This window comes from Cynocephalus volans, chromosome 6, assembly GCF_027409185.1.
Source record: "Cynocephalus volans isolate mCynVol1 chromosome 6, mCynVol1.pri, whole genome shotgun sequence".
In the NCBI taxonomy this organism is placed as follows: Eukaryota; Metazoa; Chordata; class Mammalia; order Dermoptera; family Cynocephalidae; genus Cynocephalus; species Cynocephalus volans.
In genome coordinates this window covers 92,506,624-92,650,802 of record NC_084465.1, presented here as the reverse complement: position 1 = coordinate 92,650,802, position 144,179 = coordinate 92,506,624, and the positions used below count along the sequence as shown (strand labels likewise).

Here is a 144,179-nt window from a genome sequence, read left to right as displayed (position 1 = left end):
TACCTTGATTGTGTTGGTGGGTATGCGACCACAGGCATTTATCAAAACTCAGGTAACTGTACACTAAAAAGGGAAAATCTTACTTTATGTAAATTATCTCCATAAACCCAACATTTGTAAAAATATAACTGGTCTATGCAGATTTTTGCAATCTGCAATTTATGTTGATTCTCATTCATATTCAAGTTGTTTGTATAACTTATAATCTTTATTGCTTGTTACTCATTACCCTTGAAAAAGCATTGAAAGGGGGTTTCCAGAGGCTCAGGATAAATCCTCTTCCAGAGATCTTTCTGTGCTTCTATCAAACTCAGATTTTGAGAATACGTGGCCCATCCAGCTGTGTGAGCTTGAGGAGCTTATCTTCAGGAAAGCAGATCTGTGCAGATATTCTAGGGTAGTTGCCTTTTCTGTTTTTTTCCTCCCCTGCTCTAAGAGCACCAAGGCAGCCACAGCTCATCGTAACTGCTGGGAAGTGGGAGCTGGGTCTAAATCTGACTCCTCCTTACCTTTAGGATGTTGCACCTTGTTACCAGGGTTTCACGTTAGTTGCAAACAACCCATCTTACGTGGGCTCTGCTGTGACATGGTTTTTGGCTCAGCAAGGCCACAGATACAGCAGACAAGTGTTTGTAGTATCAGTAACTGCTATGTCAGCACAAGCAGTTTTCTATTCAAATGTTTCATTTCTTTCCTTGGTTAAGACTTTCATCCAAAATCTGGCCTGGGGGCTGGCCAGTTAGCTCAGTTGGTTAGAGCACAGCCTTTAATACCAAGGTCACGGGTTCAGCTCCCCAGCTAGCCACAAAAACTGCCCTGGATGTTCCTCACTGGTTTTCATTTCTTCACTTTTTAAAAAATCCAGTATTTTGTTATTACTGTTTTTCATAACCAGCCATCATCAGAAACTAGAGTTCAAACATGGTCTTATTTAAGTAAATGATGCATATGGTAAAGGTTCAAATCTTATAGAATACAAAATTTTAAAAAGCAGCCTCTCCAGGCTCCCATCTACCCCACCCCAGTCCCACCCAATCTCACTCCTGAGAACTCAATGATCTGTTTTTAGTTTTTCTGATAGTTATAACCTCCATATCTCCCAATATACCCTTATATCTCTGCTTCTTGGTTCCCAAACTCCAATGTCCAATATCTCTCACCCAAAAAATATAATAACCCTAATAGTATAGTTACCTTCTTGCCACAATCACAATGATAGTCTTATTACTACTTAGCTTATTGGAGAGCCAACTATGTGCCAGGCAGTGCTTTAGACCCCATAGATAAAACAATGATCAAAACTAACAAAGTCCCTGACTTCATAGTGCTTACATTCTGGAAGAAGAGTGACAATAAACAAACATAAAATTTGTCAGGTAAGTATTACAGAGAAACAGTACAGTAGGGGAGCAGGAAAAGCAGGGGTGAGGACAGAACAATGGGCTGGTAAGATGTTCCTACTCTGTACCCTATGGTTAAGAAAGGGCTCTCTGATAAGAGAATATCTAAGCCAAAGCAACAAAGGAAGTGAAAAGGAGGAAGCTTTGGTTACCTGGGAGAAGTGTCACAGGTAGAGGGAAGAACAAGTGTCCAGTCCCAGATGCAGGGCTTTGCCTGGTGTATTTTAGGAACAGCTTCAGGGGAACGAGTAAGGGGGAGAGTGGAAGAAGATGAGCTAGAGGTAGGAGTGAGTGGCATGTACATGTCTTTGCGTGCAACTCCAGATGTCATAGGGTCTTTCAGGTCATGGTGAAGACTTTAGCTTTGGCTCTGGGTAAGATGGGAGCCATGGAGGATTTTCAGCAGAGTCACAGCATACTCTGACATATTGGTTAGCTTGTAACTTGACCCTATTCCTTAATCCATTAACTTTAGACAAGAATGTTCACTGAAGCATTGTTTATAATAGTAAAAAATCAGAGGAAATTATTCAACCATAGGCATTGTTTAAATATATTATGGCACAACTATGAAATGGAATACTATAAAATATTTAAAAATGATGATAAATGGAATGACTGTGAGAAAAGTGGCTCTAAAATACCATATATAATGTTATCCCATAAATAGTATGTGAAGAAATGAATCTGGAAAGACATATACCAACAAATGAGAAAAAAACCTCTGGGGGAGATGCAAAAAGGAAAATATGAAGGACATTTTTCCCTTTTTCGTTTACTTGTATTTTCAAAAGTCCCTGCAACAAATATCCATTATTTTTCAGTGAGAAATTTTTATTTTAAAACATCCAAAGGATGAATTGTTAGAACCATAAACTAACCTTTTTCTTTGTTTTACCTTAAGCTCAAAATTGTACGCAGCCCATTTCAGCTTCAATGATAATAATCAATACTGAACATTAACCAAATGACATGTATGTGGCTAATAAGTCTCTAGAATGAGCCACAGATATTCAACAGGGCTTAAAGGGAACAGGGTTAACTACCCTGAACTACTGTTTTAACCTGGACTGTTTTCCCTCTTACTTGAACATATTAGCACTTACTGATGTAACTTTGCCAATTTTTTTAAAATAGTAAGTCTATATACTTCTCTTAAATTCAAGGATCCTCAAAAGTGTCAAGATCCTGAGACAAGGAAAAGCTTTTGGTCGTAAGAACCCCTGGTCTACAGGGGATTTGGAAAAAACACATGCTGAGAAGCAAGGAGCCAAACATGAAGACGGTCCAGGACCATCCCAGTACACATTCTTGTGTTTCTAGTGTCTCTGTTCTAGTTATTAATTGCCATGTAACAAACCATCCCAAAATGAGTGACATAAAACAACAATAATCATGTATTATCACCTCTCACAATTCTGGGAATTGACTAGACTCAAGAGAGGCAGTTGTCACACTTGGGTTCTCTTCCCTGGTTGCAGCCAGATGGCTGCTGAGGCTGGAGTCATCCGGAAGGCTTCCTTATTCACCACCAGTGGATGATGTGGCCTAGACTTTCTCACGGCATGGAAGCTTGGTTCCACGGAGAAGGTTCCTGAGAGAGCCAGGTAGAACGTGTATTGCCTTTTCTAACTAAGCCTTAATCATACAGCATGACTTCTGCCTCTACTAGTTAGAAACAAATTACTCAAGAGCAGTGAAATTGAGATTTTACTTCTTGATGGCAAAAGTATCAAAGAATTTGCCGGCACAATTTAAAACCAGCTATACAATTTAAAAACAGTCTATACCCTCTGGCCATAAATTATTCACATGCCCCCATACCAAAATACATTAACCCCTCCCAAAATTTCTTCAAGTCCTCCATTTTACAGTATCAGGCTTGGGCTAGACCTCTAGGACCTTGGCACGTAAATTGGTTCTGGGTACAGAACAGGTTCCTCAGATAAAGGCTCCTTAAGTACCATTCCTCACTAGCTGAAGTACTATAAACTAAAGAAACAAGTTATCTACCCTTCACACACCCAGCGTGCAATAGTGGGACAGAAGAAAACTATTAGCCTTCATGACCAGCTTAACATCAGCACGGCCATGATAAGCAAATTTCCACCCTCTTCCCCCTTGCCCCTCCCTATCTCATGCTAATCAACTTTCCAACCCCTACCCCCTTGCTTTTTGAGAAAAAACGGAATTTGTACAAAACAGGTCTTATGCAAAAACGACCACCCAATGCTCTTCCTTTAACTCAAAACTTATAAAACCTTTTTAGTTTGCATGGGGGCTGGAGCTGATCTGACTCAGTCTCCCTTCCACGCTGGTGGAATAAAGCTTCTCGGCTAAAATAGCACCCGGCTCAGGTCTCCCTTTTCTCTGTCTCACCGAACCTAACAAGAACCACTATACTTCTTTCAAAGAGAGGGAAAAAGGGAAAGTCACGTAGCAGCTCCTCATCCACAGCAATTCTGAAATCTTTTTGGGCTCAGTTCTGTTCTCTGGGAATGATTCTCCACAGTTTTTGACTCTTCTCTCAGCTCTTGGTCCTGCCCTTTGAATTTCTTTGCTACTCAAAAAAAAAAAAAAAAAAAAAGAAAGAAAGAAAAGAAGTAGCTGGTGTTTGCAGTTGGCAGGTGTTCTCTGTTTGCTTCCTGTTTGTAGAAGTTAGAGGGTAAAAGACCTTTTTTCATTTTTGTTGTTTCCATCTTCGTTAGTCCAAGTTGTGGCATGTCTACCGACATAATTCTCTTAAAAGTATGTGATTTACTATGAATCTTATCGTCTACATATATATTTAACTTCCACTTCCTGGCTTAAAATCTACATGAGATCAGACAAGTATGTAAATAATTATAATAAAAGGCATTATGTTAGGGGTGATGAAGTTTCAGAAGAAGCTTTCTGTAAGAAAGGTCATCTAAGAAAGGGCCTTATACAAAACGCAGGATGTTCACAAGCAAAAATGTGAAGAAAAAATAATCTAGACAGTCATTCCCTTAGATTGCTACAAGGGTCTGCTGAGGAAATAGCAAATGATTTTGTCTAACTGGAGCTTTGGGTATGTATGTGATTGAGAAGCCCGATTACTATATTAGAGTATTTCAAATGTGAGGTGTTAAAAACTCCTAGGCTCAATTACAAATTAAGTACCTAAATAAACAGTAAAAAGACTTATTTCCTCTTCAGATTGACCTACAACCTAGGGGATGGCTTCTCCTTTCACTGAACCTTGAGGTTTCCACTCAACCTGCTTTTGCAGATAGAGGGTTCCCAAGGTCTTTAAGGCATCTGTCCTGTCCCATTAGTTTAACCTCTAGGCTTCCTATTATTAGATGCAGGGAGGACTACTTAAGATGGCACTACCCAAAGATACTCAAAAGGGCAGTTCCTGCCCTATGGGATGTTCCCATAAAATAAAAAGAAAAGGAACTCATAACTGCAACAGAACTCCATGCCATTAGTCCCCTCTGAAACCCTGCTTTACATATTAAGGGAACCAATAATCACAAGCCTAAAAATCACCTAATTAACATAACGCCTCAACAACTCCCATTGGATATTCCATTTAACTCATTAACATAAGCTATGGCCAATCAGAACAACACAACTCACCATAAGAAGAAATATAAGCCCAACCCCTGGGAGGGAGGACAGGCTAGGTTCTGTATCTATTCCTCTGCCATGCCACCTGTGCCAATAAACTCCTTCTAGCCCGATTTCTCGTCTTGGTACCAATTCTTTCCAAACCTTTCACCTATGACCAAGAAAACAACCTACTTACCATAAGACAGCTTCACTGATCATCTCCATCAAGCAAAAAGGGCTTGATAACAGGTATTTTCTAGACTAACATTTTATCAGCCTTCGCCTTTTATTTACTTATTTTTTATTCTTATTGAATCAAAATTGATTATACATATTTTAGGAGTTCAACACTGAGATATGTTGATCAAACCAATATTACTAGCATATATATTGTTACAAATTGTAATTATTCTTTATGCCCCTTGTCCAGTCTCTCCTCATCCCCCTCTACCTCCCCCCTCTAATTACCCTAGATTTCTTCTCTCCTTCTGAAAGAATAATGGTTACTCTGTTGATTTGTTGCCTAGATGATCTATCCAATGCGGAGAGGTGTGATCAGGTCCTCCAATATTATCTTATAGCAGATTCTTCTTCTGTCACTTTGAAATGGGTTTTGTGGGGAGAGACGTTCTCTTCTTTTCTTTATCTCTGCTGGTGACACTCCTTGTGTCAATGCACTCCAGTGGCTGGCAGACCATCTATGTGGTGGTTGTGGCATCTAGCCGCTTTCACAGTAGCTATGGTTATTGTGGCAGCTGTGGTGGTCCACCTACGTGGAGGTGATGTTTTTGGCATGCTACCTTGTGCTGGCAGTGTGCCTGGTTGTTGAGAGTGTCTGGTCCCCTTCTCCATGCCTCGGGTCCGAGGCAGGCCCTGAGACACTGGCAGTGTGAGTGGTTGTGGGCGGGGGTCCAATCACCGGCTCCATACCTCATGTCCTCTGGCGGGCCCCAAGGCCTTGGTGATGTGCCTGGGCTGGCACCAATTTTTTGTCCTTTGCTTATTTCTAAAATGGGGGAGTTCCTGTAGGAACCAGTATTTGAGCTCTGTGGTTGAGCTAAATTGCTGCTTTGCTGCTGTCTCCCTAGGCAAGACTTTTTGTGCAGTTCAGGCTTCAATGGTTGACCTTATAGGTACTTCCGACTCTCCAGAGACTCTGCACCTGGGTTGTGTACAAACTCTGATCTGGCCCTGAGTTTTTTCAGCAAACTGTATCCGATGCAATTCTGCATTCCCGACCAGTCTCCTCTGAATGGTCCTGTGCTGATTTTGGGGGGTGGGTCAGCTGTCCTTGCTGTGTCCCAGTGTTCTGCCAGTAGGCCCGTCTCCCCCACCCGCCTTTACTCCAAACACTTCCCAAGGGACAAGCCCTGCGCCACTCCCTTGCGATGACTCACCAGCCTCTGAATGGCTCGCCTTTATCAGCTGTTCCAGCTCCTTGCTCCTCTTAGTGGTCTTGCTGTCCTGCGGGCCACCAAGACTCTCTTCTCCCCTGCCGCCTTTAAGCAACTCCATCAGAAGGGAACAGCTGCAGCTTCTGCCAGCTCCTGAGCCACACGCTCAGCAGTTTAAGCCTTAAAGTAGCCGCAGCCCAAAACGTTCAAAGCAGTTTTTTCTGTCATCGTGGTTTCTCTCCCACTTTCATGAACTCTGTAGGTCACTCCTTCTCTTCCCCTGAGTTCTAGAAGCTCCAGCTTGGCTGATATTACATTTTTATAGTTGTAAATTGGTTGATTTGTGGGAAAGAGTGACACTGGGGACTGCCTATTCTGTCATCTTGATCAGAACTCCCAACCTTTGCCTTTCTAACCTCTATAAGCCTTTGCTGATATACTCTAAAATTCCTGGAGTCAGGAGTCCTGAAAACCACAATTTCAGTTCAGTCACCTACCAACAGCTTGCTCTTGGGCCAATCATTTAACCACCCAAGTTTCTTCATTCTTTGAATATGAGAATAAACACCTTTCCGGCACACAGTGCTCCAAAATGAGAGCTATCATTATTATTAGCATTATCTCATTCACACAAAACCTTGACAAAGAACTAACAGTATCAGTGAAGATGGATGTGAATACCTTCACTAACAGTCCTTATTTTCATTATTGTTAGGTGTGCTCAAGCTATGCCCCTGGCAATAAATGTGTCAAGGAACAAAATTTTAAAAAAAGTAAGTCAAAGATCTCAATTGGCTTTATTGGGGTTCTAGAATCGGGCAACTTATTATTCCATAAAATAGAATAAGTATTCCAATGAGCTGAGCAGAAGAGGTTGATTTCACAGACAGAAAAAGGGCTGAAGAAAGCAGAAATAACAATAAGAATGGTTGGGTCATTTCAGTTAACTTTCCTTGTAAGGTGGGACAGAAAGACAGAACAACAGGAAAATAGCTGACCAGTTAACATCAGATTATTTCAGGCTATCTCTTGTGTAAGAATTAAAACAGGGAACTTCATTATAATATCTATGGAAGATTTCAACTGGCCTCTTAGGGAAACTGGCTGTTATCGCCCTCTCCTGATTTTTGGGAAGGTCAGATAATTAGTTTTACTTTGGTAACTGGAAACTTTGTAGGAGTGACTCCATTTGCTTGGTAGTCTGGTCTGCTGGAGCCTAGTCTAGGAGCTTATTCCAAAACAATGGCCTCCTATAATTTTATTTAACAAATAACTCCACAAAGTTTTATTTTATATTGAATTATATTCTTTTATTGCCTTCTTTTCAGTTCATAATTTCAGAGATATTGGTGGATAAGTTAGTTTCTTCCACACAACACTTCAGCAGAAGTTAACACATTGAAAAAATACAATGACATGTTTCTAAAAATTCAGTCATTGACTTAAATATTTATAGATGGCTGTTATGTGCCAGAATCTGTTCTAAGGTTCTCGGGATACAGCAATGAAAGACAGAAAAGATCCCTACTTTCATGGAGTCCACATTCGAGTGGGAGAAATAATAAACAAGCAAACAAACATGATGAGATCAGACAGTGATAAGTGCTAAGAAGAAAATTAAACAGGAAACAGGATGTGAACAATAGGGTGACCTTCTTTAGACAGAATGATCCAAGAGTCTATTTCACAAAGACAAGGTGGGTGGTCAAAGAAGGCCTTTCTGGGCCGAGCCCGTGGCGCACTTGGTAGAGTGCGGCGCTGGGAGCGCTGCGACGCTCCCGCCGCGGGTTCGGATCCTATATAGGAATGGCCGGTGCACTCACTGGCTGAGTACCGGTCACGAAAAAGACGAAAAAAAAAAAAAAAAAAAAAAAAAGAAGGCCTTTCTGAGGAAGTGATATTTACGTGGAGATCTGAATAGAGAAAGAGCCAGCCAAGTGAAGATTTGGAGGAACTGTAAGACTGGCCCGAAAGTGCGAATCTTACTTGTTGGGAACGGTCATCTCGCAAAGACCAAGAGACAGAGATTGTTGCAATTAAGCAAGAGGAGTTTATTCCAGCATGCTGGGGTCACTCAGTCTCCAGGACAGAAGCGGCCCTGAGCTCTTAACTCTAGCATCTTCTATACAGTTTGGTAGGCAGACTTTGGTAACAGGATGGGTTGTCTGCCGTTTATTGGCCACCTTAAGCAATTTTTAAAACCATTGGGCTTTTAGCTTTTGGCGGGCAAAAGAAGGACTGAGGTATTGACCAACGGTCTACTCCTCCCCTCTCCCCCCCCCACCGGGTAGTTACAGATAAGGAACTGGTCATGCTGCTCCTGGAATCGGGTAAGCATACTCCCTTCCTGGAACAGGGTGAACTGAGTGAACCCTGTGGGGACTTTCCAAGTCTGCTTAAAATGGCAGGGCATCCTAAAATAGCGCTGATTATGCCAAGCTAACAGCAAGCATCGTACAAAAGCAGATTGCGTTTATTATAGCATCCCTATATTCCTACATTCCCCCCTTTTTCTTGTATGTATTTCAATCATGAAATAGTTTCCTGTTGGTTTAATTCCTGATATTGTTGTCTTAACATCATAATTTGAACAGTACTAATACGTTCTCTAACAAAAGCTAGCAAGAGATTTAAAATGCAGGGACCAAAGGTCAGAAGCAACACCAAAATGACTAGTGGTCCTAGTAGGGTAGACACGAGGGTTGTGAATCACGGAGAGGAGTTGAACCATGACTCAAACCATCCCTGATTTTGTTCTTTTTCTTTTTTTCTTTTGGCTAGGCCTTCCCTAATTTTGGCCATGGAGTCTTTAATTACTGAGTGATCAATGTAAAAACAACATTCTTCTCTTAATGCAGCGCAGAGTCCCCCCTGCTGAAGGAACAAGAGGTCTAGTCCCCTTCTATTTTGTAAGACCACCTCAGAAAGAGAGGTGAGGGACTCCTGTAATTTAGTAATTGAATTTCCTATTTCTTTAATATCAGCATCTATGGCTGCCTATAAACTTTGGTAATTCTGATGTTGAATAGCAAGAGCTGAAGGTCCTGTAGCTGCCCCAGCTGCTCCCAATCCTAAGCCTAAGAGGACAGAGAGCGTGATACTTAGGGGCTCCCTCTGGTTCGGTAGTTCCCGTTATTTTCATCCCAGTATGATAATAGTTCTTCATAGGGATGGTAAACAAGCCAAGGTAACAACCGAACCAAGACACAGAAATCCTGGGTCTTGTTTAGAACCTGTAAGCTAATACGGGGCGTGACCCCAGTAGCGCAGGCCCACCATCCTTCTGGAGGGGGCAACAGATATGTGTCACCAGACCACTTGGTTAATTTAAGAGTCTGGTTGCACAGCTGGCTGTGTGAGGAGGGTATATTTCCCACACATGTTCCTTGCCCCACAACAGCTGACAGAGTGAGTTTGGCCTGTCGTTGCTGCCAACGACAGTTGGGAGACATCAGTTGTAGTATTAATTTCACTTCTGAAGGCTATTCCTTCATAATATGGTGGTGCAACATTATAACAAAGCCAGCAGGAGCGGGTAGCATTGGGGTTGGTACTATTTAAGACCTTGAAGGCTTCAGAAATTAAGCGGAATAACCCAGGTTGTTTTTGAGGTTTAGATTCAGGGAGCTTAGACATTTTCTTTGATGTCTTAGCTTTTGACCTTTTAGTGGAGGCTGAGGACTCTGGTTGGGTACCTGGGGTAGTTTTTAGTTTGACCATTGGAGGTCCCACTGGAGCTAAGTACTTATTTGGGCCTAGGCTGGTATACTGGGTTTCTACTTTGAGCTTGATGGTGAACAACAGCCTATCATCATACCTTTCTTTATAAAATCTTAATCCCTACATAAATCCTTTTTCCCACCCAGTGGCCTTTTTTTTTTCTGCATCCGTGAAGGATACTCGGAGGGGTGGCACCATCCCGTGCAGGCAGGATTATCTTTCCACTTAGAGTAGCTGCTTCCCAATTGGCCTGCCCACCCTGCAGCAGGGGGAGAGAGGTGGGTATAATTAGCAGTTACCTTTATATAGTGCCAGGAGGACGAGGGATTCCAATATGTGTCTCCCGTGGTCTCACAGTCCCAGCCTTTACAGAAATAATCTGCTTTGCCTCCACACTGATAGTTTAGTGCTCTGTCACGGTGGAACCCAGGGCACACATAGAAGGTGAGGGCACTCAGCATACTTCTCCGATCTTTAGTAGAGCAGCTCCCACACAGTTTGAGCCCAAAGCGCCCCGGTGGGGACGGGGTAGAAGGGGGTTTGTGAGCATCAAAGTATCCTTCTAAATCCCAGTTGGCTGGGGCTCCCATGGCTAATTTGCACACATCGGGAAACAGGTCAGGCCACCATTTTCCCATGGTGACCTTGGATAGGTTCCAGATTTCATCTCCCGCCCCATTTAGAACATACCAAGTTAACTTTTGAGGGATATGTGGGCTGGAAGCTCTCAGGCTCCCAGGAAAGACTGTCAGGTACAGAAGGGGAAAAAATAAAATTTTCATCTTACAATATTTAAGGTGTTTGAACCCCCAGTCCGAACGATTTTGAGTTTCAAGGGGTGTTCCTTGGAACTTTGGGCTCTCCAGGCAGCGTCTTTTGATCCTTGGTCCTCTGGTGGTGCAGGCTTTACGTGCGAGGTGTGGATCCAGGCGGTGATCCCGTCTACTTTTATGGCTGTTGGTGTTGTCAGGAGTACCAGATAAGGTCCCTTCCAGTGGGGCTCCAGAGTCTGGGAGTGATGTCGTCTTACATAGACTGTGTCCCCGACCTGGAACTGGTGAGAAACTTCGGGGGGTCCCAGGTTCATAGGCGGCCGCTAGCTGCGTCCAGACTTCCTTTTGCACCGCTTGCAGTCCTTTTAACCTGGCATATAAGTCACTGTTACTGTGGCAAGTGGGTTCAAAGGCGTCCCCCAGTAAAGTCAAGGGGGCAGGGGTACCATAGAGAATTTCAAAGGGGGTCAGGTTGAACCAGGAGGGGGTGTTCCTAGCTCTAAACAAGGGCCAAGGGAAGGAGCACCACCCAGTCCACACCAGTCTCCATGGTTAATTTAGTCAGGGTCTCTTTTAGAGTTCTCTTCATCCTTTCTACCTGTCCTGAACTCTGGGGTCGGTAGATGCAATGTAATTTCTAATTGACCCCTAGGTATCTGGCCACTCCCTGGCTTACCTTGGCAATGAAGGTGGGTCCATTGTCGGACCCGATTACCTTGGGTACCCCGAAGAATGGGAAGATTTCTTCCAGGATTTTCGTGACCACGACGGTGTCTGTTTCTTGTTTTGTTGGGAACGCTTCTAACCATCCAGAGAAGGTGTCTACAAAAACTAGGAGATACTTGTAACCATATTTACCTGGCTTGATCTCCGTAAAGTCTACTTCCCAATATACTCCTGGTCTGTCACCCCTGAGTCTCTTGCCAAGTCCTATGGTGTTTTTACAGACATTTACTTTTTGACATGGTACACAATTTTTAACTATTTGTTCTGCCAGTTGTTTTAGCACTATGATGTGATATTTTGTTTTTAGGGCAGTCTGGACTAATTTATCAACTCCCAGATGAGTCCACTGGTGCATTTGTTGAATCATGGCTTGTGCCTGTTCATGTGGCAAGATGGGCTTGCCTGACACTGCCTGCCAACGTTCCTTTTCCTGATCAAAGTGGTTATTAGAGTCCCTTGAGATCATGGCTATGTCCTCAGCAGAGTATTTAAACTTGGGCTTTTCTAGCTCAGGGACGTTAACTAACAGAATAGACGAGGACCCCTGGGCTGCCGCCCTTGCTTCAGAATTGGCCAAGGTGTTTCCCCTGGCGATGGGGGAAGCCCCTTTCTGGTGGCCCGGGCAATGTATAATACTCACTCTTAGCAGTTGGTGAAGGGCCTCCAACAGGGCTACGATCTCTGTCTTGTTTTTGATTTCTTTTCCTCCAGAGGTCAGCAGACTCCGTTGCTGATAGATAGCGCCATGCACATGGACAGTGGCAAAGGCATACCTGCTGTCTGTATAGATGGTGATTTTCTTGCCCTCTCCTAGTTCAAGGGCTTTTGTGAGGGCGATGAGTTCTGCCTTCTGAGCGGACGTTCCTGCAGGTAAGGTCTATGCCCATATCAGGTTCTGGTCATCTACTATAGCGGCCCCTGCCTTCTGCACTCCTTCTTCCAGGAAGCTGCTGCCATCAGTGAACCAGGTGGCTTCAGCATTTGTCAGAGGCTGGTCTGACAAGTCTTCCCACCATCCATGTCCCTCAGCAAGCACTTGTTGGCAGTAATGGGTAGGAAGGTTGAGGTCAGGGTCTGGGAGCAACGTGGCTGGATTTAAGCTCGCCGGGGGAGCGAACGTAACTCGGTCTGAGTTCAGTAACAGAGTCTGATAGTGACTCATGCGAGCATTTGTGAGCCAGCGGTCGGGGGGCTGGCGGACAATACTTTCTAAAGCATGAGGTGCCGAGATTACCAAACTTTGTCCCATAGTCAACTTGTCAGCATCTTTTACCAGAACTGCTACTGCCGCTATGATCCTTAGACAAGCTGGCCACCCCGAGGCTACTGGGTCTAGTTTTTTAGACAGATATGCTACAGGCCTTTTCCAAGGGCCCAGTTTTTGAGTTAGGACCCCCTTTGCAACCCCTTATTTTCTGCCACATACAGGTGGAAGGGCTTGGTTACATCGGGGAGCCCTAGGGCCAGAGCGGACATCAAGGCCGTCTTGATGTTGTCAAAAGCCTGTTGCTCCTCTTTTCCCCACCTGAAGGGCTGTTTTTAGTGAGGGGATATAATGGGGCTGCCATCTCAGCAAAACCAGGTATCCATAGGCGGCAGAACCCGGCAGTACCTAAAAGTTCTCTGACTTGTCTTGGATTAGCAGGTGGCAGAATGTGAAACACTGTCTCTTTTCTGGCCTCAGACAACCATCTTTTCCCATCTTTAAGAAGGTACCCCAGGTAACTGACCTGTCGCTTGCAGATCTGAGCCTTTTTGGCGGAGGCTCGATAGCCTAGTTCTCCCAACTCTGTGAGGAGACGCTTTGTTCCTTCCAGACACAGTTCTTCGTCGGCTGCTGCCAAGAGGAGATCATCTACATACTGTAACAGAGTTACCTGGGGGTTAGAGGCCCGGAATATAGCCAAGTCTTGGTGGAGGGCCTCGTCAAAGATGGTGGGCGAATTTTTGGATCCTTGAGGCAGGCGGGTCCACGTGAGTTGCCCTGCTAGGCCAGTCTCTGGATCTTTCCACTTGAAGACAAAGTAATCTTGACTTTTTACAGCCAACGGTAAGCAGAAGAATGCATCTTTGAGATCCAGTACCGAGTACCAGGACCTGTCTGGGGGTAAAGAACTTAAAAGATTATAGGGGTTAGGAGCTGTGGAGTGGAGGTCAGTCACCCACTTGTTTACCTCTTGGAGGTCTTGGACCGTTCGGTAGTCATTAGTCCCAGGTTTTCGGACCGGTAGCTAGGGCGTGTTCCAGGCTGATTGGCACTTTCGTAGTATCCCCAGCTGGAGCAGACGGGCAATGTGGGGTCGGATGCCTTCGTGTGCCTCTCGGGACATTGGGTATTGTCGGACAGCTATAGGACTAGCCTGAGCCTTCAGTACTACGTGGACGGGGGGCTGGTTTTTAGCCTTCCCTATCCCTGCAGTTTCTGCCCACGCCTGGGGGTAGTTTTCTAACCACCAGTCCATCTGTCCGGTCTCCCGCCCTTGTTTTTCAAACAATTGGTATTCATCTTCCAGCCTGAGAGTTAGTAACTGGAAAGGCTTTCCTTGTCGATTTAGCACCTGAGGTCCCTCGGAGTCAAAATGAATTTGAGCACCCATTTTGGTGAGGAGGTCTCTTCCCAGTAGTGGGTAGGGGCACTCAGGAATGACAATGAACGAGTGGGATACCCGGCCCATGCCTAGGTCCACCGTTCTTCGGGTAGTCCATGAGTACTGTCTGTTCCCTAGTTTCCCTAACTACAGTGGCCAGAATTTTGTGAAGATTTCTTTCTTGGTGCTTTTCTTTTTATTTCTTTAGCCTCCTGCTCTCTCTCCTCTTTTTCTTCCTCTGACTCTCTATTATGATAAAACTTTTCAGCCACCTGCACTAATTCCCTTAATGACTTATCTTGTAACCCTTCAAGCTTCTGCAGTTTCTTCCTGATGTCCCTACTAGACTGGTCAATAAAAGCAACTGTTACTGTAGCCTTCTGCTCCTCACTACTAGGATCATACGGGGTAAACTGACGGAATGCCTCCATGAGTCTCTCCAAAAATGCTTACGGAGACTCACTGGGCCCCTGGATTACCTCTGTTACCTTAGTCAAATTGGTGGGGCGTTTTGCTGCCCCTTGGAGACCTGCCATTAGAGCCCAGCAATAGACCTTCAGGTGCTCCCTACCTTCTGCTGAGTTAAAATCCCAGTTAGGTCTGGTCAACGGGAATCCTGCATCTATGACATCAGGTAGGAGGGTAGGTAGCCCATCGGCTCCTGGAATATTCTTTCGAGCCTCCAGGAGGATCCGTTGTTTCTCCTCGGTGGTGAACAGGACCTGGAGGAGCTGCTGGCAGTCATCCCAGGTGGGCTGATGAGTAAAAAGAAGGGATTCTACAAGATTGGTGAGACCCTGGGGGTTTTCAGAGAAAGGGGGATTCTGAGATTTCCAGTTGTAAAGATCGGAAGAGGAGAAAGTCCAGTACTGTAAGGGCTGGTTGCCCTCTTCATCAGGAGGGCCATAAGCCCGCAGGGGGAAGATAGGAATTGCCTCTGAAGAGGCCACTGGTTTACTGCATGTCCCTTGAACAGGCCCTCTCTCGGGTCCTTGTGGGTCCTCTGGCGGAGCTGACAGGCAGACTGTCTGTGGTCGGAGAGAAGGGGGATAGGGAGGGGGAGGGTCTAGAAGAAGCAAGTCTGAATCAGTGGAGGGTAGGACTTCTGGCTTCTTTTCCATCCCTTGAAGAGCAAACACAGCCGATGGACCTGCAAGGGGAACAAAGGGACGGACCCACGGAGGAGGGTCCCTGACCAGATCTTCCCAGACAATGATATAAGGAACCTGGTCTGGATGACTTTTAGAATTGAGATAAAAAATTTTTCTCTTTACTGCCGTGATCAGCAGCGGAGAGAAAGAGCCTTCGGTGGGCCACCCGAGTTGGAAAGTTGGCCACTCTGAAGAACAGAGTGTTACCCATTTATCTTTTTTAACCTGTACAGACAGATTATGAGCTCTGGCCTTCACGTCAGTCCAGTATTTCAGAGTCAGATTTAAAGGGGTTGAAACAGTCTCCCCCATGTCGCCCCAGAAAGTCGTCAGTCCCAACACACATGCAACCAGACAAACAAAAGCCAAAACACTGACGCGCCCCTGCCATGGGCACCACAACCTGATTATCAGAGAACTCGGGAGGGATCTCCTTCCTAGAGATCTCCTGTGGAGCCAAACCTGTTTGTCTCCAACAGAGGAATCTGGAGCGTCCTCCAGGATCCCTGTGGCCGTGACGTGCCGGTACGTCTACCTGCCGCTATGACCACTACAGACCGGTGACTCCGTCCCGGAGCCACTGAAAAGCCGAAACCAGACGGATGACTCTGTCCTGGAGCCACCGAAAAGCCGAAACCAGATCGATGACTGCATCCCGGAGCCACTGAAAAGCCGAAACCAGATTATAGCAAACAACGAAAACACAAAGACAGACATAGCAGACAGACAGACAACCGTGGTACCTGCTCAAACCATCCTCCGTTCTCTAGTCTCTGGTCCCAGAGAGAGAGCCATTTCCCGGCCAATGCACCAAAATGTAAGACTGGCCTGAAAGTGCAAATCTTACTTGTTGGGAAGGTTCATCTCGCAAAGACCAGGAGAAAGAGATCGTTGCAATTAAGCAAGAGGAGTTTATTCCAGCATGCTGGGGTCACTCGGTCTCCAGGACAGAAGCGGCCCTGAGCTCTTAACTCTAGCATCTTCTATACAGTTTGGTAGGCAGACTTTGGTAACAGGATGGGTTGTCCGCTGTTTATCGGCCACCTTAAGCAATTTTTAAAACCATTGGGCTTTTAGCTTTTGGCGGGCAAAAGAAGGACTGAGGTATTGACCAACGGTCTACTCCTCCCCTCTCCCCTCCCCCCGGTAGTTACAGATAAGGAACTGGTCATCCTGTTCCTGGAATTGGGTAAGCATACTCCCTTCCTGGAACAGGGTGAACTCTGAGTGAACCCTGTGGGGACTTCCCAAGTCTGCTTAAAATGGCGGGGCATCCTAAAATGGCGCTGATTATGCCAAGCTAACAGCAAGCATTGTACAGAAGCAGATCGTGTTTATTATAGCATCCCTACATTCCTACAGAACAGCGTTAAGTATTACATATAAAAAATTTTACCTTGCCATTCTTAATGCAGCATTGGCTCAATGGAACTAAAAAACCTCAAGTAGTTGATTTTCCAAAAATAATGCAAAAATCCACTTGCTAAGACACTTATTTCTCAAATATATTGTGCAGAATAAAGAGTTCTGTGGTTCTAAAAAGTTGTGATATAATAGGTGGATTAAATATTTAAATGTTTTTATAAAAATGAACTATATGACTAAAAGTATGAGGAAAAAAATACAATTGAAAATTTATGTAAATTGAGAGGGGTAAAATGATTCTAAGCATAACCACAAAGGTCAAAAACATAAAGGCAGACTGATAAACTATTTTTATAAAAAGGTAAAAATGCTGAACAGAAAAAACAAAACAAAACAAAAACAATGACAAACCAAAAGACACATTTGCATCATATATTAAAGACAGTCTTAACATTTAAAAATACTAAAAAATAAAATGCTAAGGAAAATCAAAAGACAGACCGACAATCATAAGCAATATTTCACAAAGAAACACCAACAGCCAGCACACTAATGAGAAGATGTCCAACTACAGTCATGGAAGAAGTGCAATGAAAACTGTCTGCTTATCAGAATAGCAAAGTTGGAAAAATAGCAACAAAACTCAGTTTTGCCCAAAGTATGGGGAAACTTGAACACTCATGTCCTGTTGATGGGAGTGTAAAGTGGAGAAAACTTGAAATTTCAATAGTAAAAGACTGTTAATGAAATTATAGTATACTTTAATAGTGGTAATGATGCTATCAAGGAAATAACAAAATAGACCCCAAATTTAATGACAAACATTTATGATGTATTATTGAGGGTGCATGTATGTCAAAAGACAGCATGTATGGTAAGACACCATTTATGTAAATCATTTTTGCACAGATTAATAAGTAGAAGCATATTCACCAAATATTAACATTGGTTATCCATATACAGTGAGATCTGAAGTAATATTATTTCCCTTTAAGTTCATAAGTACTTACACATTTATTTCTGTTAAGTGTCCCAAAGAAAGGATTTTTTTTAAAAGCTGCACTGACTTGAATGTCAGCTAACATTTCAAATACTTACCAGCAAACATCAACATGGTTTGAGTTCTCACTTTGCCAGATACAGAGAGCACAGTACTTATGAAAATTCTACAACACCAAGATAGTGATTAACTCTAACAGTAAAAGAATGTCTAACTGAGGTCTTTCCTCTCATTTGTATCATCATCACTACTTACTATATGCAAAAATGTAAGTCCCATGGAAAACTTCCTACATTTCTAAACATAGGACATTAACTTCCCAATTTGAAAACATATGACAAAGACACAGTTATCAAGATTGTGTGGTGATGGCATAAGGACAGACACAGATCAACGGAATAAAATTAAGAGTCCAGAAATGAATCTATATATTTATAGTCCACTGATTTTCAACGAGAGGGAAGACAGTTCATAGGGAAAGGACGTTTTTTTTTCAACAAATGATGCTAGAAAAACTAGATATCCACATGCAAAAGAATGAAGTTGGACCTATACACCCCATACCATGCACAAAAATCAACTCCAAATGTACCAAAGACCTAAATATAAAAGCTAAAATGATGAAACTCTTACAAGAAAACATAGGTATAAATTTTCATGATCTTGGATTAGGCAATGATTTCTTAGATGACACCTAAAATACAAGCAGCCAAAGAAAAAAATGTATACACGGGACTTCATCAAAATTAGAACTTTCTGTGCTGAAAGGTCACTATCAAAAAAGTAAAAAGACAACCCACAAATGGTAGAAAATATTTGCAAATAATTTATTTGAAAGGGTCTAGCATCTAGAACATAAAAAAAACTCTTAAAATTCAACAAGAGAAAAATAATTTTAAAACAGGCAAAGGATTTGAACAGACATTTCTCCAAAGAGATATAAAAATGTCTGTTAAGCACATACAAAGACGCTGAACATAATCAGTCATCACGGAAATGCAAATCAAAGCCACAAGATACAACTTCACACTAGGATGACTATAATAAAATAAAAATGGACAATAACACGTGTTGGTGAGGATGTGGAGAAATTGGAATCCTCATACATTGCTATTGGAAATGTAAAATGGTACAGCCAAAGTTACCATATGACCAAGCAATTCTATTTCTAGGTATATACCAAGGGAATTAAAAACACATTCATACAAAGACTTGTACACTAATGCTCATGACAGCATTATTCATAATAGACAAAGAGTGAAAACACCCAAAAGCCAATCAACAAAATATGGTATATACATACAATGGGATATTCAAACATAAAAAAGTACTGATATTTGTTAGACACAAATGAACCTTGAAAACATTATGCTAAATGAAAGAAATCGGACACAAAAGGCCACATATTATATGATTTCATTTAATGAAAAGTGCAGAATAGGCAGGTTCATAGTGGCAGAAAGTAGATTGGTGCCACTGGGACTGCCAGGAGCTCTATGAAATGTACTCATCTAGAAGTCACGCCATGTGACTACAGCTGTGAATTTTCTCTTTTGGAGTATGCTTACTTGTAGTAACTTTCCTCTTTTGAGGTATGTTTGCCTGTAGAAACTAACAGCAAAGGGCAGTCTTGAAACCACCAGCTGTAACAGACCAATACGAGACCAATCCTTTGCTGAAACCAGTCAAAATCAGCTAAAACCAAGATGGCTTCCAAAATTAACCTATAGTTAACCTTTTCTTCATTATACCCTCATTATAATACATTACCATACTAAAATCTCCTCCCCATGGGGGGAGTGGGCAGATAGCTTCATCCAAAAAAGGGAAGGGGTGTAAGCTGTGATCTTGGGAGTCACAGCCCCTTTTCCCTGAAACCAAGTGACAATAGATATAGCCCCCAGGATCTCCCTGAGCCTTTTATCCCATAAAACTCCCCTGGCCAAATCCCTAGGGGAGAGTGTGTCTTTCCACAGCATGAGCTCGCACCTCTCCATTCCCTGATCACAGAATAAAGCTTCTGCTTTGCTTAACTGAACTTGGCTTAATTCCACTGGCTTAAGTGACACCAAGCAGGGAGACCTTACTTATTTTAATAAGCGGGTTGGTGACAGTTGCAGGGGCAAAAAGGGAAGGGGAAAATGGCGAGTGACTCCTAAACAGCATAGGGTGTCTTTTTAGAGTGATGTGTATGTTCTGGAATTAGGCAGTGGTGGTGGTTGCACAACTTCGTGAATATACTAAAAATCACTTTTAATCATACACTTCAAAATGGTGAATTTTATGGTATGCCTCAATTAAAAACTACAAAAAAAAAAAAAGATTGTTGGCAACTTTCTTACCTGAAGCTATATAAGACAAGAGAGCAGTATCTTTACAGTGCTGAAAGAAAACAAGACACTCCTGAATACTAATGCCTAGCAAAAATCTCTTTCAAAACTGAAAGTGATAACTTCAAGCATTACTGTAAATCTCCATTAATCAAAATAGTATGATATTAGCATAAGTACAGACACACAGGTCAATGAAACAGAATAGAGCCCCCAAACATGCCCACCCATATAAAGTTATGTGATTTTAAACAAAGATGCCAAGTTAATTCAATAGGGAAAAGATATTCGTTTTAACAAATCATCTGGAACAAACTGGAGAGCCATACAGATGCTTATGGTTCAGGTTAATGAACCTCAACCCTTATCTTCACAATAAACATCCCAAACTGCATCAAAGATCTAAAAGTAAGAGCTATAGAGTATATCTTTGTGACCCTGTATTAGGCAAGAATTTATTAGACAAGACAAATAAGGCAGAAAAACAAGGAAAGAATAAACTAATAAATTTGACTTCATCGAAATTCAAAAATTTTGCACCCTTTCAAAGGCACTATTAAGAAAATAAAAAGGAAAGCCATAGACTGAAAGTACTTGCAAATCACATATCTGATAAAAGATTTATATGCAAAACTAATAAAGAACTCTTACAACTCAATAATAAGATACACAACTGCTATGGGTTGAATGTGTCCCCTCAAAGTTTCATGTATTGGAAACTTAATCCCCACAGTGACAGTGTTAAGAGGGTGGGAAATCCTACTATGGCAATTGAATGGTGGAGCCTTGAAGAGGTGATTAGATTGTGAGGAACGTACCATTGTGAATGGATTGATCCATTCACGGAGTAATGGGTGTGGTTCTGATGGCTTTAAAAAGACAAATGAGCAGGTCAGATCTCTCTTCCTTAAGCCATTCCCCATGTGATACCCTGTGTAACTATAGAGTCAACATCCACCAAGAAGGCCCCTCACCAAGAGTGTTCCCTCGACTTTGGACTTCCTAGCCTCTGAAACTGTAAGAAATGAATTTCATTTATTTATATATTACCTAGTTTCAGGTATTCTGTAATAAGCAACAGAAATGAACACAACAGTCCAATTAAGAAATGAGCAGCCCAAACAGACTTCAGGAATGTCTGGGTAAGAAGTTTGGCAAATTTTCTCGCCAAAAAGCAATGATAAAAAACTTGACAAAACTGTCAAAACAATCATTTCAGAACTTTCAAAGTTGGTCAAAGGTATGCAACAAATTGAGAAATATTTACTCAAGAAAACCTCCGGAACCTTGGTAAAAACAGTGGGAACCTATGACATTTTAGCCTGAGGCTGTTCCCATCTCCCTTTACCCCTAAGTTCTGTGGCACTGTAGTTCTACCAGGGCAGGGCAGGCTGTGAAGACCTGCAGCCTCTCTGCTGGAGGAGGCTAAAATGATTTGAAGTAGAATGTGGGAAAAACACACGCACGGGGTGTTGTTGGAAACAATACTGATCTCAGTGGCAATCAATCAGGGAAGGCCAACATTGTAACTAGCCTGAGGCTGACATACTAGTTGGGGCAAGAGACAGATAGGCAGAACAGCCAGAAATTTAATACAGAGATCTGGGGAATGAGACAGCAACTGTGAGGGTGGTGTGTAAGGTTGCATACATATGACTCAACAATGCCACTTCTATGTACTTACCAAAGACAAATGAAAACATATGTCTACACACAGACTTGAGGGCAAATGTTCACAGCGGCATTATTCATAATAGCCAAAAAAGTAGAAACAATCCAAATTTCCATCAAGAAGTGAATAAACAATTGTGGTATATACATACAATAGAATAATAGTCAGCAAAAATGAGGAAATAATTACAAATATATGCTAAACATGGGCGATCCTCAGAAACTTTGTGTTGGGTGAAAAGAAGCTATATTTGTACGATTCTATTTACATGAAATATCCAGTAAAGGAAAATCTATGCAAATAGAAAATAGATTAGTGATTGCCTGGGGTTAGAGAAGGGGCAAATGGGGAGTGATTGTTAATGAGTATGAGATTTCTTTAGCATGATGTAAATATTCCAAAATTATATTATGCTGAGGACCACATAACTCTGCAAATACACCAAAAACCATTGAATTGTATGCATTTGATGGGTGGATTTTATGGTATGTAAATTATACCTCAGTAAAGCTGTTAAAAAATAATGGGATAAATAATTGAACAGATCTTTCACCAAAAAAGATAAAGGAATGGCAAATGAGCACATAAAAAGATGCTTAATGTCATCAGTGGTTAAGTAAATTCAAACTAAAACCACAAGATACCACTATATACCTACTACACTGGCCAAAATTTAAAAGACTGACAATGCCAAGTGCTAGAAATAATGTGGCAAAATTGCAACCCTTGCACATTGCTGGTGGGAATGTAAAATAGTATAGCTGCTGTGGAAAACAGTTTGGTGATCTCGTATAAAGTTAAGCAAATACCATACAACTCAACAACTTCACCCCTATTTATTGAAATAAAATCACATGGTCACATGAATTTGTATACAAATGTTCATAGCCACTTCATTCATGATATCCCCAAACTATAAACAGCCCAGGTGCCCACCAATAGGAGAATGATGAAACTGTAGTATGTTCCATACAATGGAACACTAGTCAGCAAGAAGAATCACTCATTCAAGCAAGAACATGGATGCTTCTCAGATACTATGCTGAGTGAAATTAGACTTACACAAATAAAGTACATATTGAATGATTTCATCTAATCTACAGTGACACAAAGCAGATCAATGGCTGCCTAAAACTAGGGGTGGATGGGTAGGAACTTACTATAAATGGACTTGACGTAACTTTCAAGGGGTGATGGAAATGTTTTCAATTTTGGTTGTAGTGATAGTTACACAGGCGCCTATGTCTGTCCAAAGACTGTGCACTTCTAACGGGTGTTCTTGTTGCATGTAAATTATAATGATAAAGTTACTTTTAAAAAACAGTGAAGAAAAGTTTGATTAGAAATATAACACTGTTCTTACTGGGAAAACAGGCCTCTAAAAATGGAAACAAGTTAACAAACCTGTGTCTGGCTGGCTCTCCTGCAATCCTAGTGTTTGCAGTACTTTGCTTTCACCTTTGTTTCACCAGCATTGACATGTCAGGGTCTGGCACAAGGTATAAAATTGTTAGTAGATGCACACTCAAACAGAGGGTCTCCCAATGACTTTAATAACCTTACACCATAAGATCTGACACAAATGTTTAAGAACTAGGTTTTGAACATCCATATTATTTATATATTTGTTATCCTATAACTGATTACCAACCTTTTGCTAGGAATACTGAATTAGCTCCACAGGGCAGGAACTATCTTTTTACCCCATCAATGCACATGCAGTGTCTCACACAGTATCATACATCTATCAAAATGTTCAATAAATATGTGCTAAATGAATTAACCAACACTTCTGTTCACCCTCCACTCTAGTTCAAATAATTCCCACACATTCTTCAGAGTGAGAAGATTTCTGAAGATTACCAACATAACTTTTAAGAATGAAAATCAGACTACAGCAACCCACACATTAAGGCCTCAGTAGCTTTCTAGTGACTGATATAAGAGAATACAATTTTAAACTATTAACTGCTACATTTGTCATTCCTGGTACTTAATTTCTTGTGCTCCTGTGGTTACTTATGGCAACTTAGTGACCCATTGGTAGTTACTGTTTCAGGAAGGACAGACAATGATGATAATACGAAGACATCATTGCTCAGTTTTTATTGTCAAAGTCTTTTTTTAAATCCAAAGGAAGAGACAAGAGCTTGAAAGCCAAGGGGGCTTTTGATTTGTCAGAGTCAAGTTCTGGAGGAGGAAAGGGCTTTTAAGAATCCACAAACTTTGCTGTGAAAATCAAGGATCAGAGCCTGGCTGAATTAGGCAGTTTATTCTATGAACCACAGGGCTGGGAAGAATGCATAATGATATCAGAGCAATTTTCTCATTCAAAAGCGTCAAGAATCCAATCAAGCAAGAAAGAGACTTGAAGGGGATGTAGTTAGAGCTTATTTGCAGAGGTCTGAAACACGCTTTGGCACCCTTTCCTCCTCATGAGTTGACACCCTATTTTTGGCCTGTGTGAGAAAATCCTAGATAGGGCTGTACACTGGCTACATACGACAGAATCACAACACAATTACTCAAAATCTCTGGGGTTGAGTCAAAGCTTTAATATATTTAAAGAACTGCCTCTGTATTGCCTTCCTCCCTCTTGAATTGATCTAGTAAGAAACTTTGAAAGACACTCAAAAGTCTTCAAAAAGTTGGAATTACAAAGCCCTCAGAAATATTCAGAAGGATAATAGGAGTGCAAAAACCTCCTAGAGTCATCTAGACTTGTACTGTCCTCTACAGTAGCCACCGGTCACATATGACTCTTCAACACTTAAATATAGTTGTGAATAGAGATGTGCTGTAAGTATAAAATGTACACCAAATTTCAAAGACTGACAAGAATGCAAGATATTGCTGGGTAATTTTTATGTTGATTGCATACTAAAATGATAAGTTTGGATATTTAAATCCCCTGGAAAGGCATTTTTAGCTTTTGCAATGTTTAAGTTCCAACAATGGACAGACTGTATACCGTTTGACTTCCTTGATGGATATCATCTGAATATCTGGATAATGAATATCCTTAGCATTTACAGATTTAGTAACATTTCAGCTCAACTATTAACAAGCTACCTTGAAAGATTCATGATACAGTTACTGATATTTTTCTGAAGTATAAACTTATACCACTAACACTCTATAGTTTATGTTCAGTTACCCCAGCTACTAAATGATCGAGTCAATCAGAAAGCATTAAAATCTCAAACTGACTCTGTTGGAAAGGTATTTTTTTGGCTATGAACTTTTTAAATCTCATAAAATAATAAAACACTGAATTCAGAAGTTCATGGAAAATGTTACCATAGGAATAAGGCACTATATGGCAGAATTTAAAAACTGTTTTTAAATTACAAAATCATTAAAGTATTGCAGAAAAACTTATTTTATGCATTTTTATGTGGGAAACCAAATCAATTAAATTATGTGGTGATATTTATAAATATAGGGGCTTTTGACATCTTAGGATATATCCCTTTCAGGTATTAGGTTTCTATTATTCTCATAGGTCTTGCTTTGTAGAAACTCCTGGTTTAAGAAGTTCCAAGTTATCTACAAGAGAAGCTTTGAAACCAACTTCAAGAAACTTGTGAAAGCTTGAATTGGTGTTCCCACGGATATTTTGTATTTGATTAGGGAATCTGTGGGGAGAGCCGCCTCCTTGACCCACAAGGATATCCTCAAGGTTTCTGCTGCTCCTCCAAGAACTAAATATAAGTTTACCAGTCTTCATTTTCTGCCCTTTGCTAGACAAGAAAGATGATGGGGTCAGCAGCAACCCATAGCTTTCCAAGAAGTAATACATTTCTTCTGGTCTTCCTCTTACCTAACCTAACCCAACCTATCTAAACAGCAGCATCCATCAGGACAGCAAGATCCATCTATCCCATATGTCTACTTCTACAAGACCCTGCTTCCAACAGTAGCTTTACTTTTGTTGCAAAGATCTGAGAAGGCTGATACTAATGGGAAAAGTAGGGGACAAATCAACCAAGAGAAAACCTGAAGAATGCTTCAGAGCATATCTCAGCATTTCACTAAGCAAACTTGGCAAAGTATGGCCTCATTCCAACCAGGCACCAGGAGCTAAGTGGGGAGGAGGATGCCAGGAGAGGTCCAACTCAACCAAGTTAGACATCATTAAACTAGTTCATTGTACCACATTTATCATGTACTTATTGACTCTCCCAACGATGTTGGCACTGTTTGGGTCTAGACACCTCCTGAACCCTAATAGACATACATATGTATACACATTCCTTGCTTTCTCTCAACTTGCCAACTACTCCTATCTGGCTTTTCTTCCAAGGCTCTGCCTCCTACTAGAGACCCAATTCCTCTTTTTATTTTTATTTATTAATTTTTTGGCAGCTAGCTGGTACAGGGATCCGAACCCTTGACCTTGGTGTTATAATACCATGCTCTAACCAACTGAGCTAACCAGCAAGTCTACATTTCTCTGTTTTAGAATTGGTGTTCTTTACGTCTGGTTCTCCAGCAGATACTTCTGTCATAATCAGCTTTCCCAGTAGAGAGTCATCCCTTCAAAAGTGGAAAAAGTTCAGCTACAAGATGTCCTGCTCTTGTCTCTCATCTCTTGTATCCAAATGACCACCAAGATGAGTCAATTCTACTCTCTAATTTTCAAGTGCTCCCATCCTTGCTTTCCCTACTGTCACTGCTTTAGTTCTACCCATCACCATCTTACCTGAATAATTCTAAATTTTCTAACAGGTCTCATCCCTCTCTAATCTGAAGTGTAAATGTGATTGTCTTTTTCCTGCTTAAAATCCTTCAATCAGTTTGGCACACACATCTCTTCATGATTCATCACCTGCTCACTCTCTAGACACAGCAACTCTCCAAGAGTGTCACACTTTACTCATATCTTTGTATGTGATAAGCTTTCTGTCTTGAGAATACCCTTCTCAAACTTCCCACTTCACTTGTTCCTTTATCCACATCCCCTAGAGCTGTGATCTAGTTGTTCTTAAAGACTTAGTTTGGTCATTCTCTTGCCTAGACTGAGTTTAATAATAATTCTCTGTACCTTAGAGAAGAAAGACAACACCTTGTGTATGTGTATCCCCATATTTATTACTCTCTACACTTGTTTACTTATTTGTTTTATGCACTAAAAATTAAGCTCCTAGAGGTCATCTGTCTTTCATTTCTACATTCTTGGTTCCTAACAGTCCACAGAATCAAGGAGTGCTTAATGTATAGTTGCTAAAATAGTAAAGTCATTAGATTTTAGTGAGAGTGGAAATCAGAACCCATAATAGTCTCTATTATACCTAGATTTCTTTAAACACATCAGCTAAGGCCTCAGATATTATTACTACACCTCACGACTGAAGAAAGTAACAAAAATTATTCATAAAAAGGCTCAAATACTTTTTGTTATTGTTTGTTTATACTAGCCACTAACATTGAGTGCTTACTATGTTTCTAGTGCTTGCACACACATACCTCCCCATTTAATGCTCACAATGACCCTGATGTAAGACTAGTACTAACTATTTTGACAGACAAAGGCAAGGCACAGAGAAATTATCTTGCCCAATGTCCAGAGATGGTAAGACTGGTTCCAGAATTCATGTTCTTAACCACTACAATACAAAGCTCATTACCTTTTACATCATGAAAACTGTGCTTCAAAAGATACATTACTATTGTTTTAAAATCATAAGGGAATGTTACTAAATACAACCTAAATTTAAAAAGTTATAACTATGCACTAACAGACCATCCCTCCCCAAAACTTAGCTTTCCAATCATATTTCAATTACAAAATTTACAAATAGGATTTATAATAGAAGTTTCAAAGTTCATCTTTACTTATGGTTAAGGTAATACAGAAAGATTTCTTTGTACATTACTACTACAAACAGTCATTTCTTAAATTATTACAGAATTGTAACTAATAATTTTTGAATCAAATTTTGTGATAATGGATACACAAAAATAAAGAAGCCATAGCATCAATTAATTCACTGTAACTTTTCAACATTAAGATATTTGAGTTATTTAAAATTATTTTTAAAATATATTTTTTTAAGTTTTGTTTTTTCTTATTGATTTCTTTTCCGAATTCAGGTATTTTGGTTTTAGTGTAATGTACTGTCATCTTCTAGATATAAGAGATGATATGACAAATTTCCATAAAAACATTCTTCTCTTATTTTCTACTGCTAAATAATGGGATAATTTAGCAAGATCATTTGGAAGTTTTATTAAAATATCAATAATGAATTGTTCCATTTTAGTTTAGAACATACTAATACAGTTGTTCCTAATACATTTCCTCTATTTCTTATGATTGAGGAAATTAACAGGTATTACCGAAAGAGTTGTAGAAACCACAAATGAAGCAATAGAGGTAAATCTCTATTATTATCATGATTTTCAAACAACAAAACACAAAAAAAGTTATTGCAAAGAAATAAAATGTAATGAACTGCTATAATGAAGACCAATAGTATCATCAGATTCCAAAATCTCTTTTTACCTCCCAGAAAAGTCTGTTAACTACATTATATGCACACAGGTATTCAAAATGCTACTACTAATAAAACATTTTTGAGATTCTGGCATGTTTCCTGTTACCAGGACACAGACAGAACTGTAAGTTTATCAAACATAAATGATTAGTACCTATCAATCTCAACATAACAAATCAGAAAAGAAAGGCATGAGAATTCGAGAATATGAGAACTTAGTCACTTCTGGTGCCAAGACTTGGGGTCCTGAGAGGCGCCTCACTCTTTGTCCAGAGTAGAACAAAGAAACACAATGTTGGTTAATAGATACTGTGGTATCACTTAAAATTCTTTCATTTATTTCTGGGATGTTAGTTTCTGCCATGCTCTTCTTTGCCTCTTTAAAGAAGCAACCAAAAAAATCTATCTTATTATTAGCCATTGGTCTAAAATTAATGATAGCTTAAATATCTGAAAATAAACCAACTTCCCTAAGTATAGCAATGTTGCATTTTCAACTAAAACTAAATATTAACATGTCTGGTTTTCTTCAGTTCCTTTTACATTCCACAGATAATCAGCTGACTCAGGAGAACAGGTATTTACTATTTAATATAGAAATTCTTTGACTTGAAAAGAATATTCAGTTTCCTGCTTTAAATACAGCATCCACAGAATATGGTATTCAAAGTATCATTTGGGTAAGTTATTACCAAAAAAGTTTTACCAGCTGTTCCTCAACATGAATCACTACTAGGAGGAGTATACCAAGTACCAATTTTCTCTAAGGAAAACCAAGCAGCAATTTAGTTTAGAATGAAAAGATATGGGTAGAAATAAAAAAGTAAACAATGAAAGAAATATATTTACTGTGATTCACAACATAGCAAAGAAAAAAATTGTAAGGTATACACTTAAAAAAAAAAAAAAGAGGACTGGGCCGAAGACAAAATATTGGCATGCTGGAATTTTTTTTTTTTTTTTTTTAAACTAAAATACCTGTATAAGAGCAAGGAACAATGGATGAGGAAGGGGCACTTCACATTTAACCCTCACTGTCAATATACAGTGAGTTCACCTCAGCATAAATCAAAATCACAAGAAACTGGCCCAAATGAACTAGAAGACTTCCAGCAACTAAAAACCTGTACTCATATTTAATAAGCACCATTTACCTCTGTCGTTTACATAGTTCTTGATAATCTGATTTATATGGAAACTTCCATGTGAAAGAATATCATTTAAATATTATTATAAATGCATAGTGTAGAAGTCAATTAGATGATAAATTTGATTATTCTTGAATTTTAAAAAAGTTTCATGCTTTGTTCAAATGTAGCTTATTAAAATTCCCACCTCCCACACTCCAAGTTAGTACATAATATCAGGTAATATTTACATCAAATTTACAGCCTTTTTCATTTAAAGGAATATCCCTACATCTTGCTATAAGATATTAATTTAAATGATTGCTCTTAAACTTCATTATACCCAGAAACACAGCTGAGAGTCAAATAAGCTTTGTAAAGGAATCTGGCATTTTCATTAACTCATCCAAACTCAGATCTTTGAAATACATACTGCAGAAATGCTGAGGGTGGTCCTCAGTCATTTTGGGGCTACATTCTTGTAAAGTGTCTACTGGGTGAGAACTGATATAACTGTGTATCATTTAAAAGAAACTTAACACTTGTATTAAGAAAACAAAACCTACATATTATGCAACATGACTTTTTTAATGCTTCTGCTATAACAAAAAATCAGTTATAGAAACCATTTTTATATTTCAATCACAAACACTGCTCTTAAAACACAATCTATAATCTGATGTGTGGTCTGAGAAACATATATGAGACTATGCTTAGTCGATTTCTCTGGCAAAAAGCTGAAAGTAAGACAACAGTTTTACTTTCTCTTAAACATTCTGGCAAGGGAAAAAAAAGCCAGATCCAAGTAAGATGAGTCAAAATTGGCAATAAATCCACGATGGAAGAAGAGTGGCACTAAAATGAAATTTCAGAACATACTGCTTTCTATACATGTACATGTGATCTATTTGAAGACAAGTATTTACAAAGATTCCAGAAAGCTATAAACCAACTGATAACCTAGGCTTTCAATCTTTATTTTGTCTCCATAATATTTAGTTATCAGTAGATTTGGCAAAATATTTAAAATATCTAAAGTGATTTTATGTCCTACTTATGCTATTCAGTGTCTGTACTTATAGATATTATAAGTGACATTATGTAGAATATTACTTATAATATTTTCCAGAATAACAACTTTGATTTTAAATAAAATGGAGCATTTGGGCTTTACAAACATGTTTTTTTCAATTTCTAAATTTTCCTTTTTAGGAAGTCATTGATAGAGGCTGAATTCAAAGTAAAAATGTCAACTTCTGTAAATATTAACAAAAAATATTGCTATAAAGAGATTTGAAGTAAATACTGTTCTAGACAAATATAATAATCAAGTAGCACTTGACACTAACACTGAACTTCCTTTAAAACCACAGAAGCTTCTATTGCAGCAGCTGCAGCACAAAACCTTTCACAGAGGCTGAATTAATAAGGATATGGTACAGGATAAAGAAGAAAAAGTGAACTTAAATCAATATAGTTTAAAATTTAAAGTTAACAAGTAAACTATATCAGAAAATCAACTTCCAGGAGAATATACAGTAATTACCACGGCTGTAATAAAGTTCTTCCTTTAAGTATGGAAGACGACAGAATAATTCTTAACAATACACCAGTAGTAAAAAACAAATCAATTATTCACATTCTAAGAGGTTTGGCGGGTGGGGGATGGATGAGGGTAAGGGTGTGAAAGCTTACAAAACTGAAAATGCAAAATAAAATGGATTCAAATTAAGATTTTATGATAACAGAAAAAATTTAAGGAAGAAAGTTTCCCTTGAGGGAAGAATATTTTCCATAACTGGTGAAAAAGCACCTATGAATCTGTGCTGTCAACTGTCACAATGGAGGTTTGGATTCTTTCAGCAATTGCAGCATAACAAAAGGCATTTCACAGCATAACTTTAGGGAAAATGTTATCTGGTTTAGAATCACACATAAAGCAATTTAAAACTCTTTTAATTATTTATAATACACAAATTTCTCTGGATAGCAGCAGTTGCTCCTGTACTTGTCCTTTTAAAAAATATGAAACAGAAGCAGTAGAGTAGGGAAAAAAATTTAGAGAAGAATAGAGTAGCAAGTTTAAATTAAAAAGCAAATACTCAAATACATTAAAGAAAAATTAAAATAAGAAAACAGTATAATGCAATTTTCAATTAACTAAGTAAAGTGCACTGCTTACATATTCACTGATAACATTTTCCCTATGTTGAAAACACAAAATCTACTTACAGGTAATTTTGATATTAAAAAAAAAAAAAAGACATTCACTATTGTAGCCCTGATAGCTTTCTTCTTTTTATCCATTTAGATGTATTTTATGGAAATATTTAATGACATAATTTTGCTTAATACATTTATTTCTACACAAGACTGAATTTAAAAGTCTCTACAACATTTTCAATTACAGTAATGACACATTAATAAATTATAAATTAACAAAATCTTCATATTTGCTGTAAAAAATCATTTATCAAAGGCTAATCTCCAGATTATCTGGAAAATTAAAGATGCAAATTGCTATATAAATCTGGCATCCCAATTAAATTCTGATTTTTAAAAATATATAAAATATCTCTCAAATTATTCCAAGTTCCACTCCCAAAAAAATTATTTTACCCTTTTCATAAGTTATTAAGTTTATAACCTGCTAAACATTTTACCCAAATGTGGGAAAACTGCCTGGAGATGCAAAGCATAATAAAAATAATTACATGACAAGAGCAAACAAAAAATACCCGTTAAAACAAAGTTATTGTAGCTGGCAGCACTTAAAATTGATAATTTGTATTTCTAAAAAATTTGCATAGCTGCAAGATGATTCATTGCTGATTAATTGTTGAGCAGTTTTATTTAGAAGAAACAATATATTTAATAAATTGCAATTCAGTGGACAATTCTATACTTAATTGAAAGGTAATTATGTAACCTGATTTACTCTTTGGACTGCATTCTGATATTAAACCTTTAATTTAAAAATATTAACATATTTTAGCTTTCCTATGTAGAAGTCTAGTTTCCACTCTTGCGGGGAGAAGGGGGAATGGAAGAACTTGAGATCATGGTCTACATTCAGAGAATGTTTTACTGCTTGATTACATTTCTTGGTTTCACATTTAAGACTTTAATTTACAAAAAGTAAATTATGTGGTTTTCAATTTAAGAATATGTGAATGCATAAACATTATGTTGGGGAAAATAAAGAGACCCCAAACTAACAAAATGAAACAAATCAAAACACAACTTGCACAGCTCTAGAGGACTTAATAAAAAGTAAATCAACTTTTAAATCAGTTAACTTTGGCGTATGAATACAAAATGTTTATCAGTATTACCTATGTAGATGACTATTAAGGGATGTGCAGCATTTTCAAAATCCCTGTGTGTCCTTTATATGCATGTTTGGTACACTGAGTTCTGTGGGAATTGTCCTTTCTTCAGCAGGACTTTTTTTCTGTATGATTGTCCATCTCTGTATTACCAAGACTCACAGAACTCAGATTTCTGAGTATTTCTACGTTTTTGTTTTTCCAGAGACAGAGCCTCAAATTCTCTTGGTTTTTCAAGCATCTTGAAAAGACAAGAAAACCTGTGTAAAAAAAGGTAAATTTAGTTTAAGCAATGGCTCAAAATAATACAAATCAAAATCCCATGAACATTGTTATAGTTGCTGTAAATTTTCATACCCTTACTATTCCAAAAACTCATAAAATTATGTTCTACAGAAGAATGGAACAAAACACAGAAGGACCAATTAAAGCTTAAAATAATCACAAAAATAAACAAAACATAAGGAGTTATTCCCTTTCAACAATGGAGACTACACCAGAGTAAAGAATACATACGCACACATCCTTAACTTTTTAGGACCTCCCTAAATAACTAAAAACTCCAAAATAAAAATAGTAAACAATTTCTTAACTAATTAAGCCCTCAGATATTCATATATCCCTACTTTGGGTTGATTATTAAACTCTTATGCTGAAGGATATCAGAAAGACTGGGCTTTGTTGCTACATATCACCTTTTAAAAAAATGTTTTAGCAACACTAAATCTTCAAACCCATACACTTTAAATCTAGGACAGCAAAAGAGAAAGAGAAAATTTATAATTTGACAAATAAGTAGTCAGAACAGAAGCAAAAATAAGAAAAAGTTAAGATATTCCATGTTTATAATTTTTAAAAAATAACTCAAGACCCATAGAAATAGAATGGGGTTCAGATTTCTATAGGCAGCTGACTAGACAGTTCAACCCGCCCCATGTAGTAGGTTCCAACTCAGGTTCTACATACAAAAAAATACAAAGATAATATTAATACTTAACACAAAGAAATGGAAATTCTGTTTAAAACCAACAGAATGTGCATTTTAACTATGAGATAAGACGCATGTTCCATATATCCCATAAACTCACTGTGACACTAAAAGAAAAATTTAGCTGATTAGACCATGAAAAAAAAATTTTATACCATACAATTTCACTTCACACAAAAAATTGTTTATCAACTCTACTATGGGTTAATGTTTGTGTTCCTCCCAAATTCACATGTTGAAACCTCATCTCCAGTGCAATAGTATTAAGAGGTGGGATTAGTGTCCTAATAAAAGAGGCTTGAAGGGAGTCTGTTCTTCTGCCACCGACACACATAGAAGGTGCCATAAATGATGAACGAGCCCTCACAAGAAACTGAATCAGCTGGAGCCTTGATCTTGGACTTCCCAGCTTCCAGAAGTGTGAGGAATAAATCTCTGTTGTTTATAAATTATGTATCTAAGGTATTCTGTTATAGCCACCCAAATGCACTAAGACAGACTCTAAAATGACAAATTTTACCTATAAAAAATTTAGACATATTACTTTGGCGTGTAAAATACAGGTTGAATATCCCATATCCTAAATGTTTGGGAACAGAAATGTTCGGGATTTCAGATTTTTTCAAATTTTGGAATATGTGCAGAATACATACTGACTTGAGCATCCCCAATCCAAAAATACAAAATCTGAAACATTCCAAAAAGCATTTCCTTTGAGCATCATGTCAGTGCTCAAAAGTTTTGAATCAGTGATGCTCAAAGATAAAAACTTCATTTTATTAGCATTGGTTTTCCGTATGTCTCTTAAAATGCTTCTATAATTTTAGCCATAGTTCTACTTTATTGGCCCAGACACAAGGTGACACTGAAAGCATTCTAAAGCATCCATTCCTCTTGGGGCCGGCCCGTGGCTCACTTGGTGCTGATAACACCAAGGCCACAGGTTCAGATGCTATATAGGGATGGCCGATTGGCTCACTGGCTGAGCGTGGTGCTGACAACAACAAGCCAAGGGTTGAGATCCCTTTACCAATCATCTTTTGGGGAAAAAAAAAGCATCCACCTCTTGAAAAAGTCTTTTTCATAGTGAAATAAAAACATATGTGCACATATACTCAAAATACTACTCTATCACTACACTTCCTTTACCCAGAAATCTTATACCAATTCACATTTTAAATGTGTCAAGGTATGATCTAAGTTCACAGTAAAACATTCAAAAGCTGACAGTCTTTTCTAGTAGAGGCTTTCACATTTAACATGCCCAGCCTTAATATTATGACAGAGGTCTCACTTGCAGTTCTTGTTTCAGTTGCTACGGCTGCTATCAAGTTACCTTAAATCTCCTTTGTCAATACTCTAATCTGCTACTCTTAAATTATCCTCATCAACAGAGCAACAGAATTCCTTGAGTGTGTTTATAACCTGAGCACCAACATCTTCAATTTTAAGAGCAGGAGTTGTTGAAATAAATGCAAATGGGGGGGGGGCCCGAGCCCGTGGCGCACTCGGTAGAGTGCTGCGCTGGGAGGCAGCGACGCTCCCGCCGCGGGTTCGGATCCTATATAGGAATGACCGGTGCACTCACTGGCTGAGTGCCGGTCACGAAAAAACGACAAAAAAAAAAAAAAATGCAAAGGTTATCATTCAATTCACTGAACATTCTCAGTTAATGCAGAACCATGAAAAAGCTAAGTCAGCATAGCAAAACTCTTCATTCGGTTTTTAAAAAAAATTTTTTTGGCCTACTATATAGACAGACACTTTATTACACACTGAGGATACAAAGGTGAATCATTTAATTGCATGAATGGACCATTACGCAAATTTCCGAAGAAAATGTTCCTACCTAATAACAGCAAAATTGCTAAGAACATACTCTTTGAAGCCAGAATGCCCGAGTTCAAATCCCATCTCCACCAACAAACTAGCTATGTGACCTTGACAAGTCAAGTTTCTTAAACTCTCTATACTTAATTTCTTCATCTGCATATAATAGGAATAGTAATAGTACTGAGCTCAAAGGATTGTTATAAAAATGAAATGAGTTACCAATAGATGTAAAATGCTTAGAAAATGCCTGGCACATAATAATGCTAAATGATTAGAATTACAGTATATTACATTACTTAAGAGCATACCTATAAGGTTGTGGACAAGAGTATGAAATTTGATTCCATTTGCTAACTGCATAACCTTGCACACTTGGTGCAACTTTTTTTTTTTCTTAAATCACTTTATTGAGGTATGATTGATATACGAAAGCTATTTGCATTTAACAGCTTGATGAGTATGGTACAACTTTTTTCTTAAAGTCATGGAACTTAACTACTACGACCTTCAGGTTTCTCACTGGAAAAATGGGATCAAGATATGTACTTCATGGGTTTTTTTCATTATTAAACAAAAATTAAATAAGTGAATGTGTTCTAAAGTACCAAGAATGTAGCAGTTACTCAACATATGACTCTATTCAGAAATCAATTATGTTGTTTTTAATGTACTTTGTGAGTTTCCTATACAGTAGCCTATCAAAGTATCTGGTACAGAAGAACACACACACACCCACACACACCCGTGCACCTCAATGAACACGTGAATGAATATGAATGAATAAAAATGATGGCTGAGAATGTGTAATTCAGGATAATACTGTAAAAAGTAATTAAAACAAAAAAGAGAAAATTACCTATAAAACTGGAATCTGATGCTTAATCTGAAGGGTGCTCAGGGCAAGATCTATTTACTTCAAACCATTCATCTATGCAGCTAGAAAAAAACAAAACAAGAAAAAATGAAATGCTTATGTTTAATTATTTATATTATGACAGTCATAATAAAATGCTCACTTCTTGACTTTAACACAGCTGCAGAAAAAAAATCAGTATTTTTAGTGACCATTAAAAATACATAATATAACTAAAAGAATATGTTTATTATATTTTGATTATTCTAAGCCATTAAGGAAAAAAATCTTTGCAAAATTGTGCTATAAAGTACTTTAAAGTTCAAACAGAACAACTATTCTCAAAAGCAATCTAAAGAACTACCTACCACTTTACCAACATTCAAAATTAAATGACAAATTTGGATAGATATGCCTTTTCAGAAAAGTTATTCATTTATGCACATATCAACTTGTTCATGTCACCTATCAATGTAATCAAAAACACTGATAAATTTTAAAATTTAATCATTGACAATATTGCATAACATTTAAAATTTTAATCTTTGACAATATTGCATGACATTTTAAAAGACCATATTTATATATGATCATTAAATATTTATTTTTAATTCGATTCCACCCTGCAATACATATACACACAAATAAATATAGCATCATCCATTTGCATTTACAAAATATTTCATGATCTGATTTTATTAGAAGTTAAATATTAGACTGCATATTACTATACTCTCTTTAGATCTGTACTATTCAGTACAGTAGCCAAGAACCACAGTGGTTATTTAAGTTTAAAATCACCAACTGATAAAATTATTAAGATTAAAGAAAAGAAAAAAATCCAGTTCCTCAGTCACACTAGCCATACTTCAAGTGCTCATCAGGTTAGAGACAGACTGCTCAACACAACTTTGTAACCAGAACAAAGATGTGTTTATTGAATACTACTTTATATAGGATGTTTTTTAAAAGCGGTGAAGTCAGCTTCACAGAAAAAAGACTAAGGAAGGATTACAAGTGCTGGATCATGGAGACAAAAACCAGTGTGCAGCACATAAGAACTGTGACACAAACACTTCTAAAATGAAGCCCTTGTCCTAACTGAACCACAAGCAAGAGCATGGGGAGAGGGGTATTCGTCAAGTGCTGTATTAGCATATATGCTGTGGGGAAAATAGGATAGTTTGGTCAGGCTCCCTGGCTCAGGTCTGGCTGGAGGGTCAAGCAGCACATTTCTTGTAAACAAGTTGTGTGGGTGGAGTTAGTATGCATGTGCACACCCAAGTATCTTTCTAGTTAATTGCTTTTGTGTGTTCTGCAGTTTGTGAAGCAGGCTGGCGCAGAGAGCTCCCATCTAACAACAGAGCGTGTTTACTCTGCTGGCAGCTGCTCAGTTTCAGTTTTTCTTTGGACCTTGCTGGTAGCGGTTGAGTTTCTGAGTTTCTCCTTTGTACTGCCTAGCTCCTAGATGTGTATGCTGAATAAAGACTATTCCTTCTTCAACCAAGGCTCCAAGGACCTTTTTGCCGGTTACCTAGCTCACAGACCTGCGTGTGAAGGGTTTGTGAATGGGCTCGAGGGGTCTGTGAGCTCCAGACCCAGCTCTAGCTCCACATATGCTTTCACCTGTTGTTACTCGATGGAGCAGAACATTAATGTGCTGGGAAATATTATGCCTGAACCAGTAAGATCACGTCATTATATTGTCATCAGTCTTTCATTTACCAATTACAATGAGTTAACTGAATTACAGAAAGTCACTGAAGGAGAACACTGAAAAACACTCTCACAGTCTAAGGTCTAGTTTTTCACTTTTTTGCAGTGCTGTAATGCAAATAAGTTTAAATTTTAATACAGTTAAATTTACTAATTTTTCTTTTAAGTTGGGGGTGGGGGGTTTATTAGACAAAAAATAATTCTTTACCAAGAGGTCAGAAACTTTTCCCTATATTCTTTCCCCCACTTTAGATTTTGACTTTCATAGGCAGTTATTTAGGTATTTAGAATTTATTTTTATTTCAAATGTAAGATAGAAGATTCAGCTGTTTTACCATATCAGTAACCAATGGATCCCAGTATCATTTATCGAACAGTTCATTCTTTGTCTATTACACTGCAGTACAATTTATGAAAAATCCATTTTTCCCTTTTATTCAATGTTTATTTAGCATCTATTATGTGCCAGCACTTCCCAAAACTTAACTAATTTAAACCCTCATAACTCTATGAAGTTGGTATTACTGATTCATCTTACAGATTGAGAGAAAAACTAAGTACCTTGACAGAGATCCTAGAGAATAAGTAGAGGGGCTGGGATTTAAATCTTGGGAGTCCTGACTCCAGAGCCTATACTCAACCTCCATGCTATATGATGTCTCTCCACGTGGGCATGAATGTTGATGGATTCCACTGTGTTGCACTGGCTCACCTGTGCCATTTCCACACTGCCTTAACTAATATAGTCTTACAGTAAATTTGTATAGGACAAGTCCCATCAACACAGTGCTGTTCTTCATGAGTGTCTTGACTATCTTTCGCCCTTCAATCTTTGGTCCATGTGTACTTTTAGAATCAACTTGTCAAGTTACATTAAAAAAAAAAAAAAAAAGTTGACATTTGACTGAGGTAGTATTAACCATACAGATTTGAGGTGAAATGAAATCTTTGACACTGAGTCTTCCTATCTACAGTGTGATATACCTCCTCCACATTTATTTTAGATTCCTATAAAATTTTTCAGTAGAGTTTTAAAATTTTCTCTAAAGGAAAGTCTTGCATACCTTTTGTAGAATTTATTCCTAATGTATCTTACAGACCTTGTAGTTTTTGTTGCCACTAATTTTCTTACTTTTTGAAAAGTGGTATTTTCTTTTTTCTTAGTGGGATATGAATGCAATTGATTTCCATGTTAATATCATATCTGGCAACCCTGCTTTATAAATTCATTAATTTTAATAATTTATCTAATTTTATTCTTAGCTTTTGTTTTAAAATCATTAATATGAAAATATAGAACTTTACTGAAAGCTTTCTCACATTTATTGAGCTCATGGTCTTTCTCCTTTAATTTTTTAATGTAGTAATTTACATATATAAATTTTTTAATCTTATAATATCTTTGCATTCTTAGCATAAATACAATTTGGTTATGAGGAATTATTTTAGATATATATCGTTGAATTTGGTTTTCTAATATGTTTTTGAATTTTTGCATGTATGTTCATAAATGAGAGTGCCTTCTAATTTGCTTTCTTGTACTGTATTTGAGTTTGGGATCAGTTTATACTGTTCTCATAAAATAAATAATGGATCCTTCCATCTTTTTCAATTTTGGGGAAGAATTTAAGATTGATAACATGGTGTTCTTTGGATATCCTGCAGAACTCATCAAACTGTCTCTGCAGGCCTGTTTTTCAGGGTTTTCTTTTCTTTTCTTTTCTCTTTTTTATATTGTTTTGCAGGTTTAGTCTTAACTGCTTGTAATAGTTATTAGTTGATTCAAGTTTTCTATTTCTTTTTGATTTTTTTTGGGTGGCTTGTCAGTTCATGGATCTGAACCCTTGACCTTGGTGTTATAACACTGTGCTCTACCCAACTGAGCTAACCAGCCAGCCCTCTTTTTGAATCATCTTTGACAAAATTATACTTTTAAGGAAACTGCCCATTTTGTTTAAATTTTTTAATTCAAGAGTATAATGTTTTCACAGAATTTTCCAATTATTTTAAATTTCTGCTGTGTCTGAAGTCATGTGTCTCTTTTTATTCCTCTACTGCTTATTTTTTCCTTCTAGAAATAATCCAGTTATTAGTCTTTTCAGAGAACCAACTTTTGCCTTTGTTGGTTTCTACTATAGTGTGTCATTTTTTCACTTCATTATTTTCTTCTCTGGTCTTTATGTTTTTCTTTCTATTTCCTTTGTGTTTATTCTGCTGTTCCTTTTCTAATTTCTTAAGAAACTTAGCTTATTGATTTCTAGCCTTTCTTTCCATTCTAACACCAGCCTTTCAAGGAAGTTTTGACATGTCTACTCTATGTACATGTCAAAAACTTCTCATTATTATTCAGTTCCAAGTATTTTGTAAGGTCCATTATGATTTCTTTGATCCACAAGTTATTTAGAAGTATATGTGAAGATTATTTATCTTTTTATTACTGATGTCTAAGAGTGATCAGAGAACAGCCTTCTGTATGGTACCAATTCTTTATAGTTTGCTGAGACTTTCTTTATGGGGTAGAATATGATCAATTTCTATAATACTCCATGTGTGCTTGAAAAGAAAATGTATTCTCTAATTGCTGGGTGCAGATACACACACACATAGCCATGAGATCAAACTTGTTCACTGCATTGCTCAATTTTTCTAGGTCTTGACTGATTTTTTGGGCATGTCTACTTGACTCAATGAGGTGTGTTGCAGTTTCCCATTATGATAATAGATTTGTCCATTTCTCCTGACAGTTTTTAAAATATTTTATTTTGAGACTAAGTTATTAGGAACAAAAAATAAAATTTATATATTTTTATCATTATATAATAACTCTACTTATCTCTAATAATGCTTTTTTGCTGTAAAGTTTGCTTTGATATTAGTTTTGCTTTGTCAGTAGTCTTTTAGTTAGTATTTGATTGAATATAGTTTTCTATGCTTTTACTTTCATATTTTCCTATATCCTTTTAAGTGTGTTGCTTATCAACATATCACAATCTTTCAATCTGTTTTTCAACTAAGTTTGTTCTATATACATTTATTATAATTATTGACATGTTTGATTTGTTTTGACTCCTAATTTTGTATTATTTACTCTATTTTCTCTACACTTTTCCTCACCCCCACACCTTCAAGTAAAATTCTACTTTACTCCTTTCATTGGTTTGAAAGTTATAGTTTTTATTCTTCTTGTAGTTACCTTAATTTTTTTTTAACTTAAAAAATTTCCCTCTATTGTTGAAAGCAAGAAGACCATGTGAGAAAAACTAGATGGGCTTTGCAGTCAAGCAGATTCCAAATCTGCTGGAATCTCAGCTCTCCTATTTACTAGCCATGTAACTGTGGAGAAATTCCCTATTGTCTTTTGGCTTGTTTCCCCAGCTGTAAAATGAAGTGGTTACAAGGCTTACATGAGATAACCTATTTAAGAAGCTATACTTGGGTCAAAGTAAATGCTTAAAAAATGGTAGCCTTTAGGTACAAACAGATGTGGGTTCAAGCTTAGTATTGGCAGGGGGAAAAGGTCATTGTTTTTAAAGAAGTGTGTGTGGGGAGGCTTCGATGAAGATTAAACTGAGGCAGGACAGAATAGGGACATAACCTAGGGAGGCTGCTCATAGATATTCAGACTGGATTGGCCCAAGCCGCCTGACTGGCAGTTAATGAACCCATAACCAGCTGGCAGCAACTTAACCACCCTACCAATCAGCATGCTATACCTGGAACTTTGCAGTTTACCAAAACCACAGCACCTGCACACTAGAAAGAACAAAAGTGCAGACAACCACTATACAACCTTCTATCTGTGATGCTAGACTGGAAAGAACAAAGTTAAGGGAAAAGTAACTCCACTGTGCATGACCAAAAACTTCAGAAACTCAGGGGTGCATGAGAGGAAACTAATGCAACCTCGCATCAGCCTATTAGGCCTTAATCACCATAGATCCTCCCCCCCACAGCCAAATATTCCTCCTCTTAGTTAGGATAGAGAAAAAACCCATAAACCCTCTCCCAAAGAACCCAGGGGCATTCCTCACTCATGAGGTTGCCTGCATACCCTTCTGCACATACTCTTTCACTTTACAATAAAGCCCTATTGTTTGAATGTTCCATCTATCAGTCCCTCTTCCTTTTTTCACTGAGCAGGTAGTCATTGCTTTGAGGATTTCCCTAGGTCCCATGAAAGGTTCTCCTTCACAGTTTGACCAAGAACCTGGAACTGCCATCCAGTAACATAATTACAATGTTTGGAAATGTGAGAACAATATTCTATTCTAATATCAACCTGGTTAACATAAAAATAAACTTACCCTTTATGATATATGCATAGACAAGGCAGTCGTGCTATAGTATCTCCCTGCTGCAATTCTTCAAGGCATATTGCACATTCCCCAGCGTCTTTACTCAGTACGTCCTCTGAAGAAAGAAAAAATGAATTCAGGACAATAAAACCATCCATCAAATTGAAAAAAGAATGTGAATGGTAATTTATAAAGAGTAGTGATTCTACCTAACTTGGCATATCTTTTTGTCAGAAATACATAAACCTCAGCATCCGTATTTGAAACACTATTCATAAATGAGTGAATAATGTTTACCTTTATTTATAGACATTGTTTCACATTTCCATTTCCATTTTATGGAGGTATTACAGTAAGCAAGACCAGAATAGAATCCCCCAACCTGCCAAGGACTTTACTCTAAAACTTTCAGTAAGTTAGTTGTTTGTAATTTGAAATTCATTTTCCTTCTCCTACTGATCAATATTATTTTGATCCCCAAGATGGTTCAAAAAAGTTTAGAGTGTAATGTGGCTGAAAAGACATGAAAAAAAAATACTATTATAATTTTTAAAATTCTAAAAAAAAACAAAATTGGATAAGCTAAAGAAATCACCCTGAATATGGGACTTTTAACAGCTGCTTAACTCAAGAAAATAGAGGAAGATCAAAGCTTTTGTGTAGATTCTGAAAAGACTTTTGGAAACTTGAGGATTTCATACATTGGATGCAGCAATTCTTTATAATTTTTCCATGACAATGGCAAGCCTACTACAGGCAGCAATTAGAGTGGCTTTCAAAAGGATCTGCAGGGTATTTAAAAAACTCCATAGTATATTAAAAATACTCCAAGGATAAGCCTCTTTATAAAGCAAATGTTCCTTTGGAGGAAAAAAAAAATTCTCTCAATTCATGCTTTATACTGAAAATTTAAATTATATTTTAATGTTAGGTTTTAATTTTTAAAAGGATTTGCCTAAAATAAAGGATGTTAGCCACATAAGCTTGGTGATTCTTTTTACATGCGGAATAACTAAAAATGTCATTACTGAAGAGAATGGATAAACTGTTCAAGAATATACGTTCTCAGTAAGTTTAGAGAGTGGAAAGCTAAAGCACAAACATGCAATATGAATTTATACAATAAAGAAAGAAATTACTGCTTTTGGAAATAAAAATCAAATAAGCTAAAGGGGAAAGACTGAACTAATTTCTGCCTAAATGCTGAAAGAGAAAGGGAGGAAAGTTTTTAAAAATTAAGTACTTGTCTGGTATACCCATGACTTCTGTAAAAACCAACACATTCAGTTGTGTACAAATCTGTAATAGTTCCTTGTACAAAAATGCATTTTATAAGAAATGGTTAAATTATTCTATTTGAGACAGTACATTAAGAGAAAACACAGACTCTCTATCTATTTGGTCTATAGAAGGGAAGGTATCGGATGGTTTACTCATAAGGCTGGAGGTGGTAACAGGGCAACTTCTATAGAATAAAGGAGGGACACGGAAAGAAGAGTTTATACTGGCTGAAGCTAGGCAGTATGTCAGTAGTGATTTTAACTATTGGGTAGCTCACAAGCTAATATATTACAATCAGAGACTTAAGCAGGAAAAGATTTCAGGACAAGCAAAGCTGGATAAATGGGAAATGCTGTTTATTGTCACTTCCTTCAAGTTCCCTTCCCCCATTTTTCTTCCACTACTTCCACCCCACCCCACCCTGGATCACAAGCCTTTTCTCCTTCTCTTCATATCCATTTTTCTCTTATTTTTCTGCATATCTTTCAATCAAAATGGTAACCAGTTTAATGTAAAGCAACAAACTAGGATGACAGCAGTGAGAACAAAAAGGGTCTGAAGTAAACACTAAAATCTTAGTAAAAGTCTTAATTCCAGATAATACGGTATTATTGCCACCACTTAGATTTTTTTTCACCATAAAGGTATACTAACATCATAATAAAGAATTATGTGAATGTAAGTTCTACAATATACTTCAAAAAAATCAATCACTACTTTTTATCACATATAAGTCATGAATGATTACAAGATATAAGGCAGGGCAGAATAGGGACATGCCTCTGGGAGGCTGCTCATAAATATTCAGACTGAATCAGACAGCACCTGCACAGGAGGAGGAACAGGAGGGGCAGGCGATGGCCATTAGGGGCTCCCAACTGGGATGGAAAAGAACAAGGGGTAGGGGGTGTGTGTGCATTCCTCCCTGGCAGAAGATGCCCGTGCACTTCTTTGGCGCATTCCGTTCCGTTTCTCTGTTCCCCTCTTCCTTTCCTTTTGTCAGTCCCATGAAAGATTTTTCTTTCATGGATGAACCAAGAACCTAGTTCTGCCACCTGGAAACAGATGCACTATTAATTTTATAAATCATGGTGTAAGAAAAAATGTCTCCATTAAACTATGACACAACATTGATTTTCAGAGCCCTTTCATTTTCAGAGTTAAGTGCATCTCAGAATTGATGAACCAGGGCACCACATTTTCCACCTTTTTAAATATATTAACAATACATCTAAATTTGAGTATAAATGAACCACCAAATCTCATTTATCCTAAATTAAGAAAAAGATAAGCCAGCTTTAAAAACATAAACAGTATTGCCACATTTTAGCCAGAGAAGCTCATTTAACAGATTCCCAATACCAAATGGTAATAAGCAGAAATCCACTAAGTACAAGCGTCTGAATACACTGCTGACAAAAAATAACTGTCTTATAAAATTTTTATGCTGACTTATGACCAGGTCTCATTTCTTTTTGCAACAGATTTTTTAAAGTCTTTGAGATGAGAATATTATTTTGAAAGGACTCAACTGTATACTATAAGAAAATTTACATACAATGAAGATAAATCCAATCTGCATATAATAGAATGATACATACATTAGAATCATAAGGGTACTTCAAAAAGTTCGTGGAACAATGGAATTAAAAGATAAATAATATGAATTTTTCCATTAATCTTCTGAAGTACCCTCCTACTTTTAAAAATATGTTATTTTAAAATTGACAGGGGCAAGGACTATCTGTCAGACGCTTTATACATACTAAGTCAAAAAAATATTTTTACTTTGATTTGGAATATTATACTAAAGTCAGCCATGGTAATCACAAGCTCCCTTAAGCCCTAGAAATGAAAAATAATCAGAATTGTATTTTCTATATCAAGAAAGGTACCTGTATAAAAAAACATTTCAAACATATTGACTTCAATGCAGAAGTAGCCCAATATCCACTGTAAATAACTTCTAGTGAAATTATCTCTGCTCAGAAAATTAAAAGCTAATATTAACATATTATAGCAACTGCTCAACTTCATTTTGATAAGCAGCTCTGAGTTAGAAGACAGTTTACTCTTACTGCAAAACCTCATAATTATAGCCTTAAATAGCAAATGCCTAATTTTTAAATTGGAAGTCCTCTTTCCAATAGAATCTTTATATGTTTAAAAACATTTTCTGTTTTGAAAATTTACTCTGCAATGTGATTAATTATTTCCTACCTGGAAGTTTTCCAGAGTATTCCCTTTTCCCATCCCTAATATGACACTGTCCTTTCATTCAAAGGAACTTTTGCCTTCCCAGGGATAACTAGGTTTCACAATTGTGAGGGAGGTGTTAGTAATGTGATACATTTATAGTTAAATAGGGCCTGGAAATACCACTAAATCTAGGACACTGAAGTATCTTCAAGACAGCTGGGAAAAAATTAATAAAAATCTATAGCCAATCAACTGAAAACATTCATGAAGATACTACCCACAGGCAATGAGGAGTCAACACTTAAGGAGTGGAATGTCTTGGGGCAGACTGCTAACTAGCCAAAACTGGTATTAGAAAAGCAAAGCAGAGAAGAGAACTGCTAACAGATTTACTGACTACAGTTGACTAGTCTGGATTCCCTCTCCACAAGTACCGATCAGTGGAGAAATATGAGATTGCAAATGGGAAACTAAAGTTGTGTTGCTTTTTCAAAAGTGTTGATCTCCTACCTAAACATCTGGAACAGTAAAAATTAAATCAGCGCATTTATTGTAAGTCTAACTCTGTGTGTTATTCATATAGTCTATGCATTAATTTAGATATACTGATACAGGAAAAGAAAAGTTAAAAGACTGAAAAAGAACAATGATTTTTAACTAGAGGTGGGTTCCAGAATCACTTGGTGGTGCATTCTATCTCAATACAGAAACAAATTATATGTACCTGGGTCCCATTCCCAGAGATTCTGAATGTACACCTGTCTCAGAAACATGATTACTATCAAAAGAACAGCATGTTGAAGTAGAAAGAGCATAAGATATCAAGTTAAAAATTCAGTATGAATTTCCATTCCTACTATTAATTTGCTACAGTACAACCTCGAAAAATGTTAGTCAACCTCTTGAGTCTCCTTTACTCTTCTTTAATATTAGTATATTAAAGGTACTCAAAATATTATAGAAATGAATATTTTTTAAATTACGTGAAGATGGCACTGGCCAGTTAGCTCAGCTGGTTAAGAGCATGGTGTTATAACACCAAAGTCAAGGGTTCATATCCCCTTATTAGCCAGCCTCCCGAAACCAAAAAATTATGTGAAGAATATTACTTTTTATTATTAGACTTTTATGGACCTCTCCAATAACAAAGTTGGCCACCTATTTCTCTTTTTCCCCATCCTGGTATTCTAGTCGTTCAAACTTACACAATGTCATCAAATAACCCCATTATGACCAGAAACTTTACAGGATACTCCTGACCTAGCCATTTGTAGACACCTATTATAATTGCCAGGCTGGGAACAGCCCCATGCAAATGACATTGCCTAACTAATTTATAATGTTTCAGCTTCATTCAATATTTTAAAAGCATTACAAATGCCCACTTTGTTGCATGCTTTTAGACATATTTAATCAGACTAATTCTATGAGGTAACTCCTGTTATCTCCATTTTAAATGTAAGGAAAGTGAGGCTCAAAGAAGTTAAGTAACTCACCACAGTTACCAGACTAGTAAGTCCTGGGGTGAGGATTCAAATATAGGCTGGCTAAGCCCTTGGCCTTTCTCCTATTTCATGAATTTTGCTACAAGAAAACAATTTCACTTTAAAGTAGCAAAAATACAGAAGCAAATAAACTGTTTTAGACAACTTTAAGTTTGAAATACTCAAGCTGGGGATGGCTACATATTTAGAGGAAGTATTTTCAAGACTGGTCACATGCTTTATCTTGTAGAATTATTAAACTGCTATAAAAATTGGTGTCAGAAATGAGCTTACACAGTTTAAAATAGCCCTGTCCAACAGAACTTTCTGTGACAAAATAAACAGTCTTTTTATCTGTGCTATCTACAATGGTAGCCACTAGTTATGTATGGCCTAAAAATAGCCCTTGAGAAAATGGCCAGTGCAAGAAACTGAATTTTAAATTATTTAATTTTTGTAAAATATGAAACCTTAAGATATATAGTAGGTAACAACATAGATTTCTAAATTACAAACTTCTGTCACTTGATATTTCATTTATAGTCTCTCAAGCTCTTTTGGCATTGTTCAAAGAAATTACTTAAAATTCAAGCAGCCAAATATGCAAAATTAAAATATTTAGCAGGTCCAAGCACATATCCATATAGTTATTGGAGATCAAGACAACATTAAAAAAAAAAAAAAAAAAGCAGACAGCCAAAACCTTGAAAACAAACAAACAAACTCAAACCAACAAATAACTGAATCTGTTAGAAGCAGCCAAGGAAATTCCATGCGAAAATTTCATAATCATCACAACTTTAATTTCAGATCAGGCATCCAAACAGGTATATGATCTTTTTCAGCAAAATACAATGCCAAGCACTATTATGGATCAGGCATTTTACCTGAAGATTTATTTTTTGTTCTTGAACCCTCAATGATAGCAGTAGAAAACAAAAGCAGCTGAAATGTGAAATAATCCCTAGAAAAATCAAGAATTAAAAAAATTCACAACATTAGTAAGAAACAATTACTCAAAGAATGAAAAGTTGGGGCTCACAAGGTTTATTCATAAATTCTTTCAGATATTAAGTTATCTCTAATGGGTTTAAAAGAAGAAAAGTGAACATTAATACTATAAATTATAGATCCATGAGCTATTACTGTGCTCAGATATCATAAGGAGGTTTATAAATGATATTTAATAAAGGGAAGCTGCCATTTTCACTGTAAGATAAGTACATCAATAAAAATATGGGAATAACTTTCATTAATCTGTCTAAAACTGAAAGTTCCTGGTCAGTGTCAGCTTTTAGCCTTTTTAGAACATCATTACTCTGATTTGACTAAGAATTACTAGCTTCTCTGCCTAGATGCCACTGACAAGCAATGCTTCTTTAGCTTAAATATAACTAAGACTTGATTACTAAACACATAGATACTCTTCATCTGCACTGTTAGTAATCTACTGTAAAATTAAAACTAATTCTTCAAGAGGATAAACAGATAAGACATGTGACTATTTTGGTACCTTTTTTAAAAAACTTTGTATTCTTGGGAATATTCTGGGAATTGACATTTGGTGACATCTCTAAGAAAATGTAAATAAAATGGAACCCAAACAATTAACTCTAAAAGATAAAATACACAAAAGGAACACTAACTCCATACTTGCAGTCTCAGCTTTCTTTGGCCTTTTTGTTCCTAACCTGCCACAAAAAGCTAACTGAGGATTAAGTATTTCATAAAATTAGGTACCTAACAAGATGCAAGTAGTCACGTAAGTCACCTAAGGAATTATTAGATTACCAAATTATTTCCCAAACATCAAATCAAACTATGATAATTCTCCTATTCCCCCTCCCTGGTACAAATCAACAATAAACCAAAACTCAAAAACAATTACACTGATTTGCTGAACTCTAAACAGTATTTTCCTAAATGAGTTGTTCATGTGAAAAAGAAAAAAAATTTTTTAAATTGCTGAATACATACAAAAATTGAATAAACTATACTTTGAACTAAAATCTCAGGTTTGTCTTTAATCACTATAGAGAGAAAAAACACCAGTCACGAAAAAATAAAAAAGCTAATATCCCTCATCTTGAAGGTTAATTTATTATTGTATACTTTTAAAATTAGATTACTGTAATACATTGTATATAGCCTCTTCATGGCAACAAAAAAGGAATCAAACAATCTGGGTAATATTATGTAGCCAAAAAAACAAATAAACAAAACCCCACAACAGTTCTAGGTTCAAATTCCAACTCTTCCAACTTATTTAGAGTAATATAATGGGGATAACAATACCTACACCTCATCGGGTAGTAATAACAAATAATACCTGTCAAACATCTAGCACTACACCTGGCACAGAGCAGGTATGTTGTGAATACTAGCTATGTGATTACTGGCAAGAAAGGACTCCTCTGAGTTTGTTTTCTGCAATCTATAGTGGTAATTATGACACCTGCTCAACCTGTCTCTTAGGATTGTTGTGAAGATCTAATAAGATAATGCAAATAAAGGCAGTCTCATGGAAAAAGAACAGGCTTGAACTCTGGACAAGTCACAAACCTCTTTAAGCCTCATTTTCTTCAAATAAATTATGAGTCATAATACCCATCTCACAAGGTCTTTAATACTGAAGATTAAAAACAAAAGAGCTCATAAATGTGAACACACTCAAAAGGCACTAACTAAATACTAGCTGAATATAAACAAAATTCTACTATAGCAGTACTGAAGTAAAACTGAAAAATGCTGACTCAAATAGTATTTACAGCATCCAACAATACATGTTACATCATGTATTAGTGTCATGTTACGTCAGAATTACCATCAGACTTATGCTAGGATTCTATATATCATTTTATTAAAATGAATTTGAGAGGGAGTATTATGATGTGTACGTCTACTGCTTTTGTTGGAGCTAAAGTATAAGGCTCTTTCTCTTCTGCTTCTTCTAGAGGCTGAGATAGTCAGCAGGCTGACTGATAAATATTATGCAAAGGCCACAAACTCAAATGTCTAAGGGGGACAGCTAGAAAACTAGAAGATGTAGCTCTTAACTATCTTATAAGAAAAAAGGACAGCACAACTGTGACAAGTGCCAGTTAAATTTGGCCATGAATGGAGGCAAACTGGTACATGTAATCCTACCTAAAGGGGCAGCTGCTACTAGAGCAGAATACCATGTGAGAATGAAGGCCCAGATATTATACATTTAAAGCAGTTGGAAACTTAGGTTTTTAGGTGAAATTTCTCATTTTCAAAATAATCACTCAAAAAACATTTTTTGACACTGTATAAGACAAAACATACCTGTGAGTCAGATGTAGCCAATACTTTGCAACCTCTGTATTGAATAAACAGGGTAAATTTCATGAGAGCAGGCGACTTTGTAGGTTTTGCTTACCCCAGCACGTAGCAGTGTTTTGCATAGAGTAAGTGTTCAACAAACATTTTTTGAACAACTAATGAAGTAACAGTCATCAGGAGAAAACACCAAGCAACAAGTGAACAGCCAATGGTTAGAAAAAATACCCCAAAACCATGGAGTTGTTGACAGTGACTTGGGCACTTTAACTATCTGCAGTCTTGGTGACTCCATTAATTTTGTGTGTGTTTAAGTGTACTGACTTCTTTATTCAAGAGGTTCGTGTCACCCAATCAACCAAAAAGCACTGAATATGTGCCAAGTTTGTCAATAAATGCTTATATGTTTATTAGTATGTACGGGTAAAGTATTGAAAGTATGTATGCACAGGAAAGATATTAAAAATGTCCACTCCTAAAATAAAAAAGCATATTAAAAAATATCTACTCTTGAGATAATAAAGCGTGAAATTCAAACGTATCTGAAAAAAGCAAGAAGCTAAGAACCAGTAGCTCTGACATTAATAGTCATGTAACAGTAACAATAGAGTTCTTTTATCCTGCTACTAATCTATTAAAATAATTGTTACTAATTGCTGGATCCTGGAGATTCTAAATCTAGATTCATCTGAAATCTCAGGTAACATACCCATGAGAAAATCAAAAAAGAGCAAATATGAAATGTTTTTTTTTCTTTTTAATTGTTGTAAGGAGAGGATGAAAAACGCATTGCTTTGGAAAGAGGTTTGTTTCTCTCCTCAGTGAGCTTGGTCAAAGTCTACTAATCCTAAAATTGCCCAGGCATTCAGCAATACCTGAGTGAATCTATTGGAACAGGGTAAGAAGACTGCTCTCAATGACACTGAAAGCAATGAAAAGAAGCCACAGAGTTGGGCTGAGGATAAGACCTCCACCTGCACCCAAGAACAGCATTAAACAAAAAGTTTTAATGTGCCAAGATACTAATGACCACTTGCATTCTATCTTTTCCTATTTGACAAAAAAAGATAATATGACCTAGAATGGTGTGGAGAGAGTCTACATCTCCCAACATTATGTGTATTTGAGAAAGATCATTAGCTATCTAAGTAAGTATACAAAGTAATGTTGATAAGGGTGTGTGGGGGAGATCATGTTGAAAGACACCTACCATAGGGGCAAATAAATAAAGGAAAATGTGAAGAAAGAAGTAAACAAGGATGATGCCAATGACTTTAACAACAAAAATTCTTAGCACTAAAAAACACAGTTTTTCAATTTAATATTTTCAGAGGAAAGGAAAAAAAAGGGTCATAGCAGAAAATTAAATCAGTGGTCTAGAATAAATATCATGTAAATAACTCTAAAAAACCAAAAATCATGAATAAAAACATAAGACAGAGGACAAATCCAGAAGCTCTAATATTGAAATTATATTAGTCACAGGAAGAAAAAAAGGAAAGAAGAAATAATAATGAAAGAAATACTAGAAGAAAATAATCCCTGAGCTCAATAACACTTGAATTTTAGGCTGAAAGGGCTCATGAAGTCCCAAAGAGGATTAATTAGAGATGGGAGCAGGGTGAAAAAACACTTAAATAGATGCATCCTGAAGGAAAAAAAAAGAATTTCTGAATTTCAAAAACAGAAATCATGTTATACACTTGCAAAGGGAAAGACCAACTAATTTAAATTTTAAAAATGAGACTAAGCCAGACTTCTCATCTACTGTTGCTTTGCCCCCCACGGATTTGTCACCCCACTTCCCAAGGGTGACAGAGCTGCAAAGAATTACTCAAAGCCCATCTCTTCTGAGCAGTGAGAAGACCTGAAGTGGTTGACTTCCCCAGGAATCCTATAGTGAGAGGCATCCCTTCTTTGGGAAATTAACCCCAAATTGGGGTTCTCTTCCTGCATTTATTTTCCAGACCAGGACATTACAGGAAGAGAACATAGGTGGGGTTATAGTTTAACAATATAGGCTGGTAACTTTCAGTGAAAAGTCAGATGACATTCCATTAGACAATTAAGTGATCCACCAACAAAAGCCTGGTCTTAGCAAACATTCCTTCTTACAGCAATTTCTCGGTATCTTTACATATCTATCAGTAACCTGTCTATCCTTGAGCCAGCAACCTCGCTGTGCCACAAATCTTTATCTTACACCAGAGACTTTATAGCCTGAGGAAAATTTCCTGTCCTTTGCAAGGTCAATATCTGAAACTGCAAGGCTTTGGAAAACCAGGCCCTGTGAAGTACATTTGCTTTAAGAATCCTCTACAATCTACAATACTAGGAGTCAGAAAGCAGTACAATTTTACAGATTCAAAGAAAAATACCCCTGAAATTATAAAGTCCTATACTTAGCCAAGATAATATTCATATGTAAAAACAAAGAATATTTTGACATTCAATAGCTCAGAAAGTATACCACCCATTAAGGCTTCCTAAGGAAATCACACATGGAAGTGGTTGTAACAAAAGAAAATTAAACTAAGAATGAAGATCTTAATGTACAGAAAAATAAAAAGTATAAAAAACAGCAGTGAACAAGGAAACAAGTATAAGTGAAATTTAAATCTAAGTAGATAATACTGTGACTAAAACTATAATGTAACTCTATGGGTTTGTGAAACAAGTATCATACTCTGCCAGTAAAAACTTAATGTAGAATGTAAAGTCTAAACTGTCTCGTAATATCCACAACTTAGAGACAAAGGAAGTAGGGAGCAGGGGTGAGGGAAGTGAACAAGTATAATATATCAGGAGAAGAGCTCAGAGAAAACCTTTAGTTTTGACAGAATAAAAGAAAAACATGTGTATATATCTTAAACCACCAAAAAAATCGTAATAAATGTTAAAAATACACAAACAGTACAGACTATATCTTCTGATAACAATGCAGCAAAATTAGAAAACAAATAGCAAAACCAGGGGTGAAAGCCCCTAACAATTGGATATTTAAAAACTCTCCAATAACTTGAGTTTAAAGATATCCCAAAATACAAATTTTCTTAAAAAAAAAAGTAACAATAAAAACACTATTTATCAGAACCTACAGAACAGAGCTAAAACATCTTCAGAGAAATTCCATAGCCTTACATACTTATGCTGAAAAAAAAAAGAAAGGGAAGAAAGAAAATAATACTCCTGAAACAATAAATTCAAAAAAGCATACCTAAGGAAAGAAGAAATAATATAAAAAGACTAAATTAATGAATTAGAAAACAGAAAAATAGACCCAAAGGAATCTAAGAGCTGATTCTTTGAAAAAAAAAAAACTATCAACACAGAACAATTGTTAGCTAATAAGAAAAAGTGTAAGGGGATGCAAAAACAAATACATAATTTTAGAACAAACTGGAGAAATAATCACATTATTGTGCAAAATATAGAATCCATAAGAGACTACTTTGCTCAACAGCATGCAGTAATGAAGTAGATAATTTTCTGGGAAATACCAATAAGCAAAATAGATTAAAGACAGAAATCCTTCATAGAAAAAAAAAATAGTCTAACAGTGATTGTTCACAAAAGCATGAGGCCCAAACATTTCCACAGGAAATTATACTTAACCTTTAAAGGTATCTGATTCAAATGTTATTTATGTAGCTCCAGAACACAAAAAAGAAGTCTCCTAAATGTTTTTTTCTGAGCAAGGATAACTTTGATTCTAAGACCCCAAAACTACTCCAACATCAGTTTTCAGAAAACCTAAATGAAATTCTAGCAAATACATTCTCGCTCTATACCATGGTGAAATACTAGAAGCATTCTCAATGAAGTAAAAAAACAAGCCAAAAATGTCAACTACTACCTTAATTTAACACTGTTATGGAAATCCAAGCCAAATCAAATAAGTGAAGGAAATTAAAGGTATAACAATTGGAAATATGAGCTAAAATGATTACTATTTGTAGATAATATAAAACCAAAGACAATGAAAAGCTATTACCAGAAAAAGACAAAGTTAGGCCCACTATTAATAATAGAAATCATGATCAGCATACACACAAACAGTCTGTTAGAAGAACCATAAAAAGAATAAAAAACATGTAATGTTTTAAGTAAAACATGTGTAATAGTTTATTAAAGAAACCTTAAGGCCCTACCTCAAGAATCCTAATAATACCAAATATTGGGACACTGTATAAAGCCACATTGACCAGAAGAGTGTAACACTGGACCAAGACTAAATGACTAGGTCAGTGAAAGAGAAGAAGTTCAGAAAAAGACCCAAATACCTACTGAAATATGATGTATGATAATATTGCATTTCAAATAATGAAAACACATGAAAATTTTTCATTCTAATAAAAATAAAAAATGATCAAAATTACATAAAAATATCTTTTTTATGAGATTCGCAAAGATTGAAAAGTATGATAATACATTTCGTTAGTGAGGATATGAACCAACACACTCATATGCTGCAGGTGAGAATCAAAATGGGCACAGCATCTTTGGACAGAAATCTGTCAAATAATTATCAGAAATATAAATGTACATCCCTGACCAAGCAAGGATTCAAGGAGTACATTCCATAGACATACTCATACACATATGAAATACCAGGAACAGTTTACGTTGCTTTGCCTTCCACTGATTTATTACCCCTTTTCCCCTGGGTGATGGAGCCACCAAAGATTACTCAAAGCCCATCTCTTTTGAGCAGTGAGAAACCCCAGAAAGGGTTTAATATCCCAGGACCCAGGACCCTCAAGCATGAGGCATCCTTCCATTTGTGAAGTTAACCACGAATTGGGGTTCTCTTCCTGCATTTATTCACCAGAGCAGCAAGTTACAGGAAGAGATATAGGTGGGGTTTTGCTAAGTACAGTTTAACAAGTTTTACAATAGAAGCTGGTAACATTCAGTAAAAACAAGTCAGATGACATTCTATCAGTCAATTAAGTGATCCACTAACAAAGGCTTGATTTAGCAAACATTCCTTCTCCCTCCAGCAGCTTCTCAGTAACTTTACATATTAATCAGTATCTTGTCTGTCTTTGAGCCAGCAACCTTGGAACAGAGACTCAATAGTCTGGGGAAAATTTCCTGTCCTTTGCAAGGTCAATATTTGAAACTGCAAACCTTTGGAAAACCAGGCCCTGTGAAGTACATTTGCTTTATGAATCCTCTACAGTTTAAACATCCATCTACAGGAGACTGATTAATAAATAATGGTTTACGCACCTATAAAATAAAAGGTTATTGTAAAGAGGAATGATGAGGCTCATTTGGAATAATTGCCAACATATAATATGAAAAACTCAAGGTTCACTGTGTAAAGTGTGTGGGGGGAGAATATATGTATATATGTGTTTGCATATGCATTAAATATCTCTTGAACAAGCATAAGAAACTGGTGATAATGGTTACCTTTGAGAAGAGTGACCAAGAAACTGAGATGAGAGGGAAATTTTTCCCTGGATATCCTTTATATCTCTTTGCTTTAGAACCATGCAAAAATACCTAATCAAAAATAAAATTAATTAAATGAAAAGAAAGTAAGAGCAAAGACAGCAGGCAAACGCAAATTTAAAAAAATCACCACTGGGAGATAACTGGAGTCTCTCAGTATTTCTGCATACTTTGGACTCTTTTCAAGGATGTTTGTATAGCAATTAGCCTAGGAAAACAGTTAGTGTCACCTCCAGACATGCTTACTTCCCAAGATAGAAGATTCAGGTTCCCTAAGGTCACGATTCCTCTTCTGTAACACAATCACTGAGTATGCAGACGTCACCAGGCCCTCTTCACATCACCATAGGCTTAAAGAACTCACATAAGAAAATGCTGATACTTTTGCTATTATTATTTCTATGAGTAATAAAATTCTTTGATTCTTACTCAGGAGTCTTATGTCTTCTGCCAGAAGCCATGAAACTGTGGCAGGCTAACTTGTTAGTTTGCAAAGTAGGATAAAATCTCAGACCCTTCAGTTTTTGGCAAGCATAAGCCAAAATAATATTACATAAATCAGAATATAAGGCTAAAAGCCTAACACGGGACAGAGAAGAATACTTGAACAGCGAAACACTAAAGACTCAAGAACAAGACAGGCATGCCCAATGGTACCACTATTACTCTACACTGTTTGTAATTCAGTAAGACAAAGAAACACAACATGTGCATAAACACTTGAAAACATTACTTTCGTTTGCAGATAACAGTTAAATATCTAGAAAATCCAACAACTCACCTATAACCAATAGCTTCTCTTTACACCAGCAAAACCAGTTTGAAGTTCAAAAGGTAAAAACGAATATCATTCTCAACAGCAATTAAACTATAAAACACTAGAAATAAACTTAACAAATTTAACATTAAAAATATAGGGTCTCTATGAATCCAAACAAATGTAGAGACACACCATGTTCCTTAACAGGAAGACTGAAAAAGTAAATTAGTGATTTAATAAAGGATAAAACACAAAGAGTCCAGTTGAGCTTTTTGTTAATGAATAATAAACTATACTTCGTATTCACTCATGTGTACTCTCTATATAATAAACATAAAACACAGTATCTGAAACTACAAAGTAAGACTTCGTAATAGGAGTCATCACTATGAAAATTTCACAATTTAAAACCCAATAAAATTAACTCACATTTCCTCTCTAACAGATATCTTTTGGGAATGCCCTTTATCCACTATTGCAACATTAGTAAATTCAGATTATGTGTTTCAACTCAGATACTGTGTATAATGTACTATATACACAGTATGTTTTAGTGTATCCTGGGGCTACTTAAAATCTGAGCACATACGGCACATTAGAAAATTTTAGAAGAGAATTCCTTTACATCCCAGCAGATGAGAATGCTTTAATTAAAATAAAATAATGTATGGTTTCCCTCCTAGAATTAAATATCTGGGCTTAGCTTTTACTCTTCTGCATATATATTTTATTAATTTATTTATTCATACGCTCAATGATTTATATCAATATGAACCCAGATATATTTATTTTATACTTTGGGTTGTCATCCATTACCATGCTATATTAATTTTGTTGCTCAAATTGTTCCAGCTTTGGCTACTGGAAGCTCTTTTCAGGTTGGCTCGTGTGTCCCTTTGATAGGTCCTTACACCCTTTTGTTTTTTGAGTACTTGCTTTCTTTCAGATACTACCAGGTGCTCCAGGCTTATCTTGAATTTTTTTTCCTGCCCCAGCCCTAGAATCAGCCTTTTCTCCAAGAAACCTGGTTCCTTTTTACCGGAGAATAGTATTTAGAAACCAAGATCTGGATGCTAGATGTCAAAGATTTTTCAGTTATATAAAGGTCCCTCATACCAAAAACCATTACAAGGAAAAGTCTAGGAATTGAGAAGAACTGAGGGGAAACCTTAGGAGTACAGTTTGAAGGAATTAAGATAAAAGGAGATACAAGTAACAACAATCTAGAAGGTGCTGAGAGGTCAAGAAGCCTGGAAATCTCAAATGGGAGAAATCAAGCAAACCTTAAATGTATTATAAATATTTACATGGCAAAGGAATGGGATTATCCAGAATATTTTTATTTTTTCTTTTTATTGCTTTACCTTAACACACACAAAATGTTAAGAGTTAAATAAATACAATTCCCCGCAAAAGTAGAGCCACTGTGTTAATATTGCCCTCCCTGAAACCAAACCACTCAGTGACTGGGAAGATATCCCAAGGCCACCTCTGAGGCAAACCAGGACAGTGCAATGGATTATCAGGGCAAAGGTGACTTAAAGGGCATAAAAGCCCTTTAAAAGGTTTTATATAGGTAATAAATGGTCAATGAAAAAATACTCACAAACCACTTCTTTAATAATCCTTTCTAAAATCTTTTTTGAATTCAAAAAAATATTCAATAATCCATTGCAAAATCTTTACACACACCCCTCACCCCTTTGGGAAAAATCCTAAAAAAACCACATTTCATAATTTTCCCATTTTGCAAAGATTAACCTGCTCAGCATATCATTTAAAGCAGCTAGGTACTCTTTTATAATCTCTTTACCCCCCAATTGAGTCACTCCATTGCCAACCCACAAGTCATTTCCAGCAACCACTAAACCTAGCTCATTCTTTCTTATAATGCCTCTGACATCTGCCTTTCTTCCCTCCCAATACATCACCTAGCCCCTGCACATGTAAGGTGCCAACCTCCAAAACGGTCTTTAATTAAATTCTTTTCCTTACAAACATTTCTGTATATTAACACAAGATTAATCTTTCAAGCTCCAAAAAACTGATAATACAACTTCATTATACACCTTAATTTATCTTTTCACCTTCAATTCTCTTTTATCTGATGCTCTTGCTCTCAAATATACCTGCCCATTTATTTCTAAACATGCCCACCCTTTCTCACCAAATCTTCTTCATCCTTCCAAGGCCTAAGTTAAATGTCTAAATACAGATTAATTTATCTTTCACTGCATACTTATATATAAAATAATTTTGTGAAACGGCAAAACTGCTGACAGATGTGTGCCGAGTACTAGCTTTGTTTCTTAAAAGAGCAAACACAAACATGAGAGAAACTTGTAAATGCATTTTATTAATATTTGTGTTCAAATCCCCTTAAAATAAGAATTTACCAATACCACATCTTAACCAAGATAAGAACTATGACCGGGGGGGAAAAATAAGAAACTTTATTACTTTGAGAACACCCATCTTGTTTTACTTGGTCTCTTGCACTCTGTTTTTCTTTTTCTTCTTCTGATTTCTTCTAAAATTCAAGCAAGCTTACTCAGAATGCTGGAATGATACAAAAACCAGCCTTATGAAAAGTGATAAAAGGAAAAGGAGAACCCCAAAATAGGCAAGGTTTATATAAAGATCTATGAAATGACGAGACAAATTAAAAATCAGTAAATAAAGAAAACAGATATCATCTTCTCAAATATTATTAATGAAATCAGAAACGGAATCTGAAATCTATTTCATGCCCTTGAGATCTATCAGAACTTCCTTCTCATTCAACTATTTTTATTCTGATTTCTTTTCTATGCATGTATCTTCTTTTATAACAAGCTATAAAGAAAGAATGTACCTCAATATACACACACTTATCCATGTACAGTCAGCTTTTTACAGTATTTCTATTTCTATAGAACACAAAAGGGTCAATGCTTCTCCAAAAACTAATTTTGCTAGAATTCCAGTAAGCAACCTGCCTGTCACCAAATTTAAACTTCAGATTTCAGCTATGTAGGCCACCATGCTGCTTATAAAAAGTATAAAAAGGAATATATTTTTCCATTAAACTGCAGCTTTAAATTGTCACATCCTATAATAGCAAGTAGTTTTCTAATTATCATCCCACCCTCTACTCCTTTATGTATTATAAAACTAATACTGTCATGCAACACTTTTAGACTTCTAACTAATTTAAACAATTGGGCTTTTTAAATAAAATATCAAAAGAAGCATTTTACATTTGTTAGCATGTTAGATAATATGGCACCTACTTTATGTTTATCTCTCAAAGCAAAGGCAATAATTTCATAGTAATAACAACAGGTCTTGTTTACTTAGCACTCACTACCTGTGAAGAACTACGCATAATTTCTCACTTGATTCTCGCAATAACTCTATGAAGACGGGTACAATTTCTAGTCCCCCCCCCCACTTTTTTTAAACAGGAGAGAAAACAAAGACCAAGATTACACAGGTATTAAGTGATAGAAATGGGATCTGAACTCAGCAACCAGTTATAAGCCATTACACAAAGTACTCCTATACTTCTTTAACATTTTAAATGCAAACTGGTGCACACTGGGGCCGCTGTGTGTTTACAGAAGGGCAGTAAAACTGAATTTAGTGCCATATAAAATGGGCTTACAATTTTGGTAACTGGATCATAACCATTTCTGATCCATTGTCTTTTTAAAATTTTTTTGCTCCATTATCTTTATAAAGTAAACATCCACTAAATTTCAAATTACTCCGCAAAACAAGAAGTATATCAGAAATGTTAACACAAGAGGAACAGGATAAAATATTAGTTTTCAAGTTACTTTAACATTTTTCTCTTCTTGTTAGATATTTGGTTTATGGTGGTTCCTTATGGATTTACTTTTATTTGTGTTAGTCAAGATGATTCTGCTCCTTCAATCTGAGAATTCTTAGCTTTCAGCAATTCTGGAAGGTTCTCTGCCATTTCCCTTCAAATATTGCCTCAGTTGGTTAGTGCGTAGCCTTGTAACATCAAGGTCATGGGTTCATGCCACTTAAAAAAAAAAAAAAAAATCGCCTCTTCCCAATTCTTTCTTCTCCTGAAATTACTGTATGTATGGTGGTGGATGCTCTTCTTGCGGGCTCCATGCCATGTACCTCTTCCTCATATTTTCCATTTCTCTCTCCATTATACTCTATATAATTTCCTTAGACTAACCTTATACTTCATTAATTGTTCTTGCAGCTGTACCTCATCTGTTATTCACTGAGATTTTAATTTCAATGACTAATGTCTAAAGAGTTCAGTTTGAATCTTTTTCAAATCTTCCTGTTCTTTATTGTCTTTTTTCCCTTGTTTCCTATTCTTCCTTTTATAATTTTAATGATTTTAAACAAAGCATATTTATAGTAATTTTTAAAGTTCTCGAGGTAGTAATTCTCATTGTATTTGCTGACTCTCACTCTTTGTATAACTGTCATTTTTCATCACAAGTTCACCTTTAATGGAAACTGTATTTTTCTATAGGAATTCCATGTGGGTTTTAGAACAGTTTTGCTTTCGTTTCTGCCAAGGTCTTCTGAGATATTGACTGCTTTAAGATCTCTATAATACAGTATAAGCGATTTGACACTTTCTACATTGTCTTTTATTTCACTCCATGGGTGACAGTCAATTTGTAGCATAAAAAATTACTCTTTATTTCAATGCTGCTTCATAATGTAATCATTATGAAGCCACTTAAAACCACAATTAGGGATTCACATTTAAGTTAAAATTCAACCACAGGAACCACCAATGCAAATAAACAGAGACATCAAATCAGATAACAGAAATCTTGCACAGAAGGCAAAGTTCACACATGTTCAGGCAATGATATTAAAAGTTCTTACTAAAAATTCTGCTTGGTGGTTGGCAAGTTCTTTTTCTTTTTTTTCAGCACGCCCCAACCAACTGAGTTAACTGGTCAGCCTCTTCTTTTCTTAACTTCACTTATAAGAGACATGCCCAGCTGGCTGGTTAGCTTGGTTGGTTAGAGCACAGTATTTATTATAACACCAACTTCAGAAAGCATCCTGAATTCAGGAAGATTAAAATGTGTGTGAGGAGAGAAATCTTAAAACCAAGAAAATGAAGTATTTAATGCAGAAAGCAAGCTTATAGCTTAAAATGAGAATCTCAACTGTCTAGAAGGACAGATTATATTTACACAGGGAGAAAAAATGTTCTCTCCTGCAAATATGAGAATCCAGATCAATACAAAGCTTCGTGTGCACACTAGAATCAAAGCACTAACTACCTGATATAATCATATCTGCAACATTTGAGTGAGCTTGCAAGATAAATTCTCCCATGGACAGTATGGAAGTTGGGGTCCTTTTTCCTCATTTTCACTGCAGAACAAGTTGCATTCCAATTCACTCAATCTTTCTTTACATGTTTCCTTTAACATGGTAATAGTCACATCTTGCTCTGTCCAGAGCTAGTCTTCTTTCTGATGATTATGAATAGTTCTGCTTTGATTCACTACATGAGTTTATAATCTCTCAGAAGACAACTTTATTTCAAGTTACACCTCCTCCAGGTGCACAGGCGCACACGTGTGCGCACACACACACAATACCAGTTACAAATAAAACAAAAATTTCTTAAATATACATCTTACCATCTTTAATCACAGAACCCTAAAGTAAAAACTGAACTTTATATGATATAAAACATACTATAGTCCAGTGTAAAGGCCAATATAATCAAGACTAATAATTTGCTAATAAAATTTAATTCATTTTTTTGGTTTGTTCTGAAACATTCTGAATTTTTTCCATCTTGTCAAAATATCACCTGCAATAGACAACACCACCCACATCATTCACAATCCTTCCATGCTATGATTGCCTTGAGCCTTCTGCCTGAACCTCTGCTGAGCCAGCTGTCTAAGCCCTGAGAGCTTCCACCTAACTAGCCAATATTCTTCAGGTACTAGGATTTGGATGTTCAGGTATATTACAGATTGAAAAACAAAAGGGAAGTTGTTGTGGGCTAGTCTAAAAACCAAACCAACATTTAAAATTTCATCTCCATGAGAATGAATCTGAAATGCCAGATCACCAATTTCTAGTCAAATTTCTGGAACTCATCCTATTTGGGGGCCTGTCTATAAATATATCCAGCCTGAAAAACAGGCCCAACTATTCTCCTTGCTAACTATGAATGTTTATAGACAGTTAAATTGATACACAATTAACAAACACATTTCAAATTTTCAGATATAGCTTCTTGATAAATAAAAAGCCTACACTGACCAGGTCAACTAAATTATAGTGCCTTGGAAAATATGGGAAAAGCCAGCAGTCACATCCATTTGCATGTCCTTGGAAATGTAATAAGACTGTTTTAACTTAAGAAGTTAGACACGTAGGCACCAGAAAAAATAATGTAATAACCTAGAATGCTTCCTGTAACCTTTACCTTAGACTCCTGCAGGGAGGATGTAACCTAGTAACAATTCAAAACCTGTATACATGTACTAGAGCCAATAGAAAAATTGAGGTAGTGATTATGGGGCTGTCCTCTTCTCTCTCTCCTTTGATTCTTCCCCTTAGTGTGATTACAAAATGCTGACCTCTGCTGGCCCTGCTTTGGAGTGCATTTCTCAGGGAGATCTGACTTAAGCACCCCTCTCACCCCCACCCTGCTGCAGTTATCAAAGAATGGCTCATTAAACTCCATGCTTATATACTTGGCCTCAGTTTCTTTTAAGGTTAGCATACTTCAGAAAAGGCTTCTAAAAGTATAAGTTATATGCTGAAAAAATTTTTCGTTTGAGCATTAACACAATTTAAAGGTCCAATCTATCTGATATATCTCTCTCTCTATGGAATCAACATTTAGGAATTCAACTATGAAATCGTGAGGAGTCCAGGTAACTGAAAAGATTCGGCTTCAGAGATTCTCTCACTCACCTTGCTCTAAACTTTGTAATAACCCTAGATGCCTCACTCAGGCATTAAAAAGGCCAATTTTCACACAGACTAATCACCTGTGATAGATGACATTTGGGGGACAGGGAGGTTGCTTTTAAAAAAAGATGTGTTAGAATTCCCCTGGCGCATGATAGGGAAGCACATTACCAATTTGCCACCTCTTTGTAACCCTCCATATCAGTGCAGTCAAAGCTTCTTTCTTCTTCATGGACCCATATCTGGCCACTGACTCATTTTAAAACTTCAAAAACTATATATAATTTTTATTAAAAAGTTGTTTTTGTTTCTTGCTTGTTTATAGACAATTAACATAAACTTTAAAATTTTTAAACATTCAGGTCTAGCTACTTTAAGAATGGCTGCAATTTTACTAACTTTACTTTTTGCATGAAGTTTACTAATTTCTGAATAGGAATACTGCCAAATATTTAAAACTTGAATCTTTGGTTTACAGTATCTCCAAGTAGAAGATTATATGTTTGTTCTTTAAGACACCAAACAAGTAATCTAGTAGGAAAGTTTAATTAAATACAGTTAAATCAAGAAATTAAAAACTGGCAAAATATTACAACATACAAGAATCCTGTATTCTAGATATATTACACAAAAAGTAAGTGTACAGAATACTAAGATTGCATGCAAAATCATTATTATATGGTCAAAGGATATATATTTGCGCGCTTTAAATTTAAGGCCAGCGTCTTAAGATTTAACATTTATTTTAAAGACACTTGCATTAAACATAAATAATTATGAAGTATAATGATAAGATAATGGAGCAAGTGTGAGAAACAAGCCCAAGGATTTTTAGCCTCAAATTTTGAACCTGAATGAGGGTACTTCTTATTTCCTAAGTAACTGAATTCCAACCAGACTATGCAAAGTAGCCAATTAAATTTCACAATGCAAAAAGGTTAGGCTGTAACCAACACACACATTTACTATTCAAAGTAATCACTAAAAGCCACCTTCACATCTTGGCAAATGAATAGGAAAAAGTGCTCTACAATCAATTTGCAAAAAGGTATCCAAAACCTGAGGAGAAATCTCAGATTAACTTAACAAAGTGCTACTACATTTACTACATTTTTCACGTAATACCTTATTTAATCAATAAATCTTAGCTCAGAGAAATCAGTGACTGTTAGTAGGCTGTAAGCTCCATTTCCATTTTATTCATTGCTATATCCCTAGTTCCTAACACACAATACTGATGGATTTTGGACGTGACCGGCACCATTGTGCACACCATAAGCACAAAATAGCCACCAGCCTCGTCTTCCACTCCAGCACCAAGCCCCTCTCCCCTTCCCTTTACTAAAAGCCTCTTGACTTAAACAGAAACAACTTCCCGGCTTCCGCAAGGATGCAGTTCTCCACCCAGTTACTCCAACCCAATGGTCCCTCCCCTCCGTACATTTTGTGCCCAACAGCTAATATAAACTCTCACAATCCCATTGTTGCTGCTGTCATCCATTGTGAAGCCTGGTCTGTCCTCCAATTTGGGCACAGTCCGGCATATTCTTTTCTTTAAGAAAACTTGAATGGTCCCCGGCTTCTCGGCTCACTTTCTTTCAAATTCCTCATACATAATAAGTGCACAAAAGATATTTGTTGAATTAAGGTAGTCTTTCAATTGGCTTCACTCTTCAACAGTACTCTTTCTATTCATTTTATTTCAAACTAAATTTGACATCAGAAACCTGAATTTCTCGTAAACTTCTGAAGTTTTCCAATTTGTAAATTTTGAAAAAAAAACTTTGATTTTTCCTTTATTCTACTTATTAGTTAGAAGAAAAAAACCTATTTTTTTCCCCAACTTTATTCCAAAGTGTGCTGAGATCACATTGAAAAATCTATTCTAGGTCCTTGAATATCTAGAAATTTTGGTCAGAAAAGAATGCCACGGCCAAAAAGCACCAGAGACCTAATTAAAATACCAGTTAGCACCAGGGCTTGTATACCGTTGACAATTCTTATTGGTCTATATGGAACAGAGACAGACATGCAAAGCATAGGTGGAGTTTTGATCTCTCTTCATGCCTTTCGTTTTTTTTTTTTTTTCTTTAATTTTATTTTGTCGATATACAATGTGGTTGATTATTGTGGCCCATACCAAAACCCCCCTCCCTCCTCCCTCTCCCCCTCCCACCCAACAATGTCCTTTCTGTTTGCTTGTCCTATCAACTTCAAGGAACTTTAGTTGTTATGTCTTCTTCGCCCCGCCCCCCACCCCGGTTTTTGTGTATGTGTGTGTGAATTGATTTATTTACTTTTAGCTCCCACCAATAAGTGAGAACATGTGGTATTTCTTTCTGTGCCTGCTTTCACTTAATATAATTCTCTCAAGGTCCATCCATGTTGTTGCAAATGGCAGTATTTCATTCCTTTTTATAGCTGAGTAGTATTCCATCGTGTAGATGTACCACATTTTCCGTATCCACTCATCTGATGATGGACATTTGGGCTGGTTCCAACTCTTGGCTATTGTAAAGAGTGCTGCGATGAACATTGGGGAACAGGTATACCTTCGACTTGATGATTTCCATTCCTCTGGGTATATTCCCAACAGTGGGATAGCTGGGTCGTATGGTAGATCTATCTGCAATTGTTTGAGGAAACTCCATACCATTTTCCATAGAGGCTGCACCATTTTGCAGTCCCACCAACAATGTATGAGAGTTCCTTTTTCTCCGCAACCTCGCCAGCATTTATCGTTCAGGGTCTTTTGGATTTTAGCCATCCTAACTGGGGTTAGATGGTATCTCAGTGTGGTTTTGATTTGCATTTCCCGGATGCTGAGTGATGTTGAGCATTTTTTCATATGTCTGTTGGCCATTTGGATATCTTCCTTAGAGAAATGCCTACTTAGTTTTTTTGCCCATTTTTTAATTGGGTTGCTTGTTTTCTTCTTGTAAAGTTGTTTGAGTTCCTTATATATTCTGGATATTAATCCTTTGTCAGATGTATATTTTGCAAATATTTTCTCCCACTCTGTTGGTTGTCTTTTAACTCTAATTGTTTCTTTTGCTGTGCAGAAGCTTTTTAGTTTGATATAATCCCATTTGTTTATTTTTCCTTTGGTTGCCCGTGCTTTTGGGGTTGTATTCATGAAGTCTGTGTCCAGACCTATTTCCTGAAGTGTTTCTCCTATGTTTTCTTTAAGAAGTTTTATTGTTTCAGGGTGTATATTTAAATCCTTAATCCATTTTGAGTTGATTTTAGTATACGGTGAGAGGTATGGATCTAGTTTCATTCTCCTGCATATGGATATCCAGTTATCCCAGCACCATTTGCTGAAGAGGCAGTCCCTTCCCCAGTGAATAGGCTTGGTGCCTTTGTCAAAGATCAGATGGCAGTAAGTGTGTGGGTTGATTTCTGGATTCTCTATTCTATTCCATTGGTCAGTGTGTCTGTTTTTATGCCAGTACCATACTGTTTTGGTTATTATAGCTTTGTAGTATAGCTTAAAGTCAGGTAGTGTTATGCCTCCAGCTTTATTTTTTTGTGCTCAGCATTGCTTTGGCTATGCGTGGTCTTTTATTGTTCCATATAAATGTCTGGAGAGTTTTTTCCATTTCTGAGAAAAATGTCTTTGGAATTTTGATGGGGATTGCATTGAATTTGTATATCACTTTGGGTAGTATGGATATTTTCACTATGTTGATTCTTCCAATCCAAGAGCATGGGATATCTTTCCATCTTCTTGTATCCTCTCTAATTTCTCTCAGCAATGGTTTGTAGTTCTCATTATAGAGATTTTTCACCTCCTTGGTTAACTCAATTCCTAAGTATTTTATTTTTTTGGTGGCTATTGTAAATGGGCAGGCTTTCTTGATTTCTCGTTCTGCATGTTCACTATTGGAGAAAAGAAATGCTACTAATTTTTGTGTGTTGATTTTGTATCCTGCTACTGTGCTGAAATCATTTATCAACTCCAAGAGTTTTTTTGTAGAGGCTTTTGGCTGTTCGATATATAGGATCATGTCATCTGCAAACAGGGACAGTTTGACTTCATCTTTTCCAATCTGGATGCCCTTTATTTCCTTCTCTTCTCTGATTGCTCTGACTAGTACTTCCAACACTATGTTGAATAGGAGTGGTGAGAGTGGGCATCCTTGTCTAGTTCCTGTTCTTAAAGGAAAAGCTTTCAGCTTTTCCCCATTCAGGATGATATTGGCAGTGGGTTTATCATATATGGCTTTAATTATGTTGAGATACTTTCCATCTATACCTAACTTATAGAGGGTCTTTATCATGAATGAGTGTTGAATTTTATCAAATGCTTTTTCAGCATCTATAGAGATGATCATATGGTCCTTGCATTTGATTTTATTAATATGGTGTATCACATTTATTGATTTGCGAATGTTGAACCAACCTTGCATCCCTGGGATGAATCCCACTTGATCGTGGTGAATAATTTTACGTATGTGTTGCTGTATTCTGTTTGCTAGTATTTTAGTGAGCATTTTTGCATCTATATTCATCAAGGATATCAGCCTGTAGTTTTCCTTTTTGGTTATATCTTTACCTGGTTTTGGTATCTGGATGATGTTTGCTTCATAGAATGAGTTTGGGAGGTTTGCGTCTGTTTCAATCTTTTGGAATAGTTTGTAAAGAATCGGTGTCAATTCCTCTTTGAATGTTTGGTAAAATTCTGCTGTGAATCCATCTGGTCCTGGGCTTTTCTTTGTTGGGAGCTTTCTGACAACAGCTTCAATCTCCTTTATTGTTATTGGTCTGTTCAGATTTTCTACATCTTCATGGCTCAGTTTTGGGAGCTTGTGTGTGTCCAGAAATTTATCCATTTCCTCCAGATTTTCAAACTTGTTGGTGTATAGTTGTTTATAGTAGTCTCGAATGATTCCTTGTATTTCAGATGAATCAGTTGTAATATCACCTTTTTCATTTCTAATTTTTGTTATTTGAATCTTCTCTCTTCTTTTTTTTTGTTAGCCATGCTAATGGTTTGTCAATTTTATTTATCTTTTCAAAAAACCAACTTTTTGATTCATTGATCTTTTGTATTGTTTTTTGGGTTTCAATTTCATTAAGTTCTGCTCTGATCTTAATGATTTCTTTCTGTCTGCTAACTTTAGGTTTGGATTGCTCTTGTTTTTCTAGATCTTTAAGGTGAAGTGTTAGGTTGTTCACTTGCCATCTTTCCATTCTTCTGAGGTGAGCATTTAATGCAATAAATTTCCTCCTTAATACTGCTTTTGCAGTATCCCACAGGTTTTGGTATGATGTATCATTGTTTTCATTAGTTTCAATAAATTTTTTGATTTCCTGCTTGATTTCTTCTAGTACCCATATGTCATTAAGTAGAATGCTGTTTAATTTCCATGTGTTTGTATAGTTTCCAGAGTTTTGTTTGTTATTGATTTCTAGTTTTAATCCATTATAGTCTGAGAAAATACATGGGATAATTCCAATTTTTTAAAATTTGTTGAGACTTGATTTGTGACCTAATATGTGAGCTATCCTGGAGAATGATCCATGTGCTGATGAGAAGAATGAATATTCTGAGGTTGTTGGATGGAATGTTCTGTAGATATCTGCCAAGTCCAATTGGTCTAGAGTCTTGTTTAGATCTTGTGTTTCTCTGCTGATTCTTTGCCTAGATGATCTGTCTAATATTGACAGTGGGGTGTTCAGGTCCCCTGATATTATGGTATTGGTGTCTATTTCCTTCTTTAGGTCTAATAGAGTGTGTTTTATAAATCTGGCTGCTCCAACATTGGGTGCATACATATTTATGATTGTTATGTCTTCTTGATGGATCAGTCCTTTTATCATTATGTAGTGTCCCTCATTGTCTCTTTTTATGGTTTTTAGTTTAAAGTCTACTTTGTCAGATATAAGAATAGCTACTCCAGCTCGCTTTTCTTTTCTGTTTGCCTGGTAAATCTTTTTCCATCCTTTCACTCTTAGTCTATGTGAGTCTTTATGGGTGAGGTGGGTCTCTTGAAGGCAGCATATAGTTGGGTCCTCCTTTCTAATCCAGTCAGCCAGTCTGTGTCTTTTGATTGGGCAATTTAAGCCTTTTACATTAAGAGTTATTAATGAAAAGTGTTGATTTATTCCTAGCATTTTATTGATTGCTGTTTGGTTGTCTTAGGTGTCTTTTGTTCCTTGCTTTCTGATTTACTGTTTCTTTTGTGTTTGTTGGTTCCTTAGGTTGTACATAGCCTTTTTGTTTGTTTGTTTTCTCTTCATGAATGCCATTTTTATTATACTAGTGGGTTTAGATTTTTCTTGGGTTTTTATGGCAGTGGTAGTTATTTTTCAGGAACCAAACCCAGTACTCCCTTGAGAATTTCTTATAAGGGTGGTCGTGTGGTAGTGAACTCCCGCAGTTTTTGTTTGTCTGAGAAATATACTATTTGCCCTTCATTTCGGAAGGATAGCCTTGCAGGGTAGAGTATTCTTGGCTGACAATCTCTGTCTTTTGGGATTTTGAATATATCATCCCATTCCTTTCTGGCTTTTAGGGTTTGTGATGAAAAGTCTGATGTTAGCCTGACTGGGGCTCCCTTATAGGTGATTTGACACTTCTCTCTTGCAGCTTTTAAGATTCTCTCTTTGTCTTTTTTTTTTTTAAATTTTTTTATTTTTTTTCCGTGACCGGCGCTCAGCCAGGGAGTGCACCGGTCATGCTTATATAGGATCCGAACCCGCGGCGGCGGGAGCGTCGCCGCACTGCTAGCGCAGCACACTACCGAGTGCGCCACAGGCTCAGCCCTCTCTCTTTGTCTTTGGGTTTTGCCAATTTGACTAAAACACGTCTAGGAGAAGACCTTTTTGGGTTGAATATGTTTGGAGATCGTTGAGCTTCCTGGATCTGAAGATCTGTGATTTTTCCTATACCTGGGAAGTTTTCTGCCACTATTTCGTTGAATATGTTTTCAATGCAATCTCCTTTTTCCTCCCCTTCTGGAATACCCATGACTCGGATATTTGAGCACTTAAGGTTGTCTGATATCTCTCTCAGATTTTCTTCGATGCCTTTGATTCTTTTTTCTTTTTTTTTTGTCTGCTTGTGTTATTTCAAACAGCCCATCTTCAAGTTCAGAGGTTCTCTCTTCAACTTCAACAAGCCTGCTGGTTAAACTCTCCGTTGTGCTTTTTATTTCGCTGAATAACTTCTTCAGTTCAGCAAGTTCTGCTACATTTTTTTTCAGGACATTGATTTCCTTGTACATTTCCTTTTTCAGGTCCTGTATACTTTTCCTTGTTTCATCATGATGTCTAGCTGAGTTTTCTTGTATCTCATTCAGTTTCCTTAGAATTATCACTTGAAATTCCTTGTCAGTCATTTCAAGGGCTTCTTGTTCTATAGGATCTAGAGCTTGAGATTTATTATCTTTTGGTGGTGTACTTTCTTGATTTTTCGTATTTTTGGTATCTTTTCTTTGACGTTTATTCATTGTGGCAGGGGGTTTCACAGTCCACAGATCAGATGAAATGAGCAGAGTATCTTCTGTTCCACTGGGCAGTCTGATGAACACAGCAGGCAGACCGGCTCTCTTAGGGCAAGTTGGTGGGAGCAGTTGGCTGGTAAATGTCCTTCAGTCAGGTCAGGTCCCAAGGAGGAGTTGGGTGGGAGGGTGTGCAAATGCAGTCCTTGGGGTCCTGGGGCTTTGGCTTGAGGGGATATTGTTGGGGCGCCTGGGTCTGGAGGGCCCTGATGTTCGGGTGAGGAGGGGCCGCCGCTGCCACTGCCGGGTGAGGAGGTGGTACCCAGGAAAATTGCAGGCCTCGAGCCTGGGGGCGGTGGTGGCGCCAGCGCCGGCGCCCCGTCCTCACCAAAGATGAGTTTGAAGTCGAGCTCGTCGTGGGAGCCACAGTTTGCAGTAGTCATCGACGTGGCCCAGGGTGCTGCGGCGGTGGCTCTTTAGCGCCACTTCATGACGGGCCGCACCGGGCAGGAGGTCCTCTTCATGCCTTTCTTTTCTCCATCTATTTACTATATTTATTGAATAAACTTTCATCTCTTCCACTTCTAAATACGTACCTTTCATTTACTATATACTTAAGCAACAATGAAAAAAGTTGCAATTTCAACCATACATGCTTTACTCTGGAAAATGGCCATTACAAACATTACTTTTTACTTAGAACTGACCTAAAAGATTTTATTTCAATGCAGCAATTCTCAAAGTGTGGACCAAAGAATCTTGTGGAGTAAGAGACGTGGGGAAATCTTTGAGATTCTTTTAGTTTAATAAGGCAAAAACTATCTTCATAACAACACTCAGACATTATTTGCCTTTTTCATTCCCATTCTCTCCAGTATAACAGTAGAGTTTTCCAGAGGACACACAGCATGACATACACAACAAATTGAATGCAGAAGCAGATGTAAGAATTCTTTGTCATCAAGCCAGATATTGAAAAGTTTGCAAAAATACAGGGGGATGGGGAGGAGGTTAGTTAACGGATACAAACTTACCGCTAGATAGGAAGAATAAGTTCTAGTGTTCTATAGTAGTGCTAGTTGTCTATAATTAAAAACAATTTATTATATATTTTCAAATGACTAGAAGAGAGGAGTTCAAATGTTCTCAACATAAAGAAATAATAAATGTTTACAGTGATGGACAGGCTAATGGCCCTGATTTGAACATCACACATTTTATACATATATAGTAATGTCACTCTGTATCCTATAAATATGTAGGATAAAAAAATTTTACAATTAAAAAAAAAAAGGTGAAGCATAGTCAACTCGCAAAAGATGACTGATATTTCTAATAAGAGCAAAACAATGTAAATATGATTAATAAATAAAACAAAAATTATTTTTAAGTTTGTCATCCTTAGTTCATATTAATATTTCTATTTTAAATGTTTTATAATATACATAATTTTAGTATGTCAGTTTATGAATGTAATTATAAATAAATGAGGGTGCATGTTAAAAAAAATTGATGGATACATGCAATAACATGTGGAGAGCACAGAGCTTACAGAAAGTTACTCAATTTTAAAAAAATAAAGCTACTTCCTTAAATTCTCAAAAAAAGTCTGCAAAAATATAAAACAATGCCACTCTTGTCACTAAATATTCTTGTCTTAGAAAATTTACTTATTTTTCATTTAAAAGTTATGTCAACACAATTATATTTATCTTGTTTAAATGAATAAACACAAAAGTTTTGATTCCCAGTTTTAATTTCTAATATGACAAATAATAAATATAGCCCACATAGACAAAAACTCTCTGAAGTCCTCAATAATTTTTTAAAAGTGGTAAAGGGGAGCCGGCCCCGTGGCACACTCAGGAGGGGGAGGCGCTTGGGAGCGCAGCGGCGCTCCCGCCATGGGTTCGGATCCTATATAGGAATAGCCGGTGCGCTCACTGGCTGAGCGCGGTGCAGGCGACACCAAGCCAAGGGTTGCAGTCCCCTTACCGGTCACAAAAAAAAAAAGACAAAAAAAAAAGTGTAAAGGGGTCCTCAGACCAAAAAGTTTGAGAACCGCTGCTTTAATGGCCTAGTAAAGATAGAAAACAAGGTCCTTCCCTGCTTTTTAAATTTTACTTGAAATGCAAAATTTATAAAACGTAAGGCAATTCTAATTCAAAATATTATGTTAAAGCACTGGACTTACCATTATAGGTTATTCTTGGCTTTGTTAGACACATCACCAGATGCAAATCCATTTCATCTGAGGGTACGAATTTTGAGCATATGGGGCACTTAAATCCTAAAAAGTAAAAGAAACCCAAGTTACTTAACTATTGTGAATATCCAACCATGGTTTTTAAAAAGCATGAAAGACCAAAAACATTTCAAACTTCAATGTTATATTTACATTAATGTATTACACTACCTATGTGCAACCCAAGTTGAGAAAAGAGTCTGTGACTAAATATCTGACTTAAATAAGTTTATAAAGATCATCCTATCTTCAAATAAAATAAGTTCAAATAAGGAGAATGTGCTCCACTACAAAACTCCCATATCTCTTTTTAATTGTGCTGGTCCAGTCATTGTTTCTAATTTTTACATTGACCTGTACTTATGATTTCATCTTATAATACCTTTGCATTCTGACTACACTTGTGGAAATTACCTTTCCCAGGCTGGTATAGTACACTGAGTTGCAGGTTTTATAGCTAGATAGTATCTTAGAAACTATTCTACCCCGCCAATCTTTAAAAAAATTATGTCATGAGAGATGTGAAGCCTTTCAGAACAGCAAAAACAGGCCTTAACATTCCTGACTTTTACTTCAGTGGTCTTTCTGCCATAAAATGCTACTAAAGTCATAATACGAATAAAAAATACCATTAAACCAGGGCAGGTTTTTGCAGTCAACTTTGAGATTTAAATATTAGCTAGTTTCCTACAATATTCAATCTGCACTACTAAGCATTTGCCCGAAGTACTCCATTAAAAATAAACTGGCATACTAAAGGAGAGACTATTTTATATACTCAGTTCTATCCTGCTCCCTCACTTATCGAGGGAAACTGCCTATGCCCCCATCCCTACTGCTCCCTCCCCACCGCATCCCTAAACTGCTTGAGCAGTGCTGGACACCTGATTCCAATTAATTTACAGTTGGGAACAAAAAAGAACATTGGCCAAGCAGTAAAGAGCTGAACATGAAAATGGAGTGTCTGTGATGGCTCAGGTGTGACAGAAACAATAGGCAAGCACAGGAAAGTGGTCCACATGGAAATCTTAGAGCAGATGTATAGAGAGAAGCAGAATCACTGAGAGAGAGAACAACTAATAAGAAGGGGGTGAAAGAGACATGGTGGCAGCTCTCTAGTTCCAGTACATGTGTGTTCTTACAGGGACTGTCCTCCTTTCATCATGACGTGAAAGTCACTGCAACCAAATGAGTCAGACTAGAATCATACCTACTTCACAAAGAACTTAAAAGGACTGGGGAAAGGGTTTTGGCATGGCTACGTATCCAAGAGTTCAATTTCCTAAATAAAGTATGACTCTGAACTCTATTTTTCAAACTATATTAAAGAATAAAAGTATGTTTACTTCAACTTCTTGAAAACCACCAAAATAAAAAAAAGTAAAAGAACTAATCTAAAATGAAACTATATAAAAAATGGAAAAAATACATAAAATGAAAATATAAAAAATTATAATCGCCAAATACTGACTACATCAAATACAGTGAAATTTAATCAAACAGAGTGAAAACAGAGATCTTAAAGCAGCAACCACATTTCAAGGACCAACTAACAAATCTTTTCCTTGGAATTTTAACAACTTGCTTCCTTGAAGTTAAACAAAACATAAAAGAGAGCAAGAAGCAACCAATTTTGCAGCTACAGATCAGAATCTTCTGGGTACTGGCACACAATCCCTAAATCAAACAAAAGTACAATACTGTGAACCTAAAAAGCTGCACTGAGAGCCATCCAACCACCCACAAAATAGAGTCTAAAGAGTAAAAACAGTCTGTACAAAGAATCTCCTGGATTTCTAGTTAAATACGGTAAATTAAACACATCTGTTTCTCTTTCCATCACCCAATACCTACTAAAATGAGAATAAATAAGATAAAATTAAAATGAGATAAAGAAGAACTTAAGAGGAGTTAGCACCAAATGAAAGATAAGAAAACAGATGAAGGAACTGACAGGACTGAGAAAGTAGACATCTTAAGTGCCTGCAGAAGTAAGCCAATCCTCACTATGTAATTCTCAAAGGGCTCAGGAATCTGCAGCTTCATGACCTCCCAAGACAACAGTGATGCATGAAACAGACCCCCAGGTCCCCAATTTCACTGTATTTGATGTACTCAGTCTTTGGAGATTACAGTTTTTTATATTTTCATTTTATTTTTTCTGTTTTTTATAGTTTTATTTTAGATTAGTTAAAGTAATGACAACTTGGCTAACGACATACAGCCAAGCAACTACCGTACCACTACAGCAGGAGAATAGAGGTTTACTCTGTAAAAAAGAACAAAAGATTCAGAATTGAGACCACCAGGCACAGCAATGAGCAGGAAAAAAAATGAATGGGAATAAATAAGTACTGAAAATGATCTTTCTCCTCAGTCACCACCTCTACCATTAAAAAAATTGGTAGATTCTTCTCTTAAATCAAAAGGTTCCACAAAATGAAACATCAAGATCCTTGCCTAATGATAAGCCCTAGCCTTGCACATAAAGCTTCTAATCAGCTTTCTGGGCCTCTCTCTTAAGCATTATGCAATAAAACAAAAAATGTATCGTAGTAAAACACCAGAAGCAAATTCAAAGCACAAATGACAAATATTTGCAATATATCAAAAAGAAAAGGATAATATCCTTATACAGTATAAAGAACTCTTAAAATTGAGGAAAATAAAACCAAATACTGTTAGAAAAATGGGCACACGTTCTAAACAGACATTACACCAAGAAAAAAAAAGAGATATGCAAATAACTGTTAAATAAATAAAAAACTGCACAGTGTTTGAATAAAAGAAGCACTTTCCTCAAGTTCTTCATATTTCTTTATTCTTGTTTTAACGGGCTGAGGAGGGAGGAGAAACATCTGTTTAATTCACTGTAACTAGAAATTCAGGTGGTTCTTCGTACAGACTGTTTTCTCTCCTTAGGCTCTACTTTATCTCTACGCTGAGATACTATTTCCCATCCAAGATGGGCAAAAACTCAAAATCTTAACCACACATTCTTGGTGAGGCTGTAAATAAATAACCACTTTCATACACTGCTGGCAGGATTGCAAAATTATACAATCTCTATGGAAGGGTAATTTGGCAATACCTAACAAACGTACATATGAGTTTGTGTTTCTCTTCTAATCCGGCTGTAGGAACTCACCCTGAAGGTATGTCCCCAACAATACCAAAAAAAAAAAAAAAAAAAAAAAAAAGCACAAAAACCCACATGCAAAGCAATTTACTGTAGGCACTATCTGAAACAGCACAACATTGCAAACAATTTAAGTGATCACACTTAAGAGATTTGGTTAATAAACCATGGTACATCAACACAATGGAGTACCATGCAGGTGTAAAAAAGAAATAAGGAAGATCTCTATAAACTGGTATGGAATGATATCCAGGTCACATTAAGTGGAAAAAAAAAAAAAAAGCAGTGTTCAAAGGAATACATATGCTATGCTAGCTACAGTGCAAGAAAGAAAATGAGAATGAATGTGTATGCATATATCTGCAAAAAGAAAAACAGGAAGGATAAACTTAAAGCTAGGGTTTACACACATCTTATCTACAAGTGGCAAGAATGTGGTGAAAGACATAAGGAAGATTTTAATAAAGCTTTTGACTTCTGAACAATGTTAACAATTTACATATTCAAAAATAAAAACAAAACAAAAATTAGTGGAAAATCAATCCCTACCTAAAACCAAATGTAAGCAGAAACAAATGAACCTTGTTATGTATCAAATTGATAATCACAAAGAAAAATACACACACACTTCTTAGCTTTGTCTACTGAAAGGGCCCAGGAGCAATGATACCCAGTAGAAATAAGAAGACCCAGGCTCCAGATCTTAGGTTTTTAAGTATCATTCCCCATGAAAACAAACTAGTACTCCTCAGAATGCAAAAGTACATATAGACAATTACACATTCAGAAACTATCAACCCAAGATCACTTAACTAACAAAGAGAAAAGGCACTTCTACAATGGACAAACTGGCTGATATCACCTCAAACGAAACAAACAAAAGGGCAATCTGACATCATGTACTCCCTGACGTGATACACTGAAGGCATGATACCTACACGTATTCCTGCCGAACGTAATTTGAACCAAATTATGAGGCTTTTGCGGGGAAAAGCCTCCAACATATGAGACAGGCAGCAGAACTATGATAAAAGTCAATGCAGAAAGCAGAAGAAAACTTCAACATTGCCATCCCCCATCTTAAATTAATTATAAAAAACATTTATTTGGGAATTATTTGTTTCTAATTATTTGTTTTCATTTCCATCTTATATGTTAGAGGCTTTTCCCAAATTTCCTCAATTATCCCAATGATTTAAGATGATGTTGCATCTATGACACAAGAACAGGGGGCTATAAAATAGAGAACCAAAAGTAAGTTCCTAAAAATTAAAAATCTGATAGATTAAAAATTCAAATAGACAACTAGAATATTAACCTGAGGTAATAATGCCAACTAATAATAATTAACATTTACTATGCATTAGAAAATTACCTAAGCACTTGGCTAAATTTAACTCATTTATCCCTACATTCTTTGAATTAGGTACTGATATTTTACAGATGAAAAACAGAAAGGGTAAGTAACTTGTATAAGGTCACGCAGCTAGAAATTGGCAACACCAGAATTCAGACAGGTCTTCTGATTCCAGAGCCTAAGTCCTTAATCACTAACCAACACAGCTTTTTCAATCTCCCAGGAAGTAGAACCAAAAGTCAGATAGTAGAATAGATAATAAAATCAGAAGATCAATCCAAGTGGTATAACATCCAACCAATAAACATGGAATTGAGAAAAGAGGAAAAACTATCAAAGACACAATATAACATATTTTCCCAAACTGAAGTTCATGAGTTTATCAACTGAAAAAATGTAAATGAAAGAAATGAAAATAAATAGCCATCCCAAGGCACATTATTATGAAATAACAGAGCATTAGGAATAAAGAACAAAGTCTAAAATTTCCCAGAAGAAAAAAGATCAAGATAAAATATCTAGAACACTTTCCTGGGCTTTAAAAATTTTTTGTGTTCCATGATATTAATATTTGTGGACAGTCTAGGTTCAACTGTTTTACAGAATAAGAATGGCATTGGTCTTCTCAACAGCAATACCTGAAACCAGAGGACAAATGAAGCAATAACTTCAAAATTCTGAAAGAAAATTCATTTCACTTAGACTACATTCCCAAACTACAATATATTCACACTTGATTGATAAACACATTTTTTCCCCAGATAGGCATGGCATCAAAAACTTTACCTCCTATGTACACTTTCAATAAAGTTCTAGAGCATGTATTCCACTAAAACAAGAGAGCAAATAGATCCCTCATAGGAGGGGGGTGAAAGGAAGTCCTTGGATAATAACCGTGTAGGAGGTCTAGAAGCTATCAGTCTAGGTTGGAAGAGGAGAGTAAAGAGCAGAAGGAAAGAAGAAAAGGAGGGAGGGAGGATGGGTGGAATGAAGGTAGGAAAGGAGAGATGGATGAAGGGTGAAAGGAAGGGAGAGAGGGAGAAAAATCTCAGATTTATCCATAATAATAAATAGATAACATATAGATAATAGATAATAGGTAGAATAATATAGAGATATTACTTGGGACACATTTAGGGTGGGAGTTGGAGGTCCTTCATAATTTTTAGAAGGAAAAAAATGGGACTCAAGAAATTTACATCCTCAAATATTCAAAGACTCAGGACCCAAACCAAGAGATGATATCAAAACAGAGAAGAGAATTCAAGAATGGACAAGTTGTGGTTAAATAAAAAAATATATAAATACACACACATATATAATTTGTACTGGTAGAACACACACGCATGATTCTATTAAATTGCAGAAATAAACATAAAACTGTAGGAATTATGTCTATAAAACAGTATGTAGGAACTATCTCTACAAAATAGTATGAAAATATTACAAATGATCAAACTAACAAAAACTGTGATGGGAACAACATGATCAGGTTGGTATATAAAAGGTCAAGGACACTGCAATGAAGAGAATAGTAGAGATGAGCCATATCACCCTGCCCTTGTTAAATAGAGGAAAAAACATGTATAGAGATAATGAAATACCAATGTCATTAATCCCTCTCTTCTACCCTAAAGAACTCTTAGGTTTGTCACCACGATCCTGCTAAGCTGTCACCCTTCTCCAGGAAATCTTTCTCTAAATGCTCTACCCCAAAACAAACTTAATCATTCCCTCCGTTTGTATTTCTTCTGTACTTTAACAATACTTCCAATACTGCAATGCAGCATGTACCATAGCAATTACTTATTTACATGTCTATCTCCCTATCAAACTTAACAGTCTAGTGAAAATATGGACTTTGAAGCCTGAAAGACCTGGGTACAAATCCCAGTTCTACTACATACAAGCTATGTGACCTGCCAAAGGTACTTAAGCCCTCCAGGACTGACTTCTTCTCTGTAAAACGTTGATAATACTACTTATACACTCGCAATCTGTGAGGATTAAAGATTATAATGTACAAGGGTACTTCAAAAAGTTCATGTGAAGATCTGTATTATCTTTTAATTCTATTTTTCTATGAACTTTTTGAAATACCCTCATATATAAAGTGCCTGAGATACAGTAGGTATTCAGTAAACAGTGACTGCCATTTATTGAAATTTTCCCTTTTAAAATTTTCAGACAATTCACATATTCTCTGTAAATTCTTAAAACAGTAGTTCTAAAATGACATTCTTTAACAATAACATCCAGACTCTCACGGACTAAAGGAAAATTTCCTGTAACAACTCAGTGAGACATATATGCTGTATCAAAGTTACTTTATATAGTAAAATAAATACAATCATCACCAGTAAAGTGAATACCAAGTGCTTTTGCACTGTTGATGACTAAGGCAAAAAAGATTCTCTACATCTCCAGTGGCCCAACCCTACTTTTTACTCAGTCACTGTATCTTGTTTCCTCCTAGAAACCAACCACAAACAAAAAAGGGATTGATCCTAAACCTGAGTCTGGTGAAGACACCTATCAGCAAGAAAAATTAAGGTGAGATTGTTGGGTTTTTGATGGTAGAAAAATTGCTTCCACTATCTGTCAGAATCTGTTGGGGATGATAGAAGATGGAAATACCAGGCCCTATCATGAAATTTACATATCAAATCATCATTCTCAACTACAAACAAGTCATTTAAATGCAACTTGCTCAGTTATGAAAGCTCTGGATAGCTGTAAACAAAAAAAGAGACCAGAAAGAGTTCACACTGAAGAACCTGTCCTCTCAAACCACTACCAGAGGCTAGAAAGAAAAACAGGAAGATAACCAGACGCTATATTACACTGGCTGCTGTGGAGATAAAATAGATATGCCAGACTTTTTTTTTTGGTGGCTGACCGGTAAGGGGATCTGAACCCTGGTCCTTGGTGTTATCAGCACCACACTGTAAGCAAGTGAGCTAACTGGCCAGCCCTTGACAGACCTTTGGACTCATCTATTTTAACCTTTATAATAATCCAAATATTCCATACCATCCCTAGACATCATCAACCTCCTATTATCCCCACTAGTTATCAAAGTTCTCTACCCAAAGCTGGCATTCCAAGTTTCCCAAAAGCCAAAACTATTCCTTTGTTACTGTCCCTAAAACAAGCTCTATTCCATCTGATCTCAATTAGGTAATTTAATTGACTGATTTAAGTAATTTATAGAAAAAATTATCAATAGGCTTAAATCTTCCCTAAATATATACATGCACTGAATATAACAAACAATGGAATGAATCAATGACAGAGGAATGTGTTCAGGAGATTTTTACAGCAGATAACCTCCATTTGCTATACCAGGTAATACAAAAGTCCTCAGGTAATACAAAACAGTAGCTGCCATTTCCTATATTCAATAATGGAACTAAAGAATATTAAGCAAAAGAAGCCTACAGACTCTCTTGGTTTAAACTGCTCACTTAAAGAGAATACAGGTCTAGCTGGAAAGAAATCAAAAGTGACAACTCAGATCTTCTCATTCCTAAGCTTTCAAGCTTTCTGCCACAGGATCCTGGCTCCTGATCCTCTTTTGCATTACTGCACACACATACCATCATTCCCTACAGCAGGCTTTGCACATTATCTCCCACTATTATCCTAATACAAATTTGTGTAGCCATTTATAATCCTTTCCCTCTAATAGAACATACCCATTACACGTCTATGCTTTTGCTCTTAAGCCAATATGCCTTTTCTTTTATTAAAAATCTACTCCCATCCCTGCAAGCCCAGATCAAGTCCCACCATCTCAATGAAACCTTTTTAAGAACTCAAATCCAAAGTGTCATTCTGTCCTATTCTCTGTCCTGCTTTTATTGATAATATTCATTTGATACATCATCTAAATTTCTCCTATGCAGATCTGCATAAATGAATTATATAGTTGGCCTGAGTTCTACAGAGGCAAGAGTAGCACAATTAAAGGCAGATTAGGAAATTCTAATTACTGGTAATTATAACTACAATTAGTAGACCCCTAAAGCACTGCTTGCAAAAATGCATTCAATTTTTTTTTTCCAGATTCAGTTTAAAGATAAAACTGTTTTAAACATGCTAATAAAAAGAAAGGTAAATAAATCAACTTCCATAAGCAAATACCAGTATGTAATACATAATGCACAACAAAAGGTGTGGGGTCTAAATGAGAGGAAAGATTTATCTCATTTGCTATTAGGAACTGCTCAGACTTTGGCAAATACAGAATTATCCATTACAGCAAATTTCTTCAGAAATCACAATCTAACTAACCTGAATAACCACAGGCAGGATCAGCTGCAGATTACCTATCTTCTATTGTGGTTTTCTAACAGATAAAACTTGTGGTTTTCTAACAGATAAAACTTGTGTTACAGGGGAAAGATGCTCAAGGTCCCAAAGGGGAAACACATGTAAGTGAAACCTATTCTGTTTATAAATGACAGTTACTTAATAAGGGACAAAAATATTGCTAACAAAATTAAAATGGCAGGAGAGCAAATATTCCAGTAACACAATATAACAGAATACATTCCAAAATAAGGTAGCAGAATACATTTTAACTTTGTTCAACAAGTATTTTACCAGACTAAATATCTAATTCTCTAATAAATCATCCAAACCGATCCTTGATAAACCCATAAAACTAACCTCAGTAAATATCAATTTGCATAACAGACATTTCTGAAAAGCTTAGTTTATTTCATGACCATATTTTAATTTCATCAGAGAAAGTCATTATTTTCTACTATTTACTCATTTGTGACTTTTATTTTATTCTTTTTTCATATATTCTCTTTTTAAAACTATTTCTGATGAGAACAAAAAGAGGAAATGAATGAAGCAATATTAGGTTAAAAACTGTGATCTATTTTGTAGTCCATTAATTGATATACCTATTACAATACACAGTAGGCGCTCAAATATCTGAATGAGAAAAAGCTATCCGAAGAAGTGTGTTTTTCATGTTATATATCAGCACACCGAAATGATCTATTAATTGTCCTACAGGATTCTTTAAATATACCCTGAAGTTTTCTTTATACTGTAGTTTTTTTTAAAAAGTAATTTATTTTCCCTCTTTTGGTCCCTGACGAAAACAACAACAAAAAAAATAATTATGTGATCAGACATTTTTAAATGCTTTACACTATGTAACTAACAGTGCCTTCAGTGTTGTCCAGAAAGAGCTACTTCTCCATGTCCACTGTAATTACTCCCATACCATTTAAACTCAACTTTATAACAATGTGAGTGGGCCCTAAGGGAGCATCTACTCTAATCTCCTCTTATAGATAAGAAAACCCAGTAAGGTAAAAAGTTCTTGCCAAAAGTCATAAAACTAGTCAGCAGTAGGGCCAGAACCAGGACACTTTTTCATCAATAGACTCTGCCGCCCACTCATCCACTCATCTCTTTACCAGACCTCTCATACGTATCTGCAGCCAATTAAACTAACAACTGACAATATATGAGGGTACTTCAAAAAGTTTGTGGAAAAAGAGAACAGAGAATACGAATCTTTCCATGAACTTTCTGAAGTACCCTTGTACATAAAAATGATATAACCATGCAACCACCACAGAAGGTCTATTTTGAGACCATTTTCAAGGAGAGGTGATACTCCTTGTGAACACTGGCAAAAATTACTCAGAAATCCAGAGAAATTAAGTATTTGAGACTCAATAACCCATCCCCCCATCCGAATGAAAAAAAACTGTAGCCATTGTTTAAGTCACAAAATGCAAAAATAACACGGATTAATTTTATGTGTTTGGAATATTCACAATTGTAAACAGCACTGCAAAGATGCCTACTATTTTGTTTGTTTCTTATTTAATACTCATACCCTTTTTATTATTTTCTAGCCTTCAATCAACTTCTTTTATCTCCCCATCCCACCCTCAAAAATATCCTATTAGCTTTCTCATTCTATACTTTTGCTTTTTTATTGTCTAGATAAGTATTTATAACCTGCAAATCTGATAGGTTAGAATAACTATAAACGATCTTAATAGTGAGTCTCAACTGACAGAAAACCCCTCCCTTTCGCTGTAATTTGTGTGTGCCCTATATTATGTATAGAAAATAATTCTGATACTGAAAAATCACAGCTTTATTAGAAAATAAAGGTCATCTTGAGCAACATGGGTATTTCCCTGGGAAAACTAACAACATAAGAATTTCTTTTAAATTTGTTTGAAAGGGAACAGAAGAACCAAATGACCATTTAGAATGGTAGAAAAGTCAATTTAAACTGCAGTAGTATGGGACAAGTCAGCTCCCATGGACAATTAAATAAAATCCATGTGGCAATACTTAATTTATAATATAAGAAAGTATGCCAACAACAGAACAAGGATCTACGGGAATCAGTGATTACCTAATACAAATAGGCCTTGTAAAATCTAATACAAGGGTACTTCAAAAAGTTCGCAGAAAAATGGAATTAAAAGAAAATACGAATTGTTCCATGAACTTTTTGAAGTACCTTCATATACTGAAAATCTTCTGCCACCAGGGAACCTCAAAATGGCCACACATCACCACTCGGGAGGACAAAAGTGAAATCTGTACCCTTACAGATTAACCAAAGATAGTACACAGAGAGGTTAAGCACTTTTCATCCTTCACTAATGTGAAACAAGCTCACCACAGGAAGATGCCTCAGCGCAAAGGGTAACTTAGTTACTGGATTTCTGGGGGCAATTTTAGAAACTTGACTATGCATACAAGGCACTTCTGGAACTGAGCATGAGCTTCAATAACAGAGTCTATTTTCATAAACAGAACAACAGACTCTGCTCTGGGGATTTTCTCTCAGTGGGGGACCTCAGGGAGGAGGGAGGATGGAACAATGGCACTTGTTCTGGCAACTCATATACTAGATGGAGAAATGCACTTTTGAGTCACAACTTCTCATCCAAGACACTACACAACTGTATAACGCCCACTAGCCTACTGGGCCTTATGTTAACAAATGAGCAATAGGTTAGTTTTTGCCATGGCCTTAGATTATAGTCCCCACTTATCCGGTTTCAGTTACCCACGGTCAGAAAATATTAAATGCTAAATTCCAGAAATAAACAATTCATAAGTTTTATACTGTTTACCTTTCTATGTAGTGTGATAAAATTTCATGCCATCCAGCCCAGGACGTGAATCACCCCTTTGTCCAGTGCATCCACTCTGTAGATGCTCCCCTCCGGTTAGTGACTGCTGTAGTTTGGATGCCCCCGCCCCCACCTCATTGAGGCTTAATCCCCACTGTTAACTGTTTAGGGTGGGGTAATCCTATTATGGTAATTAAAAGAAGGGGCTTTGGGGAGGAGATTAGATTGTAGGACCATGCCTTAGTGAATTGATTAATAATGATGGAGGTCAGGGGCATGATTCTGAGGGCTTTAAAAGGAGAGGGAATGAAGAAGTTACTCTCTGCTCTCTCTCTGCTTTCTCTGCTTCCACCATCTTGCAATGTGAGAGGTCATGTCACCACCATCAGATGTATTCCTTAGACTCTGGACTTCCCAGCTTCTGAAACTGTAAGCAATAAATTTCATTTCTTTACGAAGTACACCATTTGGGGTATTTTGTTATCAACAGAAAGGACTAATACAGTGACTTGGTAGCCATCTGGGTTACCAGCTGTATCGCAGTGCTTGTGCACAAGTAACTCTTACTTTTTACTACATTATGTCCCCAAGGCACAAGAGGAGTGATGCTGGCATATTGTTATACCTACTCTATTTTATTACTGTTAATCTCTTACTGTGACTAATTTAAAAATAAATCTTTATCATAGGTATGTGTGTATACGAAAATACATAGTGTATATAGGATACAGTACTAATACTCAGTTTCAGGCATCCTCTGGGGGTCTTAGAACATATATATCCCTGGTGGTTAAGAGGTGGCATCCATATATTGTAGAAGTCAAATGAAGAGAAAAAAAGTTTAAAACAACTATGGATTTCATAATCATTACAACAAACCCTAATCACTAGGGTTACTGTTCACACTCACTGGCTTAAAGCAAAACACTATGAAAAATCTGCATCAGCCACAGCTAAAATTCTCAATTAAGTTCAGTGTTCCAGAATAATTTTCTTCTCAACATACACATTTCCAATTCCCTTCAGTTGCAGAAAACATATGACCAAAGACTGATAATGAGCTTCAGAACCAGAGTTATCAATTTGCAAACAGCCTACATGGATTATAATTGTTTATCACCTGTATTATCTCAGGTCTTGTCTGTAAGATATATATAATTACTATCATATTATAAGATATACATATTTTCCTATCATATTTATATTTGTTGTTTTATCATGTTTAGCTATTCCAAAAACTATTTACTAAAGGTTCAGTTGAATTTTACTGAAACTACTGAATCTCTTTAAAATGTAAACAAAATTACTGCTTTTAGTGTGTAATAAACAGGTAACAAATTCATTAGACTTAAAATGTATTCAAGAGCTACAGGCGTAGTTATAGTCTTAATGAAACTATCAATCAAATGTCTTTAGAACTTTCAAATAAAAACATAAAATATTTTAAATACTTCTGCTGAACTCAAACACTTAAGAAAGTATTTTTTAAAATATCTTATTCATGTTTCACATCAAGATACGATTTACTTTATAGCACTATGCCAAAGCAGAGTACTCAATAAAATATTTACTGAATGAACAGATATGTCCTCCTCCTTATACGTCCCTCCTCTTGCCCAAATTTGTTTTTTTTTTTTTTTTTTTTTTTTTTTTTTTTGCTTTTTTGTGGCTGGTATGGCTCTTGCCCAAATTTGAAGATAATGTGAGAGGTTTTTCTTCTCTCTCCACAGTTCTCTCCTCAGTGCTCAAATTAACAAAGGCAGCTCTGCATAACTAAATGACATTTCAAAAGTGTAGCTCACTAGGTTTCTCTTTCTCTCTCACACTCTCTCTCTCACACACACACACACACACACAACATGGAGATTTCATTATGCTTTCAACTATCACGATGTAACCTGAATCAAAACCAACAAAAAAACTTAAAATTTCTAGCAAGTAGGAGAAGATGGGGTTGGAAATCACAAGGCTGAAGAGAAATTCCAAGTTTTGTCACTTTCTTAATGTCAATTTGTACTACTTATTTGGTAGACAATAGCTGATGTCTTTCTATTGGTGTTTTAGATAAAACATACATTTAAATGGTTTAATGTTCCATTCAACCAGGAATGTGAGGTCTGAGAAGACAACAAAACGAGGCACACACATATTCTTCTGATAAACAATTGTAATATAAATTCTCCCTCAATCATAAAAATATATGCTTTTTTAAAAGAGCAAACTGTACATTAAAAGGGAAACTGTACATTACATTCTTAGAGGACTTGTTAATGAAATTCTAAAATTTTTAGTGTGCACTGTTTCTAAAGGAGATAACCTTGTATCAATCATCCTGATCAACTAAATCTTAAAATCTTTAATGACCCCAATTCACTGACATGGAATTAAGGACAAAGAAAAGAATCTCCAAGAATAGCTACTTAAAACAAAGAAGCAAAACGACAAAAGTTAAGATCCAATTGGGAAGGCTTAAAGAGCAAGAGGAAGTACAAGGGAACTAATGTATGGATGGGAAAATAAGACAACACAGGAAAGAATAAAAATAATATATCCCCTCTTCTACATTTACCATTTCCCTTCTCACTGTACTCAACACTGTCCGAAAAAGAAAAAGAAAAAAATATTTTAGTTGGAATTTTTTTAAAAGGTTGAAAGAAAAACATATTGGGCCACAGATAATAAATAGGCACATAGTATGCAAAATATTTACATTTTTTAAGCTTTTAGAAATTAGATTTAAAATATATTTCTTCCAGGGCCGGCCCGTGGCTCACTCGGTAGAGTGCGGTGCTGATAACACCAAGGCCACGAGTTCGGATCCTATATAGGGATGGCCGGTTTGCTCACTGGCTGAGCGTGGTGCTGACAACACCAAGCCAAGGGTTGAGATCCCCTTACCGGTCATCTTTTTAAAAAAAAAAAAAAATATATATATATATATATATATTTCTTCCATCCTTGTTGTATCTTATGTGAGTTACCTTACCTCCCCCATGTTATTAATGTACTAATTTGAAATGAGAAGAGCAAATTTAACTTTTAATAATTAAAACAAAAAAATCATAATTTAAATAGTACCCAGAATATCACTTCTTAAAATATTATTAAATGTCCTATTGTTTTCTTTTAAAATTGGTTTTGATGTTGTACACAGTAATAGATCTGCAACATAACCAGCACCATTTTAGACAAGCCCAAGTACAAAATGGCACCGTCCACCTCCTCTCCTCCCCTCCCCTCCCCTGTTCTCTTTTATAAGAAGCCTCATGGTTTTAGAGAAAATGCCGCATGCACAGAACTCTCCATTCCCATGACCTAACTCGATCCCCATCCCGGAATTACATCACCCAGCTCTTGGTGCCAACATACGGATATAAGCTCTACCCTCCCCCCACACCTGGTGCTGTCCCCCATTTTCAGGGCAGCCCTGGGCTGTCCTCCATTTTGAGAACAGCCCAGGAGATTTCTTTCATTAATAAAGCTTGAATGGTACCAGCATCTCGGCTCACTTTCTTTCAGACAGATTTCTTATTAACAAATCTTAATATGTAGTAATTCACAAGTATGTATATTTAGCATAAACATTACATTCTTTACCAAATAACTGTTTTTAGATATATACTCAAATCCAAAATGTACCTACCAAATTTGAAAGGATTTTTAAAAATTCCTTTTTGTAACTGGGACTTTAAAATATTAAATATATTTGGTTAAAAGTATTTTGTTATTGTCAATAGTTTTTTTTTTTTTTTTTTTTACAGCCACCATGACAAATGAACAGATTACAAATGACAAATGATGGCTAGTACATTAACAGTTTAGTATCATGATTAAAATCAAATTTAATTGTAGCAATTGGACACCTTACTGTAATCAGTATTGTTTACATAGATAAAATTTTGCCCACAACTGTTTACACTCAAATAACTGGATTCAATGTTGCCAGTATTGTATATTTCCTAATACAATGCACAGTAATTTAATCCTCATGATTTATCATGTCAAAACTTGATTTAGAATTGAAGGGCTGGTTCTACAACGGTTTTCAAGTTTAGCAGAAGGCATGCCAACTCTTCAGTATGAGTCTTGCTCCTTATTAAAGTGGAACCCAATTCTACTTTCTTGACATACAATTTGTATTTAGTCTGACAAAAGTTATCAACATCCTTTCCCTAGGGGCTGACCTCTGGAAACTACCGCTCATTGGTATGTGTTAATTACCTTCTTAAAGATACTGTTCTTCAGAGAATTCATTCTGTATTAAATATTTCCCTAGCTGTACTGGGTTTGCTTGTAGTTCTTTGTTTATATGTGTATTGTTTCTTGGGTCCCCCAAACTCACAAATGGAAGTATCAAATACAGCATTATAGATTTAAGGACTTATGACTCCTTAGGAATGAAAGGAATTAACATCTTACAGCCTATTTACTACTTATCTTAAAAGTTTCTTGTAAAGAAACTGCACTTAGGGTAATTCTAGGGTTGGTAAACAAACTATGGGTCCATGGGCCAAATGCAGCCTATTGCTGGATTTTGTAAAGCCCTTAAGTCAAAAACAATTTTTACATTTTTTAATGGCTGAAAAAAAACTTTAAAAACAGAACAAAATTTTGTGACGTGAAAATTACTGGAAACTCAAAATTTCAGCGCCCACTAATAAAGTTTCATTGGAACACAGCCGCGCATATTCATTTATATATTGTCTGTGGCTTCCTTTGCATTACAAAATGAGGCGACAGAGATCAAAAGGTCTGCAAAGTCTAATATATTTACTGTCTGGTCCTTCACTGGAAGCTTGCTGACCACTGGAGTTGTCATTAAAAATTATACAAAAAATGTGTGAATATCTGTTTCAAAAGGAGGAACTAGGAAAACACCTTTGAAAAAGTTTGGTTATGACAAAAACTATTTGTAAGCTGCCAGTGAACTTGATTAAAAAATTTAGTTTACCAAAGGGTTAAGGAATAATGATGACATTCCAGTCAGGCCAGTATTATCACTGCTTCCCTGCAGCCACACCTGTTTATTCTCAAGGCATCACCAATCTCGTAGATCTTACCTCCTGAGTATCTGTCAAATTCAACCACTTCTCTAGGCATCCACCACCACCTGAAATCTAGCTATTATTATTTTTCACTGGACTACTGCAGTAACCTCTATATACATCTGCGCTTGCCCTCTTCCTCCCCCTCCCCCAAACTGTTCTTATAGGTTACCTTCAAAACACAAATCTGATCTTATCACTCCCAGTTTAATATACATGTGCACAAACTTTTATTCATTATACAAAGCCTTGTATTGTCTGTTCCTTCCAAATCCAGCCTCATTTCTCTTCCATCCCCTAATCCACATTTTTTATAACACATATTACATACTGCATATATGTAGTTTCCTAAGCAGCACAATTTAGCATTTAATCATTATAATGCAAAAACCACCAAAAATTACTGAGCACCTTTTTGTACTGCTTAACATGTAATATTAGAGTATCTAATTTTCACCAACCCATCTACTCTGAAAGTTTCCTATACTTTTATTTTTATCCAACAGTGACTAACACAGTAGACCCCTTCAAAAAATACTCACTACTTTATTTATTCCAAAACATCGATTGTGTACTTAATTCTGCTGGAAATTTAGACATGGATGCTCTGATTCAGGATACTGAACTCAGCACAACTCAATAGGAAGCCAGTGATAGATGTGAAAGATTTTGTCTGAGCATTCAAAGAGTTGCTTCTAAGACTAGAGAATGTCTACTTTAGATGTCTACTCTGATGTCATTAACTAGGACTTCATCATTACAAGCATTGAGTTTTATCAGAGAAGTAATAAATTTCTAAGTACTATGAACATTTTATCCCTAAAAGCAAAACCTGGGTTAAACAATCACTTTAAGGAACCTAAATTTCTGATTCTGTTGGTGAAACAGCAAACATTTAGTATGATTACTTGACTAATTGAATACATTAGAAGCATTCACAGAATGTTGAAATAAAACTAATAATATAATTCAAAACTTCCGACTTATATCATCCAAATAATAGCTTATATACTCTGCTTTGTCATTATTTTACAATTTTTCCATGTTTTAATATGATACTGCTTTTTATCATCATGTACAAAAATGGTCCATATTTTAAATACACACATTTAAGTATACAGGGATAAATGACAAGATATCTGAGATTTGGCTTAAAATCAGAGAGAGGAGATAAATGAAGAAAACATGGCAAAATATTATGCACTGTTGAATGTAGATGATGGGGATGTAAGTTTATTAGCTCACTATACTATTCCTCTCTACTTCTGAGTATGTTTGAAAACTTTTCTAATAATATTTTTAGAAAGTACTCATAAGAAGTCCATTTTTTCAAGTAAATCTGAAAAGCCAAAATTCAACTGTAATTAAAAGTGAACTCAGAAAATATTCAAAATCTAATTTAAAAAAATAAAACTTTCACAATACTAATTGTTACAATGGATACAGAGAAACAGAGTCTCAAACACCACCAGTATAAGTAAAAATTGATACAGCCACAGTAGAAAACTGTTAAGAACTATTAAGCTGAAGGTATAACCTATGATTCAGCAATTCCACTTCCAGGCATATTTTAATGTGCATAAGATTCAACTGGAGAGCTTGTTTTGGTTTCCTGGACTCATCCTCAGAGATTGTGACTGAGGGTGGGGCCCAAGAATTTGTATTTCTAACAAGTTCACACTGGTGACAAAGGACAATGCTGCTGGTCAAAGACGGTCCTAAAGAAATCTGTGCACACATGCACCAGAATAGATGTTAATAGTCACAACAGCAGTATTCATAATAGCAAAATGGAAACAAATACCCAAACAACTGAATGGTTAAATAAATTCCAGTGTATTCATAGAACTGAATACTATACACTCTTTACTATTAGAGGGATGAAAATTAACCACAGCTACATACAAAATAAATGAATCTTACAAACATAATATTGGGGGAAAAGCAGACAGACCAAAATAAGAGTATGACTGATATGTATCAATCTGACAAAATTAAACATATTCTTTAGAAATGCATATATAAATGACAAAACAAAACAAAGCAAAGAAATAATTATCATAAAAGTAAATATTACGATTACTCTAAGGAAGAAAAGGGTTTTATATCAGAAAGACAGAGGAGAGTGTTTCTGGGGTGCTGGCAATGTTCTACTTGTGTACATAGGTGACAGCTGCACTGGTATTCATTTTGTAACTGTATTCTTCTATTTTATGCATTTTTTAAATGTATATTTCACAAAAAAATTTTTAAGGACATTTTCTTTGATGGCAGAATTTTATAAAAGTGCCTACCCAAAGTTTACTGTTTAAATTTTAATATTCTAAATCTAGCCTCATTCTTTTAAACAATTGAATTATATTTCATAATCTAAATTTAAAAAATAAAATGTTAAGTTTGGTGGTAAATGCAAATTTCATTAAATTAAACATTTAAGTTTTGAAGCAATGGTATAAACAGACATTGCTATGATAAATTCTAAAAACATATTACTACCTTTTACAACTATAAGGTACAAATATCTTCGACTCTGAAACAAGAAATAACAAAATTTGATGGGAAATTTAGCAGAGTTAAGAGTCAATGGATAAAAACACTATCATTTAATGGTCTCGGACTCAATCTATACTTCCGTTCAAACAAAGATACTAGTAATTATGCTTTTAATGTGTACAGAACAAACATCTTACAGACATCTAGCTGGCAAAATTTGGGAGGACTCCAAATGCTGTAGGAAAAATAAAAGTAGTGCAGATGTGAGAAAGACTTTTCTCCTTCCCACCCCAACCCTTTCTCCCCCCAAAAATAACAGCAGAAAGAAGGGAAAAAGGAGAGTGCAAGCTCCAAGAAAAGCATCACTATGAAACACACACAACGGATGCCATCTGACATAGCATGCAAGGACAGGAGTATCTCATAACTAAAGTTTTATCAGTCTAAACACAAACAAGGCAACAATGAAAACCTGGGAAACCACAGAGACCATCTGGACTCTACAAAGTTTTCACCAAGATAGGTGAGGGTAAAAAAATCCTCACTAGGTCAAAAACTTTGTAAATCTTATTTAAATACTTACCATTAAACTACTGGTTCCAGAAGGAAAAGAGGTAGCGGAGTAGGAAAAAAGAGGGAAAACCCAATCAATACTAAAGATAAAAAGTTGCAACACAATATCAAAGCTAGGCATCTAGAATAAAATAGCAAATAAACGGAAAATACAAGGTTAGGTGGTGAGCTTTCTAATCGTATGGAGAGGTGGGATATGAATGATTCTTTCTGCCTCTTACACCTGGTTCTGCTTATTATTTGAACACAGAGCTGCTTAACAGCTATTCCAAAAAGTAGAATTAGGAAAGCAAAGAAGGTAAAAGTCTATAATTTTAAATATGGCCAACAGGTCAATGTACAACTTAAATTACTAAAGAAACCAAAAATCCTTTACCTAAATTCTATTCTATAGCAATTGGACTACCCAGTATTTTAGGAAAAGCATCTATATTTATCCATAATGTATCTATACAACCAAAGTAGCTGTTTAGCATTTGAGTGAATAAAATAGATGGTTTTATTATTTGCTGGTATAGTTGATACCTACCCATTCTCCTGAACAAATGAAAGGTGATGATACCAATCCACCTTATTCACATGCATCTAATATGCCATAAAAGACTGAATTTTACTCTTCCTGTGTTTCAAAAGCTTTTATTATTTTAAGTATTTTATGTAATCCTCTACTTACTAATAGCTTTCGTAACCACCATTTAAGGCAACTTGTAAATAGAAGAATTTATCATTTCAATAATAAGGATATTAACTCACACTTGCAGAACACTTTACTATGAGCCAAACACTTTCCTAAATGCTACATTATCTCATCTAATCTTCAAAACCATTGTATTAGGCAGGTATTATTATTATTATCATCACTTTAATATTGAGGAAAAAGAGACAGAGAGTTTAGATATTTGGCCAAAGTCACAAAGACCCAACTACAGATCCCAAAACCTAAACCACCATACTATACAAGTAGTAATAAATGATAAGGAACTTAGAATATTTTTAAGGTTTCAATCTTATTTTCGTGGTTTTTTAAGTGTTGAAAAAAATATGACAGATAATTGTTAACAAGAATCACAAGTTTTATGGAAACTTCCCAACTCATTGATTTTCTAAATTACCAAAACATAAAGACACTAAATATTCAAGCAGAAAATAATTAAACACCACTTTAATCTTACAAAAAATCAATTCTTATCCCTCTGTAAAAATACTAGAAAAATAATGTCTCTTGGTGCTAACTGGTCAACCTCATCTAAAACGCTGCTATCAGATTTCAATTTTCACACACATGTCCAGGTTTAAAAGAATGAAAAAATGGATTCCTTCTTGCTACAATGAACATAAGAAATGAAATTAATAGCTTAGAAGAAAGATGAATTGTGGTGATTATTTGTTATAAAGAAAGATTTTAAGGATACATTTAAATAATGTTTTAAAAGACTAGGAGAACAAATTTGCATACAAGAAAAAGCTAAACAAAACAAGACATATCCTCCTTAAGGTTAAGATATCTTCAAAAATATTTGAGCAAAACAAAGTTTCACATTTTCCTAAGAACGATTAAAGCTTTACATAAGACTGTAACACCCAAAACTTCAGAAAATAAGAACAATTTACAGTGATGAAAGGCAGTCAAGTTTATAAAACAGCAAAATGTTATACCCAGCAGTATTCTGGTAGATAACAACTGCTCCAGGGGGGAATCCTGACTTGTAGAATTTGCTGATTTCCATGGTATAAATAATCACCACATCCTATGTACTATTTCAAGCTACCAAAGTGTTGTCACTGAACAGAGACTTAAGAAGAGATGTGCAATAGCACAGTTATTTCCAACACACAGATGTAATAGATGTCAATAACCTCAAGACCAGAGATTGTAATAAAATGAAATAAAACAACTGGGACATGATGAATGTAATATTTATTACCTTTGTGTTTTATTTAACTGTGAATTTATATAATCCAACGTTAATGATGGTTGTATTTAACATCTGGCTTGCTAAAGTCCTGAAAATTTACCAGTTCTGGGAAAAACTGGTTCCAGCATGCCACTGGCATACAGTTCTCTTTTTAATTCGCCCAGTTGTTTATTTCCCTCATTTTCCTACTACTTTTTGGTGAATTAGCAAGGAAAAAAATCATATTTTCATCAGCTCTCTCAATGATTTGTTCTAAGTCTATATGAACGTGCCATGAGTCCACCTATCTTTGCTGTTCAGCCAAACAAGGGCCAACCCATGGCCCTAAATATAATATATCACGGTAATATCCATTCATATTTTTCCCCAGTCCTATCACATAAAAACGGAAGCAATGGCCAGCTGCATTTGCTGCAAATATATTTCCCTCCATCTAGTCCCTCAGCATCACGACAGTTTTTGCCTGACAAAACTTTTTAAAGTTTCTTGAAAGACCAGAACAACTTAACAGTTACACCAATATCATTTACCACCCATATCACTTGCATTATGTATTACTTATTTTCTGCCAATCTGACAGGCATAAAATGTTACCACATTACTACTTTAGTTTGCATTTCCCTAGAAAGCAATCTTGCAAAATCTATTGAACTTAATAATAGAGAACCAGCGTTCTCTAGGAATATAGTGGAATAAGTACTCGGACCTACCCTCCTAATAGAAACAACTCAAAATCCAGGACTTTAAAAAAAATCTTAATATATTAATGAGCTGGCAAGAAAGCTACAAATTCTCAGGTCAGAAAATGAGAAGAGTCTGGAAAACCCAAAGAGATAATGTGAACAGCAGCACACTGCCTTGAGCTTTTGCCTGAGCTAGGATGCCCTCAAAAGGCTGTGAATTCACTGTTAGAGTAAAGGAGAAATAACCCTCCTCTCCTGACCACCACCCAGGAAACTTCAAGGAAAATCTATGCAACATTAACAATGGGTGAGAAAGGGGTAGAAAAATCACCACAGACAATTTGGAACCACAAATAAAGTTCCTGCTGCTTTTGCAGTCTGAAATCATAATTCCTAGGTGGTCTAAAACCACTAAGCTGACATTCCCACTTTATCATGCATCAGAATCACACGGAAGATTAAAACACAGATTGCCGCTGCCCCTCTCTACCTCCAAGTTTTTAGTAGGTCTGGGGTGGGCCCAATAATCTATGTAATGAGTTCCCAGGTGATACTGATACTGCTGGTACAGGACCACACTTTGCGAGAACCACTGATGTAGGGTAATCTGATTGACCCAGGCTCCTGGAAGAAGCAAACATCTATTTTATGATTAAGGGTGGCACTGCAGATAAGAGATTCATATATGGTGCCAGGACAAATAGGTATCTATACAAAAAAATAAAATTGGACCTCTACCTTACATCATATACAAAAATCAATTCCAGGTGGATTACAGTCTTAACATGAAAGGCAAAATTATAATGCTTTCATTATAGTTATTGAAGAATAACCTTAATGGCCTTGGAGAAGAGAAGTTATTTTAAAAAATAAGAGTGACAAATACAACATTAAATAAATGACTCTATTCCTCAATTAGAAATGACATGTCTGGGATTTGCTTTAAAATATTTCAGGAAAAGAAGAGGAAATGGAGATAGATAATACAAGTATGACAAAAATCTTGATAAATGTTGAATGAGAGTGATGAGGGATTATTACACTATTTTCTCTACCTTGGTGTATACTTTACCTTATAAGAGTGGGGAAAAAAACAAGCAATAAAACTCAGAGAAAATATTTGGAACTTATACACCTAACAAAAAAAGAATAAAAAATATACGAAGAACTATAAATTACTAAGAAAAATACAAACAAGAGAAAAATAAGCAAAAGACACAGGTGCTTGATTAGAAGAAATATTTATGGCCAATAAATATGAATCATGGAAATTGTAATCACAGTGCAATACCATTTCTTTCCCACCAAACTAGAAAAAATTAGGAGGAAATTTGACAAAATAATGATGATATGGAATAACTGGACTACTTTCTTCACTACTAGTGGGAATATAAGTGGATATATAATCACTTAATAAATCAGTTTGGTACTATCCAATAAAGTGGAGATCTCTTGCCTACCCATGCAACCCAGCAATTCCTCTCTTACCTTAGAGCAGTTGTCTTAAAAATTGAGGAGACCCAAAGACTTTAAGGCATTAAATTTTAAAGACATCAATTTTCAGATACCCAACTCACATCTTTCCTTATACCGACTTAACGTATAAGTGATGCAGGTTCTCCTTTCTCCTCTCTCATTTCCCATTTGCCCTTCTCCCACTTTATAAAAGCCATATCTCTCACCCATCTCAAATCTTATTTTTATTCACTGTACAATGATACAAAAACCTCCTGGCACCAAAGGAAGTATGTGACATCTACTTTCATCAAAGTACTCTAAATTGGCACCACATTCCTGAAGAAATAACACTTCCAATAAATTCAACTTTTTATGCTATAAATTTGAATAACTGCAATGTTATTTTTGATCAACTGTGTATTATTAGAAGCTTCAATAAATGTTTAACACCTAGAGCCTGGTGGCAACATAAAAATTTAATTAAAGTATATTTAAGATATGAAATTGCATGTAAAAATACATTATTTGTATTTATTTTTATACTGTATTTGACACATCTGAAAGTGTTTTGAGTTTATTTTTAAAACATCAGTATTTTCAATATTCCTGAAATAACATCCTTTGCAGTATTCAAACATTTTAATAAAAAAATATTAGATATCTACTTAAAAACGTGAAAAGAGGTAGTTTTAAAAAATTATTTGGGGGATAAAAAAGTTTGAAGATCACTGACGTAGAGTGCACATGTGCCCAGGAGTCATGTATACAAATGTTCCTGGCATCATTGTTTATAATACTGCAAAACTGCAAACAATGTGAATTCCATCAACGATAAAATGAATAATTGTGGTATATTAATTCAATGGAATATATCAATGAAAATGAATAAGCTACAGCTACAGATAATAACATGGATGAAATGCACAAATAATGTTGTCGTATATTTAGAATGATTCCATTTATATAACATTTACCAAGCCCATTGTTTGAGGATGTTTATTGGAGATGCATGAGTGACTGGTAAAATTATAAAAAAAAAAAAAAAAAAAATAAGGAAAACAGTGGTTATTATGGGGGCAGGGAGAATACAACAGAAGGGCACAGAAAAAAGATTCCAAGAAACCATGAATGTTCTATTTCTTAGCACGGTGGTACACGAGGATTCACTCTGTCAGTCTTTAAGATGTACAAGGTTACTTCAGAAAGTTTGTGGAAAGACTATCTTTCAATTCTACTTTTCCACGAACTTTTTGAAGTGCCCTCATATGTTTTACAAACTTTTCAGTATGCTAAATATATTTCACAATAAAAATAATTCTTAAAACTGCCCTTCGAGCCAGCAATCCCCCTCTTGGTAACTGATCCTATAGAGATAATTGATGGATTCTGGAGGTGGCTGGTGCCATTACGCACACAATAAGCACCAGTACTAAATAGCCACTGGCCTCCTCTTCCACTCCAGCACCAAGCCCCTCCCCCCTTCCCTTTATGAGAAGCCTCCTGACTTAGAAACAACTTTCCGTCTCCTGCATCAATGCAGTTCTCCACCCAGTTATAGCAACCTAATGATCCCTCCCCCAGTACATCTCATGCCCAAAAGCTATAGAAACTCTCGCAAACCCACTGTTGGGGCTGTCCACCATTTTCAGGGCAGCCCCTGGCTGTCCTCTATTTTGAGTACAGCCGGCAGATTTCTTTCTTTAATAAAGCTTGAACAGTACCCGGCATCTCAGCTCACTTTCTTTCAATAATGGCATTATGATACAGAGTATATGAACTAGGATTTTTATTTCTTTTTGTTATAACAAAAACTGACCATCAATAGCAACAGCTCAAGTATTTGTCCAACATCCCTACCATGGAATATCATGCAGCAATAAAAAGAATTTGAAGTATACTACCTGAGGAATTTTTGCAATGTTTTAAGTGAGAAAAGCAAGATGTAGACAAGTATCTAAAACATAATCTCATTTTTGTAAAACAATGACTGCAAAATCCCTGTATGTGTTTGTATATTATTATATCCACAAAGGCACAACGGTTCAGAGGATGAATACCATGTTAGTTTATCTGGCAGGTAGTAGTATGAGGGATAAAAATAATGGGAAGAATGCCAAAAAAAATTGTATGTATACATATATGCATGAATAAAGAGATGCACTGAAGTGTGTACCAAAGTGTTAGTGTTATTTATCCAAGGGAGTGGATTTTCAGGTAATTTTTATTTTCGGTATACTTTTATGTGTTATGTCAAGATTTAACAGTAGCATACATTATTTTATAGCCAGGAAACACCAAGAAAGATACTGTCAAAGTATTTCTGGACTGGTAGATAATATTCCAATTGGTAACACTTATACAGAAACAACCCTGGGTAGCCAGTTTATAAAATGGAGATTCAGTTATATAAACTGTACCAGGGTAGCTTTTCCCAAGGCCTATACTGCATCAGTGCTTCTTACATGGTAATGTTCATACAAACGGACATTTAAAAATGCAGACTGTTTTACTAACTATGGGGTGAGACCTGAGATTCCATGTTTCTAATAAGCTCCCAAATGAAGGTAATGCCATTGGTCCAGTAAGGTAGTGAGCACTTGTCCCACCCAGGCCCTGTACTAGGCACTTTTGCAAATATCATTTAATCCTTATTACAACCTTTTGGAAGTAGTTTTAATCATTTCCATATTCAGATGACTAGACAAAAGCTCACAGGAATAGCAGAAAAATACTGATGACAGAAGGGAAATAATGCTATCTTGGGTAATTTAGTTAACAAAGCCCCCCATGGAGGCTCTTTCTGTAATAAACACAATTATATACTACTTTTAAGATACCTTCTTTCAGCAGGAAAACGCTAACATCACAGTCTATTATCAGAGTTCAGTGAGCTTACATCTCAAGGCAAAATGGGGCAGAGAATCACATAATAAAGGAAACACAAAATGTGTATGCATCAGCAACACCTGGAAAGTTGATAGGAATGCAAATTCTTTGGGTAAAGGATGCTGAATAACTGATTTGTAATAATGAACATGCTAATAATATTTGATCATTACATACTGTACAGAAATACTGATAATACTGTACCCCCAAAATATGTATAATCAATTATGCTTTAATTAAAATATTTTTTTTTAAAATACAAATTCTCAGGCACTGCCCCAAAACCTATTGAATCAAGAAACTCAGGAGGCAGGCCCAGCTTCTAGGTGATTATCATGCCCACTAAAGTTTGAGAGCCACAGAACATCAATAAAAGATTAATTAAAAAAGGGTCAAGTTACTATAAAATTAATTTGGGAAATACTGAATTAAAATGAGTTAAGCCAGATTTCTTCATTACAGAACTTTAATAGGTTACAAACTTGGTTGGCTACAGAACCCTTCCTTCCAAGAAAATCTTATAAGATCAGTGTGCTACAGCACAAGCTTTTTGATGCTGTACAAAGTGAATTTCACTCCTTGGGATCTGGCAGTTAAGGGCACATATCTAGAGAAAGATAGACTTGAGTATGAATCTGAGCTCTGGAACCATTAGCAGTGGTCCTAAAGGAGTAGCAGCAGTTAAACAACAGCAATGATGCTAACACCCCTACCAGTTCTTTTCAATTTATACATGTAATACGTGTATTACTACAGAAAATGCACAGCAATACACAAGAAGAAAACAGAACAGCAGTATTCTTACTAGCCAGAGATAACCAATTTTTAGTGTATGTATGTCACCTTGTCTTTTATCTCTATGTACACATATACTCACTAATTTGGTAGCAAAATAACTAAAACAAAAGAAATATACCACTTTTAGTATATATATTATAATCATTTGTTTCCAAGGCTCTCTATCCACTAGATTATATGTTTCTTAAGGACAAAAGATCCTTCTCTTCCCCTGCTCTCATTTTTGGTGAATGAAGAGTCCATATCTAAGACTCAGTACTTAAGTCTATCTCACTGTCACAACAGCCATAAGAATTCCCTTTTCTGGTGGTTCTTGCATAGGCTGAAATTTCTTTTGGACCCAGCTGTTGTTTTGGATTACAGTTAAATTGTACAGAAAACAACATAATCCATGACTCATTTATACTTCCTGGACTTATAAATGAAGACAAAAAAGAAATATAGGCAGAAAGAAAAAACTGTATCTAGCCACTGTCTACCTAATTTTTAAAAAAGATTTAGACTAAACCAACAATAATTTCCCAACTCCTGAGTCTTTGCTCAATCACTTCCCTACATTCCTTGGACAAGCGAAATTTCTCCCATACTTCTTGGAAACACTGATCCTAAAAATAAAGAGTTCCTGGGCTGGCCAGTTAGCTCAGTTGGTTAGACAGCAGTGTTATTAACACCAAAGTCAAGGGTTTGGATTCCCATACTGGCCAGCTGCCATAAAAATAAATAATTTCCCTGAACTTTGTCCTTTTCCTAAGGATTTACAATTAGCAAATAAAACAATCACTACATCCCACTTTGTTGTAGTGAATCTTATCTAAAACATTTAATACCATTCACTTTGTTGTAGTGAATCTTATCTAAAACATTTAATACCATTCAAAAACTTTGCTAATCAAATAATATAAATTAAAGAATGGACAAAGCAGGGATAAATTGTGTTAAATTTTAATTAAGTTCATCTTTTGTTAGATATATCTACATACTCAAGCCTACTATACCCATCATTAGTTAAAAACTTTGAGTATTCTTGAAAAATTGAAGAGAAAAAATGAAAACAAGAAAAACAAAAAAACAAACTTTGGGTATTCTTAGTTTTAGTGTTCACAAATTAGAGTACAGTGTTACTGTATAGTAAATGACTGCCGGCAGAAGAGTGAAGAGAATAGGACAAGGGAAATGGGAATGGCAAAAAACAATTTCATTAACCTTTCCAATGACTCTCATTTCCAGCTGTACTTCACAATTACTGAAACACTTGATGACATAAAGAGTACATGCTGTATGACTCCATGTGTATGAAGTTCAACAGGCAAAACTAGTGTACAGTAACAGAAATAGGTAATATTAGTGAGCCTCTTGGAAGTGTGGCAAGAATGACTAGAAAGGAGCATGAGAGAGCTTTTTGGGGTGATGAAACTATTCTCTATATTGATAGTATGTTTGTTACACAGTTTATGTATGTATTTGTCAAAACTCTTCATATCGTACACTTAAGAACTGTGCATTCCACTATATGCAAATTAATCCTCGATTTAAAAAGGGAAAAAAAGCAGCTGCTTCTTTCAATGATAAAATTACAGAAGGCTCAGGGGAAAAAAAATTAAAATAGTTAAAAAAAAAAAAAAAGATTGCAAGAAGAATGTGACAATTAACCAAGCTCCATGAAAATAGGGTCCATGTCTATTACATTCATTACTATCACTACCTACTATACAGCAAAAGCTTAATAATTTGTTATATAAACTTTCAAGCATAAAAGAACTATACAAAAACATCAGAACTGAACCAAAAAAAAAAAAAAACTAAATTACACATGAAAAAAATTTCTTAAATCAATGGTTCTTATCAATTTGGGATCATAGATCCCCTTTGAGAATCTGATGAAAACTATGGATATTCCTCTAGAAAAATGAACAAAAAAACAAAATTTTACATACAACTTCAAAAGCTTTATGGACCACCTTAAGTTTACCCATGGACTCCTCAGGGATCTACTGACTATACCCTAATAACTTCTTTCTATAACTAGACACAATTTTAATATTACACTTTATGAATAAAAATAAGTAATAAATAACAGACAACTCTGCTTTGAATCGTTCAAGTTGGAAACCAAACCAGATAATCACTGTATTTTTTTCTTTTGGTTTTCTTTTTCAATTCTACAAGTCCACTCATTTATATTGTGTTTCATAGAAGATCTAAAAAACACTCACTTAGTCTGCAGTCATTCCACCCTGAATGCACCTGATTTCCTCTGATCTCAGAAGTTAAGCAGGGTTGGGCCTGATTAGTACTTGAATGACAGACCACCCGAGACTACCGGGTGCTTTTTTAAAAATAAATTAATAAACAAAAATTTTAAAGTACTCATTCAATCACCTTTTAAATAAAGAACTTTCAGGTATAACAGCTAATGAGTCATTAAACTTTACTAAAAAGATATTTTTTACAGTTTAATCTCAACCATTTTCTTTCTCTCCTGATACCTCACTATATAAATCAAAAACATGGGCATTTGCCTCATACAATAAGGATATGTAAGAATTATCATAGTGTGGTAGGCAGAATGGCCTCCCAAAGATGTCTACATCCTAATCCCTGGCACCATGTTAGGTTACATGACAAAAGGGAACTCAGGGGCCAGCCCATGGCTCACTTAGGAGAGTGTGGTGCTGACAACACCAAGTCAAGGGTTAAGATCCCCTTACAGTCATCTTTAAAAAAATAAATAAATAAAAATAAAAGGAATTCAGGCTGCAGATGGAATTAATTGCTGCTAAATCAGCTGATCTTAAGATAGGGAGATTACCCTAGATTATCTGGATAGGCTCAATGTAATAACAAGCGTCATAATATGTGGAAGAGTCTGGCAGAAGAGTCAAAACCAGAGAGATGGCAGGTGAAAAAGACTTGGCTGAATGTTGCTGGCTTTGAAGCTGGAGGAAGGGGCTATAAGCCAAGAAATGCAGGTGGCCTCTAAAAGCTGAAAAACGCCAAGAAAACAGGTCCTCCCCCTAGAGTCTCCGAAGCAGCCTACCAACACCTTGATTTTAGCCCAGTGGGACACATTTCAGACTTCTGACCTCTAGAACAATAAGATAATAAAACTGTGTGGTTTTAAAGCCACTGCGTTTGTTGTAATTTGTTACAGCATCAGTAGGAAACTAACAATACTCAGTGAAATGAAAAAAGCACTGGATAGATCCATAGTCATTATTACTTACATCACTTAAAAGCCAAATTTCTAAGTATCTCAGAGCCAGTTTTCTCAGTTATAAATGGGGAAATTATGTTGTCTGCCTCTTGCAAAGTGTTACTTGAAGATATATTTACACTATGTTGACATGTTTCTGTAAATTACGAAGTATCTACAGATGTGACCTAGTAATATTAAACAAGATCAATGTGAGCAAAATAATATTCATGTTGGCATATTAAAATATATCCAAATACCATATATACTAAGAGTTCTAGAACCAAAGCTTCATTAATATCTATTTAAGCCCTTTCTAATATGTATTTCTGAAAGTTCTATGCCAAAAAAAAATCATTTTAATTTCTAGTCTTAGAAATTGATGTTAAAATTCTAAATAAGAACTACGTCTTTGACTACACACTTCTATATTCCATACAGAACACAACACATAGCAATTTATAAAATCTTCTAAAAGTATAAATATACAGACACTATGTATACCAAGTTATTATAATAGAGAATTGAATATTTATAGAATTATGTCACTTGGAGTATGGTCAATTCTAAATCACCTTTAATAAAACAGAATAGGAATGATCTAGATACATACCATCCACAGAATTTTTTTTAAGTTAGATATTACCTTTAGACTTCCCCATCATACTGCCTCAAAAAATAAGCTCTTCTTCCTACTCTTCATTACTCTCAAGGAGTTCAAATGTTACCAAAAAATAAGGAGACAGAGTCCTATATTATTTAAGTCCCTATGAAATTCAGATCAATATATCAGAGCTAGCTAAAATCACAAAAATAACTGGAGGTTTGTTATTTGGAGAGGGAAAAGTTTCTGAGCTTGGGGACAACAGTAATAGCTGAACGCAGAGATACTGTACTGATATTAAACGTGAAGATTAAATGAAAGCATCATATTGAGTGTAAGACTCTCAACTTCTTCTCACTCTGCTCCTAAAACACTGGCATAAGAAATTATGTCTTCCAGGCAAGAAAATGGGAAGAAAAACCTTTTGGGAAAATATCACCAGCCCAAGAGAAAAGACAATTTAATAATCCTAAGGGCCCAGACAGATCCCTACATGAACAGAGAGCTTCCAATCAGCTTTTTAGTGCCCCACTTTAAAGTATGAGTAAGCAGCCAAAGATTACCAAACATGTGAGGAAAATACCTAACAAAAGATTGATGCCAAACAATGAGAAATAGCAACTAGGAAGAATCAGGAAAGAGAAAAAAGCACATACATAAACACACACATGCATATGTACACATGTATACAAACATATGCACACATTAAATACATATCATTAATATTCTTAGAAAAAGATTGTACCCACAAAACAAAAATAGAATGTATGGGGAAAAAACAATTTTAAAAAGCTCTTGGAAATTTTAAAAAATAAATAAAAAATTAATTAAAAAATTTAAAATTACAGAAACAAATAACTCGAAAAAACTATCCAAAATGTAAGAGTTTGAAAGGGCCTACCAAATATGCTGCACAATGAATGTAAATAGATCCATCCCAAGACATGTAATAATGAAATTTTACAGGAAAAATATCCTAAAAGGTGGGGGTGAAGGGGTAGGGATTAAGGGAAATTTCATTCATACAAACGATCAAAAACCAGAATGACATTGGCATGCTCAAAGCAACACAAGAAGCCAGAAGGCAACAGAGCAACACATTTAAAATTCTGAGGGAAAATAATTTGCAACCTAGAATTCTATATCAAGCCAAATGAGAGGACAGAAATAAAATATTTTTAGAAACTGAAGTCTCAAAAAATTTTTATTTTACACACATCTTTTCTCAGTAGGACACAGAAGATTGTGTTCCACCAAAAACAATGGATAGCATCAAGAAAGAAAAGACATGAGATCAAGGAACTAGGAGACTGAACATTAAGAGAGGCAAATGAAATCTCCAGGATGATGATGAACAGAGATCTCACATAATAACCAAGAATAGTACTGGTCAGCAGGCCCCAAAAGAGACTTTAACAAGATAAAATTCAAAGAGTACCTAATGTGTATAAACAAACTAAGAGGAGATTTATACAACCAAGGGAGGGTTGCAAAACTAAACAAATTTTTTTCAAAATAAACAATTTTTTTAAAAAACCTAAAATAGAAAAGTAACAAATTTTAAAACACAAAAGAGGGCTGGCCAGATACCTCAGTTGGTTAGAGCATGGTGTTATAACACAAAGGTCAAGGATTCAGATGCCAAAAAACAAAACGAAGCAGAACAAAAGAAACAAACATATAAAAATAAAACACAAAAGAGAAAAAGAAAAGCAACTAACTGGGAAGAGGACTCAATTACTAAAAGACAGTTAATTAAGTTTCTTTCAGTTTACAACTAAGCTACAGAATAAATAACATTTAAAATACTACAACCACAAGTAGTTCATCTAAGATCTGAGTCCCTTTCCCAAATAACAGCTGAGGAAATTATCTGTCCTACATACTTTCTTATGATATGAGACTCAAAGATGATTGTAAAATCACTTTAATTTATAAATTACTACATAAAAGTAATGGTATTAGTCCAGTATTTATAGACACTTAAAGTAGCCTATAATATTAAATACTCTTAAATTTAGTTGTGTTTTTTTAAAAGAAACTGGCAATCCTCTGAAGAACTCTCTATATGACAACATAGTGGAAAGAGTGAACAAGGGGAGTTATTAAGGAACTGAGATTTCAAGGTGACCAAATGTGCTGTTTTTGAAGTGAGAATTCCAAATGAAAACTTCAGAGCTCCCAGACTGGAGGGTGCCGAAGTACCAACAAAGTAGTGAATTGCTTTATTCAATGCCATGTCATCCAGGTTGCCTGAGATGCAGTAAATCATATAGCAACTATAAAAATGCTAAGTTTTCCAGAATTTGCCTTAAGAAGCAGCACACACACTTAACAAAAAGACTGACCCGCTTTATCTTCTTACCAACCATCCTCCCAACCATCTCCAACCACCCACAAATCAGATTAAGAATATTTTGTAGCACATTAAAATGGTTATAAAAAAGCTATAAACACAGCCTAATTTTACTTCTAGGGCAATTTTATGATTGTCCTCATTAGTATAGTCTACATTATACCTATTCTCTTTGGTTCAAAAAATCAATTTACATATATTTATTTTACACAAATAAAAACATGGCATGCCACTTCTTTCTGGAACATAAGTTTTTTTGTTTTGGGGTTTTTTTTAATTTTAATATTTGAAAACTTTATTTTCTCAAATGAGCACCAAAGATTGGAAATATGACAGATACAACACACTTTAATATTGAATCACTATGTACAAATACAGGAAAAGGTTAAGACAAATCATTTAAAAACAATTACCTTTGTTATCAAAGCAAAGTGACCTGAAAAATGCCAGGAAAGAAAACAAAAAAACCCAAAACCAACAAATACAGTCTATAAACACAGCATGAATAGATTCTGTATTGAAAAATGAATTCCTACTTTCAACAAAATGCTATACAAAAACATATGGGCAGATGGAATTTGGTAATATGAGAATAATTTATTTCTTCTTAGCTTTATCTTTTACTGCCAGTAGATTTCATGACTATTTCAATTTTAAAAAAATGAAAAGTCTCTTTCCTCTTAAATAGAGGACTAGCATGTTTTCTCATGGGAGGCAGATTCTTTAAAAATATATAAGTTGACTGTGTTCAAAACTTGATTTCCCAGCTTCTTCCTGAACCTGAGGCAATCTGACCTCAAAAAAAAAGCTGTTTACATAAAAGATATGCATATTATTTTATTAATGTTCCTTTAATCCAAACCAGTTAATGTTTAACATGATGCAGCTTCTAAAACTGGAGCCCTGGGATACGTGATTAATACACTCACGTCTCAGTTACTAGCATCGATTTGACTCTGCTTGATCTTCACAAACAACAGATTTCCTTCACAGTTTGTAAAAGTTGAGCACACAAAGAAAGAAAAAGGAGCAAACCTGAGATAACTCCATGCTCAGGAAAACAAAACCCTCGTGGTTTGTGCTTTTGGTCCACTCAGAAACAAAAAATAAGCAGAGAGAAAGAGAAGAAAAACTTTTACGCTACTCAGAGGTAAACTGTATAGTATCCCCAACAAAAAAGAAAACAGGAGGTACAAGCCAAAATGCTTTTACACACACTTACACACACACACACACATACACACACACACACACACACACACTTAAAAACAAGATTCCAATTTGTTGGAAATACTTCCAACAAAAGGAATCACTCTAAGTTGTTACTGCTAAATTAACTTGATTTTATTGGTTTTCTTTTTTAGCCAATACTGGTGCAAGAAAATATTTCAATTCACAACCTATTAGTGTACTACAGAGTCTGTTCCATTGGGGAAAATGCAGAGGCACTGCTTTAAAGCCTCAATCCAGATTAAAGTAATAGAGACCTTTTTTTAAAAAAAAGGAATATTGGTGATCACTGTTTCCCTTAAAATATACTTTAAGAAATGCAGAGGAAAACACAGAATTAAAAAACAAAAATAAAAAGTGCTCTCAAGGGATCTGAGAAAACAGCACCAAATATATTTTTTAAATTAAATATTATTTACAAAAGTATATTTCACAAGCAACTGTTTCTTTTATATATAACCAAATGAAAATCTTTTTATAAAGGGGACACCTCCTTTGCACACAGGGATCCACAAGGAGACTTACTCTATCATAGCTACGTGATCTTACTATTGTCACAGGAGTTGGGGCAATCAGGTCCAGTTGACAACCTTATGGTTACCAAGTTTGGCCATATCTGATTCACATCAGCTGTGCATTGATTGTGTCCCCCAAAGTTCACATATTCTCTCCACTGTAACTGTTGAGGGTGGGAAATCCTATTATGGTAACTGAAAGGTGGGGCCTTAAAGAGGTGATTAGATTGTAGGCCCATGCCTTAGTGAAGGGATTAATAACGGTGGTCAGAGGTATGGTTCTGAGGGCTTTAAATGGACAACACTCAAGGGTCTTTCTCTGCTCTACCATCTTCTGCCATGAGACCCCGCACTGCTGTAAAGCCACCACCAAGAATGACCCTCACCAGATGTGTTCCCTGGACTTCAGATTTCCCAGGCTCCAAAACTGTAAGCAATACATTTCATTCTCTTACAAATTACCCAGTGCCAGGTATTTTGTTATAAGCAACAGAAACAGGCTAATGCAACATCAAATCAACCCATCAGCAGCCTGAGACTAATGGGGGGGGCAGACTGGGTATACTCCAGGGTGGCACCTACAATGGCATAGGGGAGATGAAACTGGAGAGTCTGCTGGCTGGACTTCAGTTCAAAATGAAGGCAGCTGCTGGCTGAAGTACAGAACTTCATGCCTTTTCCTTTCTCACTTCTCCCTTTCCCCTTCCCTACCCCTGGCACCCCTGCCCAAACTTTACCAACGAACTCCAATTCCTTAAACCTACCGGGGTGAATGAATGAGGTCTTTGGTTATGCGCTAAGTCAATAATTTGATGAGGAAATTGAAGAATGAACTGACTGAGGCATGAATTAATGCATCTCCATTGCTCAGCTGTAGCCTCTCCAATACTGCTAAACGTTAGATAAACAAGCCATGAATGGAGCTAAAGTTAGGTGAAGCAGTTTTAGTTTCACTGACACAAAGGGAAAGCCTAATAGAGCAGTATGTTTTTATATATAATTTAAATATGACAATTTCGATGATAAATAACCCTGTTTAAAAACATAATGTAGTTATGAAAAATATTTTAGGGCACATTCAGTATTTATAAAGCCTTCACCACATATCTGGGACAGTGAATGTGCTATAAAGCTTAACTCAAACATTCAGGGAAGAATCTTAAAGAGATCTAAGATGTATTATAAAAATAATAATGAAAAATAAAATTTTGAATTCTTTTTGCAAAATCTGAGAAGGGGAAGAAAAGGAAATATGGCAACAGAATAAAGCACGTGGTCTTGAGAAGGTGAGAATAGAGAGTGGGGATAAATCTTGGATGTTTTCATTTTTTATAAAGAGGTTCAAATGTTAGTTTAAAATATAAAGGTCTAAAGTATTTTGTATGGATTACTTTAATCCTTACAATACTACAAAGCAGGTGTTATTTTTATCCTAATTTTAGAGATGATAAAACTGATGTATAGAGGGACTAAGTAACTTGCTTAAAGTCACAGAGAAGATGAACTCAACCCAAACAGCCTGACTTGAAGACCCAAACTCTTCCCTATAATAATAAAATATAGCCTAGACATAGAGAGCATCCTATCTCCTTCACTTCCGTTATTTAAGGATAGGTACAGGACACAAATTGAGCTAATCAGAGTCCTTCTGCTGGAGGTAGAGGAAAGTGTGTACTCCCTTCAGGCCTCTAAGATCACATGTGGTCCGAAGGTGAGCATGCAGGCTATCCACTTTAAAAAAAGCCTACATTCAACAGAAGAGGATAAAACTAGGTGTATATACACACATACACACAGAATTGCTAAATTTCAGCTCCAGGGGCCTTAGTTTCTACACCGATTCCAAAATTCCATGAGCTACCCTAGGATTCTTTCCAATAATTTGAGACAATACAGTAAACAGTTTTTCCACTTAATGCTACTTCTCTCATTTACAACTGAAAGAGCCTTAAGATGTATGCAAATAGAATAAGTTCTCTGACCACAATACAGTACTTTAATACTAGAAATAACAAGTAGTAAGAACAACAATAAATCTACAACCTAAAAATGTTAAAGCCACACTTTAAAATAGTCCCAGGGAAAAGAAAATATAAAAATGTAGTTAATGAGATTATTCTTCAGTAGCATTGCTTTAAAAAGAAAAAGTATACTCGATGACAATGAAAATACTAAGTATCCAAAGCTATGGGAAGTGGCTATATGTACTGAGAAGTAATCACAGCCTTTAATGGTTTTATCATTAAAAAAGAATGAATGAAAATTAAATGAACTAAGCAGCTAGGAGGAAAAAAAATTAACTCCACGAAATGAAAAGAAAATAACAGAGATACCAGCAGAACTAATGAAATAAAAACCAACAATAAAAACAGTAAAATTTATTGTTCAAACCAAGTGCTGGCTCTTTGAAACAAATTACATGTAATAATTCATTACGTATATGTGATTTCTCTGTTCTTTTTCTCCCCACAGCTCATACATATACAGATAGAATAAATTAAACTATTACAGAGTAATCACAATTCAACAAAACTAGGATATACCAGATGGTCAGAACTTATTAAATTCAAATGATTGAACGTACTTATTTTCTGATACACTAAATTTCTTTATTGGAAAAAACAAACAGAAAAAAGCATTGAGTAGAATAATGACTCTGATAGATACTACTCAAAATTTATCTACCAATCTCATCTGCACTTATAAATACCAAAAACCTCACCTGAGTTTTCATGGCGGGACAAAAACATTTATGCAGTCCCAAAAAGTATACCCTACTAAAACTTGCTCTTTCTAACAGGCAATTTCGCAATAAAGATCACATGCCTTGAACAAATGCATATTATCTTTGGTTCTAGCAACCCCATGTCTCTGATAAATTTCCAAAAACTGGAGAAATGTACAAATTTGTCTACCAAGGTATTAACAGCAATAGTATATATTAAAGTACCAAACTGCAAACAAACTAAATGCTCATCCATAAGGAACAACCAAATAAATCCTTGACTCTTCCTCTCTCACCTCATCTAATCCAGTTGTCTCTGTCTTTGAAAAACTGAATGTCCAGAATCCAGCCACCACTTACAACTCCTGATGCTACCACCCTAGTCAAAGCCACTATTATCTTTCTTCTGGATTTGTGCCACCTTGCTGACTCTTGCCCCCACAGAGTTCACTCTCACACAGTGGCTAGAATAATCCTTTAAAAACCCAAGTCTGGTTATGTCAATCCTCTGCTCCGGTGCCTCCCCATCTCTCTTTAAAACAAAAGCCAAAAAACACAGGTCAGTGGTTACAAGGCATTTTATGATTCTGCTCCAACTCTCACTCCACCCCACTATTCTCTGCTCTCATCTTCCACAGCCCTCTGCACTCCAACTACACTGGATTCACAGCTGTCCCCAGAACATATCAGGTACACTCATACCTCAGGGACTTTATAGTTATTGTTCTCTGTGCCTGGATATGCTTTTCCCCCAGACAGCCTGATGGCTTGCTCCTTCACTCTGCTTGAATGTCACCTTATTAGTGAGGTCATTCCTAAAAACCCTATTTAAAATAGTACATGGACAAGCCCCCACACAACAACCACTATCTTCCTTTCCACTCCATTATCCTCAACACTCTCTGACACACTACATATTTTACTTGTTTACTGTCTCCCCCAAATAGAATATAAGGCCCCTGAAAGCATGGGTATAAATCTTATTTCTTCCTTGTTGTATCCCTAAGAATAGTGCCTGGCAAAGTAGGTCCTCATTAAATATTTGTTCAGGGAATTTTGGAACACTGGGCAGTTGTTAAAAATCATGTTATAAAAAAATTAATGGCATGTTAGAAACTGATGAAGTAGAAACAGCTTGTTATCAAAGAATATATAATCCATGGATCAAAGGAGAAATCAAAAGAGAAATTAGAAGATATTTTTCACTGAATGTTAACAAAAACACTTCAAAATTTGTGGGATTCAGCTAAAGCAATTCTTGGAGAAAAATGTGTAGCTTTAAAATCTTATATTAGAAAATCAGAAAGGTTTAGAATCAAAAGCATATAGAGAATGAATGTTCCAAATTTTGTATCGGAAACAAATACTTCCATATGAAAAAACAGACGTCAACATTTTACTCTGGTTATTTCTGGTGATAAAATTACAAGTGATGTGCAATTTCTTATACATGCTTTTCCATATTTCATTTTTTCTCTAGTAAACATGCATTATTTTCATAATTCAAAAAAATTTAAGCAACCTCTTTTCCTTGTGGTTCAGCTCTAATTGATGACCTCTTCCTGTACCTGTCTCTTAAGATCTTTGCTCCCTTGAATTCCATCCTTGCTCTTTTTCAATTTCTATCCATGCCTTAGTAATATTATCCACTTCTACTAACAATAGTCTTATTACAGAACTTATTACATTGTATGATAATCACATGAATCCATCTCTCAAATTCAAATGAGAGTTGAGCAAGAGCAGGAAGAAGCCCCAACTCTGTATGCTTGACTCCTACAATGACCAGCCCCCAAAAGGGGCCCAATTCATGTATACTAATACTAAATTTACCATATGTATTATTACAACGTTTTTAAAGCAAATAAAAAATGAATCTAACAAAAAGTTAAAACGCATGTTTAGCTGCTCAAATGAAGTCTATAATCAATGTGGCAGACAGACTTTAGGGTGACCACTCGATTCCCACTTTCTGGTGTTTGAACCTTGAGTGTGAACCAGACCTATATGGCTTGCTTCTAACCAATGGAATGCAGCAAAGGCAATGGGCTATTTGAGGTTACATGTACACATTTCTGTAAGAGTGTAGTGCCAGCCTACCTTGCTAGTCTCTCTCTCCTTTTTGGTTTTGAAGAAGCAAGCTGCCATGAACCTAATAACCGTGAGGAAATAAATTTTTTCAAAAACCTATGGGACTTTGGAGGCAGACCCTTCCCCAGTGGAGTCTCTAGATAACAACCCAGTCCTGGCCAACACTTTCATTGCAGTTTTGGAGAGGACGCAGACAAGTTGTACTAAGTCTCTTGAGCCATCAAACTGTGAGATAATAAATGTGTGTTGCTTTAAGCAGCTAAATTTGTAGTAATTTGTTAATAAGCAGCATAGAAAACAAATACAATCAGAAACTAAGTTATTTCTAAACCCTTTGTTCACACAAGGACTATATTTTCCCCAATTTCTAAACAAATGTGTGGCACCAATATCTGCAAAATTAAAACACAGATTGACATTTCAAATAAATAGTTCTTAGGAATTTTACATAACAACATAAAAATTAGGAAGTTTTTTTTGCCACATAAAGCAGTTCCTATACTTTACCTTTAACCCATTTGCCAATATACCTAATTGTACATTTAACCAGCATATGTAATAAGTGTAACAGTAAGGCAAATCTCCTTACAAGCACAAGATGAATAATAAATATGAGAAAAGTTGATGTCTAATTAATGATATTGGTAACCACAAATAAGAACCTACCTACCGGTCACCAGGTGAAGTAATCAAATTGGAGGGGAGTAGGGGACTTGCTGGAGACACTATCTGTTTAGTAAGACAACAGAGGTCTTACAACCTCAGGTGCTACAGCAGCCAGCAAAGCATCTCAGTACCAAGTACTTAGGTCACACAGCTCTCAGATCAGATAATGCCCTGTGCAACTCATACCACTCCTCCCTCCAGCCCACCTTCCACCTTGCCGTCAAGAGTACTTCAAAAAAATTCCCAAAGCAGAAACTTCCATGGAAGAGGCCACACTTTAGCACAGTAAATAAAGCATGCAACGAACATATAGGTATCTCCTATAGTGTTTAAAGATACGTGGTATTACAAGTGAGAAACACTAACCACCAAAGTTTTTGTTTAAGAGGTGGCAGGTGTGGTGGTTTGAAGTGCCATTTTTCTTAGAAATAAGCAGACATTCCTCTTCTGCCAACCACATAAAAGTCTTAAATTGAAGAAAAGAACATTCAGGAGTAGGAAAGAGATTAATTACAATACCCCAAATTCAAACATCTTGGTACTTGATACCGGTAAGAAATATGACTAAGAATAATTCAATAGTGGTTAGTTAATGGAGATAATCTAACACTATAAAACCCCACATCTGTCTTGAAAATTAAGAGAAACAAATCTTCCTAGAAATACAGATCTTACTTAACATATTCAGTTTTAAGAAATTACTCCTTCAATACAAGGAAACACACAGCATACATAACAGGAGGAACCTGAGTGACAATCATACTACTGACATATTCACCACACCCAAACAAGTCCAAGACAATTAGGAGGCCAAAAGCAATCCAGTACCACTGATGATTGTCTAATTAAATCATTTTACATTCTCACTTCTTCATTCATGGATACATTATACAAGTTCATATGATTTCTCTAGAAATAATCACCATATTTTTATAGTCCAATTCACCCCCCCATCCTTGCTGCATCAGTAAAGGCTATTTTCCCAACCATATTAATTGCTTTAATAAACATCAGCAGCTTGACATTGGAAAAAGCATAGACATAAAATAAACCCAAATAAATCCTAAGATACCACCCAAGGCTTTTAAATATTAGACTATACTCTTAAAGACCAGTTTTAAAACAAAGGTGATAGACAATATTAGAGGTAGTCAAGAGAAGGCTCCTGTTCACTTTAGTAGTATCGAACTCACTGTTTTAGTCCGTTTGTGTTGCTATAACAGACATACCTGAGACTGGGTAATTCATAAAGAACAGATGTTTATTTGGCTTATGATTCTGGGACAGCTGCATCTGGCACCGGCCTCAGGCTGCTTCTATTCACGGGGCGGAAAGCAGCAGGCAGTTGGCAGGTACAAGAAGATCACATGGCAAGAGGAAGTGGAGGGAGAGGGAGACAGAGAGAGGGAGACAGAGAGAGAGAGAGAGAGAGAGAGAGAGACAGAGAGAGACAGAGAGAGAGAAGGTGCCAGGGTCTATTAAACAACCAGCTCTCACAGGAACAGACCGAGAACTCACTCATTAATCCATTCATGAGGGATCTGCCCCCATGACCCAAACTGCCACATTGGAGATCAAATTTCCACATGAGTTTTGGAGGGGGCAACACATCTAAACTCCATCTCTCACCAATCTGAAAATAAAGAAAGCAAGAAAGACCTACTTCACCTAAAAACTGCTATATGGATTATAATCATATTCTGATGCCTAGCAACTCAATTCAAGGAAATTCTGCAAACTGAAATATCTGGATTAGGCACCTCTCTTCCACTTTTCTTGAGAGAATTAAGAGTGCATACAGCCAAAATATATGTCCAAAAGAGAGCAAAACATAAAACAAACAGAAAACCCCCACATTCAATTTGACAATTCATCATGAGGAACTACTAACAATTCAACTCTAAGTTTAAGAAAAAAAAAGTGGTACTGTTTAGGTTTTCATTTTCTATAAATTGCATGACAGCCCACAAGAGAATGTTAATTTTGAATATTAGTACCACGTTTTCTTATAAGGAGACATTAATAACAAACAACAACCAAAACAAGTTTCATAAAATTACAATAAGAACTTTCCATTAATTCAGAAATATTCCTTTTCTTAATTTTCAGATGGAATTACTTTATATATGCCCAAACATTTGTACAATTTGTAACTGAATAAACACATTAATCCTATAATACATACCAAAATATTAAGTCAACATGAAGTATAATCAAGTCTAATTTTTAAAATAAGATTCATCGTCTAGCTCCCTAAATTTCAGTATAAGAAACATGCTTTTGTTTTCCTGATGCACCCATCCACTGAAATACAGGTAAAAATCTAATTAAGGCAATACCAGTAGAAAAATGGGATTTTACAAAAGTATATTCCATCTCCCTGTCTCAGCAAGGATTTAGGATTCTGGCACTTTGAGCTGATACCATCACATAACAGACCAATTAATTTCTCTGATCTTCTTCCAGCTTTTCTCAACTGAGGTTCCTCATCTCAATCACACAACAGAAAATAACTTGAGTGACTGTTTCCTCAAATGTCCCAAGAATGATACATAACTAGAACCATTCTAAAAGCACAAGAGAAAAAAAACTTAAATTCATTGCATACAATGGATGCCTTAGGAAGACTCAATTCCCCCAGAGACCTGGTTGAGAAAGGCTGCCACAATTCCCCAGAGCCACTGTCTTGCTACTAGGCTCCAGGCATCCTAAACCCCAACAGCACTAAAAGAACTACACTAAGTGCACTTAGATCTAGGAACTTAGATAACAGAAGAAATAAATGCTTTAACTCTTTCAGCAACTAGGTCTTTTTCACTTGGGAATCCACTATGAATTAACAGCAAGGGCATCAACTATTTGCCCCCTGCTCTGAATGAAATGTATTTAACAAAATAAACCCATACAAATATACTGACTCTTTGTCAAAGGGAATTATCAGCCCTTACAAAAATGAATTAAAGATAGTAATAAGTATATTAAAGAAATATTAATAATTTTACAAGCCTTTTCCTAGTCCCCCTTTAGATTTTACGTATTCATATCTTTTGACGATCGTAACCATTAAATGCAAATTTTCATTTTAAAAAGATAAACATTTTTTAAAACCAGTTTATACTTTATTCTCCCACTAATTTCTGATTCTCAGGAAACTACTTTTTGTTACTCCTCAATGTAGTGACTACAGCACCTTCAACTATGTTAGTTGTGATCAAATCATAATAAAAGACACCACTAGTTCTTTCTCTCAAAAACAAAACATTTTTAGAAGATGGCCCAATTTTAGGAAATGTCAATATTTCAATTTAGATTGCAAAAATTACTTTAAAACAGGTAAGGTAGCTAATTAAAATCAAGTGTTCTATACTGAAATATGCGCAAAGCAGTATTATAAAGGTGAGAAAACTAAACATGACGTTCCTTTTTTAACATATGGTAATGTGAATACTGATAGTACAGAACATAAAAACAGATAAATCACACTATTGAATATTCCACTTTACCAACTCCCTTCTCAAAGTTCTTACATTTATAAATATATGAGTAAAGGGGGCACAAAAATGGAGAGGATGGTGTTTTCACTGCTCATCTGTGCTCAGTTGTGAATTTATCTACTATCAAATACATAATGCAATGATGTGGGAATGTTTATCTTATATATAGTACTTCTATTTCTTTTCATAAAGTCAGGGAAGAAAGGTGGTCTTGATTCATTTACTATTAACCTTTTTGCAATAAAGTAGATCTCCTTTAAACTTACAATGAAGAGGTAGAATTCATTTTCCTGAGATCAAGTGCACACTTCCTCCTGTTTCCACATAAAAGCACATCATTTTGCTATTGAAAATTTCCGTTTTTCACAACTGACTTTTCCTTAACTCTAGTCAACTGTGCTCTTCAAAAGAACCTAGCCAATTACTGCGCCTTGTGGGCAGAATTGTAATAATTTTTAGTTTCCCTCCTTAAACTGTTTTCCTAGTATAGAGATTCCTCAGAGAACTAAAAATAGATCTACCTTACACCCAACTATCACACCACTGGCTATATGCCCAAAAGAAATGAAATCAATATTAAAAAGACACCAGCACTCTCATGTTCATCGCAACGCTATTCACAATAGCCAAGAGATGGAATCAACCTAAATGCCCACCAACGGATGAACGGATAAAAAAAACTGTGGTATATATATATATACAATGGAATACTATTCGGCTATAAAAAGAAATGATATCCTATCATTTGCAGCAACATGGATGGAACTGGAAACCATCAAGTTAAGTGAAGTCAGGCACAGAAAGACAAATACCGCATGATCTCACTCATATATGGTATCTAAAAAGAAAAAAAATGGTTCTCATACAAGTGTAGAATAGTTACCAGAAAGACGGGCGCGAGGGACGGAGAAATGTGGTGGACTAATGGGTGCAAAACTGCGCTATCGACCCTAAATGAAGCATTGTGCAGTACACGCGTGTATTGAAATAACACACTGTACCCAACAAACATGTAAAAGTAAATGTTAAAATAAACGAGTTTTTAAAAATTGTTTTCAATTTTTTAAAATGTTCTAAATTAAGCAGAACACATATTAACCATTATCTAAAGGAGCAATTTACTGGACTTTAAAAAACACACTTTTCATTAACATTACTGACAACGAAACAACTTTTCAGTATCCAATTAAAGTGTATGTAGTAGGTGGATCTATTTACGCAGATTTGGGGACTACAGCTTTACATTACAAGTCGGCTCAAGGGCGATGATAACTCCCTCTCTTTTTAAATACTCAAATGTTCATGAGACTCTGACTTTTGGCCTTTAAAAACTGCTTGCCACTCCAGTCCCCAGACAGAACTACATTTAGCAACGGGTCTCCTCCTGACTTCCTGGTACTAAAACACACCATCACAAGGGCTGTTCCGTCGGTTGGTTTTAAAGCAGCACTTGTTCCATTCACCTCACTGGGAAAAGGGACTTTCTCTACCGGGAGCCGCTACTGAGGTGAGGGTGCTCATGGTGTTGCAAAACAAAAACCAACCGTCTAAGGCGGCAGCGGCATCGCCGGGGTTAAGGGCGCTTTCCCTCCCAGGAAGAGGACAGGGCACGGGCCGGGCGGAAAGCCCCCAGCGCCCGGGCTGAAGGAGAAAAGGAGAAGGGTAAAAATAACCGGCGGCCGCGGCCCACGTGCCGCCGCGGGAGGCAGGCAGGAGGGCCGGGAGCGCGGGGAGGGGGCCGTACCTCCAAACATGTGCGGCGAGAGGTGAGCTGGTAACGAGCCGATCACCAGGCGCGGCCCGCCGGGGCCCCCGCCAGCCGACCGGTCCCTGCCGCCGCCGCCGCCGTCCTCGGGGCTGCTGTGCACCGAGTCCTGCGAGCCATACGGGCCACTGCTGCTGTTGGGGATGCTGAAGGACGACTGTGCGGCGCGGGCCCCCGACGCCACGCTCCCCACGGCCCCGCCAAGCGAGCGGCTGCGCGGGGCTGCAGGGGCCGCCGAGGCCGCCGCGGCGCCGCCCGAAGCGCTGGGCTGGTGCGCGCTGGGCACCTGAGCCGGAAACCTCCCCGCGGCCGCGGACCGAGCTCCGCCGCCGCCCGCGGTCCCATTCGCCCCTCCGCTGCTGCTGGAAGGTAGATCTGAGCCCGAGTACGCTCGAGTGCGGCCGTTAGCAGCGGCCGGGCCGCTCTGCTTGGCGCCCATGTCCGCCCTGCCCCGGGCCGGGCCCGCGCGTGGCGCCCCGAGCGCCGGGAGGGCGGGAGCGAGCGCAGGAGCGAGAGGGCTGGGCCGAGGCGCCGCGGCCGGCCCAGAGAGGCTCCCGCACGTCCAGGGCCGCCGCCCGGCGCCCCGAGGGGCGGTCGGAGCCGGGCGCTCTCTTCTCCGGGCGGCGGGCGAGGCCGACGGCCTGACGAGGAGAAGCGAAGAGAAAGGAGGGCCCGGCTGCGGGCGCGGCGGACGCCGCTCGCTGGCTCCGGAGGGAGAGGAAGGCTCAGGTGGCTGCGCGGCTGCCGCTGGTTTCGGTTCTGGAGCGCCACGACGGGCCACTGCCGCTCTCTGCCGCCGCCGCCGCCGCGCTCTGCGCCTCGGGCCTCGGCACCGCCTCCTCCCGGGCGGCCGCTGCTACCGCCGCCATCCTCCGGCTCCCACGGCGGCTCGCGGGCGAGTGGGAGGTGCCAGCCCAGACACCGCCGGGGCCACCTCCCCTCCTCCCCCAGTCACCCAGCTGTTATTAACGGAGAAAGAGGAAAAACGGTGGCGCGTGAGAGGAGGACGGAGGTGGGGAAGGAGGGGCGGCGCGCTCTTCCCGGCAACCGTCGCCTCGCTCCCCCCCCGCGAAGGAGGAGCGGGGGGCTCTGGGCCACGGAGGTGGTGGTGCCCAGGAGGGAGGAGGTGCCCAGCCCTCGCACCGGAAGGCCGAGGAGCAGCGGGGCTCCAGGGTGCACTTGGGCCCGTGTGTTTGGGTCGCGCGCGGAGACCCCGCCCCGCCCCTCGCACCTCCCAGTGGATTGGCTCCCGCTGGCCTGGCCCCGCCTCCCGGCGGCGGCCTGCCCGCCCCGGCTCCGCCTAGCCAAGGTACGGCGGTGTGGTAGGTGCTGCCACCCGCGGACTCGGTGATGGACAGGTCACTGGCCCCGCCCGCCCTCCTAGGGCGTGCCCCCTCCTCTTCCGTGAGGTTTACGCCAATTGGAGGAACGGAGCCCCTCCGGGCGCCAACCAGCAGACGGCCAGTCCTCCCGCACGTGGTCCGATGACACTGGAGAAGAGCGTGTGTCTCCTTCAGCTTTTCCTGGCCGGGGGTGTGAATAGCTGTGGCCTGTGTCCAGAGCCACTGGGTTTGGGTGGTTGTTACCCTTCTTGTTGGCATTGCACACTCTGATAAAAACAAAACAAAGAAGTCAGCAGTGCTGATGATGAAAGAGAACAGCGAAAACAAAGGCAGAAGCTAACTTGATCTGAATTAGACCTATATCATAAAACACTCCGACCTGGGAGCAAGCGCAGAGTTAGAAGAACTAGGGATAGTCTAGCTTGAGCTTCAGTGGTAGGGCAAAAGCCACGGTACAAAAAAGCTGCCCCAACTCAAGACACCTGGCCCCCAGCGCCCAACACCAACTAAATTATGTGAAGTGAGCAAATTATTTTACATTTTTGGACTTAAGTTCCCTACCTGGAATGTTTGTATTAAATCTCTAGGACACCTACAGCCTTAAAATACTGTAATGTCTATAACATGAAGATATTTAATAAATTTCATCTCAGTGCATACCTAGCTGTGGTACAGTGTCTTGAGAGCAGAGCGTGGTGTGGACATCCAGGTGACAGCCCTCTCTGATGCTGCCCTTTTGAAAATGTTTATAAAGTGTCCTCTACATGAAAATAATAGCAAGTGGTGTTTTATAAAAACTACGTAAATAACTGCTTTGTCTTTTTTCCCCATATTTGCATTGAGTCATTTATGTAATGATTTTTGTCACTCTTTCAAAAGGTATGGGAATGAAGTTTTTAAACAGAAGTGAAAAATATTGTACATGCATTATATATATATATATATACACACTGTGTGTGTGTACACACATATAAATGGAAAAACAAAGCTACTCAATGCTTTTATATAGAATATCATGTTAAGATGTGATCATCATTTTGGTTAAGCGCCATATCCATAAAGATGTCCCCAGTCACCCCACTCCACCTCCATCACCACAGACTTAAGTGTTCCCACTCAGTGCTATGTATTACTTCCTTTATAGCACTGATCACATTGCCATTATTATTATCATCAGACTTCTTGCTGCTAAACAATTGGCTCCATTACAGACTTCATGCCTGTACCCCCAGTGCCTAACTCGGTGCCTAGCACCTATGACAGTACAATAAATGTTCTATGAATGAATATATACATCTTCACCAGTCCTACTAAAATGGTTTCCCTCTTGAAGGCCTTAATGTTCTTATTGTCCTTGACATCTCCCTTGTGGTGGGTGCCCCTTCCGTTTCTCTGGTGGGTCTTTTTGCTCCTTTCTTCTGGAGAAACAAAACCTTGGCCTTGTATGTTCTTTCCTTGGCCCTCTTCCCACTCTGCTCAGCCCTCTCATCTCTCTCCAAACAGTAATCCACTTCATTTAAAATTTGTAGCTTCTTTATTCTCAGTATTGTATACCAGTTCTTCAAGAACTAAAAGTGCTACTTCATCCAAATCATTACACATGGGTATACACACGTTTGTAGAACTGAAGCAAGTTTTATGAGGTAATACCCATGTTACATGGGATGCACTCCATTCTATATCTATTTTGCTTTAGTAAAATGCTGGTCACTGCCCACTGATTTCACAAGCCACTAATGGACTGTGATCTGCAGTTTGACAAATGATGGTCTAAAACACTGCCTTGCAAACTTTAGCTCCAGAAGAATCATCTGGAGACTTTTTTAGGACTGTGGGGACCCACCCCTCAGTGATTCTCATTCTGCAGCTCAGGGTTGGGCCTCAAGAATTTGCATCCCAACAAGCTGCCCAGTGATGTTGCTGCCACCAGACCCCAGACCACATTTGGAGAAGCACTGGTCTAAATGATGCTTTCCTGTACACAATCAGAATTGCTGGGGGTTTTTTTGTTTTTTTTTTTTGTCGTTTTTTCGTGACCGGCACTCAGCCAGTGAGTGCACCGGTCAGTCCTATATAGGATCCGAACCCGCGGCGGGAGCGTCGCCGCGCTCCCAGCGCAGCACTCTACCAAGTGCGCCACGGGCTCGGCCCCAGAATTGCTGTTTTAATGGCTCAGTGGCTCTTCAAGAGAACAGAGCCCCAGCTCTTTAAACTCCCTAATATTTGAAGCTTTTTCACATACGTTTTCTTCCTCCTCACTTGGTTAAATGATGATATTTTGATCAAAGACTTTTAGGGTTCAAAACTAATTTGAATGTATTATTAAAGCACTTGATTTTGACAAATTATTGGCCAGAAACCCACACTGGAACAGATAAGCTCGTTGTTGGCTTATCAATAAAAATACCTAAATGATCAGTTTGCTGTTCTCTAGTTTGAATTGCAGTTGGGGTGAGCCTCTTTGTTTTGGCCCTTATTCTCTTCTGTGCTCCTCTCTCCTCTCTTGCCCCTCTTAAAGCTGTGGGACAGCAGATTTGCATAGGGCAGAAGACCTGCGGCACTCACTAGTCCTCTCAGTTGGGCCCACAGGCTCCCAACAGGGCTCTCCTGAAGCCAACACCAGCCCTACACTTTTTGCTAAAGTCTTTGTCATCCCACTTTTCCTCTTGTTATATGACCATGGTTTTGCATCTTTTTTTTTTTTTTAATAAGTATTCATACACTACCTGGTTTCTTTACCAAAATAGGGCTACATGTATAACTACCTATCTTTAAATAGGCCTTTTTTCCCCCCATTATTTTATTTATTTATTTTTTTCAGCTGGCCAGTATGGGGATCTAAATTCTTGATCTTGGTGTTATAACACCATGCTCTAACCAACAGAGCTAACCAACACCCCCTGTATTTTATTTTTTTAAAGAAACAAATTGACCATCTAAACATTAAAATTTATCCTACAGAAAACACTATTCAAGGTATTAGTAGTGATTAGAAACTTATATCTTAAATTATAAAATTAAAGTTAGCTTACAGTATTTAGGAACCACACTGTTGGGTAATTTTTCAGAGAACATCGATAGTTTATATACTGTCTTTAACAAACTTTTATTCTCCCTTCCCTGTGCTTTCATTAGTTCTTTTGTGAGAAGCAAAGAACAGGAGCCAATCATGGCGGGATTATAAGCACCAACCGTGAAGTGGTGAACTCAAGTTGGGGTTAACCCTGGCTCTGTCTAACACTGGCTGTGGGATTTAGGGCAAGCCACTTAACCTGGCTAAACCTGTTTCCTCTGTAAAATGCAGATGATCATAATACCAGTCTCACAGAGTGGTTGTGTGTCTCAAAAGGTTCAGTCTCCATTTGAGAGTACTTTGAAATTTGTTAATAAACAAATGTTAATCTCAGTGTTATTATCACTAGCAGGTTGTAATAATCTGCATGTTATCTCTGGCATGTTGTGATATTGTAGCGTTTAATATATACTAAAACTCACTGGAATTGATTTTTACCATTTTGTGTAATTTTAATGCATTATGGATGCTTGAGGATTTATTAGTAATAACTGTTTAGTAGTCGTTTGCTAATAAGCATATACATCACTGCTATAATAATGATGATAATATGGCATGTCATGTTGACAAATCTATATCTTTCTACCCTGCAATGGATGGATATGTATATATATAGCTGAAATTTGAAAAGAAACTGTCATTAAGAGACCAGGGACTAGTTATTTTGAATCTTTATTATTTAAAGTTTTTAAAAAAAATTTCTCTTGATTCTACAGAGTAGTTAATACTTTGACTAGAATCTTTGGCATCCTAAATAGGCTTAAATATGTCACAAAAGCATTTTATGTTAATTAGTCATTGACCAGAGCCCTATGCTATATTTAATACAGATTCCAGAATCATTTTCTTTTCTAAAAATAACTTGAGACACAATGTCAGCACCTGCTAATAAAAATAACTTAATTCTTGCTATCAAAATTGTATGGAGTATAAATAAGAGTTTAAATATATTCTATTCTCAATTAATTCACTTTAGCTTGCAAATAATATTTTTTAAGAAATCTTTAAAAGCCCTTATTTTAAAACCTCTCAGATTCTATACATAGTGTTTTGAAAGGAATCCCAGATATGTTGAAAAGACATAAAATGTAGTGGGAATGCACATCATGGGGTCAATACCAAGGGGATTTTCCCAGCCTACATAAGTGAAAACTAGCTTGGAGAAAAAATAGCTCTCTGCTACATAATGCACATGGTACCTCCTCCAATGCATATGCACCCTTCTCCTGCCCCCTATCACTTGCTTAAATCACCATGGTTGTGCATGAATGATTAAAAAGTATCATAAGACATTTTCCCTTATCACCTCCTTCTTCAGAGGTAGCCAAAAGCCCCAAGAAAGGCAAGCTCCATATTTTAGACCTAGATTGTATAAGCCTCTCAAATACAGGAATTCTATTTCTGCTTCATTTTTAACTCCCTACAGCGCCTGCTTCTAGAGATCTCCAAAATAATCTGCACGCAGTAGACTTTCAGTAACTGCTGTGGATCACAAGGGGCAGACAACAGTGAATAATGCATGTCCTGAATTACTATGGACTTAACAGACTGTCATCACCACATTGTTTGTGTGTGTCAAGTTTGTGGTCTTCTATACTTTTCAGCCAAGGCAGTCCATACCTTAGGTGGCCAATTCCCTTTGAGTTATTGCATGATCTATGCCCCCAAGTTAGGCCAGGTTGGAAAGGGTAAGGTGATAGTTGCAGGACTATCTTTCTCCAGCAGCCAGAAAGAAAATGGAGCAGTAAGAGCTCCTGGGCAACTTATCCTGCCCTCTCTTTCTCAGAAGCTTGCTGGGCTCTAGCTGAACTCTAGGGATACAAGTCTAAACCCGGTAGGTTTTGGAATGTCACCCTGAGCTGGGTCATCCCTGGTGCATGGAAACATCAGGATACCTTAGGGCCCACACTGGAGATATTTTCATTCCTTAAAAAAGAGTGGCTAAGCCTCAGAAATGTGCCAGGCCTGCTGGCACTGGGGATGTTAAGTTAAACCAAACAGGGTTCCTGCCTTCAAAAACCTTATAGCTCCTAGTCAGGGGATCAAGTTATAGATAAAGAGATGGTGGTAAAGGCAAACTAGAGCTGAGCGAAGGGATGAGGTTTGGGTGAAGACAAAGATGTTGTCCCAGAAGTGACACTGAGCTGAGTCTTGAGAGGTTTAAGCAGCCACAGGCATTCCAGGCTGAGGGAGCATAAAGCAAGGTAGAGCTCTGAGCATCTGAAGAACCTCGAGGAGTTCATTATAGCTGGAATGAAGAGCAGGAGGCAAGGAGGTGAAACAGCAGGCTGGAAAGTAGATTGGGGCAGAACCTAACTGGCCTGGAGTGCTGGGTGAAGAGGTTGGAATAGTTCCAGAAGGCAAAAGGGAACCACCTTCCTAAACAGGGAAGGAGCATGATGGTATTCACAGTTTGGAGAGAGAACTCAGGCAGCGTACTAGAGAAGGCGTTGATGGGAGGGAATAAAACACAGGGAAGTGGAAGACCAGTCAGGAGGCTACTGAAGTCATCCAGTCAGGAAGTGAAAATAAACTGAGTCAGAGCAGTGGTTGGGCAGATACAAAAGCTTATGAGATATTTGCCTCCACAGCTCTTGGAGACCGACTAGATGTTGTGCATGACCCAGAAGGAAGAGGCAAGAAGGACAGGGAAACTTTCTGGTCCCTGGTGCTAGCACTAGGTAAGAATATGGGTTTGAGAAGGGGGGAACTGAATTTAGCTTTACGCAAGCAGAACAAAACCAGCCTTTAGGCTGGGGCGAGGCCTAGGGATTAAGTTCTGTTGGCCTTAGGCATGCAACTCTGCTGAATTTGCATGGGGGTGCGCACAGGTTACCCTAGTGTGGTCTCTCAGCAGAGCACTGCATTTCATTTTGTTCAGTGCTGCTCAGTGCAGGAGCCATGCTTTCTGCTCTCTGTGTGTGCTCACCCTTTGCCAGTTGGTGCTATTCCTGGGATAGACATCCCAAAAGTAGGGGTCAACAAGGGCAGCAGAGTTAGTGCACAGTAAGGTTGGAGGGTGACCAAATATTAATGCGGGGTGTGGCAAATTTATTTTTATTCATTGTGAACATTCCATGAGCAAAGGAAATTTAGGCCTTGTTATTTTCCAACACAGTCTACTGTACAAACAGCAGTTGTCTACCACACTGAATTAGCCTATTTAAAACTTCATTGCCTGAAAAATTGCATCATATATTATTTTTTAAATAATGACTGAGTAGGCAAAAAATTGCTCCTCGCCCCCGCCCCAAGATGTCCATGTCCTCATCCCCACAGCCTGTGAATATGTTACCTTACATAGCAAACCAGACTTTGCAATGAAGGATCTTGAGATGGGAAGATTACCCTGTATTATCCCAATGTAATCACAAGACTCCTTATAAGTGAAAGAGGGAGGCAGAGGTAGAGTGGTGCAGTACAAGAAAGACTCCAGGGGCCATTGTTGGTTTTGAAAACAGAAAGGGACCATGAGCCAAGGAATGCAGGTGGTCTCTAGTAGCTGGAAAAGGAGAGGAAACAGATTCTCCCTGAGAGCCTTCAGGAGGAACACAGCCCAGCCAACATCTTGATTTTAGCCCAGTGAGACACATTTCAAACTTCTGACCTGTAGAACTGTAACATAAATTTGTGTTGTTTTAGCCACTAAATTTGTGGTAATTTGTTACATAGGCCATAGGAAACTAATACAATAACTATTCTGTCAGGTTGCAAAAGCCCCATGATTACAAACTGCCTCCAAAAATATATGTATATATACATATATATGTATATATAGTGAACATGGCCACTAAGTCCTCCTGTAGCTAATCATATACAAAAATACTTCAAAAAGTTTGTAGAAAAATTAAATTAAAAGATAATATTAATCTGTGAACTTTATGAAGCCCCCTCATACAATCATGCACCACATAATGACATTTAGGTCAATGACAGATTACGTATATGATGGTGGTCCTATAAGATTATAATGAAGCTGAAAAATTCCTCTTACCTAGAGACATTGTAGCAGTCATGTCATAGCACAATTTATTTTTCTATAAATTTAGTGTAGCCTACGTGTACTGTGGTTATGAAGTCTACAGCAGTGCCCAGTAGTGTCCTTGGCCTTCACATTCACTCACCACTCACTCACTGACACCCAGAGCAGCTTCCACTCCTGCAAGCTCCATTCATGGTAAGTGCCCTATTCCGGTGTGCCATTTTTATCTTTTATACTATATTTTTACTGTGCCTTTTCTATGTTAACATATGTTTAGATATACAAATACTTAGCATTGTGTTACAATTGCCTACAGTATTCAGGACAGTAACATGCTGTACAGGTTTGCAGCCTAGCAACAATAGGCTATACCATATAGCCTGGGTGTGTAGCAGGCTATACCATCTCGGTTTGTGTAGGTGCACTCTATGATGTTTACAAAAACAACAAAATCACCTAACGACACATTTCTCAGAGTGTATCCCCATTGTTGAACTGAGGCCACTAGAGGAGGGAAGCAGAGGGGTGAGGGTGGGAGTGGGGGGTGGTTAACGAGAAATTGGTAAAGGGCCACAAAAAATGATTACATTGTGCAATGATAAATACAGTAGTTATCCTGATTTGAGCATCACATATTGCACACAGGTATCGATATTCAATGCTGTACCTCACAGATATGTACAATCAACTTTGTTTTAATTAAAAAAAAAAAAAAAAGAAAGAAAGAAAGCATATCCCTGTTAAGTGCCACGTGACTATATATTTTTTCTCGGCTTCCTGCCCCAGCTCTTGAGCCATGGTAGCATAGGATGCCATGGTTCCTGGAGCTGGACCTACAGATATCTGGGTTAGCATGCTGCTCTTAAAAGAGCCTCACTGGCACACAGCTGGGACTTTCCATTGCCTGCCTTGGAGCAACCTTGTAGTCTGCCTTTCAAATGCAAGCACTGAGAGTAGAAGATCAGAGCATTTAAAAGAGCAACCTTCGGTTCAGAGTGTCTGTTTGTGTTTTTAAAACTTTGAATAGTCAAAATATGCTAAGTAAACAATATAATTGGTAAAATTGCAGTTCTGAAAGTAGCCTTGTGTTTGCCAGGACTTGAAGGACTCTGGGTGATGTCTTGTACATCTCCTACAGAGGGTGGTGGTTGGGCAAGTCCACACTGACACCTAGTGATACAAAACTGCACTGCCAAAGGCTCCAAACAGCACTCAACGTCAAGGGGCTCCCTTTCTTAACACACCTGCTACCCACCAAGAGAACTCAAGACTCAGTGCAGACTTCAGCCGCCCTGCTGGGGGCTCAGGCAGTTCAGGCTTCTATACACTTGCATGTACCTGGCAAAATTTGGCCAACTGAGATTTGCCTCTTAAATTCTTGGAAATGATCACTTCTGTACATTTTGAAGCTAAAGATTTTACTTCTGAAAGCCTTTTTGTGCTTCTGATGGCCAAACCCTTTAATGCCAAATGAGTTTTTAAGAGAATTTATATTTTCTATAGGTTCTCAAAACAACTGCTTGGGCTATGATGTCCTGAGCAAGGAATAACTACAACGAGAAATGGAACCAGAACAACAGGTAGTTACCCTTCTTTGCCCTGAGAACTTTGTCTGCATTTGATTTTTAGTAACTCTGAAGCATAAAGAAATGAAGAAACGGCAAAGATGACTTCTTCCATTCTTCCATATTTTTTCTATGCACAGGTGAAAATAAGTCAAGAGAGATGATTTCTATTTCCTTCCTCATTGGGGGAAAAATTAAAAGCAAGACTGGATTTTGAAAGCTGTTGCAGTAACCAGCTAAAAAATGATGGGGGAGAGGTGCACAACAGTGTGAATGTACTTAATGCCATGGAACTGCACACTTAAAAATGGTTAAAATGGTAAATTTTACGTTTTATATATATATATATATATATATATATATATATATATAAAACCTCAAAAAAATTATGAGGGCTGAACAGCATCAGTAACATTAGGAATCAAAGAAGATTCTACAGGACCGATCAAATGATTGGATGCAGCGACATTTTTATAGGCAAAATGTGCAGATTAAGTGCAGATAAACAAATATTAAACTCTTTAGAATATTAATGCCAAAAATACTCCTACAACCTTCATATTGAAAGAAACAGAACTAAACATTATGAAATAACTTAATCAGATTTTACAAGGGGATGTGTTTTTCTTTATACGTTTAGAACATTTTCTTTTATGACATGTAAATATCAAAAGCTTCAAGCGAATCATACAGATGGGAGAATAAAATGTGCTGCACTAAAAACACAGATTTAGCAAAGAAAGAGCAAAAAGATTTTTTTAAAAATTCCACAAGGCATCTCTGATTCAGTTTTGACTGTCAGTAATATATGAGAGAGGTAAAAATATTTCCAGAATTCAGTTGTTTCTGTGAGACAAGCAAAGAAGGAAAAAATAAGTAACTTTTAGGAAGGAGCTCCAGACATGACTTGTGCAAACAGCAAATTCAAATGTTTGGAAATGAAGATTTGTTACTTTTTAGAGTTTGTAATAAATTGAAATAGTGAGTCACTGAAATTCCAGGGAAGTATTAGACGAGATCTGGAATTTCTCAGGTAAAATGTTACATTTCAATAAAACGTTTAGATGTACATCTATCTGGTTTCTCCAGTGTATCTTTTAACAGATGGCATACTAACGATAAATCTTGCTCTGTGTCTTCACCCCCCACCCCCAATGATTGGGAAGAGAAGTGAAAAATACTGTCAAGATCAGTATAAATGAGGAAAATGACAGCTACAATTACGATTTCATTTTAATTCAGCATTTAGTTTTGTACTGAATTAAATGTTAGTATGTATTTACTTGATGATAGCTCATGAGTTTCAGTAGCAAAATCATTTTTTCTGGAGCTCATAAAGAAACTTAGGATGTACAACTAAAAAAGATTAAAAGGCCCACCATGCAGAAAATTTACTTAGCTTGACACACAAGGACTTTAGAGAAACGAGTTTTGGAAAGCCAGGCCACCTCCTCTAGGATTTTTGTAAACTCAGTCACATGCCGAGGGACAGAAATAAACAAGGGCCTTTTACCTTCCATGCACAATACTAGAATGATAGTGATCTACAGCCAAATTTGAAATGGCTATAGTTTGATAAACTAAGTGATAGGAACTGTCTTGTTTTTCATATTTAGTGTAATCTAGCTAATGGCTTTTGTATAATTTTCCAAAATACTTAATGGATTTTTTATGATTTAAAATAATTATCTTCCATGTCAGGCAAGACATAAAGAATCCAAATTTCCTCATTTGAAGAGTGAATAGCCTCAGGAGGAAGCTTTTATTTGTTGGAGCAGTAATTCCAGGCACTGCCCAGTCTGTAATGAAGCGTTTAAAGTGAAATAAAACTTAGACAATGCAGTAGCTTTGTTATCTATGAAAAACGAGATGTATTCAATGTACAAGACTGTCTTTAGTCTCACTACTCTTATGATAATTGTAGAGGGCAATTGATTTAGGGGCCTTTGGCTTTTTGGTTTTCTTGTTTTGTTTTGTTTTAATATTTTCTTATCTGGGACAAAGAAGAGTTGGTATCCTAATATTGATTACTAAACTCATTTTGAATTTTTACTGACCTGTGAAATCTAAAATGTGGAAAACAATTGCTCAAGAGATCAGTAGTTCTTACCTCTGTTCTTCCTGCCTGCCCCAACGCCTGGAGTGACAGGATACTCCCTGTCGACAGAGCCTCAATGGTGCGCACGGAACTTAGGTTATAATAGCCACCCCCTCCCCCCGGGAGGCATTGTTTCCCTCCCCAAACCTAGCTAAACTGAGAATTCCTTCTCAGTAATTTTGATACATCCAGGATATTTTAGTGAGGCTACAAAGGACCCAGGTACCTCATTTATCTATTAATCTACGATTTTGCCCTCTCTACAGAGCCAAATGCCTTAGCTTCCCAGGAAGATGGATAGACTTCCAGGGAAGGCAAGTCCTTCGGAAGTATCCAACAACCAATACCATACAGGTTTTCTTTATCTCTAACACTAAGCCTTCACAATGAAATTTGGACATATTTTTCTTTACTCTTCTAGGCCGGACTCTTGAGTTAGTCTGGATCATTGTTTCCTCAAGGGATCAGGGGATCATTGTTTCCTTTTAAACTGCAGGTTGTAACCCATTAGTGAGGCAGGAAACCAATTCAGTTAAGCATGACCAGTGATCTTTTGTCTAATGAAAGAGAATAGTATTGAGAGACGGCAAAATATCAAAGTGGGTCACATTTGGTAAAGGTAAATATTGTTTCATGAGACTTTATACATATTCTGGGCTAAGACCTCCTAATGTTTCTCCTATGTTTCTCCTAATGTGGGCTACAGTCAAAAAATTTTGAAAGCCATTAGATTCATTAAATGATCTCTATAATTTATGAACCTCACTTCTGAAGTGAGCACAGAACTCTCTCTTCACCCACACCAGCTCACCATCCCCCTCATCAAATCCAAGAGCTCCTCTTCCTCCTTGAGACTGAGCTCCCACGTGGTGTCCTCCAAGCAATCTGCCTTGACTTTTTCATGCAGACCTGGGCGTCAGGCCTTTCTCTGGGCTCCTGGCCCATGGGATAAGTGCTTCACATAGTGCTTATTATGTGTTCATCTCCCCACCAACCTGTGCCTATACTTCAGTGCCTCAGTGCAGTAGGCAGCACATAGGTGAGAAATGAGTGAAGGAAACAGCAGCTGTATTTGCTTAAGGGAGTGGTTCTCAGACCTGCCTTCCCATGGGAATCCCCTGGGAAGCTTTTAAAAAGCCCACTATCTGGGCCACACCCAGACAATTAAAGCAAAATCACTGTCAGTGGCACACAGGCATCAGTATTCTTTAAAGCTCCCCACAAAGAGTCCAATGTGCAGACAAGATTGAGAACCACTGGTTTAGACCAGGTCCTGGAGATCTTGTGAAAATCTTGCGGAAAAAAAGATTTTGTTTCCCCAGGTCAGTGGGGCACAAGATTCTGTCTTCCCAACATTCTTCCAGGTGATGCAGATTCTGGTGGTCTACAGACCACACGTGGAGGAGCAGGGGAGGAATATCTGGTAGACACTCTGGCAGCATACAAAAGAGCCAAGACAGCATAATCTGACTAGCCTGGAGACAGCGAGTGTAGTGACCAGGCATGTGATTTCTGGAGTAAACAGCTTGGCACGGTTTTTTGCCAGCTATGTGACCTTGGGCTAAAGCTCCCTCATCTGATAATGGAGATATAACAATATCTAAGCATAGAGTGGTTGTGAGGACTGAGAAGCATACCAAATAAACACCCTGGCACATACATTTGAGTTATTAATATTATGTATCCCAACTTCATGTGCCCTTGGTAAGTTACTTACCCTCTCTGAGCTTCAGTTTCCTCAGATGTAAAATGGGGAATCCATTAATATCCTTACAAGATTGGGAGGATAAATAAACTGCATGTGAAATTCTTAGCGCAGTATTTGACCCATGTACACATTCAATAAATGGTTATTCCTCAAATTAGTTTCATTCATATTGGGATAAATCATTCTACTCTCCCATAGGTACATTCCCTATTTAACCATCTGCCAGATCTCAGAATCTTCTCCTGCCCCCGCCCCTCATAGGCTGAAGGCTGTGGGGTAGATGACAGGGGATGGGAAGCTCATCTCACTCTCTATTTCAACATGCCATACTTCAACAGCAGGACTTGTTTTTATTACCCATTGAGTTCACACAGGTAGGTTTTTGCAGCAGCATTTATGCTTCTTATTACTCTACAGATGAAGAAGAAATATACTAGGCTCTGACATGTTAGATTTTCTCTAGCAAGTCCCATATGGAAGATAAAAACTTTTAATTCTAATCAGAGCCGGCCCAAAATGCTCCTGGCTTCATGCTCTTTTAAAGACACTTTGAGGACCTGCCATGTGTCAGGTGTTGTGCTAGTTTGTATTCCAAGTAGACTATATGACAGGTTTGAAGAAATTGCTATAGGATCACTGGGGGAGGGGGGTTGGGGGCAGGGTGCCTTGGGAAGGCTCTGGACAGATGGGGCTGGAGGCAGACAAGAGATGCTGTTTCACAGAAGAGGTGTATTCTGGCTGGGCAGTGTAGGTTAAGGAGGAGTTGACAAGTGGGCAGTGGGGGAGAGTGTTCAGGAAGAAAGGGCAGCATGGGCCGTGACAGTGAGGTGGAAGATGGCTTGTAGTGTTTGGGAGAAGGCAGGTGGACAGAGTGGAAGAAGCTGAAGCTAGAAAGTTAGCTCAGGGCCAGATTGTAAGCCAGGTAAAAGAGTTTGGATTTTATCCTGCTAGCCATGATAGGATGACCACATAATTCATCATCCAAATGATCCACTTTTGAGAGTGAATGGGTGTGCTAACAAGATAGAATAACAAACTGCAGCAGAAAATGGTACTGTTTCAGGCTAGCAGGGACAAGCAGTCACCCTAGCTTTGGAAAACCTCTAAGGCCTGGCACTCATCAATTCTGTGGATTGTCGAGGGAATTCTTTCAGTGATGTGGATTGGAAAGGAGAGGAGGGCCTGCAGTCAGGGAGACAGCTAGGTGGAGACAGAGAGAGAGAGACACAGAGAGAGAGAGAGCGACAGAGCTAGAGACAGAGAGAGAGGGGGAGAGAGACAGAGAGAGAGAGAGAGAGCAACAGAGCCAGAGACAGAGAGAGAGGGGGAGAGAGACAGAGAGAGAGAGAGAAAGTTAAGGATGCCTCAGCATTTCCAGGCTGGGTGATGAGGGGACTAGAGAAGATAAGAAGAGAAGAAGTTTAGGGGGAAACCGTTTGTATGATTGGAAGCATGTTGAGTTGAAGAAGTGTGCTAAATATTGGTATCAGGATCCAGTAAGCAGGTGTGGAGCTCACAGGTGGGAATTGGATATAGAGATTAAGTCATTATGATACTGTATGGAAGTTGCTAAAAATCACCAAGGGAGAGAGGGTGAAGGGGGCGAAAACAGGAAACCTGTGATGGACTTTAAGGAAATGGCAGGAAGCTGGTAGAAGAGGAGCCAGGGAAGGAAGAGGTGGAGTCAGAGTTGTAGGAGGAAAAACAGGAGAGAAGGTATCTTAGAAGGCAATAGAAGGAGAAGGTTTGGGGAATGCAGATCAATTCGTTCATTCAACACAGTCAAAAGAAGCAGATAGGTGGAGAATGACGAAGACTGGCATCATTCTTGGGAGGAGAGCATTCATCACTGTTCTTTTTGAGTGGTGGGGATGGAAGGCAGGCCACTGATTTTGCAGACTACATGGGAAGGAGTACTAGCTGGCAATTACAGACCACTCTCTCCAGGGGTTAACGGTGAGGGCAGGAGAGGGAGTTACAGCAGCTTGATGGGGAGGCAAGGTTTCCCCGCTTCATCCTCCTCATGCTGCTTTCTTCTAAGTCTTGTGTGAGCACGTGGTTAGAAAATTGGAGAAAAGACAGCTGAATCCACCCCAGGTACCCTGGATCTCAGTTTCAGTCTTGAGAGCTAAACCTGAAGTGCTTTTCACAGAGTCATGAGAGCTGAACCAGAATGACGGTGGATTTAAGCAATTATACTGAGAGAGTTTTCCAGCCCCAAATCTTGATGCCTTGGTTTGTACTCAGGCATAACCTGGCAATGGCCCAGCTAGGACATTTCAGTGTATAATGCTCTTTTGCACATTAGTGTTTAAGGCTGCTATAGCTAAGGATTTGATGGTCATGTCTGTTATAAATAGTGAAAAGATCAATTGAAAGATTTCTACATAATGAATGCTCATGATTATGCATGTAAGACCAAAGATGGCTTTGCTCTCAGGTCAATCAGTGCCCTCAAGTCCTATAGAAAGCAGTGACTTTCCAAAAACAATGGCAGTGTGGGGACCTCTGGGATTCTCTAAGCCTTTGCTAACCTTGGTCTGTAAACATGTAAGTCACCAACCTCATGGTCCTCATGGTGAGTCATCTCTGGCAACAGAGACCTGTGGGCTCTAATATGATAGAACAGGTGATATAAACTCAGAGAAAGGAGACTCCCTTAAAGAATGCAGAGAGAGGCTGACTCCACAAGAAGATGCAACCACCAAGGGCTGTGGTTCTTGCCTTTACCTCCTGACGCATGGAGGTGAGGGAAGGTAGTCTGCTGGCACTGAGAAATCTTCCTACTGGTAGACCATATTAGTTATATTGATAACAACTCTCCTTTCTTCTCTTGGTATAATTTCCGTATATATATTATAATTCTCTTTCCAATGTCTTGGTCATCCTCCGTCTTCACAATATCTCTATCACTGTTTTCTGTTCTGGCAGTGCGTGTAATAACTTTCATTTCCCAGCACTGACACTGCCACCATCCATCCACCTCAGGCAACTCCTTCACAGTCAGAGAGGACTTAGTTTAGTCTCCTCCTTCCCCCAAGTAATATCATCATCCTGGAGGCTTTCAGCATCCATGGGCACATCCTCTCGTCATCAGCCTGGCCTTAAAATCCATTGCCTGCCCCCTACCCCAGCAGTGACCTTCGCTTGCTCTGCACTCCAGCTGTCATTCCCATGGCCTTACCCTGGACCCTACCATCACTTGAAACATCTCTACCTCTGAGAGTGAGTAACTCCAGCCCTGCTTTTCAAACTACTCATTCTCTTTCCCCATCAAGACCTCACTAGAGTGATGTCGGCAAAAATGATAGATGAAGGATCTCCAAGAATTCTCTCCACAAATGCAATGAAAAAACTGGCAAAAATTGTCAGAATCAACTCTTTCAGAACTCTGTAAGTTAACCCAAGGCTTGCAGCAATCCAGGGAATGTTTATTCCAGAAAAAAAAAAAAAAGGTTGAATTTCAGTAAGAACAGAGAGTTTAACTTGCCCTGTTCCCATCCCCCACCTCCCCAGGCTCTGTGGCAGCCTTAAAAGTCCACAACCTTCAATCACAGTGAAAGCCAGCAGACTGGCTAGCCACTGGAGGGGGCAAAATCGAATTAGATCTCCTTCAAAACCTCATTCCCAGAGAACTGGCAAGATTTGCCCTGTATGGTAGTTCCCTGGAAGACTACAGTTGCAAGATGGTCTCCATTTGACTTCATTGGGAGGTCACTCAAGGTGAAAACCCTTTTCCCTGGGGACTTTTGGTGAAAACTTTTATAGGCAATTGTTTAATTTCAAGGCTGCCTGTAGTGGATAGCAGTTAGCAAACAACAGGCTAACTGAAAGGCTTAAAAGGAAAAGCTGGAGAATGAGATGTTCATAGGGACTTTGAAAAGGTCTGACATATTCCTGAACAACTAGAAGGCCACCTGTGTGCATGGAGCTGTGCATGAGCCCAAGTCTGTGTGCATGCTCAGGAAAGACCTGGAACAGCCCTAAATTCTCACTTCTGTGCACCCTAACTTTGAAGCTGCATGTGAACAAGTAGTGGGGGCTGAGGCAGAATTGTCAGCTTCCTGGCTGAGAGTCAAGGCATGCCCCTACATGCCCACAGAGCCCCTTTGCAAAGACTGGGGGACTTACCGGTTCCTGGTATGTAAGGAAATCTCTATCTAATCAGTACCTGACCACTACGCTAACTGAGCAGAGAGTTCAGTGGCCAAACATGTCAAAGAATACAGACTTTACAGAATATTTCAGAAAAGTCACTAAACACATAAACAACAACAAATAGCAGCAATGACACACCCTGGGGAGGGGGAGAACCTAATTTCCACAATTGCCACCTTATATGATTTTAAATGTTCAACTTCCAACAAAAGAATTGCAAGACATTCAAAGAAACAAAGAAGTATGGCTGATATACAGGAAAAAGCAATTAAGAGAAACTGTCTCTGAGGAAGTTCAGGACTTAAGATGTTTCCTGACACACACCCAGAATAATGTTTGGCCACATAGCTGGCTACCCCATGGCTCGGTCAAGCTGAAACATAAAATTAACCATCACACCTTTAAAAAAAAAAGAGAGAGAGACTTACACCCAGCAGGATGGCTATTATGTATGTTTTAAAAAAGGAAAATAATAAGTCGAGAAATTAGGACCCTAGTGCATTGCTGATGGGAAGGTAAAATGGAGGAGCTGCTGTGGAAAACAGTCTGGTGTTTCCTAAAAAGTTAAACATAGAATTACCGTGTGATGCAGCAATTCTACTTCTAGGTGTATACACAAAAGAACTGAAAGGAGGAATTCAAACAGGTACTCATGCACCCATGTTCATAGCAGCATTATTCACAGTAGCTAAAAGGTAGAAACAACACAATTATCCACCAACAGATTAATGGATTTTGAAAATGAGATATACACATAAAATGAGATATTATCCAGCCTTTGAAAGGACTGTAATTCTGATACATGTCACTACATGGATGAGCATTAAAAACACTATGTTAAGTAAAATAAGCCAGACACCAAATGGCAAATATTGTGTGTACCACCTATCCATGGTATGTGCTCAAGGCAAATTCACAGAGACAGAAGGTAGAATTGAGGTCACCAGGGGCTAGAGAAGGGAGGAATGGGGAATTATTGTTTAATGGGTATAGAATGGGTATAGAGTTTGTTAGGGGTGGCGAAAAGGTTCTAGAAATAGATAGTGGTGATCATTGTACAACATTGTGACTGCACACAATGCCACTGAATTGTACACTTAAAAGTAGTTAAAATGGTAAAGTTTATGTTATGTGTATTTTACCACAATAAAAAGGGGGGAAAAGATCTGAAAATCATATATACATATACATACATACATACATACATATATACATGAAATTCATGCTTCTTGTAGAAAGTTATACTATTTGACGTGTAATTTATTCACTGTTAACAGTTTAATGTGCTAGTCAATGTGTGTATACTTAGTTTGTTGTTGCTATAATTGGGATTTAGCAAGTGGGATTAATAGCGTATCATAACATCTGTCCATTCCTGTATATATAGAGCTACAAAGTTTAGAACTAGAATACTTAGAAAAGGAAAATCCTATTTCTTTCTCTCTGTGCTTAGGAATATTCTGGAGAATGAGCCTTCCTCAGGGGTTCAGACACACCAGCCCTTACGCTTCACAGTTTGTGTGAATTGGTGATAAACCCAGAACAACAGTCGTGGTAGCAAAGAGCGTTGTAGAGGGTGAAGGAGATGTCCCCAACTTTCTCTTAAGGATACTTCAGTGCAGTGGAAAGAGGTGACAGTTTGAGTTGGGAAAGGAAGTCTGGGGTGGGGGAAGGGGGCTGAGGGAAAGAGAGGGGAAGGGAAGGGGAAGCTGCATCGGCCAGTTGTGTTTCTCTCCCTCACTGGGAGTCTCTCTGCAGAAAGGAAGTCAGAGTAGAGAGGGGGTTGGGCATGGCAGCAGTGTTTGTCTTGGCTGGTCAAAAAGTAAGGTTTGGGTTAACAATTTGCTCAAAGTCCACCCATTAGCTAACATTAGTTACCTCCAGGCAAAGGAACTAGGAGGCTGGATGATGGGGTAAGAAGAAACTTTACATCGTGTGCCTTTTTACTTTTGAATTTTGTACCATTTGACTGCATTAAGTAAAATGTATGAGAGTTTCCCAAGCCAAGGACTTAGTACTGTGTAGATTTAAAGTCAGAGACATTTCCAGGGATCTCAGACACGGAGGGGATCGCAACAGATTATTGGGTCTACCCTAACCATAGAGACCAAAAAGGCAATGTTTCTCAGCAGTTCAACAACATTGGCTCTGGAGCCAGGCTGCCTGGATTCCACTCCTGGCCCTGCTGATCATTAGCTGTGTGACTCTGGGCAAGTTACTTAATCTCTCTGTGACCCAGTTTCCTCAATTATAAGTTAGGGATGATAATAATAGTATACCTGCTTCATAGAGTGGTTGTACAGTAACACATGTTAAGGGCCTGGTACATAAAACTGTTTGCTACTATTGTTATTGTTATTGTGGTTGTGGTTGTTGTAATTATTAATGTAAGTAATTGAGGAAAGGGCTCCAGCTTCTGAGCGTTGAGCCTTTCCCACCAGGCTGCTAAAAAAAAAAAATAATAATAATAATAATAATAGCTAACATTCAATGAGCACTTGCCACAGTCCAAATACAGTCCTAAATTACTTTGCATATGTTCTCATTGAATCTTCTCCTCATCGAATCCAAGGAATGATTATTACCCCCATTTTAGTAGTGACAAAACTGAGGCTTAGAGAAATTAAATAACAAGCACAAGGTCAGACTGCTGCTAAGTGGTGGAGTCAGGAATTGAAATCAGATGTGGCTCCTAAACTTCTACGTTACTGTGCCAACTCAGCAAGCAGAATTGCAAATTCACTTAGAAAATAGTTTATATGGCCCCAAACTATCCTCCCTCCTCTCCCATTGCTGCTTCCTCTGTACTCCCCCCCCCCACAATTCCACAATGGCATTTTTCTACAATTAGCAAAAGCAATTGAGTCACTCACTGCTCTTTTTAAAACTGAAAAACAGCATTATTTTCATAAATCTTAATGATTTTTCATTCTCTGTTCTCTCAATCCAGTACCATAAGCAACCCCTCCCCCCCAAATAAAAACCCTTAAAGCACAAAACTTTCAGGTCAAACTGTAGATCAAACTCTTTACTGTTAGAAGGTTTGTTTGCATTATCACAGATTGGTGTTTTTTCCTTTTGGAAGGAGGGTGTTATAGGCTGAATGTTTGTGTCCCCCTCACCCACCAAATTCATATGTCAAAGCCCTAACCCCTGATGTGATGGTGTTTGGAGGTGAGCCTCTGGGAGGTAGTTAGGTTTAGATGAGGTCATGAGGGTGGGACCCCCATGATGGGGTTAGTGTTCTTATAAGAAGTGGAAGAGACAGCAAGTTGCTTTCTTTCCACCGTGTGAGGACACAGCAAGAAGGCAACTGTCTGCAGGCCACGAAGTGGGCCCTCACCAGGAATTGAATTGGCTGGCACCTTAATCTTGGACTTCTCAGCCTCCAGAACTCTGAAAAATAAATATCTGTTCTTTCGTTATAGCCGCCCAAGTAGACTAAGACAGAGGGTCTCCCTGAAGACAAGAGTGTGTAATATTTAAGGAAAACTTGATTCTTTATAAAAATGGCAAAGAACCAGGCAGTGGAGCAGTAAGGGAGCCAGGTGAGTGGCCTGTCTGTAACATTTGCATCCATTTCACAGGATGCAGCTGGGAACACCAACGCTATCCAGTGGTGCAGAGGTTTCCAAAGAGCCATTACAGCTAAAAGTGCTGTTGATTACACAGTCATAATTCATGTTAATCCACCATGTCTTCCATGTGAAGCCTAGTGACAGATGTCACAGATCCTGCCACCATCATGATCCTCTCCAGGGGATTTGAGGATGATGGCTGGTCCCAAGGCGTGGGTGAACCTGATATGTTGGATGTCTATTGCAAAGAGAAAAAGTCGCTAAACAGGGGAAACCAAATTGGAGGATTTTCCTGTTCATAGTTTTTAGAGACATATGCTGAGTGGAATTCACTGCTCATTAGCCCAGATAACTGTGAGAGATTTTACCTAAACTACTGTAAATCTCTTATTCGAGCAGCCTGTAGACAGCCATTATATTCGCAAGGAGAAAAAAAAAAAAAAAAGCTGCTGTGTGTTTCTGAAAGGAGAGATCAGCAAAAGTCCAAAGAATTTAAAATGCAGCCCCATGTCAACTGCAGCAGGGCTGCTGGGTATGCCACACACCCCTCCCTGAGCCCTGGGCAGACATTAGTAACCAATCGATCACCATAGGTGATTGCCACTGAGACTGCCTGTGACCTCGCCAACTGTTCCAGCTCAGGACTCCGGGGAGCCACTCACTACCCATTCCTTCAGACTTGGCTCTCCTACAGAAACATTGCCATCCTCGGCCTACCTTCCCCAATTAGTTGGGGACGCCATACTAAGTATTTTTAGCTGTCTTACCTGCTCTTCCTCTTGCCACCTTGCTTTGGGTTCCAGCCCTCCTTCCTCAAGGTACCCTTTATAACTTTCACTCTTTTTGACTCTCCATTGTCCAGCAAACCTCAAAGATAAACTTGTCCAAGAGGCACTGGAACAGTCAGGCATGACATCCAGTATATTTAACAACTGGTTCAGCCCAGGTGTGGATCAACCAGAATGGCTCCCTGCCCATAAACAACTGCAAAGACAGCCCTGCATGTGGTGTGCATCACCTTGGAGAAGCATGGCAGCCAGCCAGGAAGTTGGCATTTTCAGGCAGTGTTTGAAAGATATGCTGACTTGTGCTGACTTGTGTGCTTGATGAAAACAGAACCACCTGGAAACTCTGAAGGACTTTCGAATTCGTGTGACTGCTCCATCCAGATTTCTGGCCTTTGCGCTGAGAGAGCCCAGCTCACTCCTTGTCCTTTACAGAGGGTAGGCATGAGGGCGTCCTCTTGATTATCACCTCTCCCCCACCTCAACCCTCTGGAATTCTCCACAGCTAAGGATTCTTCTCTTCGGCCTATTTTTTATATTAAAATGTACCCAGCAAAGGAGTGACTATTTGGAGGCTTGTGCAGTTACCTCTCAGTATGTGGGGTCAAAAAGGGCCGTCCTTCATTTCTATCAGTTGGAAAGAATAATAAAGAAAAAGCCTTCATCTAACAAGTGAATGATTATGTGCCTCTTGAATGAAATATGGATATTTAGAACTGTTTCCCAATGTGTGTTACCTGGACTTTTTGCCGGCACTCAATCCCCTGGTTTGATTCCAGGATACCCCCACCTGACCTACTGGATGGGAACCTTTAGCGAGGAGGACCAGGACTCTGCTTTTAAAACTAAGGTTTGCAAATCTAGGGCTTAGGGGCTCTTGGTTATTCTGCCCAAAGACCTGGCCTTCCCTTGAACTGATTTCTTAACAAAAAAGTCTCGAAAATTCAAAATATTAGCCTTTCTTTGTCATCCTCAAAGTAGAATTTAATCACAGATAAAGCAGATATCAGATGTAAAATAAACACTGGCCCATGTATCACGGAATACAAGGCAGATTGCTGGTTACAGCCCTGCAGAACAAATGACTCTTGTGTTTCTATGTCATTCAATCCAGTCAACATCGATCATCCCTATGGTAGAGGGAGAATCAAGGAAAAACGATACCAGAGAAGAGAGAGTCCAGAACGTTTTACATTTAGCTCCGAATGCTCTCAGAGCCATGGTGTGACTCAGGCAGTTGGTCCCACTTGGTCCCTGGCCTTGACACCCCTTCAGACTCCTTCACAAACTCAGCAGACATGACAGAGACCCTGGTGTCGTGGATTAATCAGTCCTACTCAATCAAGGGTTGTCTCTATTTACAGCAAGTCCCTGTGCCTCTAAAGTCTTTTAATATTTTCTTTATAGGTTTCAGGATTAAAATGCTAGTCCCCAGATGGCCTTTGGTTAACACCAAAAGTATAGCCCAGATTGAAATATGTGTTTTGTGGTTTTATTTTAGGAATCAGGCTAGTGAATTTAAGAGACTGTGGACTTTGTGCTCAGACAAACTGAATTCAAATTCAGACTTTCCTGGTTAACAACCAGAGAACGTAATCAAATGACTTGCTTCTCTGAGCTTCAGATTTCTCCTATTTAAGTGGGCATAATTCTGCCAACCTCATAGAGTTCCTAAGAGGATTTAATGAAATAATGTATATGGACGCACCAAACGCAGTTCTTGGCACACAGTATAACTTTACTTAGCAAATGTTAATGTCCTTCCACTTAAGAAAGGGTAAATTTCCAAAGCTTAGCATTATCTCTACTAGCCAAAGTAAGTTAATTATTGACTGACAAAACCGGGTCACAGAAGATCTAGAAAACAGTAACAGGGTTTTCCTTCAGCCTAGTGTTTCTAAGCAGACTGGAATTTTACGGGTGACTACATTTTATGGATGTTAAAAAAAAAACAATTTAACACCAAAAAATTGGAAAGACGTATCTCAGAAGAAAGAACAGCGACAACAATATGCACACTCACACCCTCACACTCTCACACACAGACACGCACAGCACATTGATCCTTACTTTTCTCATTGGCTACGGATCTGACCAGATGGGATTTGGTCCTTTGGAGAGCCGTTGTTCTAGAAGTAACATCAAGTCTGTCTCCTGGGGCCACAGAACGCCATGAGTCAGCACCTCACTCTAACAACCCTCCATGGGACCCAGCAAGAAAGGCGTCCCAAATCCCTGGTATCCCTGCACTGCCTGGGGTCAGCCATCTCTGTGGAACCAGCATGACAACAGCCACAAATAACAG

General features: G+C 37.4%; 1 protein-coding gene across 2 annotated transcripts; it reads right to left on the bottom strand.

Moving 5' to 3' along the window:
• Nucleotides 1–31,791: 31,791 nt before the first annotated feature.
• ZNRF2 (zinc and ring finger 2) lies at nucleotides 31,792–120,111 on the bottom strand. Of its 2 annotated transcripts, XM_063099888.1 has the most exons (5): nucleotides 119,564–120,111; nucleotides 73,411–73,506; nucleotides 42,349–42,454; nucleotides 36,332–36,411; nucleotides 31,792–32,914 (listed from the first exon to the last, which is right to left on the bottom strand). In XM_063099888.1, the coding sequence occupies exons 1-4, from the start codon at nucleotides 120,021–120,023 to the stop codon at nucleotides 36,354–36,356; spliced, it is 720 nt and encodes a 239-aa protein (XP_062955958.1). In that variant the 5' UTR covers nucleotides 120,024–120,111; the 3' UTR covers nucleotides 31,792–32,914; nucleotides 36,332–36,353. The 2 variants fall into 2 exon arrangements, with proteins under 2 accessions (XP_062955958.1, XP_062955959.1); XM_063099889.1 differs by lacking the exons at nucleotides 31,792–32,914; nucleotides 36,332–36,411 and adding an exon at nucleotides 48,191–48,267 and having other exon boundaries at nucleotides 42,413–42,454.
• Between the last annotated feature and the right edge of the window lie 24,068 nt (nucleotides 120,112–144,179).

Coding starts and splice junctions, on each gene's coding strand:
- ZNRF2 (XM_063099888.1), bottom strand. CDS start 120,023: ATGGGCGCCAAGCAGAGCGGCCCGGCCGCTGCTAACGGCCGCACTCGA. Junction 42,455..73,410: donor GCCAAGAATAACCTATAATG/GTAAGTCCAGTG, acceptor TTCTTTCTTCAG/AGGACGTACTGAGTAAAGAC. Junction 36,412..42,348: donor CTATGCATATATCATAAAGG/GTAAGTTTATTT, acceptor GTTTTTTTCTAG/CTGCATAGATGAATGGTTTG.